This window comes from Lissotriton vulgaris, chromosome 9, assembly GCF_964263255.1.
Source record: "Lissotriton vulgaris chromosome 9, aLisVul1.2, whole genome shotgun sequence".
Lineage (NCBI taxonomy): Eukaryota > Metazoa > Chordata > Amphibia > Caudata > Salamandridae > Lissotriton > Lissotriton vulgaris.
Genome location: NC_141697.1, coordinates 541,905,609 through 542,047,390, shown reverse-complemented (window position 1 = coordinate 542,047,390; position 141,782 = coordinate 541,905,609). Strand labels below are relative to the sequence as shown.

The following is a 141,782-nucleotide window of genomic DNA, read 5'->3' as shown; positions in this document are numbered from 1 at the left end:
CAAATGGCACCTCATGGGGACTGTGAGAAGTTGGCCTGATATGCAGTGCTCACGATTCTAGTGATCACTATGTATCAGTCCAAACGACCCTTATTGATGATTGGCTGTAAGTCAACCTTATAGACCAGCTATCCTAGTAGCATGGACAAGAGCAGTCTTTAGGCTAAACTCTAGAGGGCGTGTTAAGCCAGCTGTTATACCATCACATATACCCTTTGAATACCAAGTGAAAGGACACCACACCAGTTGTTATGAAAATAAAATGATATTTATTTATAACAAGTCTACCCTGATCTCTTTATGAGTCAGGGAGCTAAGCACACAACAAAACTCTTAAGAAAATACTTTAAGTTGCACAATTTACACAAATGCCCGAGGGGCACGAAAAACCATATACTACAAAAGTGGAATGCGAAATACTAGCAGGTAAGTAACAAGATCCAGAGCCGTTAGGATCGCTAGGACTACACTACTGAACCTTCAGGTTAGGAGCAGGAGGCCTAGGGGGATCGGGTGCACAGTGTGCACTCTCACGCGGGATGCGGGACAAAGTCTATGGATGCTAGATTTCGTAAAGTTAGTGTTATCGGACGAATCCGACTAGTTAGGCTGAAAACGAAAAAGGATCTGGACACTTAGATAGTGAACCTACGTTGGAGCACCGAAATGCTCAAGTTACCTAGCCCAGGGGCTGCGGCTGCATAGGGTTCAAAAGACGTCGGGAATCCTCGTTACAGTCTATGGAGCCTGAAAGAAGAAGTTGCTGGCAGGTGACCAGTGATGATGTCCGGAGTGATCCAAGCCTGGATCGAAGATGGAGACGACCTGAAAGCAGAGGGGACTCAGTTCTTAATCACTAGCCAGTGATCAGATGGGCACCAGAATGGCACCGGATGAAGTCACCCCGACCAGGTGAGTGGGCGACACTGGGCTCTGCAGTCTCTCAAACCAGGAGGCGTTGTCGGCGACCAGGATGGAGGTGCGAGCTGTTCCACAAAGGTATCTGCTGTCGGCGATGCTGGACCCAGGATTGGGGCAACAACTCTTGGCAAATGCAAGCCCACGCGGTGGACTCAAAATGGCATCTGGAGTGGACCAGGAGGGTCCGGGGTGCTCCTCTGTTGGAGGGGAGCAAGGGCCAGTCTGGAGCAACCAGACCAACGATGGAAGTGTCGTGGTTCATCGCCAGGAGGGCCACAAGCCAGCAGGCAAGTAGCCGGACAACCCGGTGAGCAGCAAAGAGCAGAAGGGCCCCACGCAGATCTCGTGGATGCTGGGGGGCTGGACTTCGGTGCTGGAGCTGCTCAGGGTTAGGGCTTCTCAGACCGCAAAGCACTCACTCGAGGATCCCTCGGCGGTTGTGCTGGATAAGCGTCGTGCAGTCTTGAAGATGGCCGGTCCCTCGAGGTCTCGTCACACCCACGAATCTCAGCTGGACTGATGATGTAGGTAGAGGTCAGAGGCGCCAGGGAAGCCGGGTCTCGTCGAGCTGGGCAGTCTTGATCCGGAGGATGGACTTGCAGCAAACCGCATGCGCTTAGATGGTGCCCGCTGGTGCAGGGTGGCTACTCCTTAGCCACAAGGGAGAGTCTTCAGAAAGGTTCAAGAGTTCTTTCATGGAAAGTCATCAAGATTCAGAATTATCTAATTTGGGAAGGGGGCCCGCTCCTACCTTTATACTAAAGAAAGGGGCTGGCACGCGACTAGGTCCTGCCCATGGGTGGGACCAGGAGGGGGTTGGTTACACCCCTCTCCCTTGTCCGGACTTTCCCCAGCTCAGGGGCTGGTGTGCCCCTGGAACTGGTTCAAACCGGCAGATGCATAGTGAGCACCGGGGTGCCACTTGCAGTCACCTTCCTTCTCAGCCCTGCCTACCTGGGATACACAAAACCCTGTCTGGGATGGTGCTAGCACCGCCCCTGACAGGACACCCTTTGTCCAAGCTCTCCTCGCTGGAAAGACTCCCAGCAGCAGGAGGTCAGACTTGTGTCTGTGGTGGCAGCATCCATTTTGTGATGCTGAGGCTCGAGTTAACTTTAACCGGGGTTCACAGTTACATACATGTCGTGTCCCTCTAGAAGGGTGGAATGCTAACCCCGTTGCCAGAATTAGCGAGGGGTTAGTATTCCAATTCGTATGACACCTTACTCGACATGTTTTGATAAAGCGATACCAAAGATAGCAAATAACCGCGAGGATTATAATGCACTTAAGAGTATATGGTACGCGTTATCATGGAACAGCTATTAGGACTTGGTTCCGCAAGCTGCAGATGGGCTCAGCTCATGCCAGAGCACCATCTCACATAATTCCAAGCACTCTGCCTCCAGGATTGTTAAGGCCTGCCATAGGAGTGACTGATAGGAATACATGTGTCCATTTTAGGGTTAGATATAGGAATACTATATCTAAAGCAAAGGGTGTTTACACCACCTTGCCCCAGCTGTCGTGCAGCCAGTTGTGTCAGATTTAGATGGCCAGCCAGTGGTGGCATAATACATGCTTCAGCCCCTGGTAGGCCCTGGGTACACCTATGCCCTGGGTACAGGGTCTGATAAGGTGGCCCAGTACCAATTGGTAAATACACCTAAGGTGCACGTGTCAATTTAGAGAGAGAACAGCTAGGCTGTGGGTCTGATTAGCAGGCCCACAGCCAGGGAAAGTCGTAAACCAGTGAAGCAAAAAGCAAAAATCTGGGGTGATCATAGGATTGCAGACCCTACTCTCCTACAAGGACTTCCAGGAATGCTCGGCCATCTGGTCACCCCATAGGAAAGCATTGCGGGAGACCAGATGGCCGAGGGGATCCCAGAGACCAGATGGCCGAGGGGATCCCAGAGACCAGATGGCCGAGGGGATCCCAGCGACCAGATGGCCGGGCACGAAAGGGAAGCCAGCCGGTCGCTCTGTGACCCAACGAAAAAGTGAGCTGGCGCCGGGGAATGGGGGACCGGAGGCCCAGGGCCCCAGCTGGGCCCCAGCCACGGAGGCTGCGAGGGGGACCCAATGGGCCCTCCGTCCAGGGGCCCGCTGACACCTTGACAAGAAGGGGAGGCCTACACGGGTCCGACGGACCCCTGTCCTGGGCCCTTGTTGGAGCAGCAGGCCGGTGGGATAGGGCCCAGGGCCATGGCACCCGACCCGGGCCCCGGCCGTGCCCCTGGACCCAGCCGGGGCTCCCAAGCCCGGAGGCGCATGGGACCCCCTGCCCCGTCCCTCCGGACCCCATCCCGGGCACCCTGCACGCAGAAGGACCAATGACAGAGCCCGGGGTGGGGAGGCCGCTCTCCCCGGGCCCTCAGGGGCCACAGCCACATCTCCTGAACCCAGCCAAGCAAGGGGAGGCTCCCCGGGCACATCGGAATCCCTTCTTGGGCCCTTGGCAGTGCGGCAGGCTGGGAAACAGGGCCCTGGGCCGGAGCACCCGACCCGGGGCCCGGACCGGCCCCTGAACCCAGCCGGGGCTCCCAAGCCCAGAGGCGCATTGGACGCCTCCCAGGTCCCTCCGGACCCCGTTCCGGGCACCCTGCCACGCAGCAGGACCAAGGACAGAGCCCGGGGTGGGGAGGCCGCCCTCCCCGGGCCCTCAGGGGCCACAGCTCCTGAACCCAGCCAAGCAAGGGGAGGCTCCCCGGGCACATCGGAACCCCTTCTTGGGCCCTTGGCAGTGCGGCAGGCTGGGAGACAGGGCCCAGGGCCCGTCCTGGGCACTTTGACATGCCGTCGGCCTGGAGGTGGGAGTCCCGGATGCCCGGGACCCATGGAGCCCATCCTGGGCATTGCGCCATGCCGTTGGCCCGGAGAAGGGAACCCCGGGCGCCTAGGGAGGTGTTGCCCAGGCATATCTCATCTGGTCCCCCGGGCAGAGAACCACGAGCCTGCGAGGAGTGTCGGGGAATACCCTGTCCCTAGTAATCCGGAGGAAGGTTACACCATTTTCTTGGAATCTGTGCGCACAGAGTGACGGAGGGGACCCAGGCCGCAGAGGCGCCCGACCTCCTGGAGCCCTCGCTGGGATCGGGGGGGGGGCAAATGGCACCTCATCGGGACTTCCAGGGAACCCCGGCCATCTTGTCGCCCCATTGGAAAGCATTGCTTGCGACCAGATGGCCGAGCGGAAACGTGCGACCAGATGGCCGGGATCAAAAGGACTCCCAGCTCCCCACCACCCACCTTCGCGGTAGGGTTCCCGCCTGCCTGCCCACGCAAGACAGGGCTCAGGGACACCGGCTGGGCCTCAGGCGCGGGGTGGACCACCGGGGCTCTCGGGCCCGGACGCCTGGGGGAGGACTGCCCGAGACCCATGGAACCCGTCCCATATACTTTGCCATGCCGTTGGCCTGGAGAAGGGAGCCCCGGACACCCGGGGGAGGGCTGCCCGGGACCCATGGAGACCATCCTGGGCATTGTGCCATGCCGTTGGCCTGGAGAAGTGAGCCCCAGATGCCCGGGGGAGGGCTGCCCGGGACCCATGGAGCCTGTCCTGGGCATTGTGCCATGCCGTTGGCCTGGGCAAGGGAGCCCCGGACGCCTAGGGAGGTGTTGCCCAGGCAAACTCAGAGAAAAAGGACCATCGGCAAGGGGCTGAGAGGCAGAAGCGTCCCGGGCCCCTGGGGGGGCCCCGGCGGGCAGGCCCCGGGTCTGCCTTACCCCGCTCAGCGTGGTCGGACCTCACGGAGGTCTACCTGAGCAAACTCATAGAAAAAGGACCATCGGCAAGGGGCTGAGAGGCAGAAGGGTCCCCAGGCCCCTGGGGGCCCCGGCGGGCGGGCCCCGGGACTGCCTCCCCCCTCTCAGCGTGGCCGGACCTCACGGAGGTCTGCCTGAGCAAACTCGGAGAAAAAGGACCATCGGCAAGGGGCTGAGAGGCAGGAGGCGCAGGGTGGACCACCGGAACTCTCAGGCCTGGACGCCCGAAGGGAGGACTGCCCGGGACCCGTGGACCCCGTCCTGGGCACTCTGATCTGCCGCCGGCGCCGGGGATCGAACCGTGATCCCCAGATGGGGATATCCCAAAAACCTGGCCTGGATAGTGCTTGCCAGGACCAGGGTTGGAGACCCCTGCTCTAAAGCCTTACACCCGGCAAGCCCTCACCGGGTAGATCTCTGGCTCCCAGGTAAAGCCAAATACTGAGCATGCAAGCACTAGGATCACAGAGATAGAGAGAGACAGAGAGCGTCGGAGAGCTGCTGTCTTGTTAAAGGCCTGAAACGGCTAGTGCCTAAGAGGGTCTGGACTTTCAGTTGTGACTGATTGTGAGAGGGGAAGATAAAGATTTTCTGCACCCAGCATGCCTTGCGATACACTTAGGCAAATGAGGTGAGAGCCCGACCAATCCCACGTCACTTGCTTGATTTTCCTTCCAAGGACCAAGCTGTCATTTCCACGTTGCCAGAAAGGAAAAGTGCAAGCTTGTGCCAGCTATGTGAGAAAAGACTTCTCAACTATCCGTGTCTGTGTAATACAAGAGTGATCGTGAAAGGTACAACCCTGTACTTTGAAAGTAAAGACACACAATTATAACCATAAATGACTGGTGGGAGCTTCACACAACTTTTGTCAGGTTTACTCCGCGGGATCCAGCCGATGCAAAGATGGTTCCACCTCCAAATGTCACCAACACCCCGAAGTATAAACACAGGGTGTTCGAGCCATTAGGCGAGGGAGAAAAATAACAAACTAAAATAAAAAATGTGGGGTGGGTAAAGGTAGGATCAGCAGGGAAAGGACGCCTGAAACAGAAGACAAGACAGATTTCAGTCAAGTGCTTATTAGTATGAACCACTACTCTCATATGGTCTCACTAAGAAAACATGCACATGAATAAGTACCTGGGCTGAAAGAAAACCCGACCTTGGTTAGAAAACATCTACAATCCTTCTGCCATAATCTGTGAGGAAGGCCTAAGGAACACATAGATATAAGGTAAATGAACACAGTCCTATGTTAACATACACATACACACCGTACTGAGACACCAACCCAACACTCACAACATACCACAGAATATGTCAGCGGACTCAATGTACAAGGGGGGTCCAAAGCATCCACTGGAAATAAAGATCTCCACCAAAAGTAAATCAGGATACGGTAGTGTGTAGGATGCAAGAACTACAACACTCCGCTCTCAATAGAACAACTCAAAAAGGAAGTACATGGAAAATGCAAACAGTAACACGTAGTTGCGACCACCACAGTATTCTGTCACTCAATAACCCCACTGGAAGCCAGTACACAAGACCAGGGAACCTTTGTAGTTTCCTCACTACACACCCTGATCCTTGTTTCCACAGAGATTAGCAGTATATAACGGAACGCGTGGTTTCCTCACCACAGCGCCCCGCTAGTGCAGTTTCAGTAATATTGCCGAGTGGACGGTAACACGTGGTTTCGACCGCCACTGTGTTCCGCCACTTCTAATTGCCCATATCAGATTACAGAGCCAAGAAATGCCCAACGGTATAGTACCCAGGCTCCGAGCCCCAGGAAACAGGCTAACGAACAGCTGACCGCTGGAGCAGTCGATGCAAGGACAACAGTACCTGCTGGCGGGCGTGGACTCCGTCTCAAGCCAGGATAGGATACTGACGGACCCCCTACGGGCCCACGGGAAACAAGGAGCCCACAGGAGTCAGGAAGTGGCTGGAGAGGCACTGGAAGGATGGCGTGCAGAGCGTCCGCTCTCACGCCGAAGACAGCAAAAGATCAGAATAACGCGCAACAGGAAGCGCGTCGGGACCGGTGATATGCTTCCTGTGAAACCCCACCTGCTCATGGGAAATGTAGTTTCCCATTGTGGTAGGCGCGCTGCGCTCGCGGAACCTGACAACTTTCTGGGCATGCTTTGAATTTCATTCTTCCCTTTTTGTTCTGCTCTTATCTATCTCCTGGGCATTTCATGGAATGTTCTCTTTCTCTTCCCTGCTTTGCTTCCCATGCTGCCTATATATGCTCATTTCTACTATTTGTACTGTTGCTTTTCATTTCTTCTCTTCTGCACAGCTTTGTCCTTGGTTTCAATCCCGTTCCTTACCCTCTGCAAAAAACGTTCTACTGCTTCTCATGTTGGTATCTAAACCAAATGCACCATTGAAGCTGGTGCAAGATAGTCATTGATTTCTGCAACGTAATATTTAGAACCGAGAGCTAACACATCAGAGGGCGTTGGTGGTATAGTGGTGAGCATAGCTGCTTCCCAAGCAGTTGACCCGGGTTCGATTCCCGGCCAACGCACTGAAAATACTTATATTTTCTGCAAGCAGGATATATTTTAATGCAACATGTCACAAAATGGAAATTTCACGAACAGATTAATCAGCCATATTTAAAAAAGTAAACAAATACGTGGGCAAACATCTCAATCGCACCTTCTGCTACATACATTGTCCTAATATATGATGAGTTTCATAAAGCAGAGTCACAACTCACATGTGCTGGTAATAAATTTGTTACAGTGGGCAAACAATGGAAGGGCTGAGGCCCGACCAGACATTGTAACTCCAGCATCTCTATGTTAAAAAGCATTTCTAGGCAATATCTAGCCTCTGAAAAAAATATGCAAGATCCACAGATAAATCTGGCAAAAGTCCCTAACATTTTGTGCATACTTGTGCTGTCACCTGAATGTAGCGCCACCTTATTGCTGTCGAAGGAAACTGCTGCTCACAAAATGTTTTATCAGAAGGCAAGTTGAGAGGAATCCAAGAGTCAGATGTCCATGGAAAGAGCCACTCACTGAAGCAGGAATGTTGGGTGCTTCATATTCGCATAGTTTCCTGTCCAACGTCCCGAACGCTCCCAAATGCTCAAAAGCCTCACACCGGGCAAGCCCTCACCGGGTAGATCTCTGGCTCCCAGGTAAAGCCAAATCCTGAGCATGCTAGTGCTAGGATACCCGAGAGAGAAAGAGAGAGGGTTCAAGGGCTACTGTCTTGATAAAGGCCTGAAACGGCTAGTGCCTAAGAGTCTCTGACTTTCAGTTATGACTGATTGTGAGAGGGGAAGATGAAGTTTTTCTGCACCCAGCATGCCTTGGGATATACTTATGCAAATGAGGTGAGAGCCAGACCAATCCCACGCTACTCTGCTTAATGCTCCTTATCTGCATAAAAAGAACACTTTCACAACAGAGCAGAGTGGCGCAGCGGAAGCGTGCTGGGCCCATAACCCAGAGGTCGATGGATCGAAACCATCCTCTGCTAATTTTGCTTGATTTTCCTTCCAAGGACCAAGCTGTCATTTCCAGGCTACCAGCAAGGAAAAGCGCAAGCTTGTGCCAGCTATGTGAGAAAAGACTTCTCAACTATCTGTGTCTGCTGAAATACAAGAGAGGAATCGTCAAAGGATCCACACTGTACTTTGAAAGTAAAGGCACACAATAATAAGCATGAATGACTGGTGGGACCTTCAAACACTTTTATGGGGAGGCTTTGAATTTCATTCTTCCCTTTTTGTTCTGCTCTTATCTATCTCCTGGGCATTTCATGGAATGTTCTCTATTTCTCTTCCCTGCTTTGCTTCCCATGCTGCCTCTATATGTTCATATCTATTATTTGTAATGCTGCTTTCCATTCTTCTCTTCTGCACAGCTTTGTCCTTGGTTTCAATCCCAGTTCCTTACCCTCTACAAAAACTTTCTATTGCTTTTCATGTTGGTATCTAAACCAAATGCACCATTGAAGCTGGTGCAAGATAGTCATTGAACTCAGGGTCCTAATGTTTAGAACCGAGAGCGCACAGGTCAGAGGGTGTTGGTGGTATAGTGGTGAGCATAGCTGCCTTCCAAGCAGTTGACCCGGGTTCGATTCCCGGCCAACGCAGTACAAATACTTATATATTCTGCAAGCAGGATATATTTTAATGCAACATTTCACAAAATGGAAATATAATGAACAGGTTAATCAGCCATTATATAAAAAATAAACAAATATGTAGGCAAGCATTTCGATCGCCCCTTCTGCTATATTCATTGTCCTAATATATGATAAGTTTCATAAAGCAGAGTCACCACTCACATGTGCTGGTAAAAAATATGTTACAGTGGGCAGACAATGAAAGAGCTGAGGCCCGACCAGACATTTTAACTCCAGCATCTCTATGTTAAAAAGCATTTCCTAGGCAATATTTAGCCTCTGAAAAAAATATGCAAGATCCAGCAATAAATCTGGCAAAAGTCCCCAACATTTTGTGCATACTTGTGCCCTCACCTGAATGTAGCACCACCATGTAGCCGTCGGAGGTAACTGCAGCTCACAAAATGTTTCATCAGAGGGCAAGTTTAGAGGAATCCAAAAGGCAGATGTCCATGGAAAGAGCCTCCAACTGCAGCAGGAAGTTTGGATGCTTCAAATTTGCATAGCTTCCAGTCCAACGTCCTCTCATGTACCGAACGCTCCCAAATGCTCAAAAGCCTTACAACCGGCAAGCCCTCACCGGGTAGATCTCTGGCTCCCAGGTAAAGCCAAATACTGAGCATGCAAGCACTAGGATCACAGAGAGAGAGAGAGAGACAGAGAGCGTCGGAGAGCTGCTGTCTTGTTAAATGCCTGAAATGGCTAGTGCCTAAGAGGGTCTGGACTTTCAGTTGTGACTGATTGTGAGAGGGGAAGATAAAGATTTTCTGCACCCAGCATGCCTTGCGATACACTTAGGCAAATGAGGTGAGAGCCCGACCAATCCCACGTCACTCCGCTGAATGCCTCCTCATCTGCATAAAGAGGACACTTTCACAAAGGAGCAGAGTGGCGCAGCGGAAGCGTGCTGGGCCCATAACCCAGAGGTCGATGGATCGCAACCATCCTCTGCTAATTTTGCTTGATTTTCCTTCCAAGGACCAAGCTGTCATTTCCACGTTGCCAGAAAGGAAAAGTGCAAGCTTGTGCCAGCTATGTGAGAAAAGACTTCTCAACTATTCGTGTCTGTGTAATACAAGAGTGATCGTGAAATGTACAACCCTGTACTTTGAAATTAAAGACACACAATTATAACCATAAATGACTGGTGGGAGCTTCACACAACTTTCTGGGCATGCCTTGAATTTCATTCTTCCCTTTTTGTTCTGCTCTTATCTATCTCCTGGGCATTTCATGGAATGTTCTCTTTCTCTTCCCTGCTTTGCTTCCCATGCTGCCTATATATGCTCATTTCTACTATTTGTACTGTTGCTTTTCATTTCTTCTCTTCTGCACAGCTTTGTCCTTGGTTTCAATCCCCAGTTCCTTACCCTCTGCAAAAAACGTTCTACTGCTTCTCATGTTGGTATCTAAACCAAATGCACCATTGAAGCTGGTGCAAGATAGTCATTGATTTCTGCAACGTAATATTTAGAACCGAGAGCTAACACATCAGAGGGCGTTGGTGGTATAGTGGGGAGCATAGCTACTTCCCAAGCAGTTGACCAAGGGTTCGATTCCCGGCCAACGCACTGAAAATACTTATATTTTCTGCAAGCATGATATATTTTAATGCAACATGTCACAAAATGGAAATTTCACAAACAGATTAATCAGCCATATATAAAAAAATAAACAAATACGTGGGCAAACATCTCAATCGCACCTTCTGCTACATACATTGTCCTAATATATGATAAGTTTCATAAAGCAGAGTCACAACTCACATGTGCTGGTAATAAATTTGTTACAGTGGGCAAACAATGGAAGGGCTGAGGCCCGACCAGACATTGTAACTCCAGCATCTCTATGTTAAAAAGCATTTCTAGGCAATATCTAGCCTCTGAAAAAAATATGCAAGATCCACAGATAAATCTGGCAAAAGACCCTAACATTTTGTGCATACTTGTGCTCTCACCTGAATGTAGCGCCACCTTGTAGCTGTTGAAGGAAACTGCTGCTCACAAAATGTTTTATCAGGAGGCAAGTTGAGAGGAATCCAAGAGTCAGATGTCCATGGAAAGAGCCACTCACTGAAGCAGGAATGTTGGATGCTTCATATTCGCATAGTTTCCTGTCCAACGTCCACTCACGTCCCGAACGCTCCCAAACGCTCAAAAGCCTCGCCCTCACCGGGTAGATCTCTGGCTCCCAGGTAAAGCCAAATCCTGAGCATGCTAGTGCTAGGATCACAGAGAGAGAGAGAGAGAGAGAGGGTTCAAGAGCTACTGTCTTGATAAAGGCCTGAAACGGCTAGTGCCTAAGAGTCTCTGACTTTCAGTTATGACTGATTGTGAGAGGGGAAGATGAAGTTTTTCTGCACCCAGCATGCCTTGGGATATACTTATGCAAATGAGGTGAGAGCCAGACCAATCCCACGCTACTCTGCTTAATGATCCTTATCTGCATAAAAAGAACACTTTCACAACAGAGCAGAGTGGCGCAGCGGAAGCGTGCTGGGCCCATAACCCAGAGGTTGATGGATCGAAACCATCCTCTGCTAATTTTGCTTGATTTTCCTTCCAAGGACCAAGCTGTCATTTCCAGGCTACCAGCAAGGAAAAGCGCAAGCTTGTGCCAGCTATGTGAGAAAAGACTTCTCAACTATCTGTGTCTGCTGAAATACAAGAGAGGGATCGTCAAAGGATCCACACTGTACTTTGAAAGTAAAGGCACACAATAATAAGCATGAATGACTGGTGGGACCTTCAAACACTTTATGGGGAGGCTTTGAATTTCATTCTTCCCTTTTTGTTCTGCTCTTATCTATCTCCTGGGCATTTCATGGAATGTTCTCTATTTCTCTTCCCTGCTTTGCTTCCCATGCTGCCTCTATATGTTCATATCTATTATTTGTAATGCTGCTTTCCATTCTTCTCTTCTGCACAGCTTTGTCCTTGGTTTCAATCCCAGTTCCTTACCCTCTACAAAAACTTTCTATTGCTTTTCATGTTGGTATATAAACCTAATGCACCATTGAAGCTGGTGCAAGATAGTCATTGAACTCAGGGTCCTAATGTTTAGAACCGAGAGCGCACAGATCAGAGGGCGTTGGTGGTATAGTGGTGAGCATAGCTGCCTTCCAAGCAGTTGACCCGGGTTCGATTCCCGGCCAACGCAGTACAAATACTTATATATTCTGCAAGCAGGATATATTTTAATGCAACATTTCACAAAATGGAAATATAATGAACAGGTTAATCAGCCATTATATAAAAAATAAACAAATATGTAGGCAAGCATTTCGATCGCCCCTTCTGCTATATTCATTGTCCTAATATATGATAAGTTTCATAAAGCAGAGTCACCACTCACATGTGCTGGTAAAAAATATGTTACAGTGGGCAGACAATGAAAGAGCTGAGGCCCAACCAGACATTTTAACTCCAGCATCTCTATGTTAAAAAGCATTTCCTAGGCAATATTTAGCCTCTGAAAAAAATATGCAAGATCCAGCAATAAATCTGGCAAAAGTCCCCAACATTTTGTGCATACTTGTGCCCTCACCTGAATGTAGCACCACCTTGTAGCCGTCGGAGGTAACTGCAGCTCACAAAATGTTTCATCAGAGGGCAAGTTTAGAGGAATCCAAAAGGCAGATGTCCATGGAAAGAGCCTCCGACTGCAGCAGGAAGTTTGGATGCTTCAAATTTGCATAGCTTCCAGTCCAACGTCCTCTCATGTACCGAACGCTCCCAAACGCTCAAAAGCCTTACACCCGGCAAGCCCTCACCGGGTAGATCTCTGGCTCCCAGGTAAAGCCAAATACTGAGCATGCAAGCACTAGGATCACAGAGAGAGAGAGAGACAGAGAGCGTCGGAGAGCTGCTGTCTTGTTAAAGGCCTGAAACGGCTAGTGCCTAAGAGGGTCTGGACTTTCAGTTGTGACTGATTGTGAGAGGGGAAGATAAAGATTTTCTGCACCCAGCATGCCTTGCGATACACTTAGGCAAATGAGGTGAGAGCCCGAACAATCCCACGTCACTCCGCTGAATGCCTCCTCATCTGCATAAAGAGAACACTTTCACAAAGGAGCAGAGTGATGCAGCGGAAGCGTGCTGGGCCCATAACCCAGAGGTCGATGGATCGAAACCATCCTCTGCTAATTTTGCTTGATTTTCCTTCCAAGGACCAAGCTGTCATTTCCACATAGCCAGAAAGGAAAAGTGCAAGCTTGTGCCAGCTATGTGAGGAAAGACTTCTCAACTATTCGTGTCTGTGTAATACAAGAGTGATCGTGAAAGGTACAACCCTGTACTTTGAAAGTAAAGACACACAATTATAACCATAAATGACTGGTGGGAGCTTCACACAACTTTCTGGGCATGCTTTGAATTTCATTCTTCCCTTTTTGTTCTGCTCTTATCTATCTCCTGGGCATTTCATGGAATGTTCTCTTTCTCTTCCCTGCTTTGCTTCCCATGCTGCCTATATATGCTCATTTCTACTATTTGTACTGTTGCTTTTCATTTCTTCTCTTCTGCACAGCTTTGTCCTTGGTTTCAATCCCCAGTTCCTTACCCTCTGCAAAAAACATTCTACTGCTTTTTATGTTGGTATCTAAACCAAATGCACCATTGAAGCTGGTGCAAGATAGTCATTGATTTCTGCAACGTAATATTTAGAACCGAGAGCTAACACATCAGAGGGCGTTGGTGGTATAGTGGTGAGCATAGCTGCTTCCCAAGCAGTTGACCCAGGTTCGATTCCCGGCCAACGCACTGAAAATACTTATATTTTCTGCAAGCAGGATATATTTTAATGCAACATGTCACAAAATGGAAATTTCATTTCAAGATTAATCAGCCATATATAAAAAAATAAACAAATACGTGGGCAAAAATCTCAATCGCACCTTCTGCTACATATATTGTCCTAATATATGATAAGTTTCATAAAGCAGAGTCACAACTCACATGTGCTGGTAATACATTTGTTACAGTGGGCAAACAATGGAAGGGCTGAGGCTTGACCAGACATTGTAACTCCAGCATCTCTATGTTAAAAAGCATTTCTAGGCAATATCTAGCCTCTGAAAAAAATATGCAAGATCCACAGATAAATCTGGCAAAAGTCCCTAACATTTTGTGCATACTTGTGCTCTCACCTGAATGTAGCGCCACCTTGTAGCTGTCGAAGGAAACTGCTGCTCACAAAATGTTTTATCAGAAGGCAAGTTGAGAGGAATCCAAGAGTCAGATGTCCATGGAAAGAGCCACTCACTGAAGCAGGAATGTTGGATGCTTCATATTCGCATAGTTACCTGTCCAACGTCCACAACGCTCCCAAACGCTCAAAAGCCTCACACCGGGCAAGCCCTCACCGGGTAGATCTCTGGCTCCCAGGTAAAGCCAAATCCTGAGCATGCTAGTGCTAGGATACCCGAGAGAGAGAGAGAGAGAGAGAGAGAGGGTTCAAGAGCTACTGTCTTGATAAAGGCCTGAAACGGATAGTGCCTAAGAGTCTCTGACTTTCAGTTATGACTGATTGTGAGAGGGGAAGATGAAGTTTTTCTGCACCCAGCATGCCTTGGGATATACTTATGCAAATGAGGTGAGAGCCAGACCAATCCCATGCTACTCTGCTTAATGATCCTTATCTGCATAAAAAGAACACTTTCACAACAGAGCAGAGTGGCGCAGCGGAAGCATGCTGGGCCCATAACCCAGAGGTCGATGGATCGAAACCATCCTCTGCTAATTTTGCTTGATTTTCCTTCCAAGGACCAAGCTGTCATTTCCAGGCTACCAGCAAGGAAAAGCGCAAGCTTGTGCCAGCTATGTGAGAAAAGACTTCTCAACTATCTGTGTCTGCTGAAATACAAGAGAGGGATCGTCAAAGGAACCACACTGTACTTTGAAAGTAAAGGCACACAATAATAAGCATGAATGACTGGTGGGACCTTCAAACACTTTTATGGGGAGGCTTTGAATTTCATTCTTCCTTTTTTGTTCTGCTCTTATCTATCTCCTGGGCATTTCATGGAATGTTCTCTATTTCTCTTCCCTGCTTTGCTTCCCATGCTGCCTCTATATGCTCATATCTATTATTTGTAATGCTGCTTTCCATTCTTCTCTTCTGCACAGCTTTGTCCTTGGTTTCAATCCCAGTTCCTTACCCTCTACAAAAACTTTCTATTGCTTTTCATGTTGGTATCTAAACCAAATGCACCATTGAAGCTGGTGCAAGATAGTCAATGAACTCAGGGTCCTAATGTTTAGAACCGAGAGCGCACAGATCAGAGGGCGTTGGTGGTATAGTGGTGAGCATAGCTGCCTTCCAAGCAGTTGACCCGGGTTCGATTCCCGGCCAACGCATTACAAATACTTATATATTCTGCAAGCAGGATATATTTTATTGCAACATTTCACAAAATGGAAATATAATGAACAGGTTAATCAGCCATTATATAAAAAATGAACAAATATGTAGGCAAGCATTTCGATCGCCCCTTCTGCTATATTCATTGTCCTAATATATGATAAGTTTCATAAAGCAGAGTCACCACTCACATGTGCTGGTAAAAAATATGTTACAGTGGGCAGACAATGAAAGAGCTGAGGCCCGACCAGACATTTTAACTCCAGCATCTCTATGTTAAAAAGCATTTCCTAGGCAATATTTAGCCTCTGAAAAAAATATGCAAGATCCAGCAATAAATCTGGCAAAAGTCCCCAACATTTTGTGCATACTTGTGCCCTCACCTGATTGTAGCACCATCATGTAGCCGTCGGAGGTAACTGCAGCTCACAAAATGTTTCATCAGAGGGCAAGTTTAGAGGAATCCAAAAGGCAGATGCCTATGGAAAGAGCCTCCGACTGCAGCAGGAAGTTTGGATGCTTCAAATTTGCATAGCTTCCAGTCCAACGTCCTCTCATGTACCGAACGCTCCCAAACGCTCAAAAGCCTTACACCCGGCAAGCCCTCACCGGGGAGATCGCTGGCTCCCAGGTAAAGCCAAATACTGAGCATGCAAGCACTAGGATCACAGAGAGAGAGAGAGACAGAGAGCGTCGGAGAGCTGCTGTCTTGTTAAAGGCCTGAAACGGCTAGTGCCTAAGAGGGTCTGGACTTTCAGTTGTGACTGATTGTGAGAGGGGAAGATAAAGATTTTCTGCACCCAGCATGTCTTGCGATACACTTAGGCAAATGAGGTGAGAGCCCGACCAATCCCACGTCCCTCTGCTGAATGCATCCTCATCTGCATAAAGAGAACACTTTCACAAAGGAGCAGAGTGGCGCAGCGGAAGCGTGCTGGGCCCATAACCCAGAGGTCGATGGATCGAAACCATCCTCTGCAAATTTTGCTTGATTTTCCTTCCAAGGACCAAGCTGTCATTTCCACATTGCCAGAAAGGAAAAGTGCAAGCTTGTGCCAGCTATGTGAGGAAAGACTTCTCAACTATTCGTGTCTGTGTAATACAAGAGTGATCGTGAAAGGTACAACCCTGTACTTTGAAAGTAAAGACACACAATTATAACCATAAATGACTGGTGGGAGCTTCACACAACTTTCTAGGCATGCTTTGAATTTCATTCTTCCCTTTTTGTTCTGCTCTTATCTATCTCCTGGGCATTTCATGGAATGTTCTCTTTCTCTTCCCTGCTTTGCTTCCCATGCTGCCTATATATGCTCATTTCTACTATTTGTACTGTTGCTTTTCATTTCTTCTCTTCTGCACAGCTTTGTCCTTGGTTTCAATCCCCAGTTCCTTACCCTCTGCAAAAAAACGTTCTACTGCTTCTCATGTTGGTATCTAAACCAAATGCACCATTGAAGCTGGTGCAAGATAGTCATTGATTTCTGCAACGTAATATTTAGAACCGAGAGCTAACACATCAGAGGGTGTTGGTGGTATAGTGGTGAGCATAGCTGCTTCCCAAGCAGTTGACCCGGGTTCGTTTCCCAGCCAACGCACTGAAAATACTTATATTTTCTGCAAGCATGATATATTTTAATGCAACATGTCACAAAATGGAAATTTCACGAACAGATTAATCAGCCATATATAAAAAAAATAAACAAATACGTGGGCAAACATCTCAATCGCACCTTCTGCTACATACATTGTCCTAATATATGATAAGTTTCATAAAGCAGAGTCACAACTCACATGTGCTGGTAATAAATTTGTTACAGTGGGCAAACAATGGAAGGGCTGAGGCTTGACCAGACATTGTAACTCCAGCATCTCTATGTTAAAAAGCATTTCTAGGCAATATCTAGCCTCTGAAAAAAATATGCAAGATCCACAGATAAATCTGGCAAAAGACCCTAACATTTTGTGCATACTTGTGCTCTCACCTGAATGTAGCGCCACCTTGTAGCTGTTGAAGGAAACTGCTGCTCACAAAATGTTTTATCAGAAGGCAAGTTGAGAGGAATCCAAGAGTCAGATGTCCATGGAAAGAGCCACTCACTGAAGCAGGAATGTTGGATGCTTCATATTCGCATAGTTTCCTGTCCAACGTCCACTCACGTCCCGAACGCTCCCAAACGCTCAAAAGCCTCGCCCTCACCGGGTAGATCTCTGGCTCCCAGGTAAAGCCAAATCCTGAGCATGCTAGTGCTAGGATCACAGAGAGAGAGAGAGAGAGGGTTCAAGAGCTACTGTCTTGATAAAGGCCTGAAACGGCTAGTGCCTAAGAGTCTCTGACTTTCAGTTATGACTGATTGTGAGAGGGGAAGATGAAGTTTTTCTGCACCCAGCATGCCTTGGGATATACTTATGCAAATGAGGTGATAGCCAGACCAATCCCACGCTACTCTGCTTAATGATCCTTATCTGCATAAAAAGAACACTTTCACAACAGAGCAGAGTGGCGCAGCGGAAGCGTGCTGGGCCCATAACCCAGAGGTCGATGGATCGAAACCATCCTCTGCTAATTTTGCTTGATTTTCCTTCCAAGGACCAAGCTGTCATTTCCAGGCTACCAGCAAGGAAAAGCGCAAGCTTGTGCCAGCTATGTGAGAAAAGACTTCTCAACTATCTGTGTCTGCTGAAATACAAGAGAGGGATCGTCAAAGGATCCACACTGTACTTTGAAAGTAAAGGCACACAATAATAAGCATGAATGACTGGTTGGGACCTTCAAACACTTTTATGGGGAGGCTTTGAATTTCATTCTTCCCTTTTTGTTCTGCTCTTATCTATCTCCTGGGCATTTCATGGAATGTTCTCTATTTCTCTTCCCTGCTTTGCTTCCCATGCTGCCTCTATATGTTCATATCTATTATTTGTAATGCTGCTTTCCATTCTTCTCTTCTGCACAGCTTTGTCCTTGGTTTCAATCCCAGTTCCTTACCCTCTACAAAAACTTTCTATTGCTTTTCATGTTGGTATATAAACCAAATGCACCATTGAAGCTGGTGCAAGATAGTCATTGAACTCAGGGTCCTAATGTTTAGAACCGAGAGCGCACAGATCAGAGGGCGTTGGTGGTATAGTGGTGAGCATAGCTGCCTTCCAAGCAGTTGACCCGGGTTCGATTCCCGGCCAACGCAGTACAAATACTTATATATTCTGCAAGCAGGATATATTTTAATGCAACATTTCACAAAATGGAAATATAATGAACAGGTTAATCAGCCATTATATAAAAAATAAACAAATATGTAGGCAAGCATTTCGATCGCCCCTTCTGCTATATTCATTGTCCTAATATATGATAAGTTTCATAAAGCAGAGTCACCACTCACATGTGCTGGTAAAAAATATGTTACAGTGGGCAGACAATGAAAGAGCTGAGGCCCAACCAGACATTTTAACTCCAGCATCTCTATGTTAAAAAGCATTTCCTAGGCAATATTTAGCCTCTGAAAAAAATATGCAAGATCCAGCAATAAATCTGGCAAAAGTCCCCAACATTTTGTGCATACTTGTGCCCTCACCTGAATGTAGCACCACCTTGTAGCCGTCGGAGGTAACTGCAGCTCACAAAATGTTTCATCAGAGGGCAAGTTTAGAGGAATCCAAAAGGCAGATGTCCATGGAAAGAGCCTTCGACTGCAGCAGGAAGTTTGGATGCTTCAAATTTGCATAGCTTCCAGTCCAACGTCCTCTCATGTACCGAACGCTCCCAAACGCTCAAAAGCCTTACACCCGGCAAGCCCTCACCGGGTAGATCTCTGGCTCCCAGGTAAAGCCAAATACTGAGCATGCAAGCACTAGGATCACAGAGAGAGAGAGAGACAGAGAGCGTCGGAGAGCTGCTGTCTTGTTAAAGGCCTGAAACGGCTAGTGCCTAAGAGGGTCTGGACTTTCAGTTGTGACTGATTGTGAGAGGGGAAGATAAAGATTTTCTGCACCCAGCATGCCTTGCGATACACTTAGGCAAATGAGGTGAGAGCCCGAACAATCCCACGTCACTCCGCTGAATGCCTCCTCATCTGCATAAAGAGAACACTTTCACAAAGGAGCAGAGTGATGCAGCGGAAGCGTGCTGGGCCCATAACCCAGAGGTCGATGGATCGAAACCATCCTCTGCTAATTTTGCTTGATTTTCCTTCCAAGGACCAAGCTGTCATTTCCACGTTGCCAGAAAGGAAAAGTGCAAGCTTGTGCCAGCTATGTGAGGAAAGACTTCTCAACTATTCGTGTCTGTGTAATACAAGAGTGATCGTGAAAGGTACAACCCTGTACTTTGAAAGTAAAGACACACAATTATAACCATAAATGACTGGTGGGAGCTTCACACAACTTTCTGGGCATGCTTTGAATTTCATTCTTCCCTTTTTGTTCTGCTCTTATCTATCTCCTGGGCATTTCATGGAATGTTCTCTTTCTCTTCCCTGCTTTGCTTCCCATGCTGCCTATATATGCTCATTTCTACTATTTGTACTGTTGCTTTTCATTTCTTCTCTTCTGCACAGCTTTGTCCTTGGTTTCAATCCCCAGTTCCTTACCCTCTGCAAAAAACATTCTACTGCTTTTTATGTTGGTATCTAAACCAAATGCACCATTGAAGCTGGTGCAAGATAGTCATTGATTTCTGCAACGTAATATTTAGAACCGAGAGCTAACACATCAGAGGGCGTTGGTGGTATAGTGGTGAGCATAGCTGCTTCCCAAGCAGTTGACCCAGGTTCGATTCCCGGCCAACGCACTGAAAATACTTATATTTTCTGCAAGCAGGATATATTTTAATGCAACATGTCACAAAATGGAAATTTCATTTCAAGATTAATCAGCCATATATAAAAAAATAAACAAATACGTGGGCAAAAATCTCAATCGCACCCTCTGCTACATATATTGTCCTAATATATGATAAGTTTCATAAAGCAGAGTCACAACTCACATGTGCTGGTAATACATTTGTTACAGTGGGCAAACAATGGAAGGGCTGAGGCTTGACCAGACATTGTAACTCCAGCATCTCTATGTTAAAAAGCATTTCTAGGCAATATCTAGCCTCTGAAAAAAATATGCAAGATCCACAGATAAATCTGGCAAAAGTCCCTAACATTTTGTGCATACTTGTGCTCTCACCTGAATGTAGCGCCACCTTGTAGCTGTCGAAGGAAACTGCTGCTCACAAAATGTTTTATCAGAAGGCAAGTTGAGAGGAATCCAAGAGTCAGATGTCCATGGAAAGAGCCACTCACTGAAGCAGGAATGTTGGATGCTTCATATTCGCATAGTTACCTGTCCAACGTCCACAACGCTCCCAAACGCTCAAAAGCCTCACACCGGGCAAGCCCTCACCGGGTAGATCTCTGGCTCCCAGGTAAAGCCAAATCCTGAGCATGCTAGTGCTAGGATACCCGAGAGAGAGGGTTCAAGAGCTACTGTCTTGATAAAGGCCTGAAACGGCTAGTGCCTAAGAGTCTCTGACTTTCAGTTATGACTGATTGTGAGAGGGGAAGATGAAGTTTTTCTGCACCCAGCATGCCTTGGGATATACTTATGCAAATGAGGTGAGAGCCAGACCAATCCCATGCTACTCTGCTTAATGATCCTTATCTGCATAAAAAGAACACTTTCACAACAGAGCAGAGTGGCGCAGCGGAAGCATGCTGGGCCCATAACCCAGAGGTCGATGGATCGAAACCATCCTCTGCTAATTTTGCTTGATTTTCCTTCCAAGGACCAAGCTGTCATTTCCAGGCTACCAGCAAGGAAAAGCGCAAGCTTGTGCCAGCTATGTGAGAAAAGACTTCTCAACTATCTGTGTCTGCTGAAATACAAGAGAGGGATCGTCAAAGGAACCACACTGTACTTTGAAAGTAAAGGCACACAATAATAAGCATGAATGACTGGTGGGACCTTCAAACACTTTTATGGGGAGGCTTTGAATTTCATTCTTCCTTTTTTGTTCTGCTCTTATCTATCTCCTGGGCATTTCATGGAATGTTCTCTATTTCTCTTCCCTGCTTTGCTTCCCATGCTGCCTCTATATGCTCATATCTATTATTTGTAATGCTGCTTTCCATTCTTCTCTTCTGCACAGCTTTGTCCTTGGTTTCAATCCCAGTTCCTTACCCTCTACAAAAACTTTCTATTGCTTTTCATGTTGGTATCTAAACCAAATGCACCATTGAAGCTGGTGCAAGATAGTCATTGAACTCAGGGTCCTAATGTTTAGAACCGAGAGCGCACAGATCAGAGGGCGTTGGTGGTATAGTGGTGAGCATAGCTGCCTTCCAAGCAGTTGACCCGGGTTCGATTCCCGGCCAACGCAGTACAAATACTTATATATTCTGCAAGCAGGATATATTTTATTGCAACATTTCACAAAATGGAAATATAATGAACAGGTTAATCAGCCATTATATAAAAAATGAACAAATATGTAGGCAAGCATTTCGATCGCCCCTTCTGCTATATTCATTGTCCTAATATATGATAAGTTTCATAAAGCAGAGTCACCACTCACATGTGCTGGTAAAAAATATGTTACAGTGGGCAGACAATGAAAGAGCTGAGGCCCGACCAGACATTTTAACTCCAGCATCTCTATGTTAAAAAGCATTTCCTAGGCAATATTTAGCCTCTGAAAAAAATATGCAAGATCCAGCAATAAATCTGGCAAACGTCCCCAACATTTTGTGCATACTTGTGCCCTCACCTGATTGTAGCACCATCATGTAGCCGTCGCAGGTAACTGCAGCTCACAAAATGTTTCATCAGAGGGCAAGTTTAGAGGAATCCAAAAGGCAGATGTCCATGGAAAGAGCCTCCGACTGCAGCAGGAAGTTTGGATGCTTCAAATTTGCATAGCTTCCAGTCCAACGTCCTCTCATGTACCGAACGCTCCCAAACGCTCAAAAGCCTTACACCCGGCAAGCCCTCACCGGGGAGATCGCTGGCTCCCAGGTAAAGCCAAATACTGAGCATGCAAGCACTAGGATCACAGAGAGAGAGAGAGACAGAGAGCGTCGGAGAGCTGCTGTCTTGTTAAAGGCCTGAAACGGCTAGTGCCTAAGAGGGTCTGGACTTTCAGTTGTGACTGATTGTGAGAGGGGAAGATAAAGATTTTCTGCACCCAGCATGTCTTGCGATACACTTAGGCAAATGAGGTGAGAGCCCGACCAATCCCACGTCCCTCTGCTGAATGCATCCTCATCTGCATAAAGAGAACACTTTCACAAAGGAGCAGAGTGGCGCAGCGGAAGCGTGCTGGGCCCATAACCCAGAGGTCGATGGATCGAAACCATCCTCTGCAAATTTTGCTTGATTTTCCTTCCAAGGACCAAGCTGTCATTTCCACATTGCCAGAAAGGAAAAGTGCAAGCTTGTGCCAGCTATGTGAGGAAAGACTTCTCAACTATTCGTGTCTGTGTAATACAAGAGTGATCGTGAAAGGTACAACCCTGTACTTTGAAAGTAAAGACACACAATTATAACCATAAATGACTGGTGGGAGCTTCACACAACTTTCTAGGCATGCTTTGAATTTCATTCTTCCCTTTTTGTTCTGCTCTTATCTATCTCCTGGGCATTTCATGGAATGTTCTCTTTCTCTTCCCTGCTTTGCTTCCCATGCTGCCTATATATGCTCATTTCTACTATTTGTACTGTTGCTTTTCATTTCTTCTCTTCTGCACAGCTTTGTCCTTGGTTTCAATCCCCAGTTCCTTACCCTCTGCAAAAAAACGTTCTACTGCTTCTCATGTTGGTATCTAAACCAAATGCACCATTGAAGCTGGTGCAAGATAGTCATTGATTTCTGCAACGTAATATTTAGAACCGAGAGCTAACACATCAGAGGGCGTTGGTGGTATAGTGGTGAGCATAGCTGCTTCCCAAGCAGTTGACCCGGGTTCGATTCCCAGCCAACGCACTGAAAATACTTATATTTTCTGCAAGCATGATATATTTTAATGCAACATGTCACAAAATGGAAATTTCACGAACAGATTAATCAGCCATATATAAAAAAAATAAACAAATACGTGGGCAAACATCTCAATCGCACCTTCTGCTACATACATTGTCCTAATATATGATAAGTTTCATAAAGCAGAGTCACAACTCACATGTGCTGGTAATAAATTTGTTACAGTGGGCAAACAATGGAAGGGCTGAGGCTTGACCAGACATTGTAACTCCAGCATCTCTATGTTAAAAAGCATTTCTAGGCAATATCTAGCCTCTGAAAAAAATATGCAAGATCCACAGATAAATCTGTCAAAAGACCCTAACATTTTGTGCATACTTGTGCTCTCACCTGAATGTAGCGCCACCTTGTAGCTGTTGAAGGAAACTGCTGCTCACAAAGTGTTTTATCAGAAGGCAAGTTGAGAGGAATCCAAGAGTCAGATGTCCATGGAAAGAGCCACTCACTGAAGCAGGAATGTTGGATGCTTCATATTCGCATAGTTTCCTGTCCAACGTCCACTCACGCTCCCAAACGCTCAAAAGCCTCGCCCTCACCGGGTAGATCTCTGGCTCCCAGGTAAAGCCAAATCCTGAGCATGCTAGTGCTAGGATCACAGAGAGAGAGAGAGAGAGAGGGTTCAAGAGCTACTGTCTTGATAAAGGCCTGAAACGGCTAGTGCCTAAGAGTCTCTGACTTTCAGTTATGACTGATTGTGAGAGGGGAAGATGAAGTTTTTCTGCACCCAGCATGCCTTGGGATATACTTATGCAAATGAGGTGATAGCCAGACCAATCCCACGCTACTCTGCTTAATGATCCTTATCTGCATAAAAAGAACACTTTCACAACAGAGCAGAGTGGCGCAGCGGAGGCGTGCTGGGCCCATAACCCAGAGGTCGATGGATCAAAACCATCCTCTGCAAATTTTGCTTGATTTTCCTTCCAAGGACCAAGCTGTCATTTCCAGGTTACCAGCAAGGAAAAGCGCAAGCTTGTGCCAGCTATGTGAGAAAAGACCTCTCAACTATCTGTGTCTGCTGAAATACAAGAGAGGGATCGTCAAAGGATCCACACTGTACTTTGAAAGTAAAGGCACACAATAATAAGCATGAATGACTGGTGGGACCTTCAAACACTTTTATGGGGAGGCTTTGAATTTCATTCTTCCCTTTTTGTTCTGCTCTTATCTATCTCCTGGGCATTTCATGGAATGTTCTCTATTTCTCTTCCCTGCTTTCCTTCCCATGCTGCCTCTATATGTTCATATCTATTATTTGTAATGCTGCTTTCCATTCTTCTCTTCTGCACAGCTTTGTCCTTGGTTTCAATCCCAGTTCCTTACCCTCTACAAAAACTTTCTATTGCTTTTCATGTTGGTATCTAAACCAAATGCACCATTGAAGCTGGTGCAAGATAGTCATTGAACTCAGGGTCCTAATGTTTAGAACCGAGAGCACACAGATCAGAGGGAGTTGGTGGTATAGTGGTGAGCATAGCTGCCTTCCAAGCAGTTGACCCGGGTTCGATTCCCGGCCAACGCAGTACAAATACTTATATATTCTGCAAGCAGGATATATTGTAATGCAACATTTCACAAAATGGAAATATAATGAACAGGTTAATCAGCCATTACATAAAAAATAAACAAATATGTAGGCAAGCATTTCGATCGCCCCTTCTGCTATATTCATTGTCCTAATATATGATAAGTTTCATAAAGCAGAGTCACCACTCACATGTGCTGGTAAAAAATATGTTACAGTGGGCAGACAATGAAAGAGCTGAGGCCCGACCAGACATTTTAACTCCAGCATCTCTATGTTAAAAAGCATTTCCTAGGCAATATTTAGCCTCTGAAAAAAATATGCATGATCCAGCAATAAATCTGGCAAAAGTCCCCAACATTTTGTGCATACTTGTGCCCTCACCTGAATGTAGCACCACCTTGTAGCCGTCGGAGGTAACTGCAGCTCACAAAATGTTTCATCAGAGGGCAAGTTTAGAGGAATCCAAAAGGCAGATGTCCATGGAAAGAGCCTCCGACTGCAGCAGGAAGTTTGGATGCTTCAAATTTGCATAGCTTCCAGTCCAACGTCCTCTCATGTACCGAACGCTCCCAAACGCTCAAAAGCCTTACACCCGGCAAGCCCTCACCGGGTAGATCTCTGGCTCCCAGGTAAAGCCAAATACTGAGCATGCAAGCACTAGGATCACAGAGAGAGAGAGAGACAGAGAGCGTCGGAGAGCTGCTGTCTTGTTAAAGGCCTGAAACGGCTAGTGCCTAAGAGGGTCTGGACTTTCAGTTGTGACTGATTGTGAGAGGGGAAGATAAAGATTTTCTGCACCCAGCATGCCTTGCGATACACTTAGGCAAATGAGGTGAGAGCCCGACCAATCCCACGTCACTCCGCTGAATGCCTCCTCATCTGCATAAAGAGAACACTTTCACAAAGTAGCAGAGTGGCGCAGCGGAAGCGTGCTGGGCCCACAACCCAGAGGTCGATGGATCGAAACCATCCTCTGCTACTTTTGCTTGATTTTCCTTCCAAGGACCAAGCTGTCATTTCCACGTTGCCAGAAAGGAAAAGTGCAAGCTTGTGCCAGCTATGTGAGGAAAGACTTCTCAACTATTCGTGTCTGTGTAATACAAGAGTGATCGTGAAAGGTACAACCCTGTACTTTGAAAGTAAAGACACACAATTATAACCATAAATGACTGGTGGGGCTTCACACAACTTTCTGGGCATGCTTTGAATTTCATTCTTCCCTTTTTGTTCTGCTCTTATCTATCTCCTGGGCATTTCATGGAATGTTCTCTTTCTCTTCCCTGCTTTGCTTCCCATGCTGCCTATATATGCTCATTTCTACTATTTGTACTGTTGCTTTTCATTTCTTCTCTTCTGCACAGCTTTGCCCTTGGTTTCAATCCCCAGTTCCTTACCCTCTGCAAAAAACGTTCTACTGCTTCTCATGTTGGTATCTAAACCAAATGCACCATTGAAGCTGGTGCAAGATAGTCATTGATTTCTGCAACGTAATATTTAGAACCGAGAGCTAACACATCAGAGGGCGTTGGTGGTATAGTGGTGAGCATAGCTGCTTCCCAAGCAGTTGACCCGGGTTCGATTCCCGGCCAACGCACTGAAAATACTTATATTTTCTGCAAGCATGATATATTTTAATGCAACATGTCACAAAATGGAAATTTCACGAACAGATTAATCAGCCATATATAAAAAAATAAACAAATACGTGGGCAAACATCTCAATCGCACCTTCTGCTACATACATTGTCCTAATATATGATAAGTTTCATAAAGCAGAGTCACAACTCACATGTGCTGGTAATAAATTTGTTACAGTGGGCAAACAATGGAAGGGCTGGGGCCCGACCAGACATTGTAACTCCAGCATCTCTATGTTAAAAAGCATTTCTAGGCAATATCTAGCCTCTGAAAAAAATATGCAAGATCCACAGATAAATCTGGCAAAAGACCCTAACATTTTGTGCATACTTGTGCTCTCACCTGAATGTAGCGCCACCTTGTAGCTGTTGAAGGAAACTGCTGCTCACAAAATGTTTTATCAGAAGGCAAGTTGAGAGGAATCCAAGAGTCAGATGTCCATGGAAAGAGCCACTCACTGAAGCAGGAATGTTGGATGCTTCATATTCGCATAGTTTCCTGTCCAACGTCCACTCACGTCCCGAACGCTCCCAAACGCTCAAAAGCCTCGCCCTCACCGGGTAGATCTCTGGCTCCCAGGTAAAGCCAAATCCTGAGCATGCTAGTGCTAGGATACCCGAGAGAGAGAGAGAGAGAGAGAGGGTTCAAGAGCTACTGTCTTGATAAAGGCCTGAAACGGCTAGTGCCTAAGAGTCTCTGACTTTCAGTTATGACTGATTGTGAGAGGGGAAGATGAAGTTTTTCTGCACCCAGCATGCCTTGGGATATACTTATGCAAATGAGGTGAGAGCCAGACCAATCCCACGCTACTCTGCTTAATGATCCTTATCTGCATAAAAAGAACACTTTCACAACAGAGCAGAGTGGCGCAGCGGAAGCGTGCTGGGCCCATAACCCAGAGGTCGATGGATCGAAACCATCCTCTGCTAATTTTGCTTGATTTTCCTTCCAAGGACCAAGCTGTCATTTCCAGGCTACCAGCAAGGAAAAGCGCAAGCTTGTGCCAGCTATGTGAGAAAAGACTTCTCAACTATCTGTGTCTGCTGAAATACAAGAGAGGGATCGTCAAAGGATCCACACTGTACTTTGAAAGTAAAGGCACACAATAATAAGCATGAACGACTGGTGGGACCTTCAAACACTTTTATGGGGAGGCTTTGAATTTCATTCTTCCCTTTTTGTTCTGCTCTTATCTATCTCCTGGGCATTTCATGGAATGTTCTTTATTTCTCTTCCCTGCTTTGCTTCCCATGCTGCCTCTATATGTTCATATCTATTATTTGTAATGCTGCTTTCCATTCTTCTCTTCTGCACACAGTGCTTAATTTGTAAAATTTTAAGTCCAGGTGCTCAAATTTTTGTAAGAGGCCACACCCATGTCACCGGCTCCACCCACTTCCTGCGCTGGCTCCACCCACCTATTTCCCTGAATCCGAAGTGGTCTTGGCTAACAATTAAAGACTGGCAGAGGAAGCAGTTGCACAAGAAACTACCAGTTGGCACCTCACTACTTCTAAAACCACTCCCCCACACTCAGTTAAGCACACCAATGGATGGGAACCTGCACTGCTGGAAGGGGAAACTCCAGTGATGACTGCCTGTGCAGTCTATGTAGCAGCATTATGGTACGGCTAGGTTGGTGAGCTGTCCTGAATAGAAGCCAATTGGACCCATATTGTGTGCTACCTTTAGCCAGTTCAAGGCTTTGAAGAACTAGCATAACACATTGCACTGTAAGACTTCTAGTTTTACTTTATATCATTGCACAAATGTGTGCTGATGGCAGAATATAGTACTACTTGAATGTGCCACTCAAAGCAAAAAAAATCATTTTTTTTTAACTTAAAAGCCAGCAGCAGTGGAGGAAGAACTGCATTCGTGTGCCACACTATAAAAAGTTTTTTAACATAATGAGCCATTTCTATGTTTGGTAGACAAATATAACACTGAACACTAGTACACAGCTGATAGCAGAAAATAGCAGAAAAAAAGAAAACCAAGTCTTCCTGAACGTGCCACTTGATGCAAAATTGCCTCGAGTGGCATGTTCAGGTAATCTTGCTTTTCTGCCATTAGCTGTGTGTCAGAGTTCAGCGTTATGTTATATCTATTTACAAAGCATTCAAATGGCTTAGTATGCTAAATTACGTTTTATAGTGTGTGGGGCTCACAGCTGTAGTTCTTCAGCCACTGTTACCGGCTTTTAAACTTTAAAAAAAGATTTATTTCGCCGCAAATGTTAAAAGCCAGCAGCAGTGGAGGAAGAGCTGCAGCCGTACGTGAACCCTTTATACTATAAAATGTTATTTAGCATAATCAGCGACTTGATGCTTTGTAGACTAATATAACACTGAACACTGGCACACAGCTGACCAGAGAAAAACAAGATTACCTGAACGTGCCACTCAAGGCACTTTTTCTTTGAGTGGCAAGTTCAGATAGTTTTGTTTTCCTGCCATCAGGTGTGTACTAGTGTTCAGTGTTGTATCTGTCTACAAAGCATTGAAAGTGCTTATTATGCAAAATAACGTTTAATAGTATATGGTCCACTGCTGCAGTTCTTCTGTCACTGCTGCTGGCCTTTTACTTTAAAAAAAAGAGTTTGCTGCAAAAGTCAAAAGCCACTCGCAGTATAGGAAGAGCTACAGCCATATGCCCCACACTATAAAACGTTATTTAGCATAATCATACATTTCATAGCTTAAATAGTTGTAAACAAATATAACGCTAGTGAAAAAGGCATTACTCACTGGCACTGCGGGACAGCCTTTTTAGTTGTAATTAGTCTGTGAGGGACGACTCGTGCTGCACGACACGCTGATTGCTTCTGTCCTCAGATAAATGCCGCAGCTGCGCAGTATGCTGGGCGGGCCGAGGGTGAAAACTTACACTTCTCATTATTCAGATTCGGGACACAAACTTGATGATTCCACAAGGAGGGACTGGGCCAGTCTACTAATATATTTTGCAATCGTTTATTGGTAGTGCACTATGCTAGCACGCTACCAATGAATGACTGCAAAATGGAAATGGGGTGCAATGGTGTTGGTGACCTATGCCGTGGCAGGCACCCACGCAGTTTCAGTTTCTGGCGGTAATGTGATGCTTGTGGCTCACATTTAGGCGGGTGGCCAAGCCACTGCATCCTATTTGAAATGTATTATGTGCATGCTTTTTCAGCATAGCTGCCAAGGTTTACGATTGCTATGTGGGACTTTTTCACAATTTCAGTGTATTATGAGTGACATTCAACAATTATGAGTAACACTTTCTCACGAGCAAAATTAAGTGCCTGGAAAGATCTAAATATTAGAAATTACAGCCTTTTATCAATTGGAAGCACTAAAATATCTGGGAACTACTCAAAACCCCTGAAATAGAAGGTAAATATACCGATAACAACGAGACAACTTTACAGGGCACCAATATCACATTGTAGCAGTCAGAAACGTAAAAGCAATTGTGCTAAACGTTTGCAAAGGGTTGAAGAGTCTGCAAGGTGAAGGTTGTCTGAAGGATAAAACTGTGAAGACAGCTGAGGGTAGGGCCTGTGCACTAAAGTATGATGAGAGTAGGATGTTCATTATCCACATAATGACACTTCCTTGAGTGGAATGGAAGGCCAAGAGCAGCAGAAACCCTCAGTGAGAAAAGCGGTTGCTTTTAACCTACCATGGGTATAGCAGCACGGCCCATGATGTCCATGGACAACGAACAAGTGTTTCATCCAGTGAATATGCAGTGCTCTATGGCCAGTTACAACACTTACAATTACATTAACATCATCAAAACATTAAAGCCAAGCAGGAAGAATGAGTCAGTCGCTCATGAGGTAAAATCCATGTAGTAGGTGTTCTATTGAACCACTGAAATATTGGAACGTTATCTGCAACACCAACATCTCTTACAAGATTCCCTCCAACAAGAAACACAGGCAGAAATTATACATGGCTGCACATGCAAGTTTTCAAAATGTTTCCTATGCTCCATTGCAAAGACCAAATTAAATGTTTGTTATAGACTCATAGCTCTGGAAGGAGGAAATTCAGTATAAGCAGGCATTCCCTTCCAAGCTGTTTTAGATAGAATGCAATTTGCAAAGGATACAGTATTAAAACAAAAAAAATATAGAGGTAAAGAAATTATCATTGAGCACGGCTTATACACTCATGTCATTGCACTTGCGTTAACCTAATTATTACAGTTGCGTACATGTTGCTGATATCAAATTAACACAGGGCACAGCAGGTGACTTACCTTCCTGCAGCCATTTCACACGTGCCTGGGGTGTCAAAGCTGAGGGCTTCAACCAGCAGCTTTGTTTACACATCTTAAGCTGCCACGCTTCTTGGGCCTTCGAGGTGGAAAGTCACAGGCTTGTCTCCTCTCCCAAGGAGTGTCTCGCTTTGGCTGGCAGCAGTTTCGATTGTTAGGGAACCCTCCATACATTGTTTTCTGGCAGGATTTAGCGAAATTAAAAATCTTCCTGCCTGGTACAATTCAGTCATGCGCCGAAGACCTTTTTCAAGGCTAGCTAAAGTGCACTGTCAATCAGGTGCAGCGTGGACTACGGGAAGCCAGCCCCACACTCTCTATGCCTGCGGTCTGCACCGCATCAAGAAAAATCATGTTTGTGTGATTTCCCAATAATCCAACTCAATTTAGCCAGCAAGTATCACACTGGCTTTCTCTCATGTCGCGTCATCCCTCCGATCCTGCTGCCAGCAGCATTTGAGCTGAGCTCCTCATACTAAATGGTGGTGCGGCCGCCAGCGCTGACACTTTTATGCCAGTGTTCTGCTACTTTGTTGAGGGTACCTGGGTATACTATACAAGACTCCAACTCCCTTGCATGCACGGATGTCTGGGCGTGCTGGGGGCCCGGGAGCAAATGGAGATCTATGCCTTTCAGCTCTCCCTGTTACTGGTGAAGCAAAAACATCCTACACCACCGCATCCATAGTGATTCGTAAAGAGGAGCACACACAGTCTGCTGTGCTGCAGAAACGGCGCCACCTTGTCTCTGCGAGTGCAGGCACAGAGGAGAAGAGTAATGCTACTGCTGCCTGCCAAACACGGGATCCAAGTGAAGCTGGGCCCCTCGGTGTCAGTTTCACGCCGGATGCACGAGGCGCAGAACATCCGGCCTGAACTGCCTTACAATGCCGATACTTTGAACAAAGTATCAAGCTCTGACAGTCTGTCACAGCCTACGCTACCGTAGCGCACACTCTAGCCTCAGCCCGAAACTCTGGAGCCCCCAGCCCTCCCTGCCTGCCCAGACACTGACGGTGTCTCATAAATGAGTCTCGGACCATGGTGCTGCAGAGCAACCACGGCGATTGCAGACAGCAACTTCAGCTCTTCAAGGGAATGGAGGGAGACTGGAACAACAGACATGAACAGTGGCATCAACTCTGAGCAGCACGCAGCCAATTATTATTTATATTGCATGGAGACTCAACTACAGTGTAGACCCGGCCCTGAGAAATAAGTGCCGGTGCTAAGCACCGGAAAGCCCCGGCACAAATTAAGCACTGTCTGCACAGCTTTGTCCTTGGTTTCAATCCCAGTTCCTTACCCTCTACAAAAACTTTCTATTGCTTTTCATGTTGGTATCTAAACCAAATGCACCATTGAAGCTGGTGCAAGATAGTCATTGAACTCAGGATCCTAATGTTTAGAACCGAGAGCGCACAGATCAGAGGGCGTTGGTGGTATAGTGGTGAGCATAGCTGCCTTCCAAGCAGTTGACCCGGGTTCGATTCCCGGCCAACGCAGTACAAATACTTATATATTCTGCAAGCAGGATATATTTTAATGCAACATTTCACAAAATGGAAATATAATGAACAGGTTAATCAGCCATTATATAAAAAATAAACAAATATGTAGGCAAGCATTTCGATCGCCCCTTCTGCTATATTCATTGTCCTAATATATGATAAGTTTCATAAAGCAGAGTCACCATTCACATGTGCTGGTAAAAAATATGTTACAGTGGGCAGACAATGAAAGAGCTGAGGCCCGACCAGACATTTTAACTCCAGCATCTCTATGTTAAAAAGCATTTCCTAGGCAATATTTAGCCTCTGAAAAAAATATGCAAGATCCAGCTATAAATCTGGCAAAAGTCCCCAACATTTTGTGCATACTTGTGCCCTCACCTGAATGTAGCACCACCTTGTAGCCGTCGGAGGTAACTGCAGCTCACAAAATGTTTCATCAGAGGGCAAGTTTAGAGGAATCCAAAAGGCAGATGTCCATGGAAAGAGCCTCCGACTGCAGCAGGAAGTTTGGATGCTTCAAATTTGCATAGCTTCCAGTCCAACGTCCTCTCATGTACCGAACGCTTCCAAACGCTCAAAAGCCTTACACCCGGCAAGCCCTCACCGGGTAGATCTCTGGCTCCCAGGTAAAGCCAAATACTGAGCATGCAAGCACTAGGATCACAGAGAGAGAGAGAGACAGAGAGCGTCGGAGAGCTGCTGTCTTGTTAAAGGCCTGAAACGGCTAGTGCCTAAGAGTGTCTGGACTTTCAGTTGTGACTGATTGTGAGAGGGGAAGATAAAGATTTTCTGCACCCAGCATGCCTTGCGATACACTTAGGCAAATTAGGTGAGAGCCCGACCAATCCCACGTCACTCCGCTGAATGCCTCCTCATCTACATAAAGAGAACACTTTCACAAAGGAGCAGAGTGGCGCAGCGGAAGCGTGCTGGGCCCATAACCCAGAGGTCGATGGATCGAAACCATCCTCTGCTAATTTTGCTTGATTTTCCATTCCAAGGACCAAGCTGTCATTTCCACGTTGCCAGAAAGGAAAAGTGCAAGCTTGTGCCAGCTATGTGAGGAAAGACTTCTCAACTATTCGTGTCTGTGTAATACAAGAGTGATCGTGAAAGGTACAACCCTGTACTTTGAAAGTAAAGACACACAATTATAACCATAAATGACTGGTGGGAGCTTCACACAACTTTCTGGGCATGCTTTGAATTTCATTCTTCCCTTTTTGTTCTGCTCTTATCTATCTCCTGGGCATTTCATGGAATGTTCTCTTTCTCTTCCCTGCTTTGCTTCCCATGCTGCCTATATATGCTCATTTCTACTATTTGTAGTGTTGCTTTTCATTTCTTGTCTTCTGCACAGCTTTGTCCTTGGTTTCAATCCCCAGTTCCTTACCCTCTGCAAAAAAACGTTCTACTGCTTCTCATGTTGGTATCTAAACCAAATGCACCATTGAAGCTGGTGCAAGATAGTCATTGATTTCTGCAACGTAATATTTAGAACTGAGAGCTAACACATCAGAGGGCGTTGGTGGTATAGTGGTGAGCATAGCTGCTTCCCAAGCAGTTGACCCGGGTTCGATTCCCAGCCAACGCACTGAAAATACTTATATTTTCTGCAAGCATGATATATTTTAATGCAACATGTCACAAAATGGAAATTTCACGAACAGATTAATCAGCCATATATAAAAAAATAAACAAATACGTGGGCAAACATCTCAATCGCACCTTCTGCTACATACATTGTCCTAATATATGATAAGTTTCATAAAGCAGAGTCACAACTCACATGTGCTGGTAATAAATTTGTTACAGTGGGCAAACAATGGAAGGGCTGAGGCTTGACCAGACATTGTAACTCCAGCATCTCTATGTTAAAAAGCATTTCTAGGCAATATCTAGCCTCTGAAAAAAATATGCAAGATCCACAGATAAATCTGGCAAAAGACCCTAACATTTTGTGCATACTTGTGCTCTCACCTGAATGTAGCGCCACCTTGTAGCTGTTGAAGGAAACTGCTGCTCACAAAATGTTTTATCAGAAGGCAAGTTGAGAGGAATCCAAGAGTCAGATGTCCATGGAAAGAGCCACTCACTGAAGCAGGAATGTTGGATGCTTCATATTCGCATAGTTTCCTGTCCAACGTCCACTCACGCTCCCAAACGCTCAAAAGCCTCGCCCTCACCGGGTAGATCTCTGGCTCCCAGGTAAAGCCAAATCCTGAGCATGCTAGTGCTAGGATCACAGAGAGAGAGAGAGAGAGGGTTCAAGAGCTACTGTCTTGATAAAGGCCTGAAACGGCTAGTGCCTAAGAGTCTCTGACTTTCAGTTATGACTGATTGTGAGAGGGGAAGATGAAGTTTTTCTGCACCCAGCATGCCTTGGGATATACTTATGCAAATGAGGTGATAGCCAGACCAATCCCACGCTACTCTGCTTAATGATCCTTATCTGCATAAAAAGAACACTTTCACAACAGAGCAGAGTGGCGCAGCGGAAGCGTGCTGGGCCCATAACCCAGAGGTCGATGGATCAAAACCATCCTCTGCAAATTTTGCTTGATTTTCCTTCCAAGGACCAAGCTGTCATTTCCAGGCTACCAGCAAGGAAAAGCGCAAGCTTGTGCCAGCTATGTGAGAAAAGACTTCTCAACTATCTGTGTCTGCTGAAATACAAGAGAGGGATCGTCAAAGGATCCACACTGTACTTTGAAAGTAAAGGCACACAATAATAAGCATGAATGACTGGTGGGACCTTCAAACACTTTTATGGGGAGGCTTTGAATTTCATTCTTCCCTTTTTGTTCTGCTCTTATCTATCTCCTGGGCATTTCATGGAATGTTCTCTATTTCTCTTCCCTGCTTTCCTTCCCATGCTGCCTCTATATGTTCATATCTGTTATTTGTAATGCTGCTTTCCATTCTTCTCTTCTGCACAGCTTTGTCCTTGGTTTCAATCCCAGTTCCTTACCCTCTACAAAAACTTTCTATTGCTTTTCATGTTGGTATCTAAACCAAATGCACCATTGAAGCTGGTGCAAGATAGTCATTGAACTCAGGGTCCTAATGTTTAGAACCGAGAGCACACAGATCAGAGGGAGTTGGTGGTATAGTGGTGAGCATAGCTGCCTTCCAAGCAGTTGACCCGGGTTCGATTCCCGGCCAACGCAGTACAAATACTTATATATTCTGCAAGCAGGATATATTTTAATGCAACATTTCACAAAATGGAAATATAATGAACAGGTTAATCAGCCATTACATAAAAAATAAACAAATATGTAGGCAAGCATTTCGATCGCCCCTTCTGCTATATTCATTGTCCTAATATATGATAAGTTTCATAAAGCAGAGTCACCACTCACATGTGCTGGTAAAAAATATGTTACAGTGGGCAGACAATGAAAGAGCTGAGGCCCGACCAGACATTTTAACTCCAGCATCTCTATGTTAAAAAGCATTTCCTAGGCAATATTTAGCCTCTGAAAAAAATATGCAAGATCCAGCAATAAATCTGGCAAAAGTCCCCAACATTTTGTGCATACTTGTGCCCTCACCTGATTGTAGCACCATCATGTAGCCGTCGGAGGTAACTGCAGCTCACAAAATGTTTCATCAGAGGGCAAGTTTAGAGGAATCCAAAAGGCAGATGTCCATGGAAAGAGCCTCCGACTGCAGCAGGAAGTTTGGATGCTTCAAATTTGCATAGCTTCCAGTCCAACGTCCTCTCATGTACCGAACGCTCCCAAACGCTCAAAAGCCTTACACCCGGCAAGCCCTCACCGGGGAGATCTCTGGCTCCCAGGTAAAGCCAAATACTGAGCATGCAAGCACTAGGATCACAGAGAGAGAGAGAGACAGAGAGCGTCGGAGAGCTGCTGTCTTGTTAAAGGCCTGAAACGGCTAGTGCCTAAGAGGGTCTGGACTTTCAGTTGTGACTGATTGTGAGAGGGGAAGATAAAGATTTTCTGCACCCAGCATGTCTTGCGATACACTTAGGCAAATGAGGTGAGAGCCCGACCAATCCCACGTCCCTCTGCTGAATGCATCCTCATCTGCATTAAGAGAACACTTTCACAAAGGAGCAGAGTGGCGCAGCGGAAGCGTGCTGGGCCCAAAACCCAGAAGTCGATGGATCGAAACCATCCTCTGCAAATTTTGCTTGATTTTCCTTCCAAGGACCAAGCTGTCATTTCCACATTGCCAGAAAGGAAAAGTGCAAGCTTGTGCCAGCTATGTGAGGAAAGACTTCTCAACTATTCGTGTCTGTGTAATACAAGAGTGATCGTGAAAGGTACAACCCTGTACTTTGAAAGTAAAGACACACAATTATAACCATAAATGACTGGTGGGAGCTTCACACAACTTTCTAGGCATGCTTTGAATTTCATTCTTCCCTTTTTGTTCTGCTCTTATCTATCTCCTGGGCATTTCATGGAATGTTCTCTTTCTCTTCCCTGCTTTGCTTCCCATGCTGCCTATATATGCTCATTTCTACTATTTGTACTGTTGCTTTTCATTTCTTCTCTTCTGCACAGCTTTGTCCTTGGTTTCAATCCCCAGTTCCTTACCCTCTGCAAAAAAACGTTCTACTGCTTCTCATGTTGGTATCTAAACCAAATGCACCATTGAAGCTGGTGCAAGATAGTCATTGATTTCTGCAACGTAATATTTAGAACCGAGAGCTAACACATCAGAGGGCGTTGGTGGTATAGTGGTGAGCATAGCTGCTTCCCAAGCAGTTGACCCGGGTTCAATTCCCAGCCAACGCACTGAAAATACTTATATTTTCTGCAAGCATGATATATTTTAATGCAACATGTCACAAAATGGAAATTTCACGAACAGATTAATCAGCCATATATAAAAAAAATAAACAAATACGTGGGCAAACATCTCAATCGCACCTTCTGCTACATACATTGTCCTAATATATGATAAGTTTCATAAAGCAGAGTCACAACTCACATGTGCTGGTAATAAATTTGTTACAGTGGGCAAACAATGGAAGGGCTGAGGCTTGACCAGACATTGTAACTCCAGCATCTCTATGTTAAAAAGCATTTCTAGGCAATATCTAGCCTCTGAAAAAAATATGCAAGATCCACAGATAAATCTGGCAAAAGACCCTAACATTTTGTGCATACTTGTGCTCTCACCTGAATGTAGCGCCACCTTGTAGCTGTTGAAGGAAACTGCTGCTCACAAAATGTTTTATCAGAAGGCAAGTTGAGAGGAATCCAAGAGTCAGATGTCCATGGAAAGAGCCACTCACTGAAGCAGGAATGTTGGATGCTTCATATTCGCATAGTTTCCTGTCCAACGTCCACTCACGCTCCCAAACGCTCAAAAGCCTCGCCCTCACCGGGTAGATCTCTGGCTCCCAGGTAAAGCCAAATCCTGAGCATGCTAGTGCTAGGATCACAGAGAGAGAGAGAGAGAGGGTTCAAGAATTACTGTCTTGATAAAGGCCTGAAACGGCTAGTGCCTAAGAGTCTCTGACTTTCAGTTATGACTGATTGTGAGAGGGGAAGATGAAGTTTTTCTGCACCCAGCATGCCTTGGGATATACTTATGCAAATGAGGTGATAGCCAGACCAATCCCACGCTACTCTGCTTAATGATCCTTATCTGCATAAAAAGAACACTTTCACAACAGAGCAGAGTGGCGCAGCGGAAGCGTGCTGGGCCCATAACCCAGAGGTCGATGGATCAAAACCATCCTCTGCAAATTTTGCTTGATTTTCCTTCCAAGGACCAAGCTGTCATTTCCAGGCTACCAGCAAGGAAAAGCGCAAGCTTGTGCCAGCTATGTGAGAAAAGACTTCTCAACTATCTGTGTCTGCTGAAATACAAGAGAGGGATCGTCAAAGGATCCACCCTGTACTTTGAAAGTAAAGGCACACAATAATAAGCATGAATGACTGGTGGGACCTTCAAACACTTTTATGGGGAGGCTTTGAATTTCATTCTTCCCTTTTTGTTCTGCTCTTATCTATCTCCTGGGCATTTCATGGAATGTTCTCTATTTCTCTTCCCTGCTTTCCTTCCCATGCTGCCTCTATATGTTCATATCTATTATTTGTAATGCTGCTTTCCATTCTTCTCTTCTGCACAGCTTTGTCCTTGGTTTCAATCCCAGTTCCTTACCCTCTACAAAAACTTTCTATTGCTTTTCATGTTGGTATCTAAACCAAATGCACCATTGAAGCTGGTGCAAGATAGTCATTGAACTCAGGGTCCTAATGTTTAGAACCGAGAGCACACAGATCAGAGGGAGTTGGTGGTATAGTGGTGAGCATAGCTGCCTTCCAAGCAGTTGACCCGGGTTCGATTCCCGGCCAACGCAGTACAAATACTTATATATTCTGCAAGCAGGATATATTTTAATGCAACATTTCACAAAATGGAAATATAATGAACAGGTTAATCAGCCATTACATAAAAAATAAACAAATATGTAGGCAAGCATTTCGATCGCCCCTTCTGCTATATTCATTGTCCTAATATATGATAAGTTTCATAAAGCAGAGTCACCACTCACATGTGCTGGTAAAAAATATGTTACAGTGGGCAGACAATGAAAGAGCTGAGGCCCGACCAGACATTTTAACTCCAGCATCTCTATGTTAAAAAGCATTTCCTAGGCAATATTTAGCCTCTGAAAAAAATATGCATGATCCAGCAATAAATCTGGCAAAAGTCCCCAACATTTTGTGCATACTTGTGCCCTCACCTGAATGTAGCACCACCTTGTAGCCGTCGGAGGTAACTGCAGCTCACAAAATGTTTCATCAGAGGGCAAGTTTAGAGGAATCCAAAAGGCAGATGTCCATGGAAAGAGCCTCCGACTGCAGCAGGAAGTTTGGATGCTTCAAATTTGCATAGCTTCCAGTCCAACGTCCTCTCATGTACCGAACGCTCCCAAACGCTCAAAAGCCTTACACCCGGCAAGCCCTCACCGGGTAGATCTCTGGCTCCCAGGTAAAGCCAAATACTGAGCATGCAAGCACTAGGATCACAGAGAGAGAGAGAGACAGAGAGCGTCGGAGAGCTGCTGTCTTGTTAAAGGCCTGAAACGGCTAGTGCCTAAGAGGGTCTGGACTTTCAGTTGTGACTGATTGTGAGAGGGGAAGATAAAGATTTTCTGCACCCAGCATGCCTTGCGATACACTTAGGCAAATGAGGTGAGAGCCCGACCAATTCCACGTCACTCCGCTGAATGCCTCCTCATCTGCATAAAGAGAACACTTTCACAAAGTAGCAGAGTGGCGCAGCGGAAGCGTGCTGGGCCCACAACCCAGAGGTCGATGGATCGAAACCATCCTCTGCTACTTTTGCTTGATTTTCCTTCCAAGGACCAAGCTGTCATTTCCACGTTGCCAGAAAGGAAAAGTGCAAGCTTGTGCCAGCTATGTGAGGAAAGACTTCTCAACTATTCGTGTCTGTGTAATACAAGAGTGATCGTGAAAGGTACAACCCTGTACTTTGAAAGTAAAGACACACAATTATAACCATAAATGACTGGTGGGAGCTTCACACAACTTTCTGGGCATGCTTTGAATTTCATTCTTCCCTTTTTGTTCTGCTCTTATCTATCTCCTGGGCATTTCATGGAATGTTCTCTTTCTCTTCCCTGCTTTGCTTCCCATGCTGCCTATATATGCTCATTTCTACTATTTGTACTGTTGCTTTTCATTTCTTCTCTTCTGCACAGCTTTGCCCTTGGTTTCAATCCCCAGTTCCTTACCTTCTGCAAAAAACGTTCTACTGCTTCTCATGTTGGTATCTAAACCAAATGCACCATTGAAGCTGGTGCAAGATAGTCATTGATTTCTGCAACGTAATATTTAGAACCGAGAGCTAACACATCAGAGGGCGTTGGTGGTATAGTGGTGAGCATAGCTGCTTCCCAAGCAGTTGACCCGGGTTCGATTCCCGGCCAACGCACTGAAAATACTTATATTTTCTGCAAGCATGATATATTTTAATGCAACATGTCACAAAATGGAAATTTCACGAACAGATTAATCAGCCATATATAAAAAAATAAACAAATACGTGGGCAAACATCTCAATCGCACCTTCTGCTACATACATTGTCCTAATATATGATAAGTTTCATAAAGCAGAGTCACAACTCACATGTGCTGGTAATAAATTTGTTACAGTGGGCAAACAATGGAAGGGCTGGGGCCCGACCAGACATTGTAACTCCAGCATCTCTATGTTGAAAAGCATTTCTAGGCAATATCTAGCCTCTGAAAAAAATATGCAAGATCCACAGATAAATCTGGCAAAAGACCCTAACATTTTGTGCATACTTGTGCTCTCACCTGAATGTAGCGCCACCTTGTAGCTGTTGAAGGAAACTGCTGCTCACAAAATGTTTTATCAGAAGGCAAGTTGAGAGGAATCCAAGAGTCAGATGTCCATGGAAAGAGCCACTCACTGAAGCAGGAATGTTGGATGCTTCATATTTGCATAGTTTCCTGTCCAACGTCCACTCACGTCCCGAACGCTCCCAAACGCTCAAAAGCCTCGCCCTCACCGGGTAGATCTCTGGCTCCCAGGTAAAGCCAAATCCTGAGCATGCTAGTGCTAGGATACCCGAGAGAGAGAGAGAGAGAGAGGGTTCAAGAGCTACTGTCTTGATAAAGGCCTGAAACGGCTAGTGCCTAAGAGTCTCTGACTTTCAGTTATGACTGATTGTGAGAGGGGAAGATGAAGTTTTTCTGCACCCAGCATGCCTTGGGATATACTTATGCAAATGAGGTGAGAGCCAGACCAATCCCACGCTACTCTGCTTAATGATCCTTATCTGCATAAAAAGAACACTTTCACAACAGAGCAGAGTGGCGCAGCGGAAGCGTGCTGGGCCCATAACCCAGAGGTCGATGGATCGAAACCATCCTCTGCTAATTTTGCTTGATTTTCCTTCCAAGGACCAAGCTGTCATTTCCAGGCTACCAGCAAGGAAAAGCGCAAGCTTGTGCCAGCTATGTGAGAAAAGACTTCTCAACTATCTGTGTCTGCTGAAATACAAGAGAGGGATCGTCAAAGGATCCACACTGTACTTTGAAAGTAAAGGCACACAATAATAAGCATGAACGACTGGTGGGACCTTCAAACACTTTTATGGGGAGGCTTTGAATTTCATTCTTCCCTTTTTGTTCTGCTCTTATCTATCTCCTGGGCATTTCATGGAATGTTCTTTATTTCTCTTCCCTGCTTTGCTTCCCATGCTGCCTCTATATGTTCATATCTATTATTTGTAATGCTGCTTTCCATTCTTCTCTTCTGCACAGCTTTGTCCTTGGTTTCAATCCCAGTTCCTTACCCTCTACAAAAACTTTCTATTGCTTTTCATGTTGGTATCTAAACCAAATGCACCATTGAAGCTGGTGCAAGATAGTCATTGAACTCAGGATCCTAATGTTTAGAACCGAGAGCGCACAGATCAGAGGGCGTTGGTGGTATAGTGGTGAGCATAGCTGCCTTCCAAGCAGTTGACCCGGGTTCGATTCCCGGCCAACGCAGTACAAATACTTATATATTCTGCAAGCAGGATATATTTTAATGCAACATTTCACAAAATGGAAATATAATGAACAGGTTAATCAGCCATTATATAAAAAATAAACAAATATGTAGGCAAGCATTTCGATCGCCCCTTCTGCTATATTCATTGTTCTAATATATGATAAGTTTCATAAAGCAGAGTCACCATTCACATGTGCTGGTAAAAAATATGTTACAGTGGGCAGACAATGAAAGAGCTGAGGCCCGACCAGACATTTTAACTCCAGCATCTCTATGTTAAAAAGCATTTCCTAGGCAATATTTAGCCTCTGAAAAAAATATGCAAGATCCAGCTATAAATCTGGCAAAAGTCCCCAACATTTTGTGCATACTTGTGCCCTCACCTGAATGTAGCACCACCTTGTAGCCGTCGGAGGTAACTGCAGCTCACAAAATGTTTCATCAGAGGGCAAGTTTAGAGGAATCCAAAAGGCAGATGTCCATGGAAAGAGCCTCCGACTGCAGCAGGAAGTTTGGATGCTTCAAATTTGCATAGCTTCCAGTCCAACGTCCTCTCATGTACCGAACGCTTCCAAACGCTCAAAAGCCTTACACCCGGCAAGCCCTCACCGGGTAGATCTCTGGCTCCCAGGTAAAGCCAAATACTGAGCATGCAAGCACTAGGATCACAGAGAGAGAGAGAGACAGAGAGCGTCGGAGAGCTGCTGTCTTGTTAAAGGCCTGAAACGGCTAGTGCCTAAGAGGGTCTGGACTTTCAGTTGTGACTGATTGTGAGAGGGGAAGATAAAGATTTTCTGCACCCAGCATGCCTTGCGATACACTTAGGCAAATTAGGTGAGAGCCCGACCAATCCCACGTCACTCCGCTGAATGCCTCCTCATCTGCATAAAGAGAACACTTTCACAAAGGAGCAGAGTGGCGCAGCGGAAGCGTGCTGGGCCCATAACCCAGAGGTCGATGGATCGAAACCATCCTCTGCTAATTTTGCTTGATTTTCCATTCCAAGGACCAAGCTGTCATTTCCACGTTGCCAGAAAGGAAAAGTGCAAGCTTGTGCCAGCTATGTGAGGAAAGACTTCTCAACTATTCGTGTCTGTGTAATACAAGAGTGATCGTGAAAGGTACAACCCTGTACTTTGAAAGTAAAGACACACAATTATAACCATAAATGACTGGTGGGAGCTTCACACAACTTTCTGGGCATGCTTTGAATTTCATTCTTCCCTTTTTGTTCTGCTCTTATCTATCTCCTGGGCATTTCATGGAATGTTCTCTTTCTCTTCCCTGCTTTGCTTCCCATGCTGCCTATATATGCTCATTTCTACTATTTGTACTGTTGCTTTTCATTTCTTCTCTTCTGCACAGCTTTGTCCTTGGTTTCAATCCCCAGTTCCTTACCCTCTGCAAAAAAACGTTCTACTGCTTCTCATGTTGGTATCTAAACCAAATGCACCATTGAAGCTGGTGCAAGATAGTCATTGATTTCTGCAACGTAATATTTAGAACCGAGAGCTAACACATCAGAGGGCGTTGGTGGTATAGTGGTGAGCATAGCTGCTTCCCAAGCAGTTGACCCGGGTTCGATTCCCAGCCAACGCACTGAAAATACTTATATTTTCTGCAAGCATGATATATTTTAATGCAACATGTCACAAAATGGAAATTTCACGAACAGATTAATCAGCCATATATAAAAAAATAAACAAATACGTGGGCAAACATCTCAATCGCACCTTCTGCTACATACATTGTCCTAATATATGATAAGTTTCATAAAGCAGAGTCACAACTCACATGTGCTGGTAATAAATTTGTTACAGTGGGCAAACAATGGAAGGGCTGAGGCTTGACCAGACATTGTAACTCCAGCATCTCTATGTTAAAAAGCATTTCTAGGCAATATCTAGCCTCTGAAAAAAATATGCAAGATCCACAGATAAATCTGGCAAAAGACCCTAACATTTTGTGCATACTTGTGCTCTCACCTGAATGTAGCGCCACCTTGTAGCTGTTGAAGGAAACTGCTGCTCACAAAATGTTTTATCAGAAGGCAAGTTGAGAGGAATCCAAGAGTCAGATGTCCATGGAAAGAGCCACTCACTGAAGCAGGAATGTTGGATGCTTCATATTCGCATAGTTTCCTGTCCAACGTCCACTCACGCTCCCAAACGCTCAAAAGCCTCGCCCTCACCGGGTAGATCTCTGGCTCCCAGGTAAAGCCAAATCCTGAGCATGCTAGTGCTAGGATCACAGAGAGAGAGAGAGAGAGGGTTCAAGAGCTACTGTCTTGATAAAGGCCTGAAACGGCTAGTGCCTAAGAGTCTCTGACTTTCAGTTATGACTGATTGTGAGAGGGGAAGATGAAGTTTTTCTGCACCCAGCATGCCTTGGGATATACTTATGCAAATGAGGTGATAGCCAGACCAATCCCACGCTACTCTGCTTAATGATCCTTATCTGCATAAAAAGAACACTTTCACAACAGAGCAGAGTGGCGCAGCGGAAGCGTGCTGGGCCCATAACCCAGAGGTCGATGGATCAAAACCATCCTCTGCAAATTTTGCTTGATTTTCCTTCCAAGGACCAAGCTGTCATTTCCAGGCTACCAGCAAGGAAAAGCGCAAGCTTGTGCCAGCTATGTGAGAAAAGACTTCTCAACTATCTGTGTCTGCTGAAATACAAGAGAGGGATCGTCAAAGGATCCACACTGTACTTTGAAAGTAAAGGCACACAATAATAAGCATGAATGACTGGTGGGACCTTCAAACACTTTTATGGGGAGGCTTTGAATTTCATTCTTCCCTTTTTGTTCTGCTCTTATCTATCTCCTGGGCATTTCATGGAATGTTCTCTATTTCTCTTCCCTGCTTTCCTTCCCATGCTGCCTCTATATGTTCATATCTATTATTTGTAATGCTGCTTTCCATTCTTCTCTTCTGCACAGCTTTGTCCTTGGTTTCAATCCCAGTTCCTTACCCTCTACAAAAACTTTCTATTGCTTTTCATGTTGGTATCTAAACCAAATGCACCATTGAAGCTGGTGCAAGATAGTCATTGAACTCAGGGTCCTAATGTTTAGAACCGAGAGCACACAGATCAGAGGGAGTTGGTGGTATAGTGGTGAGCATAGCTGCCTTCCAAGCAGTTGACCCGGGTTCGATTCCCGGCCAACGCAGTACAAATACTTATATATTCTGCAAGCAGGATATATTTTAATGCAACATTTCACAAAATGGAAATATAATGAACAGGTTAATCAGCCATTACATAAAAAATAAACAAATATGTAGGCAAGCATTTCGATCGCCCCTTCTGCTATATTCATTGTCCTAATATATGATAAGTTTCATAAAGCAGAGTCACCACTCACATGTGCTGGTAAAAAATATGTTACAGTGGGCAGACAATGAAAGAGCTGAGGCCCGACCAGACATTTTAACTCCAGCATCTCCATGTTAAAAAGCATTTCCTAGGCAATATTTAGCCTCTGAAAAAAATATGCATGATCCAGCAATAAATCTGGCAAAAGTCCCCAACATTTTGTGCATACTTGTGCCCTCACCTGAATGTAGCACCACCTTGTAGCCGTCGGAGGTAACTGCAGCTCACAAAATGTTTCATCAGAGGGTAAGTTTAGAGGAATCCAAAAGGCAGATGTCCATGGAAAGAGCCTCCGACTGCAGCAGGAAGTTTGGATGCTTCAAATTTGCATAGCTTCCAGTCCAACGTCCTCTCATGTACCGAACGCTCCCAAACGCTCAAAAGCCTTACACCCAGCAAGCCCTCACCGGGTAGATCTCTGGCTCCCAGGTAAAGCCAAATACTGAGCATGCAAGCACTAGGATCACAGAGAGAGAGAGAGACAGAGAGCGTCGGAGAGCTGCTGTCTTGTTAAAGGCCTGAAACGGCTAGTGCCTAAGAGGGTCTGGACTTTCAGTTGTGACTGATTGTGAGAGGGGAAGATAAAGATTTTCTGCACCCAGCATGCCTTGCGATACACTTAGGCAAATGAGGTGAGAGCCCGACCAATCCCACGTCACTCCGCTGAATGCCTCCTCATCTGCATAAAGAGAACACTTTCACAAAGTAGCAGAGTGGCGCAGCGGAAGCGTGCTGGGCCCACAACCCAGAGGTCGATGGATCGAAGCCATCCTCTGCTAATTTTGCTTGATTTTCCTTCCAAGGACCAAGCTGTCATTTCCACGTTGCCAGAAAGGAAAAGTGCAAGCTTGTGCCAGCTATGTGAGGAAAGACTTCTCAACTATTCGTGTCTGTGTAATACAAGAGTGATTGTGAAAGGTACAACCCTGTACTTTGAAAGTAAAGACACACAATTATAACCATAAATGACTGGTGGGAGCTTCACACAACTTTCTGGGCATGCTTTGAATTTCATTCTTCCCTTTTTGTTCTGCTCTTATCTATCTCCTGGGCATTTCATGGAATGTTCTCTTTCTCTTCCCTGCTTTGCTTCCCATGCTGCCTATATATGCTCATTTCTACTATTTGTACTGTTGCTTTTCATTTCTTCTCTTCTGCACAGCTTTGCCCTTGGTTTCAATCCCCAGTTCCTTACCCTCTGCAAAAAACGTTCTACTGCTTCTCATGTTGGTATCTAAACCAAATGCACCATTGAAGCTGGTGCAAGATAGTCATTGATTTCTGCAACGTAATATTTAGAACCGAGAGCTAACACATCAGAGGGCGTTGGTGGTATAGTGGTGAGCATAGCTGCTTCCCAAGCAGTTGACCCGGGTTCGATTCCCGGCCAACGCACTGAAAATACTTATATTTTCTGCAAGCATGATATATTTTAATGCAACATGTCACAAAATGGAAATTTCACGAACAGATTAATCAGCCATATATAAAAAAATAAACAAATACGTGGGCAAACATCTCAATCGCACCTTCTGCTACATACATTGTCCTAATATATGATAAGTTTCATAAAGCAGAGTCACAACTCACATGTGCTGGTAATAAATTTGTTACAGTGGGCAAACAATGGAAGGGCTGGGGCCCGACCAGACATTGTAACTCCAGCATCTCTATGTTAAAAAGCATTTCTAGGCAATATCTAGCCTCTGAAAAAAATATGCAAGATCCACAGATAAATCTGGCAAAAGACCCTAACATTTTGTGCATACTTGTGCTCTCACCTGAATGTAGCGCCACCTTGTAGCTGTTGAAGGAAACTGCTGCTCACAAAATGTTTTATCAGAAGGCAAGTTGAGAGGAATCCAAGAGTCAGATGTCCATGGAAAGAGCCACTCACTGAAGCAGGAATGTTGGATGCTTCATATTCGCATAGTTTCCTGTCCAACGCCCACTCACGTCCCGAACGCTCCCAAACGCTCAAAAGCCTCGCCCTCACCGGGTAGATCTCTGGCTCCCAGGTAAAGCCAAATCCTGAGCATGCTAGTGCTAGGATACCCGAGAGAGAGAGAGAGAGAGAGAGAGGGTTCAAGAGCTACTGTCTTGATAAAGGCCTGAAACGGCTAGTGCCTAAGAGTCTCTGACTTTCAGTTATGACTGATTGTGAGAGGGGAAGATGAAGTTTTTCTGCACCCAGCATGCCTTGGGATATACTTATGCAAATGAGGTGAGAGCCAGACCAATCCCACGCTACTCTGCTTAATGATCCTTATCTGCATAAAAAGAACACTTTCACAACAGAGCAGAGTGGCGCAGCCGAAGCGTGCTGGGCCCATAACCCAGAGGTCGATGGATCGAAACCATCCTCTGCTAATTTTGCTTGATTTTCCTTCCAAGGACCAAGCTGTCATTTCCAGGCTACCAGCAAGGAAAAGCGCAAGCTTGTGCCAGCTATGTGAGAAAAGACTTCTCGACTATCTGTGTCTGCTGAAATACAAGAGAGGGATCGTCAAAGGATCCACACTGTACTTTGAAAGTAAAGGCACACAATAATAAGCATGAACGACTGGTGGGACCTACAAACACTTTTATGGGGAGGCTTTGAATTTCTCTCTTCCCTTTTTGTTCTGCTCTTATCTATCTCCTGGGCATTTCATGGAATGTTCTTTATTTCTCTTCCCTGCTTTGCTTCCCATGCTGCCTCTATATGTTCATATCTATTATTTGTAATGCTGCTTTCCATTCTTCTCTTCTGCACAGCTTTGTCCTTGGTTTCAATCCCAGTTCCTTACCCTCTACAAAAACTTTCTATTGCTTTTCATGTTGGTATCTAAACCAAATGCACCATTGAAGCTGGTGCAAGATAGTCATTGAACTCAGGGTCCTAATGTTTAGAACCGAGAGCGCACAGATCAGAGGGCGTTGGTGGTATAGTGGTGAGCATAGCTGCCTTCCAAGCAGTTGACCCGGGTTCTATTCCCGGCCAACGCAGTACAAATACTTATATATTCTGCAAGCAGGATATATTTTAATGCAACATTTCACAAAATGGAAATATAATGAACAGGTTAATCAGCCATTATATAAAAAATAAACAAATATGTAGGCAAGCATTTCGATCGCCCCTTCTGCTATATTCATTGTCCTAATATATGATAAGTTTCATAAAGCAGAGTCACCACTCACATGTGCTGGTAAAAAATATGTTACAGTGGGCAGACAATGAAAGAGCTGAGGCCCGACCAGACATTTTAACTCCAGCATCTCTATGTTAAAAAGCATTTCCTAGGCAATATTTAGCCTCTGAAAAAAATATGCAAGATCCAGCTATAAATCTGGCAAAAGTCCCCAACATTTTGTGCATACTTGTGCCCTCACCTGAATGTAGCACCACCTTGTAGCCGTCGGAGGTAACTGCAGCTCACAAAATGTTTCATCAGAGGGCAAGTTTAGAGGAATCCAAAAGGCAGATGTCCATGGAAAGAGCCTCCGACTGCAGCAGGAAGTTTGGATGCTTCAAATTTGCATAGCTTCCAGTCCAACGTCCTCTCATGTACCGAACGCTTCCAAACGCTCAAAAGCCTTACACCCGGCAAGCCCTCACCGGGTAGATCTCTGGCTCCCAGGTAAAGCCAAATACTGAGCATGCAAGCACTAGGATCACAGAGAGAGAGAGAGACAGAGAGCGTCGGAGAGCTGCTGTCTTGTTAAAGGCCTGAAACGGCTAGTGCCTAAGAGGGTCTGGACTTTCAGTTGTGACTGATTGTGAGAGGGGAAGATAAAGATTTTCTGCACCCAGCATGCCTTGCGATACACTTAGGCAAATTAGGTGAGAGCCCGACCAATCCCACGTCACTCCGCTGAATGCCTCCTCATCTGCATAAAGAGAACACTTTCACAAAGAAGCAGAGTGGCGCAGCGGAAGCGTGCTGGGCCCATAACCCAGCGGTCGATGGAACGAAACCATCCTCTGCTAATTTTGCTTGATTTTCCATTCCAAGGACCAAGCTGTCATTTCCACGTTGCCAGAAAGGAAAAGTGCAAGCTTGTGCCAGCTATGTGAGGAAAGACTTCTCAACTATTCGTGTCTGTGTAATACAAGAGTGATCGTGAAAGGTACAACCCTGTACTTTGAAAGTAAAGACACACAATTATAACCATAAATGACTGGTGGGAGCTTCACACAACTTTCTGGGCATGCTTTGAATTTCATTCTTCCCTTTTTGTTCTGCTCTTATCTATCTCCTGGGCATTTCATGGAATGTTCTCTTTCTCTTCCCTGCTTTGCTTCCCATGCTGCCTATATATGCTCATTTCTACTATTTGTACTGTTGCTTTTCATTTCTTCTCTTCTGCATAGCTTTGTCCTTGGTTTCAATCCCCAGTTCCTTACCCTCTGCAAAAAACATTCTACTGCTTCTCATGTTGGTATCTAAACCAAATGCACCATTGAAGCTGGTGCAAGATAGTCATTGATTTCTGCAACGTAATATTTAGAACCGAGAACTAACACATCAGAGGGCGTTGGTGGTATAGTGGTGCGCATAGCTGCTTCCCAAGCAGTTGACCCGGGTTCGATTCCCAGCCAACGCACTGAAAATACTTATATTTTCTGCAAGCAGGATATATTTTAATGCAACATGTCACAAAATGGAAATTTCACGAACAGATTAATCAGCCATATAGAAAAAAATAAACAAATACGTGGGCAAACATCTCAATCGCACCTTCTGCTACATACATTGTCCTAATATATGATAAGTTTCATAAAGCAGAGTCACAACTCACATGTGCTGGTAATAAATTTGTTACAGTGGGCAAACAATGGAAGGGCTGAGGCCCGACCAGACATTGTAACTCCAGCATCTCTATGTTAAAAAGCATTTCTAGGCAATATCTAGCCTCTGAAAAAAATATGCAAGATCCACAGATAAATCTGGCAAAAGTCCCTAACATTTTGTGCATACTTGTGCTCTCACCTGAATGTAGCGCCACCTTGTAGCTGTCAAAGGAACCTGCTGCTCACAAAATGTTTTATCAGAAGGCAAGTTGAGAGGAATCCAAGAGTCAGATGTCCATGGAAAGAGCCACTCACTGAAGCAGGAATGTTGGATGCTTCATATTCGCATAGTTTCCTGTCCAACGTCCACTCACGTCCCGAACGCTCCCAAATGCTCAAAAGCCTCACACCGGGCAAGCCCTCACCGGGTAGATCTCTGGCTCCAAGGTAAAGCCAAATCCTGAGCATGCTAGTGCTAGGATACCCGAGAGAGAGAGAGAGAGGGTTCAAGAGCTACTGTCTTGATAAAGGCCTGAAACGGCTAGTGCCTAAGAGTCTCTGACTTTCAGTTATGACTGATTGTGAGAGGGGAAGATGAAGTTTTTCTGCACCCAGCATGCCTTGGGATATACTTATGCAAATGAGGTGAGAGCCAGACCAATCCCACGCTACTCTGCTTAATGATCCTTATCTGCATAAAAAGAACACTTTCACAACAGAGCAGAGTGGCGCAGCGGAAGCTTGCTGGGCCCATAACCCAGAGGTCGATGGATCGAAACCATCCTCTGCTAATTTTGCTTGATTTTCCTTCCAAGGACCAAGCTGTCATTTCCAGGCTACCAGCAAGGAAAAGCGCAAGCTTGTGCCAGCTATGTGAGAAAAGACTTCTCAACTATCTGTGTCTGCTGAAATACAAGAGAGGGATCGTCAAAGGAACCACACTGTACTTTGAAAGTAAAGGCACACAATAATAAGCATGAATGACTGGTGGGACCTTCAAACACTTTTATGGGGAGGCTTTGAATTTCATTCTTCCCTTTTTGTTCTGCTCTTATCTATCTCCTGGGCATTTCATGGAATGTTCTCTATTTCTCTTCCCTGCTTTGCTTCCCATGCTGTCTCTATATGTTCATATCTATTATTTGTAATGCTGCTTTCCATTCTTCTCTTCTGCACAGCTTTGTCCTTGGTTTCAATCCCAGTTCCTTACCCTCTACAAAAACTTTCTATTGCTTTTCATGTTGGTATCTAAACCAAATGCACCATTGAAGCTGGTGCAAGATAGTCATTGAACTCAGGGTCCTAATGTTTAGAACCGAGAGCGCACAGATCAGAGGGTGTTGGTGGTATAGTTTTGAGCATAGCTGCCTTCCAAGCAGTTGACCTGGGTTCAATTCCCGGCCAACGCAGTACAAATACTTATATATTCTGCAAGCAGGATATATTTTAATGCAACATTTCACAAAATGGAAATATAATGAACAGGTTAATCAGCCATTATATAAAAAATAAACAAATATGTAGGCAAGCATTTCGATCGCCCCTTCTGCTATATTCATTGTCCTAATATATGATAAGTTTCATAAAGCAGAGTCACCACTCACATGTGCTGGTAAAAAATATGTTACAGTGGGCAGACAATGAAAGAGCTGAGGCCCGACCAGACATTTTAACTCCAGCATCTCTATGTTAAAAAGCATTTCCTAGGCAATATTTAGCCTCTGAAAAAAATTATGCAAGATCCAGCAATAAATCTGGCAAAAGTCCCCAACATTTTGTGCATACTTGTGCCCTCACCTGAATGTAGCACCACCTTGTAGCCGTCGGAGGTTACTGCAGCTCACAAAATGTTTCATCAGAGGGCAAGTTTAGAGGAATCCAAAAGGCAGATGTCCATGGAAAGAGCCTCCGACTGCAGCAGGAAGTTTGGATGCTTCAAATTTGCATAGCTTCCAGTCCAACGTCCTCTCATGGACCTAAAGCTCCCAAACGCTCAAAAGCCTTACACCCGGCAAGCCCTCACCGGGTAGATCTCTGGCTCCCAGGTAAAGCCAAATACTGAGCATGCAAGCACTAGGATCACAGAGAGAGAGAGAGACAGAGAGCGTCGGAGAGCTGCTGTCTTGTTAAAGGCCTGAAACGGCTAGTGCCTAAGAGGGTCTGGACTTTCAGTTGTGACTGATTGTGAGAGGGGAAGATAAAGATTTTCTGCACCCAGCATGCCTTGCGATACACTTAGGCAAATGAGGTGAGAGCCCGACCAATCCCACGTCACTCCGCTGAATGCCTCCTCATCTGCATAAAGAGAACACTTTCACAAAGGAGCAGAGTGGCGCAGCAGAAGCGTGCATTTCCACGTTGCCAGAAAGGAAAAGTGCAAGCTTGTGCCAGCTATGTGAGGAAAGATTTCTCAACTATTCGTGTCTGTGTAATACAAGAGTGATCGTGAAAGGTACAACCCTGTACTTTGAAAGTAAAGACACACAATTATAACCATAAATGACTGGTGGGAGCTTCACACAACTTTCTGGGCATGCTTTGAATTTCATTCTTCCCTTTTTGTTCTGCTCTTATCTATCTCCTGGGCATTTCATTGAATGTTCTCTTTCTCTTCCCTGCTTTGCTTCCCATGCTGCCTATATATGCTCATTTCTACTATTTGTACTGTTGCTTTTCATTTCTTCTCTTCTGCACAGCTTTGTCCTTGGTTTCAATCCCCAGTTCCTTACCCTCTGCAAAAAACGTTCTACTGCTTCTCATGTTGGTATCTAAACCAAATGCACCATTGAAGCTGGTGCAAGATAGTCATTGATTTCTGCAACGTAATATTTAGAACCGAGAGCTAACACATCAGAGGGCGTTGGTGGTATAGTGGTGAGCATAGCTGCTTCCCAAGCAGTTGACCCGGGTTCGATTCCCAGCCAACGCACTGAAAATAATTATATTTTCTGCAAGCAGGATATATTTTAATGCAACATGTCACAAAATGGAAATTTCACGAACAGATTAATCAGCCATATATAAAAAAATAAACAAATACGTGGGCAAACATCTCAATCGCACCTTCTGCTACATACATTGTCCTAATATATGATAAGTTTCATAAAGCAGAGTCACAACTCACATGTGCTGGTAATAAATTTGTTACAGTGGGCAAACAATGGAAGGGCTGAGGCTTGACCAGACATTGTAACTCCAGCATCTCCATGTTAAAAATCGTTTCTAGGCAATATCTAGCCTCTGAAAAAAATATGCAAGATCCACAGATAAGTCTGGCAAAAGTCCCTAACATTTTGTGCATACTTGTGCTCTCACCTGAATGTAGCGCCACCTTGTAGCTGTCGAAGGAAACTGCTGCTCACAAAATGTTTTATCCGAAGGCAAGTTGAGAGGAATCCAAGAGTCAGATGTCCATGGAAAGAGCCACTCACTGAAGCAGGAATGTTGGATGCTTCATATTCGCATAGTTTCCTGTCCAACGTCCACAACGCTCCCATCGCTCAAAAGCCTCGCCCTCACCGGGTAGATCTCTGGCTCCCAGGTAAAGCCAAATCCTGAGCATGCTAGTGCTAGGATACCCGAGAGAGAGAGAGAGAGAGAGGGTTCAAGAGCTACTGTCTTGATAAAGGCCTGAAACGGCTAGTGCCTAAGAGTCTCTGACTTTCAGTTATGACTGATTGTGAGAGGGGAAGATGAAGTTTTTCTGCACCCAGCATGCCTTGGGATATACTTATGCAAATGAGGTGAGAGCCAGACCAATCCCACGCTACTCTGCTCAATGCTCCTTATCTGCATAAAAAGAACACTTTCACAACAGAGCAGAGTGGCGCAGCGGAAGCGTGCTGGGCCCATAACCCAGAGGTCGATGGATCGAAACCATCCTCTGCTAATTTTGCTTGATTTTCCTTCCAAGGACCAAGCTGTAATTTCCACATAGCCAGAAAGGAAAAGTGCAAGCTTGTGCCAGCTATGTGAGGAAAGATTTCTCAACTATTCGTGTCTGTGTAATACAAGAGTGATCGTGAAAGGTACAACCCTGTACTTTGAAAGTAAAGACACACAATTATAACCATAAATGACTGGTGGGAGCTTCACACAACTTTCTGGGCATGCTTTGAATTTCATTCTTCCCTTTTTGTTCTGCTCTTATCTATCTCCTGGGCATTTCATGGAATGTTCTCTTTCTCTTCCCTGCTTTGCTTCCCATGCTGCCTATATATGCTCATTTCTACTATTTGTACTGTTGCTTTTCATTTCTTCTCTTCTGCACAGCTTTGTCCTTGGTTTCAATCCCCAGTTCCTTACCCTCTGCAAAAAACGTTCTACTGCTTCTCATGTTGGTATGTAAACCAAATGCACCATTGAAGCTGGTGCAAGATAGTCATTGATTTCTGCAACGTAATATTTAGAACCGAGAGCTAACACATCAGAGGGCGTTGGTGGTATAGTGGTGAGCATAGCTGCTTCCCAAGCAGTTGACCCGGGTTCGATTCCCGGCCAACGCACTGAAAATACTTATATTTTCTGCAAGCAGGATATATTTTAATGCAACATGTCACAAAATGGAAATTTCACGAACAGATTAATCAGCCATATATTAAAAAATAAACAAATACGTGGGCAAACATCTCAATCGCACCTTCTGCTACATACATTGTCCTAATATATGATAAGTTTCATAAAGCAGAGTCACAACTCACATGTGCTGGTAATAAATTTGTTACAGTGGGCAAACAATGGAAGGGCTGAGGCCCGACCAGACATTGTAACTCCAGCATCTCTATGTTAAAAAGCATTTCTAGGCAATATCTAGCCTCTGAAAAAAATATGCAAGATCCACAGATAAATCTGGCAAAAGCCCCTAACATTTTGTGCATACTTGTGCTCTCACCTGAATGTAGCGCCACCTTGTAGCTGTCGAAGGAAACTGCTGCTCACAAAATGTTTTATCAGAAGGCAAGTTGAGAGGAATCCGAGAGTCAGATGTCCATGGAAAGAGCCACTCACTGAAGCAGGAATGTTGGATGCTTCATATTCGCATAGTTTCCAGTCCAACGTCCACTCACGTCCAGAACGCTCCCAAATGCTCAAAAGCCTCACACCGGGCAAGCCCTCACCGGGTAGATCTCTGGCTCCCAGGTGAAGCCAAATCCTGAGCATGCTAGTGCTAGGATACCCAAGAGAGAGAGAGAGAGAGGGTTCAAGAGCTACTGTCTTGATAAAGGCCTGAAACGGCTAGTGCCTAAGAGTCTCTGACTTTCAGTTATGACTGATTGTGAGAGGGGAAGATGAAGTTTTTCTGCACCCAGCATGCCTTGGGATATACTTATGCAAATGAGGTGAGAGCCAGACCAATCCCACGCTACTCTGCTTAATGATCCTTATCTGCATAAAAAGAACACTTTCACAACAGAGCAGAGTGGCGCAGCGGAAGCGTGCTGGGCCCATAACCCAGAGGTCGATGGATCGAAACCATCCTCTGCTAATTTTGCTTGATTTTCCTTCCAAGGACCAAGCTGTCATTTCCAGGCTACCAGCAAGGAAAAGCGCAAGCTTGTGCCAGCTATGTGAGAAAAGACTTCTCAACTATCTGTGTCTGCTGAAATACAAGAGAGGGATCGTCAAAGGAACCACACTGTACTTTGAAAGTAAAGGCACACAATAATAAGCATGAATGACTGGTGGGACCTTCAAACACTTTTATGGGGAGGCTTTGAATTTCATTCTTCCCTTTTTGTTCTGCTCTTATCTATCTCCTGGGCATTTCATGGAATGTTCTCTATTTCTCTTCCCTGCTTTGCTTCCCATGCTGCCTCTATATGTTCATATCTATTATTTGTAATGCTGCTTTCCATTCTTCTCTTCTGCACAGCTTTGTCCTTGGTTTCAATCCCAGTTCCTTACCCTCTACAAAAACTTTCTATTGCTTTTCATGTTGGTATCTAAACCAAATGCACCATTGAAGCTGGTGCAAGATAGTCATTGAACTCAGGGTCCTAATGTTTAGAACCGAGAGCGCACAGCTCAGAGGGCGTTGGTGGTATAGTGGTGAGCATAGCTGCCTACCAAGCAGTTGACCCGGGGTCGATTCCCGGCCAACGCAGTACAAATACTTATATATTCTGCAAGCAGGATATATTTTAATGCAACATTTCACAAAATGGAAATATAATGAACAGGTTAATCAGCCATTATATAAAAAATTAACAAATATGTAGGCAAGCATTTCGATCGCCCCTTCTGCTATATTCATTGTCCTAATATATGATAAGTTTCATAAAGCAGAGTCACCACTCACATGTGCTGGTAAAAAATATGTTACAGTGGGCAGACAATGAAAGAGCTGAGGCCCGACCAGACATTTTAACTCCAGCATCTCTATGTTAAAAAGCATTTCCTAGGCAATATTTAGCCTCTGAAAAAAATATGCAAGATCCAGCAATAAATCTGGCAAAAGTCCCCAACATTTTGTGCACACTTGTGCCCTCACCTGAATGTAGCACCACCTTGTAGCCGTCGGAGGTAACTGCAGCTCACAAAATGTTTCATCAGAGGGCAAGTTTAGAGGAATCCAAAAGGCAGATGTCCATGGAAAGAGCCTCCGACTGCAGCAGGAAGTTTGGATGCTTCAAATTTGCATAGCTTCCAGTCCAACGTCCTCTCATGTACCGAACGCTCCCAAACGCTCAAAAGCCTTACACCCGGCAAGCCCTCACCGGGTAGATCTCTGGCTCCCAGGTAAAGCGAAATACTGAGCATGCAAGCACTAGGATCACAGAGAGAGAGAGAGACAGAGAGCGTCGGAGAGCTGCTGTCTTGTTAAAGGCCTGAAACGGCTAGTGCCTAAGAGGGTCTGGACTTTCAGTTGTGACTGATTGTGAGAGGGGAAGATAAAGATTTTCTGCACCCAGCATGCCTTGCGATACACTTAGGCAAATGAGGTGAGAGCCCGACCAATCCCACGTCACTCCGCTGAATGCCTCCTCATCTGCATAAAGAGAACACTTTCACAAAGGAGCAGAGTGGCGCAGCGGAAGCGTGCTGGGCCCATAACCCAGAGGTCGATGGATCGAAACCATCCTCTGCTAATTTTGCTTGATTTTCCTTCCAAGGACCAAGCTGTCATTTCCATGTTGCCAGAAAGGAAAAGTGCAAGCTTGTGCCAGCTATGTGAGAAAAGACTTCTCAACTATTCGTGTCTGTGTAATACAAGAGTGATCGTGAAAGGTACAACCCTGTACTTTGAAAGTAAAGACACACAATTATAACCATAAATGACTGGTGGGAGCTTCACACAACTTTCTGGGCATGCCTTGAATTTCATTCTTCCCTTTTTGTTCTGCTCTTATCTATCTCCTGGGCATTTCATGGAATGTTCTCTTTCTCTTCCCTGCTTTGCTTCCCATGCTGCCTATATATGGTCATTTCTACTATTTGTACTGTTGCTTTTCATTTCTCCTCTTCTGCACAGCTTTGTCCTTGGTTTCAATCCCCAGTTCCTTACCCTCTGCAAAAAACGTTCTACTGCTTCTCATGTTGGTATCTAAACCAAATGCACCATTGAAGCTGGTGCAAGATAGTCATTGATTTCTGCAACGTAATATTTAGAACCGAGAGCTAACACATCAGAGGGCGTTGGTGGTATAGTGGGGAGCATAGCTGCTTCCCAAGCAGATGACCAAGGGTTCGGTTCCCGGCCAACGCACTGAAAATACTTATATTTTCTGCAAGCATGATATATTTTAATGCAACATGTCACAAAATGGAAATTTCACGAACAGATTAATCAGCCATATATAAAAAAATAAACAAATACGTGGGCAAACATCTCAATCGCACCTTCTGCTACATACATTTTCCTAATATATGATAAGTTTCATAAAGCAGAGTCACAACTCACATGTGCTGGTAATAAATTTGTTACAGTGGGCAAACAATGGAAGGGCTGAGGCCCGACCAGACATTGTAACTCCAGCATCTCTATGTTAAAAAGCATTTCTAGGCAATATCTAGCCTCTGAAAAAAATATGCAAGATCCACAGATAAATCTGGCAAAAGACCCTAACATTTTGTGCATACTTGTGCTCTCACCTGAATGTAGCGCCACCTTGTAGCTGTTGAAGGAAACTGCTGCTCACAAAATGTTTTATCAGAAGGCAAGTTGAGAGGAATCCAAGAGTCAGATGTCCATGGAAAGAACCACTCACTGAAGCAGGAATGTTGGATGCTTCATATTCGCATAGTTTCCCGTCCAACGTCCACTCACGTCCCGAACGCTCCCAAACGCTCAAAAGCCTCGCCCTCACCGTGTAGATCTCTGGCTCCCAGGTAAAGCCAAATCGTGAGCATGCTAGTGCTAAGATCACAGAGAGAGAGAGAGAGAGAGAGAGAGAGAGAGAGGGTTCAAGAGCTACTGTCTTGATAAAGGCCTGAAACGGCTAGTGCCTAAGAGTCTCTGACTTTCAGTTATGACTGATTGTGAGAGGGGAAGATGAAGTTTTTCTGCACCCAGCATGCCTTGGGATATACTTATGCAAATGAGGTGAGTGCCAGACCAATCCCACGCTACTCTGCTTAATTATCCTTATCTGCATAAAAAGAACACTTTCACAACAGAGCAGAGTGGCGCAGCGGAAGCGTGCTGGGCCCATAACCCAGAGGTCGATGGATCGAAACCATCCTCTGCTAATTTTGCTTGATTTTCCTTCCAAGGACCAAGCTGTCATTTCCACGCTACCAGCAAGGAAAAGCGCAAGCTTGTGCCAGCTATGTGAGAAAAGACTTCTCAACTATCTGTGTCTGCTGAAATACAAGAGAGGGATCGTCAAAGGCTCCACACTGTACTTTGAAAGTAAAGGCACACAATAATAAGCATGAATGACTGGTGGGACCTTCAAACACTTTTATGTGGAGGCTTTGAATTTCATTCTTCCCTTTTTTGTTCTGCTCTTATCTATCTCCTGGGCATTTCATGGAATGTTCTCTATTTCTCTTCCCTGCTTTGCTTCCCATGCTGCCTCTATATGTTCATATCTATTATTTGTAATGCTGCTTTCCATTCTTCTCTTCTGCACAGCTTTGTCCTTGGTTTCAATCCCAGTTCCTTACCCTCTACAAAAACTTTCTATTGCTTTTCATGTTGGTATCTAAACCAAATGCACCATTGAAGCTGGTGCAAGATAGTCATTGAACTCAGGGTCCTAATGTTTAGAACCGAGAGCACACAGATCAGAGGGCGTTGGTGGTATAGTGGTGAGCTTAGCTGCCTTCCAAGCAGTTGACCCAGGTTCGATTCCCGGCCAACGCAGTACAAATACTTATATATTCTGCAAGCAGGATATATTTTAATGCAACATTTCACAAAATGGAAATATAATGAACAGGTTAATCAGCCATTACATAAAAAATAAACAAATATGTAGGCAAGCTTTTCGATCGCCCCTTCTGCTATATTCATTGTCCTAATATATGATAAGTTTCATAAAGCAGAGTCACCACTCACATGTGCTGGTAAAAAATATGTTACAGTGGGCAGACAATGAAAGAGCTGAGGCCCGACCAGACATTTTACCTTCAGCATCTCTATGTTAAAAAGCATTTCCTAGGTAATATTTAGCCTCTGAAAAAAATATGCAAGATCCAGCAATAAATCTGGCAAAAGTCCCCAACATTTTGTGCATACTTGTACCCTCACCTGAATGTAGCACCACCTTGTAGCCGTCGGAGGTAACTGCAGCTCACAAAATGCTTCATCAGAGAGCAAGTTTATAGGAATCCAAAAGGCAGATGTCCATGGAAAGAGCCTCCGACTGCAGCAGGAAATTTGGATGCTTCAAATTTGAATAGCTTCCAGTCCAACGTTCTCTCATGTACCGAACGCTCCCAAACGCTCAAAAGCCTTACACCCGGCAAGCCCTCACCGGGTAGATCTCTGGCTCCCAGGTAAAGCCAAATACTGAGCATGCAAACACTAGGATCACAGAGAGAGAGAGAGACAGAGAGCGTCGGAGAGCTGCTGTCTTGTTAAAGGCCTGAAACGGCTAGTGCCTAAGAGGGTCTGGACTTTCAGTTGTGACTGATTGTGAGAGGGGAAGATAAAGATTTTCAGCACCCAGCATGCCTTGCGATACACTTAGGCAAATGAGGTGAGAGCCCGACCAATCCCACGTCACTCCGCCGAATGCCTCCTCATCTGCATAAAGAGAACACTTTCAAAAAGGAGCAGAGTGGCGCAGCGGAAGCGTGCTGGGCCCATAACCCAGAGGTCGATGGATCGAAACCATCCTCTGCTAATTTTGCTTGATTTTCCTTCCAAGGACCAAGCTGTCATTTCCACGTTGCCAGAAAGGAAAAGTGCAAGCTTGTGCCAGCTATGTGAGGAAAGACTTCTCAACTATTCGTGTCTGTGTAATACAAGAGTGATCGTGAAAGGTACAACCCTGTACTTTGAAAGTAAAGACACACAATTATAACCATAAATGACTGGTGGGAGCTTCACACAACTTTCTGGGCATGCTTTGAATTTCATTCTTCCCTTTTTGTTCTGCTCTTATCTATCTCCTGGGCATTTCATGGAATGTTCTCTTTCTCTTCCCTGCTTTGCTTCCCATGCTGCCTATATATGCTCATTTCTAATATTTGTACTGTTGCTTTTCATTTCTTCTCTTCTGCACAGCTTTGTCCTTGGTTTCAATCCCCAGTTCCTTACCCTCTGCAAAAAACGTTCTACTGCTTCTCATGTTGGTATCTAAACCAAATGCACCATTGAAGCTGGTGCAAGATAGTCATTGATTTCTGCAACGTAATATTTGGAACCGAGAGCTAACACGTTGGTGGTATAGTGGTGAGCATAGCTGCTTCCCAAGCAGTTGACCCGGGTTCGATTCCCAGCCAACGCACTGAAAATACTTATATTTTCTGCAAGCAGGATATATTTTAATGCAACATGTCACAAAATGGAAATTTCACGAACAGATTAATCAGCCATATATAAAAAAATAAACAAATACTTGGGCAAACATCTCAATCGCACCTTCTGCTACATACATTGTCCTAATATATGATAAGTTTCATAAAGCAGAGTCACAACTCACATGTGCTGGTAATAAATTTGTTACAGTGGGCAAACAATGGAAGGGCTGAGGCCCGACCAGACATTGTAACTCCAGCATCTCTATGTTAAAAAGCATTTCTAGGCAATATCTAGCCTCTGAAAAAAATATGCAAGATCCACAGATAAATCTGACAAAAGTCCCTAACATTTTGTGCATACTTGTGCTCTCACCTGAATGTAGCGCCACCTTGTAGCTGTCGAAGGAAACTGCTGCTCACAAAATGTTTTATCAGAAGGCAAGTTGAGAGGAATCCAAGAGTCAGATGTCCATGGAAAGAGCCACTCACTGAAGCAGGAATGCACGTCCCGAACGTTCCCAAATGCTCAAAAGCCTCACACCGGGCAAGCCCTCACCGGGTAGATCTCTGGCTCCCAGGTAAAGCCAAATCCTGAGCATGCTAGTGCTAGGATACCCGAGAGAGAGAGAGAGGGTTCAAGAGCTACTGTCTTGATAAAGGCCTGAAACGGCTAGTGCCTAAGAGTCTCTGACTTTCAGTTATGACTGATTGTGAGAGGGGAAGATGAAGTTTTTCTGCACCCAGCATGCCTTGGGATATACTTATGCAAATGAGGTGAGAGCCAGACCAATCCCACGCTACTCTGCTTAATGATCCTTATCTGCATAAAAAGAACACTTTCACAACAGAGCAGAGTGGCGCAGCGGAAGCGTGCTGGGCCCATAACCCAGAGGTCGATGGATCGAAACCATCCTCTGCTAATTTTGCTTGATTTTCCTTCCAAGGACCAAGCTGTCATTTCCAGGCTACCAGCAAGGAAAAGCGCAAGCTTGTGCCAGCTATGTGAGAAAAGACTTCTCAACTATCTGTGTCTGCTGAAATACAAGAGAGGGATCGTCAAAGGATCCACACTGTACTTTGAAAGTAAAGGCACACAATAATAAGCATGAATGACTGGTGGGACCTTCAAACACTTTTATGGGGAGGCTTTGAATTTCATTCTTCCCTTTTTGTTCTGCTCTTATCTATCTCCTGGGCATTTCATGGAATGTTCTCTATTTCTCTTCCCTGCTTTGCTTCCCATGCTGCCTCTATATGTTCATATCTATTATTTGTAATGCTGCTTTCCATTCTTCTCTTCTGCACAGCTTTGTCCTTGGTTTCAATCCCAGTTCCTTACCCTCTACAAAAACTTTCTATTGCTTTTCATGTTGGTATCTAAACCAAATGCACCATTGAAGCTGGTGCAAGATAGTCATTGAACTCAGGGTCCTAATGTTTAGAACCGAGAGCGCACAGCTCAGAGGGCGTTGGTGGTATAGTGGTGAGCATAGCTGCCTACCAAGCAGTTGACCCGGGTTCGATTCCCGGCCAACGCAGTACAAATACTTATATATTCTGCAAGCAGGATATATTTTAATGCAACATTTCACAAAATGGAAATATAATGAACAGGTTAATCAGCCATTATATAAAAAATTAACAAATATGTAGGCAAGCATTTCGATCGCCCCTTCTGCTATATTCATTGTCCTAATATATGATAAGTTTCATAAAGCAGAGTCACCACTCACATGTTCTGGTAAAAAAACTATGTTACAGTGGGCAGACAATGAAAGAGCTGAGGCCCGACCAGACATTTTAACTCCAGCATCTCTATGTTAAAAAGCATTTCCTAGGCAATATTTAGCCTCTGAAAAAAATATGCAAGATCCAGCAATAAATCTGGCAAAAGTCCCCAACATTTTGTGCATACTTGTGCCCTCACCTGAATGTAGCGCCACCTTGTAGCTGTTGAAGGAAACTGCTGCTCACAAAATGTTTTATCAGAAGGCAAGTTGAGAGGAATCCAAGAGTCAGATGTCCATGGAAAGAGCCACTCACTGAAGCAGGAATGTTGGATGCTTCATATTCGCATAGTTTCCTGTCCAACGTCCACAACGATCCCAAACGCTCAAAAGCCTCACACCGGGTAGATCTCTGGCTCCCAGGTAAAGCCAAATCCTGAGCATGCTAGTGCTAGGTTACCCGAGAGAGAGAGAGAGAGGGTTCAAGAGCTACTGTCTTGATAAAGGCCTGAAACGGCTAGTGCCTAAGAGTCTCTGACTTTCAGTTATGACTGATTGTGAGAGGGGAAGATGAAGTTTTTCTGCACCCAGCATGCCTTGGGATATACTTATGCAAATGAGGTGAGAGCCAGACCAATCCCACGCTACTCTGCTTAATGATCCTTATCTGCATAAAAAGAACATTTTCACAACAGAGCACAGGGGTGCAGCGGAAGTGTGCTGGGCCCATAACCCAGAGGTCGATGGATCGAAACCATCCTCTGCTAATTTTGCTTGATTTTCCTTCCAAGGACCAAGCTGCCATTTCCAGGCTACCAGCAAGGAAAAGCGCAAGCTTGTGCCAGCTATGTGAGAAAAGACTTCTCAACTATCTGTGTCTGCTGAAATATAAGAGAGGGATCGTCAAAGGATCCACACTGTACTTTGGAAGTAAAGGCACACAATAATAAGCATGAATGACTGGTGGGACCTTCAAACACTTTTATGGGGAGGCTTTGAATTGCATTCTTCCCTTTTTGTTCTGCTCTTATCTATCTCCTGGGCATTTCATGGAATGTTCTCTATTTCTCTTCTCTGCTTTGCTTCCCATGCTGCCTCTATGTGTTCATATCTATTATTTGTATTGCTGCTTTCCATTCTTCTCTTCTGCACAGCTTTGTCCTTGGTTTCAATCCCAGTTCCTTACCCTCTACAAAAACTTTCTATTGCTTTTCATGTTGGTATCTAGACCAAATGCACCATTGAAGCTGGTGCAAAATAGTCATTGAACTCAGGGTCCTAATGTTTAGAACCGAGAGCACACAGATCAGAGGGCGTTGGTGGTATAGTGGTGAGCATAGCTGCCTTCCAAGCAGTTGACCCGGGTTCGATTCCCGGCCAACGCAGTACAAATACTTATATATTCTGCAAGCAGGATATATTTTAATGCAACATTTCACAAAATGGAAATATAATGAACAGGTTAATCAGCCATTATATAAAAAATAAACAAATATGTAGGCAAGCATTTCGATCGCCCCTTCTGCTATATTCATTGTCCTAATATATGATAAGTTTCATAAGGCAGAGTCACCACTCACATGTGCTGGTAAAAAATATGTTACAGTGGGCAGACAATGAAAGAGCTGAGGCCTGACCAGACATTTTAACTCCAGCATCTCTATGTTAAAAAGCATTTCCTAGGCAATATTTAGCCTCTGAAAAAAATATTCAAGATCCAGCAATAAATCTGGCAAAAGTCCCCGACATTTTGTGCATACTTGTGCCCTCACCTGAATGTAGCACCACCTTGTAGCCGTCGTAGGTAACTGCAGCTCACAAAATGTTTCATCAGAGGGCAAGTTTAGAGAAAGGCAGATGTCCATGGAAAGAGCCTCCGACTGCAGCAGGAAGTTTGGATGCTTCAAATTTGCATAGCTTCCAGTCCAACGTCCTCTCATGTACCGAAAGCTCCCAAACGCTCAAAAGCCTTACACCCGGCAAGCCCTCACCGGGTAGATCTCTGGCTCCCAGGTAAAGCCAAATACTGAGCATGCAAGCACTAGGATCACAGAGAGAGAGAGAGACAGAGAGCGTTGGAGAGCTGCTGTCTTGTTAAAGGCCTGAAATGGCTAGTGCCTAAGAGGGTCTGGACTTTCAGTTGTGACTGATTGTGAGAGGGGAAGATAAAGATTTTCTGCACCCAGCATGCCTTGCGATACACTTAGGCAAATGAGGTGAGAGCCCGACCAATCCCACGTCACTCCGCTGAACGCCTCCTTATCTGCATAAAGAGAACACTTTCACAAAGGAGCAGAGTGGCGCAGCGGAAGCGTGCTGGGCCCATAACCCAGAGGTCGATGGATCGAAACCATCCTCTGCTAATTTTGCTTGATTTTCCTTCCAAGGACCAAGCTGTCATTTCCACTTTGCCAGAAAGGAAAAGTGCAAGCTTGTGCCAGCTATATGAGGAAAGACTTCTCAACTATTCGTGTCTGTGTAATACAAGAGTGATCGTGAAAGGTACAACCCTGTACTTTGAAAGTAAAGACACACAATTATAACCATAAATGACTGGTGGGAGCTTCACACAACTTTCTGGGCATGCTTTGAATTTCATTCTTCCCTTTTTGTTCTGCTCTTATCTATCTCCTGGGCATTTCATGGAATGTTCCCTTTCTCTTCCCTGCTTTGCTTCCATTGCTGCCTATATATGCTAATTTCTACTATTTGTACTGTTGCTTTTCATTTCTTCTCTTCTGCACAGCTTTGTCCTTGGTTTCAATCCCCAGTTCCTTACCCTCTGCAAAAAACGTTCTATTGCTTCTCATGTTGGTATCTTAACCAAATGCACTATTGAAGCTGGTGCAAGATAGTCATTGATTTCTGCAACGTAATATTTAGAACCGAGAGCTAACACATCAGAGGGCGTTGGTGGTATAGTGGTGAGCATAGCTGCTTACAAAGCAGTTGACCCGGGTTCGATTCCCGGCCAACGCACTGAAAATACTTATATTTTCTGCAAGCAGGATATATTTTAATGCAACATGTCACATAATGGAAATTTCACGAACAGATTAATCAGCCATATATAAAAAAATAAACAAATACGTGGGCAAACATCTCAATCGCACCTTCTGCTACATACATTGTCCTAATATATGATAAGTTTCATAAAGCAGAGTCACAACTCACATGTGCTGGTAATAAATTTGTTACAGTGGGCAAACAATGGAAGGGCTGAGGCCCGACCAGACATTGTAACTCCAGCATCTCTATGTTAAAAAGCATTTCTAGGCAATATCTAGCCTCTGAAAAAAATATGCAAGATCCACAGATAAATCTGGCAAAAGACCCTAACATTTTGTGCATACTTGTGCTCTCACCTGAATGTAGCGCCACCTTGTAGCTGTTGAAGGAAACTGCTGCTCACAAAATGTTTAATCAGAAGGCAAGTTGAGAGGAATCCAAGAGTCAGATGTCCATGGAAAGAACCACTCACTGAAGCAGGAATGTTGGATGCTTCATATTCGCATAGTTTCCTGTCCAACGTCCACTCACGTCCCGAACGCTCCCAAACGCTCAAAAGCCTCGCCCTCACCGTGTAGATCTCTGGCTCCCAGGTAAAGCCAAATCCTGAGCATGCTAGTGCTAAGATCAGAGAGAGAGAGAGAGAGAGAGAGAGAGAGAGAGAGGGTTCAAGAGCTACTGTCTTGATAAAGGCCTGAAACGGCTAGTGCCTAAGAGTCTCTGACTTTCAGTTATGACTGATTGTGAGAGGGGAAGATGAAGTTTTTCTGCACCCAGCATGCCTTGGGATATACTTATGCAAATGAGGTGAGAGCCAGACCAATCCCACGCTACTCTGCTTAATGATCCTTATCTGCATAAAAAGAACAATTTCACAACAGAGCAGAGTGGCGCAGCGGAAGCGTGCTGGGCCCATAACCCAGAGGTCGATGGATCGAAACCATCCTCTGCTAATTTTGCTTGATTTTCCTTCCAAGGACCAAGCTGTCATTTCCAGGCTACCAGCAAGGAAAAGCGCAAGCTTGTGCCAGCTATGTGAGAAAAGAATTCTCAACTATCTGTGTCTGCTGAAATACAAGAGAGGGATCGTCAAAGGATCCACACTGTACTTTGAAAGTAAAGGCACACAATAATAAGCATGAATGACTGGTGGGACCTTCAAACACTTTTATGGGGAGGCTTTGAATTTCATTCTTCCCTTTTTGTTCTGCTCTTATCTATCTCCTGGGCATTTCATGGAATGTTCTCTATTTCTCTTCCCTGCTTTGCTTCCCATGCTGCCTCTATATGTTCATATCTATTATTTGTAATGCTGCTTTCCATTCTTCTCTTCTGCACAGCTTTGTCCTTGGTTTCAATCCCAGTTCCTTATCCTCTACAAAAACTTTCTATTGCTTTTCATGTTGGTATCTAAACCAAATGCACCATTGAAGCTGGTGCAAGATAGTCATTGAACTCAGGGTCCTAATGTTTAGAACCGAGAGCACACAGATCAGAGGGCGTTGGTGGTATAGTGGTGAGCATAGCTGCCTTCCAAGCAGTTGACCTGGGTTCGATTCCCGGCCAACGCAGTACAAATACTTATATATTCTGCAAGCAGGATATATTTTAATGCAACATTTCACAAAATGGAAATATAATGAACAGGTTAATCAGCCATTACATAAAAAATAAACAAATATGTAGGCAAGCATTTCGATCGCCCCTTCTGCTATATTCATTGTCCTAATATATGATAAGTTTCATAAAGCAGAGTCACCACTCACATGTGCTGGTAAAAAATATGTTACAGTGGGCAGACAATGAAAGAGCTGAGGCCCGAACAGACATTTTAACTTCAGCATCTCTATGCTAAAAAGCATTTCCTAGGCAATATTTAGCCTCTGAAAAAAATATGCAAGATCCAGCAATAAATCTGGCAAAAGTCCCCAACATTTTGTGCATACTTGTGCCCTCACCTGAATGTAGCACCACCTTGTAGCCGTCGGAGGTAACTGCAGCTCACAAAATGTTTCATCAGCGGGCAAGTTTAGAGGAATCCAAAAGACAGATGTCCATGGAAAGAGCCTCCGACTGCAGCAGGAAATTTGGATGCTTCAAATTTGAATAGCTTCCAGTCCAACGTCCTCTCATGTACCGAACGCTCCCAAACGCTCAAAAGCCTTACACCCGGCAAGCCCTCACCGGGTAGATCTCTGGCTCCCAGGTAAAGCCAAATACTGAGCATGCAAGCACTAGGATCACAGAGAGAGAGAGAGACAGAGAGCGTCGGAGAGCTGCTATCTTGTTAAAGGCCTGAAACGGCTAGTGCCTAAGAGGGTCTGGACTTTCAGTTGTGACTGATTGTGAGAGGGGAAGATAAAGATTTTCTGCACCCAGCATGCCTTGCGATACACTTAGGCAAATGAGGTGAGAGCCCGACCAATCCCACGTCACTCCGCTGAATGCCTCCTCATCTGCATGAAGAGAACATTTTCAAAAAGGAGCAGAGTGGCGCAGCGGAAGCGTGCTGGGCCCATAACCCAGAGGTCGATGGATCGAAACCATCCTCTGCTAATTTTGCTTGATTTTCCTTCCAAGGACCAAGCTGTCATTTCCACGTTGCCAAAAAGGAAAAGTGCAAGCTTGTGCCAGCTATGTGAGGAAAGACTTCTCAACTATTCGTGTCTGTGTAATACAAGAGTGATCGTGAAAGGTACAACCCTGTACTTTGAAAGTAAAGACACACAATTATAACCATAAATGACTGGTGGGAGCTTCACACAACTTTCTGGGCATGCTTTGAATTTCATTCTTCCCTTTTTGTTCTGCTCTTATCTATCTCCTGGGCATTTCATGGAATGTTCTCTTTCAATTCCCTGCTTTGCTTCCCATGCTGCCTATATATGCTCATTTCTACTATTTGTACTGTTGCTTTTCATTTCTTCTCTTCTGCACAGCTTTGTCCTTGGTTTCAATCCCCAGTTCCTTACCCTCTGCAAAAAACGTTCTACTGCTTCTCATGTTGGTATCTAAACCAAATGCACCATTCAAGCTGGTGCAAGATAGTCATTGATTTCTGCAACGTAATATTTAGAACCGAGAGCTAACACATCAGAGGGAGTTGGTGGTATAGTGGTGAGCATAGCTGCTTCCCAAGCAGTTAACCCGGGTTCGATTCCCGGCCAACGCACTGAAAATGCTTATATTTTCTGCAAGCAGGATATATTTTAATGCAACATGCCACAAAATGGAAATTTCACGAACAGATTAATCAGCCATATATAAAAAAATAAACAAATACGTGGGCAAACATCTCAATCGCACCTTCTGCTACATACATTGTCCTAATATATGATAAGTTTCATAAAGCAGAGTCACAACTCACATGTGCTGGTAAAAAATGTGTTACAGTGGGCAAACAATGGAAGGGCTGAGGCCCGACCAGACATTGTAACTCCAGCATCTCTATGTTAAAAAGCATTTCTAGGCAATATCTAGCCTCTGAAAAAAATATGCAAGATCCACAGATAAATCTGGCAAAAGTCCCTAACATTTTGTGCATACTTGTGCTCTCACCTGAATGTAGCGCCACCTTGTAGCTGTCGAAGGAAACTGCTGCTCACAAAATGTTTTATCAGAAGGCAAGTTGAGAGGAATCCAAGAGTCAGATGTCCATGGAAAGAGCCACTCACTGAAGCAGGAATGTTGGATGCTTCATATTCGCATAGTTTCCTGTCCAACGTCCACTCACGTCCCGAACGCTCCCAAACGCTCAAAAGCCTCGCCCTCACCGTGTAGATCTCTGGCTCCCAAGTAAAGCCAAATCCTGAGCATGCTAGTGCTAGGATCACAGAGAGAGAGAGAGAGAGAGGGTTCAAGAGCTACTGTCTTGATAAAGGCCTGAAACGGCTAGTGCCTAAGAGTCTCTGACTTTCAGTTATGACTGATTGTGAGAGGGGAAGATGAAGTTTTTCTGCACCCAGCATGCCTTGGGATATACTTATGCAAATGAGGTGAGTGCCAGACCAATCCCACGCTACTCTGCTTAATTATCCTTATCTGCATAAAAAGAACACTTTCACAACAGAGCAGAGTGGCGCAGCGGAAGCGTGCTGGGCCCATAACCCAGAGGTCGATGGATCGAAACCATCCTCTGCTAATTTTGCTTGATTTTCCTTCCAAGGACCAAGCTGTCATTTCCAGGCTACCAGCAAGGAAAAGCGCAAGCTTGTGCCAGCTATGTGAGAAAAGACTTCTCAACTATCTGTGTCTGCTGAAATACAAGAGAGGGATCGTCAAAGGATCCACACTGTACTTTGAAAGTAAAGGCACACAATAATAAGCATGAATGACTGGTGGGACCTTCAAACACTTTTATGGGGAGGCTTTGAATTTCATTCTTCCCTTTTTGTTCTGCTCTTATCTATCTCCTGGGCATTTCATGGAATGTTCTCTATTTCTCTTCCCTGCTTTGCTTCCCATGCTGCCTCTATATGTTCATATCTATTATTTGTAATGCTGCTTTCCATTCTTCTCTTCTGCACAGCTTTGTCCTTGGTTTCAATCCCAGTTCCTTACCCTCTACAAAAACTTTCTATTGCTTTTCATGTTGGTATCTAAACCAAATGCACCATTGAAGCTGGTGCAAGATAGTCATTGAACTCAGGGTCCTAATGTTTAGAACCGAGAGCGCACAGATCAGAGGGCGTTGGTGGTATAGTGGTGAGCTTAGCTGCCTTCCAAGCAGTTGACCCGGGTTCGATTCCCGGCCAACGCAGTACAAATACTTATATATTCTGCAAGCAGGATATATTTTAATGCAACATTTCACAAAATGGAAATATAATGAACAGGTTAATCAGCCATTACATAAAAAATAAACAAATATGTAGGCAAGCTTTTCGATCGCCCCTTCTGCTATATTCATTGTCCTAATATATGATAAGTTTCATAAAGCAGAGTCACCACTCACATGTGCTGGTAAAAAATATGTTACAGTGGGCAGACAATGAAAGAGCTGAGGCCCGACCAGACATTTTAACTTCAGCATCTCTATGTTAAAAAGCATTTCCTAGGTAATATTTAGCCTCTGAAAAAAATATGCAAGATCCAGCAATAAATCTGGCAAAAGTCCCCAACATTTTGTGCATACTTGTACCCTCACCTGAATGTAGCACCACCTTGTAGCCGTCGGAGGTAACTGCAGCTCACAAAATGTTTCATCAGAGGGCAAGTTTATAGGAATCCAAAAGGCAGATGTCCATGGAAAGAGCCTCCGACTGCAGCAGGAAATTTGGATGCTTCAAATTTGAATAGCTTCCAGTCCAACGTCCTCTCATGTACCGAACGCTCCCAAACGCTCAAAAGCCTTACACCCGGCAAGCCCTCACCGGGTAGATCTCTGGCTCCCAGGTAAAGCCAAATACTGAGCATGCAAGCACTAGGATCACAGAGAGAGAGAGAGACAGAGAGCGTCGGAGAGCTGCTGTCTTGTTAAAGGCCTGAAACGGCTAGTGCCTAAGAGGGTCTGGACTTTCAGTTGTGACTGATTGTGAGAGGGGAAGATAAAGATTTTCTGCACCCAGCATGCCTTGCGATACACTTAGGCAAATGAGGTGAGAGCCCGACCAATCCCACGTCACTCTGCCGAATGCCTTCTCATCTGCATAAAGAGAACACTTTCAAAAAGGAGCAGAGTGGCGCAGCGGAAGCGTGCTGGGCCCATAACCCAGAGGTCGATGGATCGAAACCATCCTCTGCTAATTTTGCTTGATTTTCCTTCCAAGGACCAAGCTGTCATTTCCACGTTGCCAGAAAGGAAAAGTGCAAGCTTGTGCCAGCTATGTGAGGAAAGACTTCTCAACTATTCGTGTCTGTGTAATACAAGAGTGATCGTGAAAGGTACAACCCTGTACTTTGAAAGTAAAGACACACAATTATAACCATAAATGACTGATGGGAGCTTCACACAACTTTCTGGGCATGCTTTGAATTTCATTCTTCCCTTTTTGTTCTGCTCTTATCTATCTCCTGGGCATTTCATGGAATGTTCTCTTTCTCTTCCCTGCTTTGCTTCCCATGCTGCCTATATATGCTCATTTCTAATATTTGTACTGTTGCTTTTCATTTCTTCTCTTCTGCACAGCTTTGTCCTTGGTTTCAATCCCCAGTTCCTTACCCTCTGCAAAAAACGTTCTACTGCTTCTCATGTTGGTATCTAAACCAAATGCACCATTGAAGCTGGTGCAAGATAGTCATTGATTTCTGCAACGTAATATTTGGAACCGAGAGCTAACACGTTGGTGGTATAGTGGTGAGCATAGCTGCTTCCCAAGCAGTTGACCCGGGTTCGATTCCCGGCCAACGCACTGAAAATACTTATATTTTCTGCAAGCAGGATATATTTTAATGCAACATGTCACAAAATGGAAATTTCACGAACAGATTAATCAGCCATATATAAAAAAATAAACAAATACGTGGGCAAACATCTCAATCGCACCTTCTGCTACATACATTGTCCTAATATATGATAAGTTTCATAAAGCAGAGTCACAACTCACATGTGCTGGTAATAAATTTGTTACAGTGGGCAAACAATGGAAGGGCTGAGGCCCGACCAGACATTGTAACTCCAGCATCTCTATGTTAAAAAGCATTTCTAGGCAATATCTAGCCTCTGAAAAAAATATGCAAGATCCACAGATAAATCTGACAAAAGTCCCTAACATTTTGTGCATACTTGTGCTCTCACCTGAATGTAGCGCCACCTTGTAGCTGTCGAAGGAAACTGCTGCTCACAAAATGTTTTATCAGAAGGCAAGTTGAGAGGAATCCAAGAGTCAGATGTCCATGGAAAGAGCCACTCACTGAAGCAGGAATGCACGTCCCGAACGTTCCCAAATGCTCAAAAGCCTCGCCCTCACCGGGTAGATCTCTGGCTCCCAGGTAAAGCCAAATCCTGAGCATGCTAGTGCTAGGATACCCGAGAGAGAGAGAGAGAGAGAGAGGGTTCAAGAGCTACTGTCTTGATAAAGGCCTGAAACGGCTAGTGCCTAAGAGTCTCTGACTTTCAGTTATGACTGATTGTGAGAGGGGAAGATGAAGTTTTTCTGCACCCAGCATGCCTTGGGATATACTTATGCAAATGAGGTGAGAGCCAGACCAATCCCACGCTACTCTGCTTAATGATCCTTATCTGCATAAAAAGAACACTTTCACAACAGAGCAGAGTGGCGCAGCGGAAGCGTGCTGGGCCCATAACCCAGAGGTCGATGGATCGAAACCATCCTCTGCTAATTTTGCTTGATTTTCCTTCCAAGGACCAAGCTGTCATTTCCAGGCTACCAGCAAGGAAAAGCGCAAGCTTGTGCCAGCTATGTGAGAAAAGACTTCTCAACTATCTGTGTCTGCTGAAATACAAGAGAGGGATCGTCAAAGGATCCACACTGTACTTTGAAAGTAAAGGCACACAATAATAAGCATGAATGACTGGTGGGACCTTCAAACACTTTTATGGGGAGGCTTTGAATTTCATTCTTCCCTTTTTGTTCTGCTCTTATCTATCTCCTGGGCATTTCATGGAATGTTCTCTATTTCTCTTCCCTGCTTTGCTTCCCATGCTGCCTCTATATGTTCATATCTATTATTTGTAATGCTGCTTTCCATTCTTCTCTTCTGCACAGCTTTGTCCTTGGTTTCAATCCCAGTTCCTTACCCTCTACAAAAACTTTCTATTGCTTTTCATGTTGGTATCTAAACCAAATGCACCATTGAAGCTGGTGCAAGATAGTCATTGAACTCAGGGTCCTAATGTTTAGAACCGAGAGCGCACAGCTCAGAGGGCGTTGGTGGTATAGTGGTGAGCATAGCTGCCTACCAAGCAGTTGACCCGGGTTCGATTCCCGGCCAACGCAGTACAAATACTTATATATTCTGCAAGCAGGATATATTTTAATGCAACATTTCACAAAATGGAAATATAATGAACAGGTTAATCAGCCATTATATAAAAAATTAACAAATATGTAGGCAAGCATTTCGATCGCTCCTTCTGCTATATTCATTGTCCTAATATATGATAAGTTTCATAAAGCAGAGTCACCACTCACATGTTCTGGTAAAAAAACTATGTTACAGTGGGCAGACAATGAAAGAGCTGAGGCCCGACCAGACATTTTAACTCCAGCATCTCTATGTTAAAAAGCATTTCCTAGGCAATATTTAGCCTCTGAAAAAAATATGCAAGATCCAGCAATAAATCTGGCAAAAGTCCCCAACATTTTGTGCATACTTGTGCCCTAACCTGAATGTAGCGCCACCTTGTAGCTGTTGAAGGAAACTGCTGCTCACAAAATGTTTTATCAGAAGGCAAGTTGAGAGGAATCCAAGAGTCAGATGTCCATGGAAAGAGCCACTCACTGAAGCAGGAATGTTGGATGCTTCATATTCGCATAGTTTCCTGTCCAACGTCCACAACGATCCCAAACGCTCAAAAGCCTCACACCGGGTAGATCTCTGGCTCCCAGGTAAAGCCAAATCCTGAGCATGCTAGTGCTAGGATACCCGAGAGAGAGAGAGAGAGGGTTCAAGAGCTACTGTCTTGATAAAGGCCTGAAACGGCTAGTGCCTAAGAGTCTCTGACTTTCAGTTATGACTGATTGTGAGAGGGGAAGATGAAGTTTTTCTGCACCCAGCATGCCTTGGGATATACTTATGCAAATGAGGTGAGAGCCAGACCAATCCCACGCTACTCTGCTTAATGATCCTTATCTGCATAAAAAGAACACTTTCACAACAGAGCACAGGGGTGCAGCGGAAGTGTGCTGGGCCCATAACCCAGAGGTCGATGGATCGAAACCATCCTCTGCTAATTTTGCTTGATTTTCCTTCCAAGGACCAAGCTGTCATTTCCAGGCTACCAGCAAGGAAAAGCGCAAGCTTGTGCCAGCTATGTGAGAAAAGACTTCTCAACTATCTGTGTCTGCTGAAATACAAGAGAGGGATCGTCAAAGGATCCACACTGTACTTTGGAAGTAAAGGCACACAATAATAAGCATGAATGACTGGTGGGACCTTCAAACACTTTTATGGGGAGGCTTTGAATTGCATTCTTCCCTTTTTGTTCTGCTCTTATCTATCTCCTGGGCATTTCATGGAATGTTCTCTATTTCTCTTCCCTGCTTTGCTTCCCATGCTGCCTCTATGTGTTCATATCTAATATTTGTAATGCTGCTTTCCATTCTTCTCTTCTGCACAGCTTTGTCCTTGGTTTCAATCCCAGTTCCTTACCCTCTACAAAAACTTTCTATTGCTATTCATGTTGGTATCTAAACCAAATGCACCATTGAAGCTGGTGCAAGATAGTCATTGAACTCAGGGTCCTAATGTTTAGAACCGAGAGCGCACAGATCAGAGGGCGTTGGTGGTATAGTGGTGAGCATAGCTGCCTTCCAAGCAGTTGACCCGGGTTCGATTCCCGGCCAACGCAGTACAAATACTTATATATTCTGCAAGCAGGATATATTTTAATGCAACATTTCACAAAATGGAAATATAATGAACAGGTTAATCAGCCATTATATAAAAAATAAACAAATATGTAGGCAAGCATTTCGATCGCCCCTTCTGCTATCTTCATTGTCCTAATATATGATAAGTTTCATAAGGCAGAGTCACCACTCACATGTGCTGGTTAAAAATATGTTACAGTGGGCAGACAATGAAAGAGCTGAGGCCCGACCAGACATTTTAACTCCAGCATCTCTATGTTAAAAAGCATTTCCTAGGCAATATTTAGCCTCTGAAAAAAATATGCAAGATCCAGCAATAAATCTGGCAAAAGTCCCCAACATTTTGTGCATACTTGTGCCCTCACCTGAATGTAGCACCACCTTGTAGCCGTCGGAGGTAACTGCAGCTCACAAAATGTTTCATCAGAGGGCAAGTTTAGAGAAATCCAAAAGGCAGATGTCCATGGAAAGAGCCTCCGACTGCAGCAGGAAGTTTGGATGCTTCAAATTTGCATAGCTTCCAGTCCAACGTCCTCTCATGTACCGAAAGCTCCCAAACGCTCAAAAGCCTTACACCCAGCAAGCCCTCACCGGGTAGATCTCTGGCTCCCAGGTAAAGCCAAATACTGAGCATGCAAGCACTAGGATCACAGAGAGAGAGAGAGACAGAGAGCGTCGGAGAGCTGCTGTCTTGTTAAAGGCCTGAAACGGCTAGTGCCTAAGAGGGTCTGGACTTTCAGTTGTGACTGATTGTGAGAGGGGAAGATAAAGATTTTCTGCACCCAGCATGCCTTGCGATACACTTAGGCAAATGAGGTGAGAGCCCGACCAATCCCACGTCACTCCGCTGAATGCCTCCTTATCTGCATAAAGAGAACACTTTCACAAAGGAGCAGAGTGGCGCAACGGAAGTGTGCTGGGCCCATAATCCAGAGGTCGATGGATCGAAACCATCCTCTGCTAATTTTGCTTGATTTTCCTTCCAAGGACCAAGCTGTCATTTCCACGTTGCCAGAAAGGAAAAGTGCAAGCTTGTGCCAGCTATGTGAGGAAAGACTTCTCAACTATTCGTGTCTGTGTAATACAAGAGTGATCGTGAAAGGTACAACCCTGTACTTTGAAAGTAAAGACACACAATTATAACCATAAATGACTGGTGGGAGCTTCACACAACTTTCTGGGCATGCTTTGAATTTCATTCTTCCCTTTTTGTTCTGCTCTTATCTATCTCCTGGGCATTTCATGGAATGTTCTCTTTCTCTTCCCTGCTTTGCTTCCCATGCTGCCTATATATGCTCATTTCTACTATTTGTACTGTTGCTTTTCATTTCTTCTCTTCTGCACAGCTTTGTCCTTGGTTTCAATCCCCAGTTCCTTACCCTCTGCAAAAAACGTTCTACTGCTTCTCATGTTGGTATCTAAACCAAATGCACCATTGAAGCTGGTGCAAGATAGTCATTGATTTCTGAAAAGTAATATTTAGAACCGAGAGCTAACACATCAGAGGGCGTTGGTGGTATAGTGGTGAGCATAGCTGCTTCCCAAGCAGTTGACCCGGGTTCAATTCCCGGCCAACGCACTGAAAATACTTATATTTTCTGCAAGCAGGATATATTTTAATGCAACAAGTCACAAAATGGAAATTTCACGAACAGATTAATCAGCCATATATAAAAAAATAAACAAATACGTGGGCAAACATCTCAATCGCACCTTCTGCTACATACATTGTCCTAATATATGATAAGTTTCATAAAGCAGAGTCACAACTCACATGTGCTGGTAATAAATTTGTTACAGTGGGCAAACAATGGAAGGGCTGAGGCCCGACCAGACATTGTAACTCCAGCATCTCTATGTTAAAAAGCATTTCTAGGCAATATCTAGCCTCTGAAAAAAATATGCAAGATCCACAGATAAATCTGGCAAAAGTCCCTAACATTTTGTGCATACTTGTGCTCTCACCTGAATGTAGCGCCACCTTGTAGCTGTCGAAGGAAACTGCTGCTCACAAAATGTTTTATCAGAAGTCAAGTTGAGAAGAATCCAAGAGTCAGATGTCCATGGAAAGAGCCACTCACTGAAGCAGGAATGTTGGATGCTTCATATTCGCATAGTTTCCTGTCCAACGTCCACTCACGTCCCGAACGCTCCCAAACGCTCAAAAGCCTCGCCCTCGCCGGGTAGATCTCTGGCTCCCAGGTAAAGCCAAATCCTGAGCATGCTAGTGCTAGGATACCCGAGAGAGAGAGAGAGAGGGTTCAAGAGCTACAGTCTTGATGAAGGCCTGAAATGGCTAGTGTCTAAGAGTCTCTGACTTTCAGTTATGACTGATTGTGAGAGGGGAAGATGAAGTTTTTCTGCACCCAGCATGCCTTGGGATATACTTATGCAAATGAGGTGGGAGCCAGACCAATCCCACGCTACTCTGCTTAATGATCCTTATCTGCATAAAAAGAACACTTTCACAACAGAGCAGAGTGGCGCAGCGGAAGCGTGCTGGGCCCATAACCCAGAGGTCGATGGATCGAAACCATCCTCTGCTAATTTTGCTTGATTTTCCTTCCAAGGACCAAGCTGTCATTTCCAGGCTACCAGCAAGGAAAAGCGCAAGCTTGTGCCAGCTATGTGAGAAAAGACTTCTCAACTATCTGTGTCTGCTGAAATACAAGAGAGGGATCGTCAAAGGATCCACACTGTACTTTGAAAGTAAAGGCACACAATAATAAGCATGAATGACTGGTGGGACCTTCAAACACTTTTATGGGGAGGCTTTGAATTTCATTCTTCCCTTTTTGTTCTGCTCTTATCTATCTCCTGGGCATTTCATGGAATGTTCTCTATTTCTCTTCCCTGCTTTGCTTCCCATGCTGCCTCTATATGTTCATATCTATTATTTGTAATGCTGCTTTCCATTCTTCTCTTCTGCACAGCTTTGTCCTTGGTTTCAATCCCAGTTCCTTACCCTCTACAAAAACTTTCTATTGCTTTTCAGGTTGGTATCTAAACCAAATGCACCATTGAAGCTGGTGCAAGATAGTCATTGAACTCAGGGTCCTAATGTTTAGAACCCAGAGTGCACAGATCAGAGGGCGTTGGTGGTATAGTGGTGAGCATAGCTGCCTTCCAAGCAGTTGACCCGGGTTCGATTCCCGGCCAACGCAGTACAAATACTTATATGTTACAGTGGGCAGACAATGAAAGAGCTGAGGCCCGACCAGAAATTTTAACTCCAACATCTCTATGTTAAAAAGCATTTCCTAGGCAATATTTAGCCTCTGAAAAAAATATGGAAGATCCAGCAATAAATCTGGCAAAAGTCCCCAACATTTTGTGCATACTTGTGCCCTCACCTGAATGTAGCACCACCTTGTAGCCGTCGGAGGTAACTGCAGCTCACAAATGTTTCATCAGAGGGCAAGTTTAGAGGAATCCAAAAGGCAGATGTCCATGGAAAGAGCCTCCGACTGCAGCAGGAAGTTAGGATGCTTCAAATTTGAATAGCTTCCAGTCCAACGTCCTCTCATGTACCGAACGCTCCCAAACGCTCAAAAGCCTTACACCCGGCAAGCCCTCACCGGGTAGATCTCTGGCTCCCAGGTAAAGCCAAATACTGAGCATGCAAGCACTAGGATCACAGAGAGAGAGAGAGACAGAGAGCGTCGGAGAGCTGCTGTCTTGTTAAAGGCCTGAAACGGCTAGTGCCTAAGAGGGTCTGGACTTTCAGTTGTGACTGATTGTGAGAGGGGAAGATAAAGATTTTCTGCACCCAGCATGCCTTGCGATACACTTAGGCAAATGAGATGAGAGCCCGACCAATCCCACGTCACTCCACTGAATGCCTCCTCATCTGCATAAAGAGAACACTTTCACAAAGGAGCAGAGTGGCGCAGCGGAAGCATGCTGGGCCCATAACACAGAGGTCGATGGATCAAAACCATCCTCTGCTAATTTTGCTTGATTTTCCTTCCAAGGACCAAGCTGTCATTTCCACGTTGCCAGAAAGGAAAAGTGCAAGCTTGTTCCAGCTATGTGAGGAAAGACTTCTCAACTATTCGTGTCTGTGTAATACAAGAGTGATCGTGAAAGGTACAACCCTGTACTTTGAAAGTAAAGACACACAATTATAACCATAAATGACTTTTGGGAGCTTCACACAACTTTCTGGGCATGCTTTGAATTTCATTGTTCCCTTTTTGTTCTGCTCTTATCTATCTCCTGGGCATTTCATGGAATGTTCTCTTTCTCTTCCCTGCTTTGCTTCCCATGCTGCCTATATATGCTCATTTCTACTATTTGTACTGTTGCTTTTCATTTCTTCTCTTCTGCACAGCTTTGTCCTTGGTTTCAATCCCCAGTTCCTTACCCTCTGCAAAAAACGTTCTACTGCTTCTCATGTTGGTATGTAAACCAAATGCACCATTGAAGCTGGTGCAAGATAGTCATTGATTTCTGCAACGTAATATTTAGAACCGAGAGCTAACACATCAGAGGGCGTTGGTGGTATAGTGGTGAGCATAGCTGCTTCCCAAGCAGTTGACCCGGGTTCGATTCCCGGCCAACGCACTGAAAATACTTATATTTTCTGCAAGCAGGATATATTTTAATGCAACATGTCACAAAATGGAAATTTCACGAACAGATTAATCAGCCATATATAAAAAAATAAACAAATACGTGGGCAAACATCTCAATCGCACCTTCTGCTACATACATTGTCCTAATATATGATAAGTTTCATAAAGCAGAGTCACAACTCACATGTGCTGGTAATAAATTTGTTACAGTGGGCAAACAATGGAAGGGCTGAGGCCCGACCAGACATTGTAACTCCAGCATCTCTATGTTAAAAAGCATTTCTAGGCAATATCTAGCCTCTGAAAAAAATATGCAAGATCCACAGATAAATCTGGCAAAAGTCCCTAACATTTTGTGCATACTTGTGCTCTCACCTGAATGTAGCGCCACCTTGTAGTTGTCGAAGGAAACTGCTGCTCACAAAATGTTTTATCAGAAGGCAAGTTGAGAGGAATCCAAGAGTCAGATGTCCATGGAAAGAGCCACTCACTGAAGCAGGAATGTTGGATGCTTCATATTCGCATAGTTTCCTGTCCAACGTCCACAACGCTCCCAAATGCTCAAAAGCCTCGCCCTCACCGGGTAGATCTCTGGCTCCCAGGTAAAGCCAAATCCTGAGCATGCTAGTGCTAGGATACCCGAGAGAGAGAGAGGGTTCAAGAGCTACTGTCTTGATAAAGGCCTGAAACGGCTAGTGCCTAAGAGTCTCTGACTTTCAATTATGACTGATTGTGAGAGGGGAAGATTAAGTTTTTCTGCATCCAGCATGCCTTGGGATATACTTATGCAAATGAGGTGAGAGCCAGACCAATCCCACGCTACTCTGCTTAATGATCCTTATCTGCATAAAAAGAACACTTTTACAACAGAGCAGAGTGGCGCAGCGGAAGCGTGCTGGGCCCATAACCCAGAGGTCGATGGATCGAAACCATCCTCTGCTAATTTTGCTTGATTTTCCTTCCAAGGACCAAGCTGTCATTTCCAGACTACCAGCAAGGAAAAGCGCAAGCTTGTGCCAGCTATGTGAGAAAATACTTCTCAGCTATCTGTGTCTGCTGAAATACAAGAGAGGGATCGTCAAAGGATCCACACTGTACTTTGAAAGTAAAGGCACACAATAATAAGCATGAATGACTGGTGGGACCTTCAAACACTTTTATGGGGAGGCTTTGAATTTCATTCTTCCCTTTTTGTTCTGCTCTTATCTATCTCCTGGGCATTTCATGGAATGTTCTCTATTTCTCTTCCCTGCTTTGCTTCCCATGCTGCCTCTATATGTTCATATCTATTATTTGTAATGCTGCTTTCCATTCTTCTCTTCTGCACAGCTTTGTCCTTGGTTTCAATCCCAGTTCCTTACCCTCTACAAAAACTTTCTATTGCTTTTCATGTTGGTATCTAAACCAAATGCACCATTGAAGCTGGTGCAAGATAGTCATTGAACTCAGGGTCCTAATGTTTAGAACCGAGAGCGCACAGATCAGAGGGCGTTGGTGGTATAGTGGTGAGCACAGCTGCCTTCCAAGCAGTTGACCCAGGTTCGATCCCCGGCCAACGCAGTACAAATACTTATATATTCTGCAAGCAGGATATATTTTAATGCAACATTTCACAAAATGGAAATATAATGAACAGGTTAATCAGCCATTATATAAAAAATAAACAAGTATGTAGGCAAGCATTTCGATCGCCCCTTCTGCTATATTCATTGTCCTAATATATGATAAGTTTCATAAAGCAGAGTCACTACTCACATGTGCTGGTAAAAAATATGTTACAGTGGGCAGACAATGAAAGAGCTGAGGCCCGACCAGACATTTTAACTCCAGCATCTCTATGTTAAAAAGCATTTCCTAGGCAATATTTAGCCTCTGAAAAAAATATGGAAGATCCAGCAATAAATCTGGCAAAAGTCCCCAACATTTTGTGCATACTTGTGCCCAAACCTGAATGTAGCACCACCTTGTAGCCGTCGGAGGTAACTGCAGCTCACAAAATGTTTCATCAGAGGGCAAGTTTAGAGGAATCCAAAAGGCAGATGTCCATGGAAAGAGCCTCCGACTGCAGCAGGAAGTTTGGATGCTTCAAATTTGAATAGCTTCCACTCCAACGTCCTCTCATGTACCGAACGCTCCCAAACGCTCAAAAGCCTTACACCCGGCAAGCCCTCACCGGGTAGATCTCTGGCTCCCAGGTAAAGCCAAATACTGAGCATGCAAGCACTAGGATCACAGAGAGAGAGAGAGACAGAGAGCGTCGGAGAGCTGCTGTCTTGTTAAAGGCCTGAAACGGCTAGTGCCTAAGAGGGTCTGGACTTTCAGTTGTGACTGATTGTGAGAGGGGAAGATAAAGATTTTCTGCACCCAGCATGCCTTGCGATACACTTAGGCAAATGAGGTGAGAGCCCGACCAATCCCACGTCACTCCGCTGAATGCCTCCTCATCTGCATAAAGAGAACACCTCCACAAAGGAGCAGAGTGGCGCAGCGGAAGCGTGCTGGGCCCATAACCCAGAGGTCGATGGATCAAAACCATCCTCTGCTAATTTTGCTTGATTTTCCTTCCAAGGACCAAGCTGTCATTTCCACATAGCCAGAAAGGAAAAGTGCAAGCTTGTGCCAGCTATGTGAGGAAAGACTTCTCAACTATTCGTGTCTGTGTAATACAAGAGTGATCGTGAAAGGTACAACCCTGTACTTTGAAAGTAAAGACACACAATTATAACCATAAATGACTGGTGGGAGCTTCACACAACTTTCTGGGCATGCTTTGAATTTCATTCTTCCCTTTTTGTTCTGCTCTTATCTATCTCCTGGGCATTTCATGGAATGTTCTCTTTCTCTTCCCTGCTTTGCTTCCCATGCTGCCTATATATGCTCATTTCTACTATTTGTACTGTTGCTTTTCATTTCTTCTCTTCTGCACAGCTTTGTCCTTGGTTTCAATCCCCAGTTCCTTACCCTCTGCAAAAAACGTTCTACTGCTTCTCATGTTGGTATCTAAACCAAATGCACCATTGAAGCTGGTGCAAGATAGTCATTGATTTCTGCAACGTAATATTTAGAACCGAGAGCTAACACATCAAAGGGCGTTGGTGGTATAGTGGTGAGCATAGCTGCTTCCAAAGCAGTTGACCCGGGTTTGATTCCCAGCCAACGCACTGAAAATACTTATATTTTCTGCAAGCAGGATATATTTTAATGCAACATGTCACAAAATGGAAATTTCACGAACAGATTAATCAGCCATATATAAAAAAATAAACAAATACGTGGGCAAACATCTCAATCGCACCTTCTGCTACATACATTGTCCTAATATATGATAAGTTTCATAAAGCAGAGTCACAACTCACATGTGCTGGTAATAAATTTGTTACAGTGGGCAAACAATGGAAGGGCTGAGGCCCGACCAGACATTGTAACTCCAGCATCTCTATGTTAAAAAGCATTTCTAGGCAATATCTAGCCTCTGAAAAAAATATGCAAGATCCACAGATAAATCTGGCAAAAGTCCCTAACATTTTGTGCATACTTGTGCTCTCACCTGAATGTAGCGCCACCTTGTAGCTGTCGAAGGAAACTGCTGCTCACAAAATGTTTTATCAGAAGGCAAGTTGAGAGGAATCCAAGAGTCAGATGTCCATGGAAAGAGCCACTCACTGAAGCAGGAATGTTGGATGCTTCATATTCGCATAGTTTCCTGTCCAACGTCCAGAACGCTCCCAAACGCTCGCAAACGCTCAAAAGCCTCACACCGGACAAGCCCTCACCGGGTAGATCTCTGGCTCCCAGGTAAAGCCAAATCCTGAGCATGCTAGTGCTAGGATACCCGAGAGAGAGAGAGAGAGAGAGAGAGGGTTCAAGAGCTACTGTCTTGATAAAGGCCTGAAACGGCTAGTGCCTAAGAGTCTCTGACTTTCAGTTATGACTGATTGTGAGAGGGGAAGATGAAGTTTTTCTGCACCCAGCATGCCTTGGGATATACTTATGCAAATGAGGTGAGAGCCAGACCAATCCCACGCTACTCTGCTTAATGATCCTTATCTGCATAAAAAGAACACTTTCACAACAGAGCTGAGTGGCGCAGCGGAAGCGTGCTGGGCCCATAACCCAGAGGTCGATGGATCGAAACCATCCTCTGCTAATTTTGCTTGATTTTCCTTCCAAGTACCAAGCTGTCATTTCCAGGCTACCAGCAAGGAAAAGCGCAAGCTTGCGCCAGCTATGTGAGAAAAGAATTCTCAACTATCTGTGTCTGCTGAAATACAAGAGAGGGATCGTCAAAGGATCCACACTGTACTTTGAAAGTAAAGGCACACAATAATAAGCATGAATGACTGGTGGGACCTTCAAACACTTTTATGGGGAGGCTTTGAATTTCATTCTTCCCTTTTTGTTCTGCTCTTATCTATCTCCTGGGCATTTCATGGAATGTTCTCTATTTCTCGCCCCTGCTTTGCTTCCCATGCTGCCTCTATATGTTCATATCTATTATTTGTAATGCTGCTTTCCATTCTTCTCTTCTGCACAGCTTTGTCCTTGGTTTCAATCCCAGTTCCTTACCCTCTACAAAAACTTTCTATTGCTTTTCATGTTGGTATCTAAACCAAATGCACCATTGAAGCTGGTGCAAGATAGTCATTGAACTCAGGGTCCTAATGTTTAGAACCGAGAGCGCACAGATCAGAGGGCGTTGGTGGTATAGTGGTGAGCATAGCTGCCTTCCAAGCAGTTGACCCGGGTTCGATTCCCGGCCAACGCAGTACAAATACTTATATATTCTGCAAGCAGGATATATTTTAATGCAACATTTCACAAAATGGAAATATAATGAACAGGTTAATCAGCCATTATATAAAAAATAAACAAATATGTAGGCAAGCATTTCGATCGCCCCTTCTGCTATCTTCATTGTCCTAATATATGATAAGTTTCATAAAGCAGAGTCACCACTCACATGTGCTGGTTAAAAATATGTTACAGTGGGCAGACAATGAAAGAGCTGAGGCCCGACCAGACATTTTAACTCCAGCATCTCTATGTTAAAAAGCATTTCCTAGGCAATATTTAGCCTCTGAAAAAAATATGCAAGATCCAGCAATAAATCTGGCAAAAGTCCCCAACATTTTGTGCATACTTGTGCCCTCACCTGAATGTAGCACCACCTTGTAGCCGTCGGAGGTAACTGCAGCTCACAAAATGTTTCATCAGAGGGCAAGTTTAGAGAAATCCAAAAGGCAGATGTCCATGGAAAGAGCCTCCGACTGCAGCAGGAAGTTTGAAAGCTTCAAATTTGCATAGCTTCCAGTCCAACGTCCTCTCATGTACCGAAAGCTCCCAAACGCTCAAAAGCCTTACACCCAGCAAGCCCTCACCGGGTAGATCTCTGGCTCCCAGGTAAAGCCAAATACTGAGCATGCAAGCACTAGGATCACAGAGAGAGAGAGAGACAGAGAGCGTCGGAGAGCTGCTGTCTTGTTAAAGGCCTGAAACGGCTAGTGCCTAAGAGGGTCTGGACTTTCAGTTGTGACTGATTGTGAGAGGGGAAGATAAAGATTTTCTGCACCCAGCATGCCTTGCGATACACTTAGGCAAATGAGGTGAGAGCCCGACCAATCCCACGTCACTCCGCTGAATGCCTCCTTATCTGCATAAAGAGAACACTTTCACAAAGGAGCAGAGTGGCGCAGCGGAAGCGTGCTGGGCCCATAATCCAGAGGTCGATGGATCGAAACCATCCTCTGCTAATTTTGCTTGATTCTCCTTCCACGGACCAAGCTGTCATTTCCACGTTGCCAGTAAGGAAAAGTGCAAGCTTGTGCCAGCTATGTGAGGAAAGACTTCTCAACTATTCGTGTCTGTGTAATACAAGAGTGATCGTGAAAGGTACAACCCTGTACTTTGAAAGTAAAGACACACAATTATACCCATAAATGACTGGTGGGAGCTTCACACAACTTTCTGGGCATGCTTTGAATTTCATTCTTCCCTTTTTGTTCTGCTCTTATCTATCTCCTGGGCATTTCATGGAATGTTCTCTTTCTCTTCCCTGCTTTGCTTCCCATGCTGCCTATATATGCTCATTTCTACTATTTGTACTGTTGCTTTTCATTTCTTCTGTTCTGCACAGCTTTGTCCTTGGTTTCAATCCCCAGTTCCTTACCCTCTGCAAAAAACGTTCTACTGCTTCTCATGTTGGTATCTAAACCAAATGCACCATTGAAGCTGGTGCAAGATAGTCATTGATTTCTGCAACGTAATATTTAGAACCGAGAGATAACACATCAGAGGGCGTTGGTGGTATAGTGGTGAGAATAGCTACTTCCCAAGCAGTTGACCCGGGTTCGATTCCCGGCCAACGCACTGAAAATACTTATATTTTCTGCAAGCAGGATATATTTTAATGCAACATGTCACAAAATGGAAATTTCACGAACAGATTAATCAGCCATATATAAAAAAATAAACAAATACGTGGGCAAACATCTCAATCGCACCTTCTGCTACATACATTGTCCTAATATATGATAAGTTTCATAAAGCAGAGTCACAACTCACATGTGCTGGTAATAAATGTGTTACAGTGGGCAAACAATGGAAGGGCTGAGGCCCGACCAGACATTGTAACTCCAGCATCTCTATGTTAAAAAGCATTTCTAGGCAATATCTAGCCTCTGAAAAAAATATGCAAGATCCACAGATAAATCTGGCAAAAGTCCCTAACATTTTGTGCATACTTGTGCTCTCACCTGAATGTAGCGCCACCTTGTAGCTGTCGAAGGAAACTGCTGCTCACAAAATGTTTTATCAGAAGGCAAGTTGAGAAGAATCCAAGAGTCAGATGTCCATGGAAAGAGCCACTCACTGAAGCAGGAATGTTGGATGCTTCATATTCGCATAGTTTCCTGTCCAACGTCCACTCACGTCCCGAACGCTCCCAAACGCTCAAAAGCCTCGCCCTCACCGGGTAGATCTCTGGCTCCCAGGTAAAGCCAAATCCTGAGCATGCTAGTGCTAGGATACCCGAGAGAGAGAGAGAGAGAGGGTTCAAGAGCTACAGTCTTGATGAAGGCCTGAAATGGCTAGTGCCTAAGAGTCTCTGACTTTCAGTTATGACTGATTGTGAGAGGGGAAGATGAAGTTTTTCTGCACCCAGCATGCCTTGGGATATACTTATGCAAATGAGGTGGGAGCCAGACCAATCCCACGCTACTCTGCTTAATGATCCTTATCTGCATAAAAAGAACACTTTCACAACAGAGCAGAGTGGCGCAGCGGAAGCGTGCTGGGCCCATAACCCAGAGGTCGATGGATCGAAACCATCCTCTGCTAATTTTGCTTGATTTTCCTTCCAAGGACCAAGCTGTCATTTCCAGGCTACCAGCAAGGAAAAGCGCAAGCTTGTGCCAGCTATGTGAGAAAAGACTTCTCAACTATCTGTGTCTGCTGAAATACAAGAGAGGGATCGTCAAAGGATCCACACTGTACTTTGAAAGTAAAGGCACACAATAATAAGCATGAATGACTGGTGGGACCTTCAAACACTTTTATGGGGAGGCTTTGAATTTCATTCTTCCCTTTTTGTTCTGCTCTTATCTATCTCCTGGGCATTTCATGGAATGTTCTCTATTTCTCTTCCCTGCTTTGCTTCCCATGCTGCCTCTATATGTTCATATCTATTATTTGTAATGCTGCTTTCCATTCTTCTCTTCTGCACAGCTTTGTCCTTGGTTTCAATCCCAGTTCCTTACCCTCTACAAAAACTTTCTATTGCTTTTCAGGTTGGTATCTAAACCAAATGCACCATTGAAGCTGGTGCAAGATAGTCATTGAACTCAGGGTCCTAATGTTTAGAACCCAGAGTGCACAGATCAGAGGGCGTTGGTGGTATAGTGGTGAGCATAGCTGCCTTCCAAGCAGTTGACCCGGGTTCGATTCCCGGCCAACGCAGTACAACTACTTATATGTTACAGTGGGCAGACAATGAAAGAGCTGAGGCCCGACCAGAAATTTTAACTCCAGCATCTCTATGTTAAAAAGCATTTCCTAGGCAATATTTAGCCTCTGAAAAAAATATGGAAGATCCAGCAATAAATCTGGCAAAAGTCCCCAACATTTTGTGCATACTTGTGCCCTCACCTGAATGTAGCACCACCTTGTAGCCGTCGGAGGTAACTGCAGCTCACAAATGTTTCATCAGAGGGCAAGTTTAGAGGAATCCAAAAGGCAGATGTCCATGGAAAGAGCCTCCGACTGCAGCAGGAAGTTTGGATGCTTCAAATTTGAATAGCTTCCAGTCCAACGTCCTCTCATGTACCGAACGCTCCCAAACGCTCAAAAGCCTTACACCCGGCAAGCCCTCACCGGGTAGATCTCTGGCTCCCAGGTAAAGCCAAATACTGAGCATGCAAGCACTAGGATCACAGAGAGAGAGAGAGACAGAGAGCGTCGGAGAGCTGCTGTCTTGTTAAAGGCCTGAAACGGCTAGTGCCTAAGAGGGTCTGGACTTTCAGTTGTGACTGATTGTGAGAGGGGAAGATAAAGATTTTCTGCACCCAGCATGCCTTGCGATACACTTAGGCAAATGAGATGAGAGCCCGACCAATCCCACGTCACTCCACTGAATGCCTCCTCATCTGCATAAAGAGAACACTTTCACAAAGGAGCAGAGTGGCGCAGCGGAAGCGTGCTGGGCCCATAACCCAGAGGTCGATGGATCAAAACCATCCTCTGCTAATTTTGCTTGATTTTCCTTCCAAGGACCAAGCTGTCATTTCCACTTTGCCAGAAAGGAAAAGTGCAAGCTTGTGCCAGCTATGTGAGGAAAGACTTCTCAACTATTCGTGTCTGTGTAATACAAGAGTGATCGTGAAAGGTACAACCCTGTACTTTGAAAGTAAAGACACACAATTATAACCATAAATGACTGGTGGGAGCTTCACACAACTTTCTGGGCATGCTTTGAATTTCATTCTTCCCTTTTTGTTCTGCTCTTATCTATCTCCTGGGCATTTCATGGAATGTTCTCTTTCTCTTCCCTGCTTTGCTTCCCATGCTGCCTATATATGCTCATTTCTACTATTTGTACTGTTGCTTTTCATTTCTTCTCTTCTGCACAGCTTTGTCCTTGGTTTCAATCCCCAGTTCCTTACCCTCTGCAAAAAACGTTCTACTGCTTCTCATGTTGGTATCTAAACCAAATGCACCATTGAAGCTGGTGCAAGATAGTCATTGATTTCTGCAACGTAATATTTAGAACCGAGAGCTAACACATCAAAGGGCGTTGGTGGTATAGTGGTGAGCATAGCTGCTTCCAAAGCAGTTGACCCGGGTTCGATTCCCAGCCAACGCACTGAAAATACTTATATTTTCTGCAAGCAGGATATATTTTAATGCAACATGTCACAAAATGGAAATTTCACGAACAGATTAATCAGCCATATATAAAAAAATAAACAAATACGTGGGCAAACATCTCAATCGCACCTTCTGCTACATACATTGTCCTAATATATGATAAGTTTCATAAAGCAGAGTCACAACTCACATGTGCTGGTAATAAATTTGTTACAGTGGGCAAACAATGGAAGGGCTGAGGCCCGACCAGACATTGTAACTCCAGCATCTCTATGTTAAAAAGCATTTCTAGGCAATATCTAGCCTCTGAAAAAAATATGCAAGATCCACAGATAAATCTGGCAAAAGTCCCTAACATTTTGTGCATACTTGTGCTCTCACCTGAATGTAGCGCCACCTTGTAGCTGTCGAAGGAAACTGCTGCTCACAAAATGTTTTATCAGAAGGCAAGTTGAGAGGAATCCAAGAGTCAGATGTCCATGGAAAGAGCCACTCACTGAAGCAGGAATGTTGGATGCTTCATATTCGCATAGTTTCCTGTCCAACGTCCAGAACGCTCCCAAACGCTCGCAAACGCTCAAAAGCCTCACACCGGACAAGCCCTCACCGGGTAGATCTCTGGCTCCCAGGTAAAGCCAAATCCTGAGCATGCTAGTGCTAGGATACCCGAGAGAGAGAGAGAGAGAGAGAGGGTTCAAGAGCTACTGTCTTGATAAAGGCCTGAAACGGCTAGTGCCTAAGAGTCTCTGACTTTCAGTTATGACTGATTGTGAGAGGGGAAGATGAAGTTTTTCTGCACCCAGCATGCCTTGGGATATACTTATGCAAATGAGGTGAGAGCCAGACCAATCCCACGCTACTCTGCTTAATGATCCTTATCTGCATAAAAAGAACACTTTCACAACAGAGCTGAGTGGCGCAGCGGAAGCGTGCTGGGCCCATAACCCAGAGGTCGATGGATCGAAACCATCCTCTGCTAATTTTGCTTGATTTTCCTTCCAAGTACCAAGCTGTCATTTCCAGGCTACCAGCAAGGAAAAGCGCAAGCTTGCGCCAGCTATGTGAGAAAAGAATTCTCAACTATCTGTGTCTGCTGAAATACAAGAGAGGGATCGTCAAAGGATCCACACTGTACTTTGAAAGTAAAGGCACACAATAATAAGCATGAATGACTGGTGGGACCTTCAAACACTTTTATGGGGAGGCTTTGAATTTCATTCTTCCCTTTTTGTTCTGCTCTTATCTATCTCCTGGGCATTTCATGGAATGTTCTCTATTTCTCTTCCCTGCTTTGCTTCCCATGCTGCCTCTATATGTTCATATCTATTATTTGTAATGCTGCTTTCCATTCTTCTCTTCTGCACAGCTTTGTCCTTGGTTTCAATCCCAGTTCCTTACCCTCTACAAAAACTTTCTATTGCTTTTCATGTTGGTATCTAAACCAAATGCACCATTGAAGCTGGTGCAAGATAGTCATTGAACTCAGGGTCCTAATGTTTAGAACCGAGAGCGCACAGATCAGAGGGCGTTGGTGGTATAGTGGTGAGCATAGCTGCCTTCCAAGCAGTTGACCCGGGTTCGATTCCCGGCCAACGCAGTACAAATACTTATATATTCTGCAAGCAGGATATATTTTAATGCAACATTTCACAAAATGGAAATATAATGAACAGGTTAATCAGCCATTATATAAAAAATAAACAAATATGTAGGCAAGCATTTCGATCGCCCCTTCTGCTATCTTCATTGTCCTAATATATGATAAGTTTCATAAAGCAGAGTCACCACTCACATGTGCTGGTTAAAAATATGTTACAGTGGGCAGACAATGAAAGAGCTGAGGCCCGACCAGACATTTTAACTCCAGCATCTCTATGTTAAAAAGCATTTCCTAGGCAATATTTAGCCTCTGAAAAAAATATGCAAGATCCAGCAATAAATCTGGCAAAAGTCCCCAACATTTTGTGCATACTTGTGCCCTCACCTGAATGTAGCACCACCTTGTAGCCGTCGGAGGTAACTGCAGCTCACAAAATGTTTCATCAGAGGGCAAGTTTAGAGAAATCCAAAAGGCAGATGTCCATGGAAAGAGCCTCCGACTGCAGCAGGAAGTTTGAAAGCTTCAAATTTGCATAGCTTCCAGTCCAACGTCCTCTCATGTACCGAAAGCTCCCAAACGCTCAAAAGCCTTACACCCAGCAAGCCCTCACCGGGTAGATCTCTGGCTCCCAGGTAAAGCCAAATACTGAGCATGCAAGCACTAGGATCACAGAGAGAGAGAGAGACAGAGAGCGTCGGAGAGCTGCTGTCTTGTTAAAGGCCTGAAACGGCTAGTGCCTAAGAGGGTCTGGACTTTCAGTTGTGACTGATTGTGAGAGGGGAAGATAAAGATTTTCTGCACCCAGCATGCCTTGCGATACACTTAGGCAAATGAGGTGAGAGCCCGACCAATCCCACGTCACTCCGCTGAATGCCTCCTTATCTGCATAAAGAGAACACTTTCACAAAGGAGCAGAGTGGCGCAGCGGAAGCGTGCTGGGCCCATAATCCAGAGGTCGATGGATCGAAACCATCCTCTGCTAATTTTGCTTGATTCTCCTTCCACGGACCAAGCTGTCATTTCCACGTTGCCAGTAAGGAAAAGTGCAAGCTTGTGCCAGCTATGTGAGGAAAGACTTCTCAACTATTCGTGTCTGTGTAATACAAGAGTGATCGTGAAAGGTACAACCCTGTACTTTGAAAGTAAAGACACACAATTATAACCATAAATGACTGGTGGGAGCTTCACACAACTTTCTGGGCATGCTTTGAATTTCATTCTTCCCTTTTTGTTCTGCTCTTATCTATCTCCTGGGCATTTCATGGAATGTTCTCTTTCTCTTCCCTGCTTTGCTTCCCATGCTGCCTATATATGCTCATTTCTACTATTTGTACTGTTGCTTTTAATTTCTTCTCTTCTGCACAGCTTTGTCCTTGATTTCAATCACCAGTTCCTTACCCTCTGCAAAAAACGTTCTACTGCTTCTCATGTTGGTATCTAAACCAAATGCACCATTGAAGCTGGTGCAAGATAGTCATTGATTTCTGCAACGTAATATTTAGAACCGAGAGCTAACACATCAGAGGGCGTTGGTGGTATAGTGGTGAGCATAGCTGCTTCCCAAGCAGTTGACCCGGGTTCGATTCCCGGCCAACGCACTGAAAATACTTATATATTCTGCAAGCAGGATATATTGTAATGCAACATGTCACAAAATGGAAATTTCACGAACAGATTAATCAGCCATATATAAAAAAATAAACAAATACGTGGGCAAACATCTCAATCGCACCTTCTGCTACATACATTGTCCTAATATATGATAAGTTTCATAAAGCAGAGTCACAACACACATGTGCTGGTAATAAATTTGTTACAGTGGGCAAACAATGGAAGGGCTGAGGCCCAACCAGACATTGTAACTCCAGCATCTCTATGTTAAAAAGCATTTCTAGGCAATATCTAGCCTCTGAAAAAATATGCAAGATCCACCGATAAATCTGGCAAAAGTCCCTAACATTTTGTGCATACTTGTGCTCTCACCTGAATGTAGCGCCACCTTGTAGCTGTTGAAGGAAACTGCTGCTCACAAAATGTTTTATCAGAAGGCAAGTTGAGAGGAATCCAAGAGTCAGATGTCCATGGAAAGAGCCACTCACTGAAGCAGGAATGTTGGATGCTTCATATTCGCATAGTTTCCTGTCCAACGTCTACAACGCTCCCAAACCCTCAAAAGCCTCTCACCGGGTAGATCTCTGGCTCCCAGGTAAAGCCAAATCCTGAGCATGCTAGTGCTAGGATACCCGAGAGAGAGAGAGGGTTCAAGAGCTACTGTCTTGATAAAGGCCTGAAACGGCTAGTGCCTAAGAGTCTCTGACTTTCAATTATGACTGATTGTGAGAGGGGAAGATGAAGTTTTTCTGCACCCAGCATGCATTGGGATATACTTATGCAAATGAGGTGAGAGCCAGACCAATCCCACGCTACTCTGCTTAATGATCCTTATCTGCATAAAAAGAACACTTTCAAAACAGAGCAGAGTGGCGCAGCGGAAGCGTGCTGGGCCCATAACCCAGAGGTCGATGGATCGAAACCATCCTCTGCTAATTTTGCTTGATTTTCCTTCCAAGGACCAAGCTGTCATTTCCAGGCTACCAGCAAGGAAAAGCGCAAGCTTGTGCCAGCTATGTGAGAAAAGACTTCTCAGCTATCTGTGTCTGCTGAAATACAAGAGAGGGATCGTCAAAGGATCCACACTGTACTTTGAAAGTAAAGGCACACAATAATAAGCATGAATGATTGGTGGGACCTTCAAACACTTTTATGGGGAGGCTTTGAATTTCATTCTTCCCTTTTTGTTCTGCTCTTATCTATCTCCTGGGCATTTCATGGAATGTTCTCTATTTCTCTTCCCTGCTTTGCTTCCCATGCTGCCTCTATATGTTCATATCTATTATTTGTAATGCTGCTTTCCATTCTTCTCTTCTGCACAGCTTTGTCCTTGGTTTCAATCCCAGTTCCTTACCCTCTACAAAAACTTTCTATTGCTTTTCATGTTGGTATCTAAACCAAATGCACCATTGAAGCTGGTGCAAGATAGTCATTGAACTCAGGGTCCTAATGTTTAGAACCGAGAGCACACAGATCAGAGGGCGTTGGTGGTATAGTGGTGAGCATAGCTGCCTTCCAAGCAGTTGACCCGGGTTCAATTCCCAGCCAACGCAGTACAAATACTTATATATTCTGCAAGCAGGATGTATTTTAATGCAACATTTCACAAAATGGAAATATAATGAACAGGTTAATCAGCCATTATATAAAAAATAAACAAATATGTAGGCAAGCATTTCGATCGCCCCTTCTGCTATATTCATTGTCCTAATATATGATAAGTTTCATAAAGCAGAGTCACCACTCACATGTTCTGGTAAAAAATATGTTACAGTGGGCAGACAATGAAAGAGCTGAGGCCCGACCAGACATTTTAACTCCAGCATCTCTATGTTAAAAAGCATTTCCTGGGCAATATTTAGCCTCTGAAAAAAATATGCAAGATCCAGCAATAAATCTGGCAAAAGTCCCCAACATTTTGTGCATACTTGTGCCCTCACCTGAATGTAGCGCCACCTTGTAGCTGTCGAAGGAAACTGCTGCTCACAAAATGTTTTATCAGAAGGCAAGTTGAGAGGAATCCAAGAGTCAGATGTCCATGGAAAGAGCCACTCACTGAAGCAGGAATGTTGGATGCTTCATATTCACATAGTTTCCTGTCCAACGTCCACAACGCTCCCAAACCCTCAAAAGCCTCACACCGGGCAAGCCCTCACGGGTAGATCTCTGGCTCCCAGGTAAAGCCAAATCCTGAGCATGCTAGTGCTAGGATACCCGAGAGAGAGAGAGGGTTCAAGAGCTACTGTCTTGATAAAGGCCTGAAACGGCTAGTGCCTAAGAGTCTCTGACTTTCAATTTTGACTGATTGTGAGAGGGGAAGATGAAGTTTTTCTGCACCCAGCATGCCTTGGGATATACTTATGCAAATGAGGTGAGAGCCAGACCAATCCCACGCTACTCTGCTTAATGATCCTTATCTGCATAAAAAGAACACTTTCACAACAGAGCAGAGTGGCGCAGCGGAAGCGTGCTGGGCCCATAACCCAGAGGTCGATGGATCGAAACCATCCTCTGCTAATTTTGCTTGATTTTCCTTCCAAGGACCAAGCTGTCATTTCCAGGCTACCAGCAAGGAAAAGCGCAAGCTTGTGCCAGCTATGTGAGAAAAGACTTCTCAGCTATCTGTGTCTGCTGAAATACAAGAGAGGGATTGTCAAAGGATCCACACTGTACTTTGAAAGTAAAGGCACACAATAATAAGCATGAATGACTGGTGGGACCTTCAAACACTTTTATGGGGAGGTTTTGAATTTCATTCTTCCCTTTTTGTTCTGCTCTTATCTATCTCCTGGGCATTTCATGGAATGTTCTCTATTTCTCTTCCCTGCTTTGCTTCCCATGCTGCCTCTATATGTTCATATCTATTATTTGTAATGCTGCTTTCCATTCTTCTCTTCTGCACAGCTTTGTCCTTGGTTTCAATCCCAGTTCCTTACCCTCTACAAAAACTTTCTATTGCTTTTCATGTTGGTATCTAAACCAAATGCACCATTGAAGCTGGTGCAAGATAGTCATTGAACTCAGGGTCCTAATGTTTAGAACCGAGAGCGCACAGATCAGAGGGCGTTGGTGGTATAGTGGTGAGCATAGCTGCCTTCCAAGCAGTTGACCCGGGTTCGATTCCCAGCCAACGCAGTACAAATACTTATATATTCTGCAAGCAGGATATATTTTAATGCAACATTTCACAAAATGGAAATATAATGAACAGGTTAATCAGCCATTATATAAAAAATAAACAAATATGTAGGCAAGCATTTCGATCGCCCCTTCTGCTATATTCATTGTCCTAATATATGATAAGTTTCATAAAGCAGAGTCACCACTCACATGTTCTGGTAAAAAATATGTTACAGTGGGCAGACAATGAAAGAGCTGAGGCCCGACCAGACATTTTAACTCCAGCATCTCTATGTTAAAAAGCATTTCCTGGGCAATATTTAGCCTCTGAAAAAAATATGCAAGATCCAGCAATAAATCTGGCAAAAGTCCCCAACATTTTGTGCATACTTGTGCCCTCACCTGAATGTAGCGCCACCTTGTAGCTGTTGAAGGAAACTGCTGCTCACAAAATGTTTTATCAGAAGGCAAGTTGAGAGGAATCCAAGAGTCAGATGTCCATGGAAAGAGCCACTCACTGAAGCAGGAATGTTGGATGCTTCATATTCGCATAGTTTCCTGTCCAACGTCCACAACGCTCCCAAACGCTCAAAAGCCTCACACCGGGCAAGCCCTCACCAGGTAGATCTCTGGCTCCCAGGTAAAGCCAAATCCTGAGCATGCTAGTGCTAGGATACCCGAGAGAGAGAGAGAGGGTTCAAGAGCTACTGTCTTGATAAAGGCCTGAAACGGCTAGTGCCTAAGAGTCTCTGACTTTCAGTTATGACTGATTGTGAGAGGGGAAGATGAAGTTTTTCTGCACCCAGCATGCCTTGGGATATACTTATGCAAATGAGGTGAGAGCCAGACCAATCCCACGCTACTCTGCTTAATGATCCTTATCTGCATAAAAAGAACACTTTCACAACAGAGCTGAGTGGCGCAGCGGAAGCGTGCTGGGCCCATAACCCAGAGGTCGATGGATCGAAACCATCCTCTGCTAATTTTGCTTGATTTTCCTTCCAAGTACCAAGCTGTCATTTCCAGGCTACCAGCAAGGAAAAGCGCAAGCTTGCGCCAGCTATGTGAGAAAAGAATTCTCAACTATCTGTGTCTGCTGAAATACAAGAGAGGGATCGTCAAAGGATCCACACTGTACTTTGAAAGTAAAGGCACACAATAATAAGCATTAATGACTGGTGGGACCTTCAAACACTTTTATGGGGAGGCTTTGAATTTCATTCTTCCCTTTTTGTTCTGCTCTTATCTATCTCCTGGGCATTTCATGGAATGTTCTCTATTTCTCTTCCCTGCTTTGCTTCCCATGCTGCCTCTATATGTTCATATCTATTATTTGTAATGCTGCTTTCCATTCTTCTCTTCTGCACAGCTTTGTCCTTGGTTTCAATCCCAGTTCCTTACCCTCTACAAAAACTTTCTATTGCTTTTCATGTTGGTATCTAAACCAAATGCACCATTGAAGCTGGTGCAAGATAGTCATTGAACTCAGGGTCCTAATGTTTAGAACCGAGAGCGCACAGATCAGAGGGCGTTGGTGGTATAGTGGTGAGCACAGCTGCCTTCCAAGCAGTTGACCCGGGTTCGATTCCCGGCCAACGCAGTACAAATACTTATATATTCTGCAAGCAGGATATATTTTAATGCAACATTTCACAAAATGGAAATATAATGAACAGGTTAATCAGCCATTATATAAAAAATAAACAAATATGTAGGCAAGCATTTCGATCGCCCCTTCTGCTATATTCATTGTCCTAATATATGATAAGTTTCATAAAGCAGAGTCACCACTCACATGTGCTGGTAAAAAATATGTTACAGTGGGCAGACAATGAAAGAGCTGAGGCCCGACCAGACATTTTAACTCCAGCATCTCTATGTTAAAAAGCATTTCGTAGGCAATATTTAGCCTCTGAAAAAAATATGCAAGATCCAGCTATAAATCTGGCAAAAGTCCCCAACATTTTGTGCATACTTGTGCCCTCACCTGAATGTAGCACCACCTTGTAGCCGTCGGAGGTAACTGCAGCTCACAAAATGTTTCATCAGAGGGCAAGTTTAGAGGAATCCAAAAGGAAGATGTCCATGGAAAGAGCCTCCGACTGCAGCAGGAAGTTTGGATGCTTCAAATTTGAATAGCTTCCAGTCCAACGTCCTCTCATGTACCGAACGCTCCCAAACGCTCAAAAGCCTTACACCCGGCAAGCCCTCACCGGGTAGATCTCTGGCTCCCAGGTAAAGCCAAATACTGAGCATGCAAGCACTAGGATCACAGAGAGAGAGAGAGACAGAGAGCGTTGGAGAGCTGCTGTCTTGTTAAAGGCCTGAAACGGCTAGTGCCTAAGAGGGTCTGGACTTTCAGTTGTGACTGATTGTGAGAGGGGAAGATAAAGATTTTCTGCACCCAGCATGCCTTGCGATACACTTAGGCAAATGAGGTGAGAGCCCGACCAATCCCACGTCACTCCACTGAATGCCTCCTCATCTGCATAAAGAGAACACTTTCACAAAGGAGCAGAGTGGCGCAGCGGAAGCGTGCTGGGCCCATAACCCAGAGGTCGATGGATCAAAACCATCCTCTGCCATTTTTGCTTGATTTTCCTTCCAAGGACCAAGCTGTCATTTCCACGTTGCCAGAAAGGAAAAGTGCAAGCTTGTTCCAGCTATGTGAGGAAAGACTTCTCAACTATTCGTGTCTGTGTAATACAAGAGTGATCGTGAAAGGTACAACCCTGTACTTTGAAAGTAAAGACACACAATTATAACCATAAATGACTGGTGGGAGCTTCACACAACTTTCTGGGCATGCTTTGAATTTCATTCTTCCCTTTTTGTTCTGCTCTTATCTATCTCCTGGGCATTTCATGGAATGTTCTCTTTCTCTTCCCTGCTTTGCTTCCCATGCTGCCTATATATGCCGTCTACCACCGTACAAGTCAGAGGCCTCCGAAGTCATCTGCGGCGTCCCCCAAGGATCATCTCTGAGCCCCACCCTCTTCAACGTCTACATGAGCCCCCTCGCGGCCATCGTACGCAAACACAACCTCAGCATAATCTCCTACGCCGACGACACCCAGCTGATCCTCTCCCTGACCAACGACCCCGCCGCCGCCAGAGCCAACCTGCACGAAGGGATGAAAGAGGTAGCCGAGTGGATGACGACCAGCCGCCTGAAACTGAACTCGGACAAGACGGAGGTCCTCATCCTGGGCTCCTCTCCCTCCGCCTGGGACGACTCCTGGTGGCCTCCCGCCCTGGGCACCGCACCCAAACCGACAGACCATGCACGCAACCTGGGCTTCATCCTGGACTCCTCCCTCTCCATGACCAGGCAAGTCAACAACGTCTCCTCGTCGTGCTTCAACATCCTACGCATTCTACGGAAGATCTTCTGGTGGATCCCCACCGAGACCAGGAAGACCGTCACCCAGGCCCTCGTCACCAGCCGACTGGACTACGGCAACGCCCTCTACGCCGGTACCACCGCCAAGCTCCCGAAGAGACTCCAGCGGATCCAGAACGCCTCAGCCAGACTCATCCTCGACATCCCACGAACCAGCCACATCTCCGGACATCTGAGAGACCTTCACTGGCTCCCCGTCAACAAAAGAATCACCTTCTGCCTCCTCACCCACGCACACAAAGCCCTACACGACCAAGGCCCGAGCTACCTCAACAGCCGAGACAACTTCTACGCTCCCAAACGCCACCTCCGATCAGCCAACCACGCCCTCGCCGCCGTCCCCCGCATCCGAAGAGCGACTACAGGAGGAAGGTCCTTCTCCTACCTGGCCGCCAAGACCTGGAACTCCCTCCCGACCGACCTGCGCCTGACCCAAGACCACCTCTCCTTCAGGAAGAAGCTGAAGACCTGGCTGTACGAGCAGTAGCGACACCCCCCTCCCCCCCCTCCCCCCCCCCCCAGCGCCTTGAGACCCTACGGGTATGTAGCGCGCTTTATAAGTGTCACTGATTGATTGATTGATTGATTTCTACTATTTGTACTGTTGCTTTTCATTTCTTCTCTTCTGCACAGCTTTGTCCTTGGTTTCAATCCCCAGTTCCTTACCCTCTGCAAAAAACGTTCTACTGCTTCTCATGTTGGTATCTAAACCAAATGCACCATTGAAGCTGGTGCAAGATAGTCATTGATTTCTGCAACGTAATATTTAGAACCGAGAGCTAACACATCAGAGGGCGTTGGTGGTATAGTGGTGAGCATAGCTGCTTCCCAAGCAGTTGACCTGGGTTCGATTCCCGGCCAACGCACTGAAAATACTTATATTTTCTGCAAGCAGGATATATTTTAATGCAACATGTCACAAAATGGAAATTTCACGAACAGATTAATCAGCCATATATAAAAAAATAAACAAATACGTGGGCAAACATCTCAATCGCACCTTCTGCTACATACATTGTCCTAATATATGATAAGTTTCATAAAGCAGAGTCACAACTCACATGTGCTGGTAATAAATTTGTTACAGTGGGCAAACAATGGAAGGGCTGAGGCCCGACCAGACATTGTAACTCCAGCATCTCTATGTTAAAAAGCATTTCTAGGCAATATCTAGCCTCTGAAAAAAATATGCAAGATCCACAGATAAATCTGGCAAAGTCCCTAACATTTTGTGCATACTTGTGCTCTCACCTGAATGTAGCGCCACCTTGTAGTTGTCGAAGGAAACTGCTGCTCACAAAATGTTTTATCAGAAGGCAAGTGGAGAGGAATCCAAGAGTCAGATGTCCATGGAAAGAGCCACTCACTTAAGCAGGAATGTTGGATGCTTCATATTCGCATAGTTTCCTGTCCAACGTCCACAACGCTCCCAAACGCTCAAAAGCCTCGCCCTCACCGGGTAGATCTCTGGCTCCCAGGTAAAGCCAAATCCTGAGCATGCTAGTGCTAGGATACCCGAGAGAGAGAGAGGGTTCAAGAGCTACTGTCTTGATAAAGGCCTGAAACGGCTAGTGCCTAAGAGTCTCTGACTTTCAATTATGACTGATTGTGAGAGGGGAAGATGAAGTTTTTCTGCACCCAGCATGCCTTGGGATATACTTATGCAAATGAGGTGAGAGCCAGACCAATCCCACGCTACTCTGCTTAATGATCCTTATCTGCATAAAAAGAACACTTTCACAACAGAGCAGAGTGGCGCAGCGGAAGCGTGCTGGGCCCATAACCCAGAGGTCGATGGATCGAAACCATCCTCTGCTAATTTTGCTTGATTTTCCTTCCAAGGACCAAGCTGTCATTTCCAGGCTACCAGCAAGGAATAGCGCAAGCTTGTGCCAGCTATGTGAGAAAAGACTTCTCAACTATCTGTGTCTGCTGAAATACAAGAGAGGGATCGTCAAAGGAACCACACTGTACTTTGAAAGTAAAGGCACACAATAATAAGCATGAATGACTGGTGGGACCTTCAAACACTTTTATGGAGAGGCTTTGAATTTCATTCTTCCCTTTTTGTTCTGCTCTTATCTATCTCCTGGGCATTTCATGGAATGTTCTCTATTTCTCTTCCCTGCTTTGCTTCCCATGCTGCCTCTATATGTTCATATCTATTATTTGTAATGCTGCTTTCCATTCTTCTCTTCTGCACAGCTTTGTCCTTGGTTTCAATCCCAGTTCCTTACCCTCTACAAAAACTTTCTATTGCTTTTCATGTTGGTATCTAAACCAAATGCACCATTGAAGCTGGTGCAAGATAGTCATTGAACTCAGGGTCCTAATGTTTAGAACCGAGAGCGCACAGATCAGAGGGCGTTGGTGGTATAGTGGTGAGCATAGCTTCCTTCCAAGCAGTTGACCCGGGTTCGATTCCCAGCCAACGCAGTACAAATACTTATATATTCTGCAAGCAGGATATATTTTAATGCAACATTTCACAAAATGGAAATATAATGAACAGGTTAATCAGCCATTATATAAAAAATAAACAAATATGTAGGCAAGCATTTCGATCGCCCCTTTTGCTATATTCATTGTCCTAATATATGATAAGTTTCATAAAGCAGAGTCACCACTCACATGTTCTGGTAAAAAATATGTTACAGTGGGCAGACAATGAAAGAGCTGAGGCCCGACCAGACATTTTAACTCCAGCATCTCTATGTTAAAAAGCATTTCCTGGGCAATATTTAGCCTCTGAAAAAAAATATGCAAGATCCAGCAATAAATCTGGCAAAAGTCCCCAACATTTTGTGCATACTTGTGCCCTCACCTGAACGTAGCGCCACCTTGTAGCTGTTGAAGGAAACTGCTGCTCACAAAATGTTTTATCAGAAGGCAAGTTGAGAGGAATCCAAGAGTCAGATGTCCATGGAAAGAGCCACTCACTGAAGCAGGAATGTTGGATGCTTCATATTCGCATAGTTTCCTGTCCAACGTCCACAACGCTCCCAAACGCTCTAAAGCCTCACACCGGGTAGATCTCTGGCTCCCAGGTGAAGCCAAATCCTGAGCATGCTAGTGCTAGGATACCCGAGAGAGAGAGAGAGAGAGAGAGAGAGAGAGGGTTCAAGAGCTACTGTCTTGATAAAGGCCTGAAACGGCTAGTGCCTAAGAGTCTCTGACTTTCAGTTATGACTGATTGTGAGAGGGGAAGATGAAGTTTTTCTGCACCCAGCATGCCTTGGGATATACTTATGCAAATGAGGTGAGAGCCAGACCAATCCCACGCTACTCTGCTTAATGATCCTTATCTGCATAAAAAGAACACTTTCACAACAGAGCTGAGTGGTGCAGCGGAAGCGTGCTGGGCCCATAACCCAGAGGTCGATGGATCGAAACCATCCTCTGCTAATTTTGCTTGATTTTCCTTCCAAGTAGCAAGCTGTCATTTCCAGGCTACCAGCAAGGAAAAGCGCAAGCTTGCGCCAGCTATGTGAGAAAAGAATTCTCAACTATCTGTGTCTGCTGAAATACAAGAGAGGGATCGTCAAAGGATCCACACTGTACTTTGAAAGTAAAGGCACACAATAATAAGCATTAATGACTGGTGGGACCTTCAAACACTTTTATGGGGAGGCTTTGAATTTCATTCTTCCCTTTTTGTTCTGCTCTTATCTATCTCCTGGGCATTTCATGGAATGTTCTCTATTTCTCTTCCCTGCTTTGCTTCCCATGCTGCCTCTATATGTTCATATCTATTATTTGTAATGCTGCTTTCCATTCTTCTCTTCTGCACAGCTTTGTCCTTGGTTTCAATCCCAGTTCCTTACCCTCTACAAAAACTTTCTATTGCTTTTCATGTTGGTATCTAAACCAAATGCACCATTGAAGCTGGTGCAAGATAGTCATTGAACTCAGGGTCCTAATGTTTAGAACCGAGAGCGCACACATCAGAGGGCGTTGGTGGTATAGTGGTGAGCACAGCTGCCTTCCAAGCAGTTGACCCGGGTTCGATTCCCGGCCAACGCAGTACAAATACTTATATATTCTGCAAGCAGGATATATTTTAATGCAACATTTCACAAAATGGAAATATAATGAACAGGTTAATCAGCCATTATATAAAAAATAAACAAATATGTAGGCAAGCATCTCGATCGCCCCTTCTGCTATATTCATTGTCCTAATATATGATAAGTTTCATAAAGCAGAGTCACCACTCACATGTGCTGGTAAAAAATATGTTACAGTGGGCAGAAAATGAAAGAGCTGAGGCCCGACCAGACATTTTAACTCCAGCATCTCTATGTTAAAAAGCATTTCCTAGGCAATATTTAGCCTCTGAAAAAAATATGGAAGATCCAGCAATAAATCTGGCAAAAGTCCCCAACATTTTGTGCATACTTGTGCCCTCACCTGAATGTAGCACCACCTTGTAGCCGTCGGAGGTAACTGCAGCTCACAAAATGTTTCATCAGAGGGCAAGTTTAGAGGAATCCAAAAGGCAGATGTCCATGGAAAGAGCCTCCGACTGCAGCAGGAAGTTTGGATGCTTCAAATTTGAATAGCTTCCAGTCCAACGTCCTCTCATGTACCGAACGCTCCCAAACGCTCAAAAGCCTTACACCCGGCAAGCCCTCACCGGGTAGATCTCTGGCTCCCAGGTAAAGCCAAATACTGAGCATGCAAGCACTAGGATCACAGAGAGAGAGAGAGACAGAGAGCGTCGGAGAGCTGCTGTCTTGTTAAAGGCCTGAAACGGCTAGTGCCTAAGAGGGTCTGGACTTTCAGTTGTGACTGATTGTGAGAGGGGAAGATAAAGATTTTCTGCACCCAGCATGCCTTGCGATACACTTAGGCAAATGAGGTGAGAGCCCGACCAATCCCACGTCACTCCACTGAATGCCTCCACATCTGCATAAAGAGAACACTTTCACAAAGGAGCAGAGTGGCGCAGTGGAAGCGTGCTGGGCCCATAACCCAGAGGTCGATGGATCAAAACCATCCTCTGCTAATTTTGCTTGATTTTCCTTCCAAGGACCAAGCTGTCATTTCCACGTTGCCAGAAAGGAAAAGTGCAAGCTTGTTCCAGCTATGTGAGGAAAGACTTCTCAACTATTCGTGTCTGTGTAATACAAGAGTGATCGTGAAAGGTACAACCCTGTACTTTGAAAGTAAAGACACACAATTATAACCATAAATGACTGGTGGGAGCTTCACACAACTTTCTGGGCATGCTTTGAATTTCATTCTTCCCTTTTTGTTCTTCTCTTATCTATCTCCTGGGCATTTCATGGAATGTTCTCTTTCTCTTCCCTGCTTTGCTTCCCATGCTGCCTACATATGCTCATTTCTACTATTTGTACTGTTGCTTTTCATTTCTTCTCTTCTGCACAGCTTTGTCCTTGGTTTCAATCCCCAGTTCCTTACCCTCTGCAAAAAACGTTCTACTGCTTCTCATGTTGGTATCTAAACCAAATGCACCATTGAAGCTGGTGCAAGATAGTCATTGATTTCTGCAACGTAATATTTAGAACCGAGAGCTAACACATCAGAGGGCGTTGGTGGTATAGTGGTGAGCATAGCTGCTTCCCAAGCAGTTGACCCGGGTTCGATTCCCGGCCAACGCACTGAAAATACTTATATTTTCTGCAAGCAGGATATATTTTAATGCAACATGTCACAAAATGGAAATTTCACGAACAGATTAATCAGCCATATATAAAAAAATAAACAAATACGTGGGCAAACATCTCAATCGCACCTTCTGCTACATACATTGTCCTAATATATGATAAGTTTCATAAAGCAGAGTCACAACTCACATGTGCTGGTAATAAATTTGTTACAGTGGGCAAACAATGGAAGGGCTGAGGCCCGACCAGACATTGTAACTCCAGCATCTCTATGTTAAAAAGCATTTCTAGGCAATATCTAGCCTCTGAAAAAAATATTCAAGATCCACAGATAAATCTGGCAAAAGTCCCTAACATTTTGTGCATACTTGTGCTCTCACCTGAATGTAGCGCCACCTTGTAGTTGTCGAAGGAAACTGCTGCTCACAAAATGTTTTATCAGAAGGCAAGTTGAGAGGAATCCAAAAGTCAGATGTCCATGGAAAGAGCCACTCACTGAAGCAGGAATGTTGGATGCTTCATATTCGCATAGTTTCCTGTCCAACGTCCACAACGCTCCCAAACGCTCAAAAGCCTCGCCCTCACCGGGTAGATCTCTGGCTCCCAGGTAAAGCCAAATCCTTAGCATGCTAGTGCTAGGATACCCGAGAGAGAGAGAGGGTTCAAGAGCTACTGTCTTGATAAAGGCCTGAAACGGCTAGTGCCTAAGAGTCTCTGACTTTCAATTATGACTGATTGTGAGAGGGGAAGATGAAGTTTTTCTGCACCCAGCATGCCTTGGGATATACTTATGCAAATGAGGTGAGAGCCAGACCAATCCCACGCTACTCTGCTTAATGATCCTTATCTGCATAAAAAGAACACTTTCACAACAGAGCAGAGTGGCGCAGCGGAAGCGTGCTGGGCCCATAACCCAGAGGTCGATGGATCGAAACCATCCTCTGCTAATTTTGCTTGATTTTCCTTCCAAGGACCAAGCTGTCATTTCCAGGCTACCAGCAAGGAAAAGCGCAAGCTTGTGCCAGCTATGTGAGAAAAGACTTCTCAGCTATCTGTGTCTGCTGAAATACAAGAGAGGGATCGTCAAAGGATCCACACTGTACTTTGAAAGTAAAGGCACACAATAATAAGCATGAATGACTGGTGGGACCTTCACACAATTTTATGGGGAGGCTTTGAATTTCATTCTTCCGTTTTTGTTCTGCTCTTATCTATCTCCTGGGCATTTCATGGAATGTTCTCTATTTCTCTTCCCTGCTTTGCTTCCCATGCTGCCTCTATATGTTCATATCTATTATTTGTAATGCTGCTTTCCATTCTTCTCTTCTGCACAGCTTTGTCCTTGGTTTCAATCCCAGTTCCTTACCCTCTACAAAAACTTTCTATTGCTTTTCATGTTGGTATCTAAACCAAATGCACCATTGAAGCTGGTGCAAGATAGTCATTGAACTCAGCGTCCTAATGTTTAGAACCGAGGGTGCACAGATCAGAGGGCGTTGGTGGTATAGTGGTGAGCACAGCTGCCTTCCAAGCAGTTGATCCGGGTTCGATTCCCGGCCAACGCAGTACAAATACTTATATATTCTGCAAGCAGGATATATTTTAATGCAACATTTCACAAAATGGAAATATAATGAACAGGTTAATCAGCCATTATATAAAAAATAAACAAATATGTAGGCAAGCATTTCGATCGCCCCTTCTGCTATATTCATTGTCCTAATATATGATAAGTTTCATAAAGCAGAGTCACCACTCACATGTGCTGGTAAAAAATATGTTACAGTGGGCAGACAATGAAAGAGCTGAGGCCCGACCAGACATTTTAACTCCAGCATCTCTATGTTAAAAAGCATTTCCTAGGCAATATTTAGCCTCTGAAAAAAATATGGAAGATCCAGCAATAAATCTGGCAAAAGTCCCCAACATTTTGTGCATACTTGTGCCCTCACCTGAATGTAGCACCACCTTGTAGCCGTCGGAGGTAACTGCAGCTCACAAAATGTTTCCTCAGAGGGCAAGTTTAGAGGAATCCAAAAGGCAGATGTCCATGGAAAGAGCCTCCGACTGCAGCAGGAAGTTTGGATGCTTCAAATTTGAATAGCTTCCAGTCCAACGTACTCTCATGTACCGAACGCTCCCAAACGCTCAAAAGCCTTACACCCGGCAAGCCCTCACCGGGTAGATCTCTGGCTCCCAGGTAAAGCCAAATACTGAGCATGCAAGCACTAGGATCACAGAGAGAGAGAGAGACAGAGAGCGTCGGAGAGCTGCTGTCTTGTTAAAGGCCTGAAACGGCTAGTGCCTAAGAGGGTCTGGACTTTCAGTTGTGACTGATTGTGAGAGGGGAAGATAAAGATTTTCTGCACCCAGCATGCCTTGCGATACACTTAGGCAAATGAGGTGAGAGCCCGACCAATCCCATGTCACTCCGCTGAATGCCTCCTCATCTGCATAAAGAGAACACCTCCACAAAGGAGCAGAGTGGCGCAGCGGAAGCGTGCTGGGCCCATAACCCAGAGGTTGATGGATCAAAACCATCCTCTGCTAATTTTGCTTGATTTTCCTTCCAAGGACCAAGCTGTCATTTCCACGTTGCCAGAAAGGAAAAGTGCAAGCTTGTGCCAGCTATGTGAGGAAAGACTTCTCAACTATTCGTGTCTGTGTAATACAAGAGTGATCGTGAAAGGTACAACCCTGTACTTTGAAAGTAAAGACACACAATTATAACCATAAATGACTGGTGGGAGCTTCACACAACTTTCTGGGCATGCTTTGAATTTCATTCTTCCCTTTTTGTTCTGCTCTTATCTATCTCCTGGGCATTTCATGGAATGTTCTCTTTCTCTTCCCTGCTTTGCTTCCCATGCTGCCTATATATGCTCATTTCTACTATTTGTTCTGTTGCTTTTCATTTCTTCTCTTCTGCACAGCTTTGTCCTTGGTTTCAATCCCCAGTTCCTTACCCTCTGCAAAAAACGTTCTACTGCTTCTCATGTTGGTATCTAAACCAAATGCACCATTGAAGCTGGTGCAAGATAGTCATTGATTTCTGCAACGTAATATTTAGAACCGAGAGCTAACACATCAGAGGGCGTTGGTGGTATAGTGGTGAGCATAGCTGCTTCCCAAGCAGTTGACCCGGGTTCGATTCCCGGCCAACGCACTGAAAATACTTATATTTTCTGCAAGCAGGATATATTTTAATGCAACATGTCACAAAATGGAAATTTCACGAACAGATTAATCAGCCATATATAAAAAAATAAACAAATACGTGGGCAAACATCTCAATCGCACCTTCTGCTACATACATTGTCCTAATATATGATAAGTTTCATAAAGCAGAGTCACAACTCACATGTGCTGGTAATAAATTTGTTACAGTGGGCAAACAATGGAAGGGCTGAGGCCCGACCAGACATTGTAACTCCAGCATCTCTATGTTAAAAAGCATTTCTAGGCAATATCTAGCCTCTGAAAAAAATATGCAAGATCCACAGATAAATCCGGCAAAAGTCCCTAACATTTTGTGCATACTTGTGCTCTCACCTGAATGTAGCGCCACCTTGTAGTTGTCGAAGGAAACTGCTGCTCACAAAATGTTTTATCAGAAGGCAAGTTGAGAGGAATCCAAGAGTCAGATGTCCATGGAAAGAGCCACTCACTGAAGCAGGAATGTTGGATGCTTCATATTCGCATAGTTTCCTGTCCAACGTCCACAACGCTCCCAAACGCTCAAAAGCCTCACACCGGGCAAGCCCTCACCAGGTAGATCTCTGGCTCCCAGGTAAAGCCAAATCCTGAGCATGCTAGTGCTAGGATACCCGAGAGAGAGAGAGGGTTCAAGAGCTACTGTCTTGATAAAGGCCTGAAACAGCTAGTGCCTAAGAGTCTCTGACTTTCAATTATGACTGATTGTGAGAGGGGAAGAGGAAGTTTTTCTGCACCCAGCATGCCTTGGGATATACTTATGCAAATGAGGTGAGAGCCAGACCAATCTCACGCTACTCTGCTTAATGATCCTTATCTGCATAAAAAGAACACTTTCACAACAGAGCAGAGTGGCGCAGCGGAAGCGTGCTGGGCCCATAACCCAGAGGTCGATAGTTCGAAACCATCCACTGCTAATTTTGCTTGATTTTCCTTCCAAGGACCAAGCTGTCATTTTCAGGCTACCAGCAAGGAAAAGCGCAAGCTTGTGCCAGCTATGTGAGAAAAGACTTCTCAGCTATCTGTGTCTGCTGAAATACAAGAGAGGGATCGTCAAAGGATCCACACTGTACTTTGAAAGTAAAGGCACACAATAATAAGCATGAATGACTGGTGGGACCTTCAAACACTTTTATGGGGAGGCTTTGAATTTCATTCTTCCCTTTTTGTTCTGCTCTTATCTATCTCCTGGGCATTTCATGGAATGTTCTCTATTTCTCTTCCCTGCTTTGCTTCCCATGCTGCCTCTATATGTTCATATCTATTATTTGTAATGCTGCTTTCCATTCTTCTCTTCTGCACAGCTTTGTCCTTGGTTTCAATCCCAGTTCCTTACCCTCTACAAAAACTTTCTATTGCTTTTCATGTTGGTATCTAAACCAAATGCACCATTGAAGCTGGTGCAAGATAGTCATTGAACTCAGGGTCCTAATGTTTAGAACTGAGAGCGCACAGATCAGAGGGCGTTGGTGGTATAGTGGTGAGCATAGCTGCCTTCCAAGCAGTTGACCCGGGGTCGATTCCCAGCCAACGCAGTACAAATACTTATATATTCTGCAAGCAGGATATATTTTAATGCAACATTTCACAAAATGGAAATATAATGAACAGGTTAATCAGCCATTATATAAAAAATAAACAAATATGTAGGCAAGCATTTCGATCGCCCCTTCTGCTATATTCATTGTCCTAATATATGATAAGTTTCATAAAGCAGAGTCACCACTCACATGTTCTGGTAAAAAATATGTTACAGTGGGCAGACAATGAAAGAGCTGAGGCCCGACCAGACATTTTAACTCCAGCATCTCTATGTTAAAAAGCATTTCCTGGGCAATATTTAGCCTCTGAAAAAAATATGCAAGATCCAGCAATAAATCTGGCAAAAGTCCCCAACATTTTGTGCATACTTGTGCCCTCACCTGAATGTAGCGCCACCTTGTAGCTGTTGAAGGAAACTGCTGCTCACAAAATGTTTTATCAGAGGGCAAGTTTAGAGGAATCCAAGAGTCAGATGTCCATGGAAAGAGCCACTCACTGAAGCAGGAATGTTGGATGCTTCATATTCGCATAGTTTCCTGTCCAACGTCCACAACGCTTCCAAACGCTCAAAAGCCTCACACCGGGTAGATCTCTGGCTCCCAGGTAAAGCCAAATCCTGAGCATGCTAGTGCTAGGATACCCGAGAGAGAGAGAGAGAGGGTTCAAGAGCTACTGTCTTGATAAAGGCCTGAAACGGCTAGTGCCTAAGAGTCTCTGACTTTCAGTTATGACTGATTGTGAGAGGGGAAGATGAAGTTTTTCTGCACCCAGCATGCCTTGGGATATACTTATGCAAATGAGGTGAGAGCCAGACCAATCCCACGCTACTCTGCTTAATGATCCTTATCTGCATAAAAAGAACACTTTCACAACAGAGCAGAGTGGCGCAGCCGAAGCGTGCTGGGCCCATAACCCAGAGGTTGATGGATTGAAACCATCCACTGCTAATTTTGCTTGATTTTCCTTCCAAGGACCAAGCTGTCATTTCCAGGCTACCAGCAAGGAAAAGCGCAAGCATGTGCCAGCTATGTGAGAAAAGACTTCTCAGCTATCTGTATCTGCTGAAATACAAGAGAGGGATCGTCAAAGGATCCACACTGTACTTTGAAAGTAAAGGCACACAATAATAAGCATGAATGACTGGTGGGACCTTCAAACACTTTTATGGGGAGGCTTTGAATTTCATTCTTTCCTTTTTGTTCTGCTCTTATCTATCTCCTGGGCATTTCATGGAATGTTCTCTATTTCTCTTCCCTGCTTTGCTTCCCATGCTGCCTCTATATGTTCATATCTATTATTTGTAATGCTGCTTTCCATTCTTCTCTTCTGCACAGCTTTGTCCTTGGTTTCAATCCCAGTTCCTTACCCTCTACAAAAACTTTCTATTGCTTTTCATGTTGGTATCTAAACCAAATGCACCATTGAAGCTGGTGCAAGATAGTCCTTGAACTCAGGGTCCTAATGTTTAGAACCGAGAGCACACAGAACAGAGGGCGTTGGTGGTATAGTGGTGAGCATAGCTGCCTTCCAAGCAGTTGACCCGGGTTCGATTACTGGCCAACGCAGTACAAATACTTATATATTCTGCAAGCAGGATATATTTTAATGCAACATTTCACAAAATGGAAATATAATGAACAGGTTAATCAGCCATTATATAAAAAATAAACAAATATGTAGGCAAGCATTTCGATCGCCCCTTCTGCTATATTCATTGTCCTAATATATGATAAGTTTCATAAAGCAGAGTCACCACTCACATGTGCTGGTAAAAAATATGTTACAGTGGGCAGACAATGAAAGAGCTGAGGCCCGACCAGACATTTTAACTCCAGCATCTCTATGTTAAAAAGCATTTCCTAGGCAATATTTAGCCTCTGAAAAAAATATGCAAGATCCAGCAATAAATCTGGCAAAAGTCGCCAACATTTTGTGCATACTTGTGCCCTCACCTGAATGTAGCGCCACGTTGTAGCTGTTGAAGGAAACTACTGCTCACAAAATGTTTTATCAGAAGGCAAGTTGAGAGGAATCCAAGAGTCAGATGTCCATGGAAAGAGCCACTCACTGAAGCAGGAATGTTGGAAGCTTCATATTCGCATAGTTTCCTGTCCAACGTCCACTCACGCTCCCAAACGCTCAAAAGCCTCACCCTCACCGGGTAGATCTCTGGCTCCCAGGTAAAGCCAAATCCTGAGCATGCTAGTGCTAGGATCACAGAGAGAGAGAGAGAGGGTTCAAGAGCTACTGTCTTGATAAAGGCCTGAAACGGCTAGTGCCTAAGAGTCTCTGACTTTCAGTTATGACTGATTGTGAGAGGGGAAGATGAAGTTTTTCTGCACCCAGCATGCCTTGGGATATACTTATGCAAATGAGGTGAGAGCCAGACCAATCCCACGCTACTCTGCTTAATGATCCTTATCTGCATAAAAAGAACACTTTCACAACAGAGCTGAGTGGCGCAGCGGAAGCGTGCTGGGCCCATAACCCAGAGGTCGATGGATCGAAACCATCCTCTGCTAATTTTGCTTGATTTTCCTTCCAAGTACCAAGCTGTCATTTCCAGGCTACCAGCAAGGAAAAGGGCAAGCTTGCGCCAGCTATGTGAGAAAAGAATTCTCAACTATCTGTGTCTGCTGAAATACAAGAGAGGGATCGTCAAAGGATCCACACTGTACTTTGAAAGTAAAGGCACACAATAATAAGCATGAATGACTGGTGGGACCTTCAAACACTTTTATGGGGAGGCTTTGAATTTCATTCTTCCCTTTTTGTTCTGCTCTTATCTATCTCCTGGGCATTTCATGGAATGTTCTCTATTTCTCTTCCCTGCTTTGCTTCCCATGCTGCCTCTATATGTTCATATCTATTATTTGTAATGCTGCTTTCCATTCTTCTCTTCTGCACAGCTTTGTCCTTGGTTTCAATCCCAGTTCCTTACCCTCTACAAAAACTTTCTATTGCTTTTCATGTTGGTATCTAAACCAAATGCACCATTGAAGCTGGTGCAAGATAGTCATTGAACTCAAGGTCCTAATGTTTAGAACCGAGAGCACACAGATCAGAGGACGTTGGTGGTATAGTGGTGAGCATAGCTGCTTTCCAAGCAATTGACCCGGGTTCGATTCCCGGCCAACGCAGTACAAATACTTATATATTCTGCAAGCAGGATATATTTTAATGCAACATTTCACAAAATGGAAATATAATGAACAGGTTAATCAGCCATTATATAAAAAATAAACAAATATGTAGGCAAGCATTTTGATCGCCCCTTCTGCTATATTCATTGTCCTAATATATGATAAGTTTCATAAAGCAGAGTCACCACTCACATGTGCTGGTAAAAAATATGTTACAGTGGGCAGACAATGAAAGAGCTGAGGCCCGACCAGACATTTTAACTCCAGCATCTCTATGTTAAAAAGCATTTCCTAGGCAATATTTAGCCTCTGAAAAAAATATGGAAGATCCAGCAATAAATCTGGCAAAAGTCCCCAACATTTTGTGCATACTTGTGCCCTCACCTGAATGTAGCACCACCTTGTAGCCGTCGGAGGTAACTGCAGCTCACAAAATGTTTCATCAGAGGGCAAGTTTAGAGGAATCCAAAAGGCAGATGTCCATGGAAAGAGCCTCCGACTGCAGCAGGAAGTTTGGATGCTTCAAATTTGCATAGCTTCCAGTCCAACGTCCTCTCATGTACCGAACGCTCCCAAACGCTCAAAAGCCTTACACCCGGCAAGCCCTCACCGGGTAGATCTCTGGCTCCCAGGTAAAGCCACATACTGAGCATGCAAGCACTAGGATCACAGAGAGAGAGAGAGACAGAGAGCGTCGGAGAGCTGCTGTCTTGTTAAAGGCCTGAAACGGCTAGTGCTTAAGAGGGTCTGGACTTTCAGTTGTGACTGATTGTGAGAGGGGAAGATAAAGATTTTCTGCACCCAGCATGCCTTGCGATACACTTAGGCAAATGAGGTGAGAGCCCGACCAATCCCACGTCACTCCGCTGAATGCCTCCTCATCTGCATAAAGAGAACACCTTCACAAAGGAGCAGAGTGGCGCAGCGGAAGCGTGCTGGGCCCGTAACCCAGAGGTCGATGGATCGAAACCATCCTCTGCTAATTTTGCTTGATTTTCCTTCCAAGGACCAAGCTGTCATTTCCACGTTGCCAGAAAGGAAAAGTGCAAGCTTGTGCCAGCTATGTGAGGAAAGACTTCTCAACTATTCGTGTCTGTGTAATACAAGAGTGATCGTGAAAGGTACAACCCTGTACTTTGAAAGTAAAGACACACAATTATAACCATAAATGACTGGTGGGAGCTTCACACAATTTTCTGGGCATGCTTTGAATTTCATTCTTCCCTTTTTTTTCTGCTCTTATCTATCTCCTGGGCATTTCATGGAATATTCTCTTTCTCTTCCCTACATTGCTTCCCATGCTGCTTATATATGCTCATTTCTACTATTTGTACTGTTGCTTTTCATTTCTTCTCTTCTGCACAGCTTTGTCCTTGGTTTCAATCCCCAGTTCCTTACCCTCTGCAAAAAACGTTCTACTGCTTCTCATGTTGGTATCTAAACCAAATGCACCATTGAAGCTGGTGCAAGATAGTCATTGATTTCTGCAAAGTAATATTTAGAACCGAGAGCTAACACATCAGAGGGCGTTGGTGGTATAGTGGTGAGCATAGCTGCTTCCCAAGCAGTTGACCCGGGTTCAATTCCCAGCCAACGCACTGAAAATACTTATATTTTCTGCAAGCAGGATATATTTTAATGCAACAAGTCACAAAATGGAAATTTCACGAACAGATTAATCAGCCATATATAAAAAAATAAACAAATACGTGGGCAAACATCTCAATCGCACCTTCTGCTACATACATTGTCCTAATATATGATAAGTTTCATAAAGCAGAGTCACAACTCACATGTGCTGGTAATAAATTTGTTACAGTGGGCAAACAATGGAAGGGCTGAGGCCCGACCAGACATTGTAACTCCAGCATCTCTATGTTAAAAAGCATTTCTAGGCAATATCTAGCCTCTGAAAAAAATATGCAAGATCCACAGATAAATCTGGCAAAAGTCCCTAACATTTTGTGCATACTTGTGCTCTCACCTAAATGTAGCGCCACTTTGTAGCTGTCGAAGGGAAACTGTTGCTCACAAAATGTTTTATCAGAAGGCAAGTTGAGAGGAATCCAAGAGTCAGATGTCCATGGAAAGAGCCACTCACTGAAGCAGGAATGTTGGATGCTTCAGATTCGCATAGTTTCCTGTCCAACGTCCACAACGCTCCCAAACGCTCAAAAGCATCACACCGGGCAAGCCCTCACCGGGTAGATCTCTGGCTCCCAGGTAAAGCCAAATCCTGAGCATGCTAGTGCTAGGATACCCGAGAGAGAGAGAGAGAGGGTTCAAGAGCTACTGTCTTGATAAAGGCCTGAAATGGCTAGTGCCTAAGAGTCTCTGACTTTCAGTTATGACTGATTGTGAGAGGGGAAGAAGAAGTTTTTCTGCACCCAGCATGCCTTGGGATATACTTATGCAAATGAGGTGGGAGCCAGACCAATCCCACGCTACTCTGCTTAATGATCCTTATCTGCATAAAAAGAACACTTTCACAACAGAGCAGAGTGGCGCAGCGGAAGCGTGCTGGGCCCATAACCCAGAGGTCGATGGATCGAAACCATCCTCTGCTAATTTTGCTTGATTTTCCTTCCAAGGACCAAGCTGTCATTTCCAGGCTACCAGCAAGGAAAAGCGCAAGCTTGTGCCAGCTATGTGAGAAAAGACTTCTCAACTATCTGTGTCTGCTGAAATACAAGAGAGGGATCGTCAAAGGATCCACACTGTACTTTAAAAGTAAAGGCACACAATAATAAGCATGAATGACTGGTGGGACCTTCAAACACTTTTATGGGGAGGCTTTGAATTTCATTCTTCCCTTTTTGTTCTGCTCTTATCTATCTCCTGGGCATTTCATGGAATGTTCTCTATTTCTCTTCCCTGCTTTGCTTCCCATGCTGCCTCTATATGTTCATATCTATTATTTGTAATGCTGCTTTCCATTCTTCTCTTCTGCACAGCTTTGTCCTTGGTTTCAATCCCAGTTCCTTACCCTCTACAAAAACTTTCTATTGCTTTTCATGTTGGTATCTAAACCAAATGCACCATTGTAGCTGGTGCAAGATAGTCATTGAACTCAGGGTCCTAATGTTTAGAACCGAGAGCACACAGATCAGAGGGCGTTGGTGGTATAGTGGTGAGCATAGCTGCCTTCCAAGCAGTTGACCCGGGTTCGATTCCCGGCCATCGCAGTACAAATACTTATATATTCTGCAAGCAGGATATATTTAATGCAACATTTCACAAAATGGAAATATAATGAACAGGTTAATCAGCCATTATATAAAAAATAAACAAATATGTAGGCAAGCATTTCGATCGCCCCTTCTGCTATATTCATTGTCCTAATATATGATAAGTTTCATAAAGCAGAGTCACCACTCACATGTGCTGGTAAAAAATATGTTACAGTGGGCAGACAATGAAAGAGCTGAGGCCTGACCAGACATTTTAACTCCAGCATCTCTATGTTAAAAAGCATTTCCTAGGCAATATTTAGCCTCTGAAAAAAATATGCAAGATCCAGCAATAAATCTGGCAAAAGTCCCCAACATTTTGTGCATACTTGTGCCCTCACCTGAATGTAGCACCACCTTGTAGCCGTCGGAGGTAACTGCAGCTCACAAAATGTTTCATCAGAGGGCAAGTTTAGAGGAATCCAAAAGGCAGATGTCCATGGAAAGAGCCTCCGACTGCAGCAGGAAGTTTGGATGCTTCAAATTTGCATAGCTTCCAGTCCAACGTCCACTCATGTACCGAACGCTCCCAAACGCTCAAAAGCCTTACACCCGGCAAGCCCTCACCGGGTAGATCTCTGGCTCCCAGGTAAAGCCACATACTGAGCATGCAAGCACTAGGATCACAGAGAGAGAGAGAGACAGAGAGCGTCGGAGAGCTGCTGTCTTGTTAAAGGCCTGAAACGGCTAGTGCCTAAGAGGGTCTGGACTTTCAGTTGTGACTGATTGTGAGAGGGGAAGATAAAGATTTTCTGCACCCAGCATGCCTTGCGATACACTTAGGCAAATGAGGTGAGAGCCCGACCAATCCCACGTCACTCCGCTGAATGCCTCCTCATCTGCATAAAGAGAACACTTTCACAAAGGAGCAGAGTGGCGCAGCGGAAGCGTGCTGGGCCCATAACCCAGAGGTCGATGGATCGAAACCATCCTCTGCTAATTTTGCTTGATTTTCCTTCCAAGGACCAAGCTGTCATTTCCACGTTGCCAGAAAGGAAAAGTGCAAGCTTGTGCCAGCTATGTGAGGAAAGACTTCTCAACTATTCGTGTCTGTGTAATACAAGAGTGATCGTGAAAGGTACAACCCTGTACTTTGAAAGTAAAGACACACAATTATAACCATAAATGACTGGTGGGAGCTTCACACAACTTTCTGGGCATGCTTTGAATTTCATTCTTCCCTTTTTGTTCTACTCTTATCTATCTCCTGGGCATTTCATGGAATGTTCTCTTTCTCTTCCCTGCTTTGCTTCCCATGCTGCCTATATATGCTCATTTCTACTATTTGTACTGTTGCTTTTCATTTCTTCTCTTATGCACAGCTTTGTCCGTGGTTTCAATCCCCAGTTCCTTACCCTCTGCAAAAAACGTTCTACTGCTTCTCATGTTGGTATCTAAACCAAATGCACCATTGAAGCTGGTGCAAGATAGTCATTGATTTCTGCAAAGTAATATTTAGAACCGAGAGCTAACACATCAGAGGGCGTTGGTGGTATAGTGGTGAGCATAGCTGCTTCCCAAGCAATTGACCCGGGTTCAATTCCCGGCCAACGCACTGAAAATACTTATATTTTCTGCAAGCAGGATATATTTTAATGCAACAAGTCACAAAATGGAAATTTCACGAACAGATTAATCAGCCATATATAAAAAAATAAACAAATACGTGGGCAAACATCTCAATCGCACCTTCTCTTACATACATTGTCCTAATATATGATAAGTTTCATAAAGCAGAGTCACAACTCACATGTGCTGGTAATAAATTTGTTAGAGTGGGCAAACAATGGAAGGGCTGAGGCCCGACCAGACATTGTAACTCCAGCATCTCTATGTTAAAAAGCATTTCTAGGCAATATCTAGCCTCTGAAAAAAATATGCAAGATCCACAGATAAATCTGGCAAAAGTCCCTAACATTTTGTGCATACTTGTGCTCTCACCTGAATGTAGCGCCACCTTGTAGCTGTCGAAGGAAACTGCTGCTCACAAAATGTTTTATCAGAAGGCAAGTTGAGAGGAATCCAAGAGTCAGATGTCCATGGAAAGAGCCACTCACTGAAGCAGGAATGTTGGATGCTTCATATTCGCATAGTTTCCTGTCCAACGTCCACTCACGCCCCGAACGCTCCCAAACGCTCAAAAGCCTCGCCCTCACCGGGTAGATCTCTGGCTCCCAGGTAAAGCCAAATCCTGAGCATGCTAGTGCTAGGATACCCGAGAGAGAGAGAGAGAGAGGGTTCAAGAGCTACTGTCTTGATAAAGGCCTGAAACGGCTAGTGCCTAAGAGTCTCTGACTTTCAGTTATGACTGATTGTGAGAGGGGAAGATGAAGTTTTTCTGCACCCAGCATGCCTTGGGATATACTTATGCAAATGAGGTGAGAGCCAGACCAATCCCACGCTACTCTGCTTAATGATCCTTATCTGCATAAAAAGAACACTTTCACAACAGAGCAGAGTGGCGCAGCGGAAGCATGCTGGGCCCATAACCCAGAGGTCGATGGATTGAAACCATCCTCTGCTAATTTTGCTTGATTTTCCTTCCAAGGACCAAGCTGTCATTTCCAGGCTACCAGCAAGGAAAAGCGCAAGCTTGTGCCAGCTATGTGAGAAAAGACTTCTCGACTATCTGTGTCTGCTGAAATACAAGAGAGGGATCGTCAAAGGATCCACACTGTACTTTGAAAGTAAAGGCACACAATAATAAGCATGAATGACTGGTGGGACCTTCAAACACTTTTATGGGGAGGCTTTGAATTTCATTCTTCCCTTTTTGTTCTGCTCTTATCTATCTCCTGGGCATTTCATGGAATGTTCTCTATTTCTCTTCCCTGCTTTGCTTCCCATGCTGCCTCTATATGTTCATATCTATTATTTGTAATGCTGCTTTCCATTCTTCTCTTCTGCACAGCTTTGTCCTTGGTTTCAATCCCAGTTCCTTACCCTCTACAAAAACTTTCTATTGCTTTTCATGTTGGTATCTAAACCAAATGCACCATTGAAGCTGGTGCAAGATAGTCATTGAACTCAGGGTCCTAATGTTTAGAACCGAGAGCGCACAGATCAGAGGACGTTGGTGGTATAGTGGTGAGCATAGCTGCCTTCCAAGCAGTTGACCCGGGTTCGATTCCCGGCCAACGCAGTACAAATACTTTTTTATTCTGCAAGCAGGATATATTTTAATGCAACATTTCACGAAATGGAAATATAATGAACAGGTTAATCAGCCATTATATAAAAAATAAACAAATATGTAGGCAAGCATTTCGATCGCCCCTTCTGCTATATTCATTGTCCTAATATATGATAAGTTTCATAAAGCAGAGTCACCACTCACATGTGCTGGTAAAAAATATGTTACAGTGGGCAGACAATGAAAGAGCTGAGGCCCGACCAGACATTTTAACTCCAGCATCTCTATGTTAAAAAGCATTTCCTAGGCAATATTTAGCCTCTGAAAAAAATATGCAAGATCCAGCAATAAATCTGGCAAAAGTCCCCAACATTTTGTGCATACTTGTGCCCTCACCTGAATGTAGCACCACCTTGTAGCCGTCGGAGGTAACTGCAGCTCACAAAATGTTTCATCAGAGGGCAAGTTTAGAGGAATCCAAAAGGCAGATGTCCATGGAAAGAGCCTCCGACTGCAGCAGGAAGTTTGGATGCTTCAAATTTGCATAGCTTCCAGTCCAACGTCCTCTCATGTACCGAACGCTCCCAAATGCTCAAAAGCCTTACACCCGGCAAGCCCTCACCGGGTAGATCTCTGGCTCCCAGGTAAAGCCGCATACTGAGCATGCAAGCACTAGGATCACAGAGAGAGAGAGAGACAGAGAGCGTCGGAGAGCTGCTGTCTTGTTAAAGGCCTGAAACGGCTAGTGCCTAAGAGGGTCTGGACTTTCAGTTGTGACTGATTGTGAGAGGGGAAGATAAAGATTTTCTGCACCCAGCATGCCTTGCGATACACTTAGGCAAATGAGGTGAGAGCCCGACCAATCCCACGTCACTCCGCTGAATGCCTCCTCATCTGCATAAAGAGAACACCTTCACAAAGGAGCAGAGTGGCGCAGCGGAAGCGTGCTGGGCCCATAACCCAGAGGTCGATTGATCGAAACCATCCTCTGCTAATTTTGCTTGATTTTCCTTCCAAGGACCAAGCTGTCATTTCCACGTTGCCAGAAAGGAAAAGTGCAAGCTTGTGCCAGCTATGTGAGGAAAGACTTCTCAACTATTCGTGTCTGTGTAATACAAGAGTGATCGTGAAAGGTACAACCCTGTACTTTGAAAGTAAAGACACACAATTATAACCATAAATGACTGGTGGGAGCTTCACACAATTTTCTGGGCATGCTTTGAATTTCATTCTTCCCTTTTTTTTCTGCTCTTATCTATCTCCTGGGCATTTCATGGAATGTTCTCTTTCTCTTCCCTACATTGCTTCCCATGCTGCTTATATATGCTCATTTCTACTATTTGTACTGTTGCTTTTCATTTCTTCTCTTCTGCACAGCTTTGTCCTTGGTTTCAATCCCCAGTTCCTTACCCTCTGCAAAAAACGTTCTACTGCTTCTCATGTTGGTATCTAAACCAAATGCACCATTGAAGCTGGTGCAAGATAGTCATTGATTTCTGCAAAGTAATATTTAGAACCGAGAGCTAACACATCAGAGGGCGTTGGTGGTATAGTGGTGAGCATAGCTGCTTCCCAAGCAGTTGGCCCGGGTTCAATTCCCAGCCAACGCACTGAAAATACTTATATTTTCTGCAAGCAGGATATATTTTAATGCAACAAGTCACAAAATGGAAATTTCACGAACAGATTAATCAGCCATATATAAAAAAATAAACAAATACGTGGGCAAACATCTCAATCGCACCTTCTGCTACATACATTGTCCTAATATATGATAAGTTTCATAAAGCAGAGTCACAACTCACATGTGCTGGTAATAAATTTGTTAGAGTGGGCAAACAATGGAAGGGCTGAGGCCCGACCAGACATTGTAACTCCAGCATCTCTATGTTAAAAAGCATTTCTAGGCAATATCTAGCCTCTGAAAAAAATATGCAAGATCCACAGATAAATCTGGCAAAAGTCCCTAACATTTTGTGCATACTTGTGCTCTCACCTGAATGTAGCGCCACCTTGTAGCTGTCGAAGGAAACTGCTGCTCACAAAATGTTTTATCAGAAGGCAAGTTGAGAGGAATCCAAGAGTCAGATGTCCATGGAAAGAGCCACTCACTGAAGCAGGAATGTTGGATGCTTCATATTCGCATAGTTTCCTGTCCAACGTCCACTCACGTCCCGAACGCTCCCAAACGCTCAAAAGCCTCGCCCTCACCGGGTAGATCTCTGGCTCCCAGGTAAAGCCAAATCCTGAGCATGCTAGTGCTAGGATACCCGAGAGAGAGAGAGAGAGAGGGTTCAAGAGCTACTGTCTTGATAAAGGCCTGAAACGGCTAGTGCCTAAGAGTCTCTGACTTTCAGTTATGACTGATTGTGAGAGGGGAAGATGAAGTTTTTCTGCACCCAGCATGCCTTGGGATATACTTATGCAAATGAGGTGAGAGCCAGACCAATCCCACGCTACTCTGCTTAATGATCCTTATCTGCATAAAAAGAACACTTTCACAACAGAGCAGAGTGGCGCAGCGGAAGCGTGCTGGGCCCATAACCCAGAGGTCGATGGATCGAAACCATCCTCTGCTAATTTTGCTTGATTTTCCTTCCAAGGACCAAGCTGTCATTTCCACGTTGCCAGAAAGGAAAAGTGCAAGCTTGTGCCAGCTATGCGAGGAAAGACTTCTCAACTATTCGTGTCTGTGTAATACAAGAGTGATCGTGAAAGGTACCACCCTGTACTTTGAAAGTAAAGACACACAATTATAACCATAAATGACTGGTGGGAGCTTCACACAACTTTCTGGGCATGCTTTGAATTTCATTCTTCAGTTTTTGTTCTGCTCTTATCTATCTCCTGGGCATTTCATGGAATGTTCTCTTTCTCTTCCCTACTTTGCTTCGCATGCTGCCTATATATGCTCATTTCTACTATTTGTACTGTTGCTTTTCATTTCTTCTCTTCTGCACAGCTTTGTCCTTGGTTTCAATCCCCAGTTCCTTACCCTCTGCAAAAAACGTTCTACTGCTTCTCATGTTGGTATCTAAACCAAATGCACCATTTAAGCTGGTGCAAGATAGTCATTGATTTCTGCAATGTAATATTTAGAACCGAGAGCTAACACATCAGAGGGCATTGGTGGTATAGTGGTGAGCATAGCTGCTTCCCAAGCAGTTGACCCGGGTTCGATTCCCGGCCAACGCACTGAAAATACTTATATTTTCTGAGAGCAGGATATATTTTAATGCAACAAGTCACAAAATGGAAATTTCACGAACAGAATAATCAGCCATATATAAAAAAATAAACAAATACGTGGGCAAACATCTCAATCGCACCTTCTGCTACATACATTGTCCTAATATATGATAAGTTTCATAAAGCAGAGTCACAACTCACATGTGCTGGTAATAAATTTGTTACAGTGGGCAAACAATGGAAGGGCTGAGGCCCGACCAGACATTGTAACTCCAGCATCTCTATGTTAAAAAGCATTTCTAGGCAATATCTAGCCTCTGAAAAAAATATGCAAGATCCACAGATAAATCTGGCAAAAGTCCCTAACATTTTGTGCATACTTGTGCTCTCACCTGAATGTAGCGCCACCTTGTAGCTGTCGAAGGAAACTGCTGCTCACAAAATGTTTTATCAGAAGGCAAGTTGAGAGGAATCCAAGAGTCAGATGTCCATGGAAAGAGCCACTCACTGAAGCAGGAATGTTGGATGCTTCATATTCGCATAGTTTCCTGTCCAACGTCCACTCACGTCCCGAACGCTCCCAAACGCTCAAAAGCCTCGCCCTCACCGGGTAGATCTCTGGCTCCCAGGTAAAGCCAAATCCTGAGCATGCTAGTGCTAGGATACCCGAGAGAGAGAGAGAGAGAGGGTTCAAGAGCTACTGTCTTGATAAAGGCCTGAAACGGCTAGTGCCTAAGAGTCTCTGACTTTCAGTTATGACTGATTGTGAGAGGGGAAGATGAAGTTTTTCTGCACCCAGCATGCCTTGGGATATACTTATGCAAATGAGGTGAGAGCCAGACCAATCCCACGCTACTCTGCTTAATGATCCTTATCTGCATAAAAAGAACACTTTCACAACAGAGCAGAGTGGCGCAGCGGAAGCGTGCTGGGCCCATAACCCAGAGGTCGATGGATCGAAACCATCCTCTGCTAATTTTGCTTGATTTTCCTTCCAAGGACCAAGCTGTCATTTCCAGGCTACCAGCAAGGAAAAGCGCAAGCTTGTGCCAGCTATGTGAGAAAAGACTTCTCAACTATCTGTGTCTGCTGAAATACAAGAGAGGGATCGTCAAAGGATCCACACTGTACTTTGAAAGTAAAGGCACACAATAATAAGCATGAATGACTGGTGGGACCTTCAAACACTTTTATGGGGAGGCTTTGAATTTCATTCTTCCCTTTTTGTTCTGCTCTTATCTATCTCCTGGGCATTTCATGGAATGTTCTCTATTTCTCTTCCCTGCTTTGCTTCCCATGCTGCCTCTATATGTTCATATCTATTATTTGTAATGCTGCTTTCCATTCTTCTCTTCTGCACAGCTTTGTCCTTGGTTTCAATCCCAGTTCCTTACCCTCTACAAAAACTTTCTATTGCTTTTCATGTGTGTATCTAAACCAAATGCACCATTGAAGCTGGTGCAAGATAGTCATTGAACTCAGGGTCCTAATGTTTAGAACTGAGACTGCACAGATCCGAGGGCGTTGGTGGTATAGTGGTGAGCATAGCTGCCTTCCAAGCAGTTGACCCGGGTTCGGTTCCCGGCCAACGCAGTACAAATACTTATATATTCTGCAAGCAGGATATATTTTAATGCAACATTTCACAAAATGGAAATATAATGAACAGGTTAATCAGCCATTATATAAAAAATAAACAAATATGTAGGCAAGCATTTCGATCGCCCCTTCTGCTATATTCATTGTCCTAATATATGATAAGTTTCATAAAGCAGAGTCACCACTCACATGTGCTGGTAAAAAATATGTTACAGTGGGCAGACAATGAAAGAGCTGAGGCCCGACCAGACATTGTAACTCCAGCATCTCTATGTTAAAAAGCATTTCCTAGGCAATATTTAGCCTCTGAAAAAAATATGCAAGATCCAGCAATAAATCTGGCAAAAGTCCCCAACATTTTGTGCATACTTGTGCCCTCACCTGAATGTAGCACCACCTTGTAGCCGTCGGAGGTAACTTCAGCTCACAAAATGTTTCATCAGAGGGCAAGTTTAGAGGAATCCAAAAGGCAGATGTCCAAGGAAAGAGCCTCCGACTGCAGCAGGAAGTTTGGATGCTTCAAATTTGCATAGCTTCCAGTCCAACGTCCTCTCATGTACCGAACGCTCCCAAACGCTCAAAAGCCTTACACCCGGCAAGCCCTCACTGGGTAGATCTCTGGCTCCCAGGTAAAGCCACCTACTGAGCATGCAAGCACTAGGATCACAGAGAGAGAGAGAGACAGAGAGCGTCGGAGAGCTGCTGTCTTGTTAAAGGCCTGAAACGGCTAGTGCCTAAGAGGGTCTGGACTTTCAGTTGTGACTGATTGTGAGAGGGGAAGATAAAGATTTTCTGCACCCAGCATGCCTTGCGATACACTTAGGCAAATGAGGTGAGAGCCCAACCAATCCCACGTCACTCCGCTGAATGCCTCCTCATCTGCATAAAGAGAACACTTTCACAAAGGAGCAGAGTGGCGCAGCGGAAGCGTGCTGGGCCCATAACCCAGAGGTTGATGGATCGAAACCATCCTCCGCTAATTTTGCTTGATTTTCCTTCCAAGGACCAAGCTGTCATTTCCACGTTGCCAGAAAGGAAAAGTGCAAGCTTGTGCCAGCTATGTGAGGAAAGACTTCTCAACTATTCGTGTCTGTGTAATACAAGAGTGATCGTGAAAGGTACAACCCTGTACTTTGAAAGTAAAGACACACAATTATAACCATAAATGACTGGTGGGAGCTTCACACAACTTTCTGGGCATGCTTTGAATGTCATTCTTCCCTTTTTTTTCTGCTCTTATCTATCTCCTGGGCATTTCATGGAATGTTCTCTTTCTCTTCCCTACTTTGCTTCCCATGCTGCTTATATATGCTAATTTCTACTATTTGTACTGTTGCTTTTAATTTCTTCTCTTCTGCACAGCTTTGTCCTTGGTTTCAATCCCCAGTTCCTTACCCTCTGCAAAAAACGTTCTACTGCTTCTCATGTTGGTATCTAAACCAAATGCACCATTGAAGCTGGTGCAAGATAGTCATTGATTTCTGCAACGTAATATTTAGAACCGAGAGCTAACACATCAGAGGGCGTTGGTGGTGTAGTGGTGAGCATAGCTGCTTCCCAAGCAGTTGACCCGGTTTCGATTCCCGGCAAACGCACTGAAAATGCTTATATTTTCTGCAAGCAGGATATATTTTAATGCAACAAGTCACAAAATGGAAATTTCACGAACAGATTAATCAGCCATATATAAAAAAATAAACAAATACGTGGGCAAACATCTCAATCGCACCTTCTGCTACATACATTGTCCTAATATATGATAAGTTTCATAAAGCAGAGTCACAACTCACATGTGCTGGAAATAAATTTGTTACAGTGGGCAAACAATGGAAGGGCTGAGGCCCAACCAGACATTGTAACTCCAGCATCTCTGTGGTAAAAAGCATTTCTAGGCAATATCTAGCCTCTGAAAAAAATGTGCAAGATCCACAGATAAATCTGGCAAAAGTCCCTAACATTTTGTGCATACTTGTGCTCTCACCTGAATGTAGCGCCACCTTGTAGCTGTCGAAGGAAACTGCTGCTCAGAAAATGTTTTATCAGAAGGCAAGTTGAGAGGAATCCAAGAGTCAGATGTCCATGGAAAGAGCCACTCACTGAAGCAGGAATGTTGGATGCTTCATATTCGCATAGTTTCCTTTCCAACGTCCACAACGCTCCCAAACGCTCAAAAGCCTCGCCCTCACCGGGTAGATCTCTGGCTCCCAGGTAAAGCCAAATCCTGAGCATGCTAGTGCTAGGATACCCGAGAGAGAGAGAGAGAGAGAGGGTTCAAGAGCTACTGTCTTGATAAAGGCCTGAAATGGCTAGTGCCTAAGAGTCTCTGACTTTCAGTTATGACTGATTGTGAGAGGGGAAGGTGAAGTTTTTCTGCACCCAGCATGCCTTGGGATATACTTATGCAACTGAGGTGGGAGCCAGACCAATCCCACGCTACTCTGCTTAATGATCCTTATCTGCATAAAGAGAACACTTTCACAAAGGAGCAGAGTGGCGCAGCGGAAGCGTGCTGGGCCCATAACCCAGAGGTTGATGGATCGAAACCATCCTCTGCTAATTTTGCTTCATTTTCCTTCCAAGGACCAAGCTGTCATTTCCACGTTGCCAGAAAGGAAAAGTGCAAGCTTGTGCCAGCTATGTGAGGAAAGACTTCTCAACTATTCGTGTCTGTGTAATACAAGAGTGATCGTGAAAGGTACAACCCTGTACTTTGAAAGTAAAGACACACAATTATAACCATAAATGACTGGTGGGAGCTTCACACAACTTTCTGGGCATGCTTTGAATTTCATTCTTCCCTTTTTGTTCTGCTCTTATCTATCTCCTGGGCATTTCATGGAATGTTCTCTTTCTCTTCCCTGCTTTGCTTCCCATGCTGCCTATATATGCTCATTTCTACTATTTGTACTGTTGCTTTTCATTTCTTCTCATCTGCACAGCTTTGTCCTTGGTTTCAATCCCCAGTTCCTTACCCTCTGCAAAAACGTTCTACTGCTTCTCATGTTGGTATCTAAACCAAATGCACCATTGAAGCTGGTGCAAGATAGTCATTGATTTCTGCAACGTAATATTTAGAACCGAGAGTTAACACATCAGACAGCTATGGTGGTATAGTGGTGAGCATAGCTGCTTCCCAAGCAGTTGACCCGGGTTCGATTCCCAGCCAACGCACTGAAAATACTTATATTTTCTGCAAGCAGGATATATTTTAATGCAACATGTCACAAAATGGAAATTTCACGAACAGATTAATCAGCCATATAGAAAAAAATAAACAAATACGTGGGCAAACATCTCAATCGCACCTTCTGCTACATACATTGTCCTAATATATGATAAGTTTCATAAAGCAGAGTCACAACTCACATGTGCTGGTAATAAATTTGTTACAGTGGGCAAACAATGGAAGGGCTGAGGCCCGACCAGACATTGTAACTCCAGCATCTCTATGTTAAAAAGCATTTCTAGGCAATATCTAGCCTCTGAAAAAAATATGCAAGATCCACAGATAAATCTGGCAAAAGTCCCTAACATTTTGTGCATACTTGTGCTCTCACCTGAATGTAGCGCCAACTTGTAGCTGTCGAAGGAAACTGCTGCTCACAAAATGTTTTATCAGAAGGCAAGTTGAGAGGAATCCAAGAGTCAGATGTCCATCGAAAGAGCCACTCACTGAAGCAGGAATGTTGGATGCTTCATATTCACATAGTTTCCTGTCCAACGTCCACAACGCTCCCAAACGCTCAAAAGCCTCACACCGGGCAAGCCCTCACCGGGTAGATCTCTGGCTCCCAGGTAAAGCCAAATCCTGAGCATGCTAGTGCTAGGATACCCGAGAGAGAGAGAGAGAGAGAGGGTTCAAGAGCTACTGTCTTGATAAAGGCCTGAAATGGCTAGTGCCTAAGAGTCTCTGACTTTCAGTTATGACTGATTGTGAGAGGGGAAGATGAAGTTTTTCTGCACCCAGCATGCCTTGGGATATACTTATGCAAATGAGGTGGGAGCCAGACCAATCCCACGCTACTCTGCTTAATGATCCTTATCTGCATAAAAAGAACACTTTCACAACAGAGCAGAGTGGCGCAGCGGAAGCGTGCTGGGCCCATAACCCAGAGGTCGATGGATCGAAACCATCCTCTGCTAATTTTGCTTGATTTTCCTTCCAATGACCAAGCTGTCATTTCCAGGCTACCAGCAAGGAAAAGCGCAAGCTTGTGCCAGCTATGTGAGAAAAGACTTCTCAACTATCTGTGTCTGCTGAAATACAAGAGAGGGATCGTCAAAGGATCCACACTGTACTTTGAAAGTAAAGGCACACAATAATAAGCATGAATGACTGGTGGGACCTTCAAACACTTTTATGGGGAGGCTTTGAATTTCATTCTTCCCTTTTTGTTCTGCTCTTATCTATCTCCTGGGCATTTCATGGAATGTTCTCTATTTCTCTTCCCTGCTTTGCTTCCCATGCTGCCTCTATATGTTCATATCTATTATTTGTAATGCTGCTTCCCATTCTTCTCTTCTGCACAGCTTTGTCCTTGGTTTCAATCCCAGTTCCTTACCCTCTACAAAAACTTTCTATTGCTTTTCATGTTGGTATCTAAACCAAAATCACCATTGAAGCTGGTGCAAGATAGTCATTGAACTCAGGGTCCTAATGTTTAGAACCGAGAGCGCACAGATCAGAGGGCGTTGGTGGTATAGTGGTGAGCATAGCTGCCTTCCAAGCAGTTGACCCGGGTTCGATTCCCGGCCATCGCAGTACAAATACTTATATATTCTGCAAGCAGGATATATTTAATGCAACATTTCACAAAATGGAAATATAATGAACAGGTTAATCAGCCATTATATAAAAAATAAACAAATATGTAGGCAAGCATTTCGATCGCCCCTTCTGCTATATTCATTGTCCTAATATATGATAAGTTTCATAAAGCAGTCACCACTCACATGTGCTGGTAAAAAATATGTTACAGTGGGCAGACAATGAAAGAGCTGAGGCCTGACCAGACATTTTAACTCCAGCATCTCTATGTTAAAAAGCATTTCCTAGGCAATATTTAGCCTCTGAAAAAAATATGCAAGATCCAGCAATAAATCTGGCAAAAGTCCCCAACATTTTGTGCATACTTGTGCCCTCACCTGAATGTAGCACCACCTTGTAGCCGTCGGAGGTAACTGCAGCTCACAAAATGTTTCATCAGAGGGCAAGTTTAGAGGAATCCAAAAGGCAGATGTCCATGGAAAGAGCCTCCGACTGCAGCAGGAAGTTTGGATGCTTCAAATTTGCATAGCTTCCAGTCCAACGTCCTCTCATGTACCGAACGCTCCCAAATGCTCAAAAGACTTACACCCGGCAAGCCCTCACCGGGTAGATCTCTGGCTCCCAGGTAAAGCCACATACTGAGCATGCAAGCACTAGGATCACAGAGAGAGAGAGAGACAGAGAGCGTCGGAGAGCTGCTGTCTTGTTAAAGGCCTGAAACGGCTAGTGCCTAAGAGGGTCTGGACTTTCAGTTGTGACTGATTGTGACAGGGGAAGATAAAGATTTTCTGCACCCAGCATGCCTTGCGATACACTTAGGCAAATGAGGTGGGAGCCAGACCAATCCCACGCTACTCTGCTTAATGATCCTTATCTGCATAAAAAGAACACTTTCACAACAGAGCAGAGTGGCGCAGCGGAAGCGTGCTGGGCCCATAACCCAGAGGTCGATGGATCGAAACCATCCTCTGCTAATTTTGCTTGATTTTCCTTCCAAGGACCAAGCTGTCATTTCCAGGCTACCAGCAAGGAAAAGCGCAAGCTTGTGCCAGCTATGTGAGAAAAGACTTCTCAACTATCTGTGTCTGCTGAAATACAAGAGAGGGATCGTCAAAGGATCCACACTGTACATTGAAAGTAAAGGCACACAATAATAAGCATGAATGACTGGTGGGACCTTCAAACACTTTTATGGGGAGGCTTTGAATTTCATTCTTCCCTTTTTGTTCTGCTCTTATCTATCTCCTGGGCATTTCATGGAATGTTCTCTATTTCTCTTCCCTGCTTTGCTTCCCATGCTGCCTCTATATGTTCATATCTATTATTTGTAATGCTGCTTTCCATTCTTCTCTTCTGCACAGCTTTGTCCTTGGTTTCAATCCCAGTTCCTTACCCTCTACAAAAACTTTCTATTGCTTTTCATGTTGGTATCTAAACCAAATGCACCATTGAAGCTGGTGCAAGATAGTCATTGAACTCAGGCTCCTAATGTTTAGAACCGAGAGCGCACAGATCAGAGGGCGTTGGTGGTATAGTGGTGAGCATAGCTGCCTTCCAAGCAGTTGACCCGGGTTCGATTCCCGGCCATCGCAGTACAAATACTTATATATTCTGCAAGCAGGATATATTTAATGCAACATTTCACAAAATGGAAATATAATGAACAGGTTAATCAGCCATTATATAAAAAATAAACAAATATGTAGGCAAGGATTTCGATCGCCCCTTCTGCTATATTCATTGTCCTAATATATGATAAGTTTCATAAAGCAGAGTCACCACTCACATGTGCTGGTAAAAAATATGTTACAGTGGGCAGACAATGAAAGAGCTGAGGCCCGACCAGACATTTTAACTCCAGCATCTCTATGTTAAAAAGCATTTCCTAGGCAATATTTAGCCTCTGAAAAAAATATGCAAGATCCAGCAATAAATCTGGCAAAAGTCCCCAACATTTTGTGCATACTTGTGCCCTCACCTGAATGTAGCACCACCTTGTAGCCGTCGGAGGTAACTGCAGCTCACAAAATGTTTCATCAGAGGGCAAGTTTAGAGGAATCCAAAAGGCAGATGTCCATGGAAAGAGCCTCCGACTGCAGCAGGAAGTTTGGATGCTTCAAATGTGCATAGCTTCCAGTCCAACATCCTCTCATGTACCGAACGCTCCCAAACGCTCAAAAGCCTTACACCCAGCAAGCCCTCACCGGGTAGATCCCTGGCTCCCAGGTAAAGCCACATACTGAGCATGCAAGCACTAGGATCACAGAGAGAGAGAGAGACAGAGAGCGTCGGAGAGCTGCTGTCTTGTTAAAGGCCTGAAACGGCTAGTGCCTAAGAGGGTCTGGACTTTCAGTTGTGACTGATTGTGAGAGGGGAAGATAAAGATTTTCTGCACCCAGCATGCCTTGCGATACACTTAGGCAAATGAGGTGAGAGCCCGACCAATCCCACGTCACTCCGCTGAATGCCTCCTCATCTGCATAAAGAGAACACTTTCACAAAGGAGCAGAGTGGCGCAGCGGAAGCGTGCTGGGCCCATAACCCAGAGGTCGATGGATCGAAACCATCCTCTGCTAATTTTGCTTGATTTTCCTTCCAAGGACCAAGCTGTCATTTCCACGTTGCCAGAAAGGAAAAGTGCAAGCTTGTGCCAGCTATGTGAGGAAAGACTTCTCAACTATTCGTGTCTGTGTAATACAAGAGTGATCGTGAAAGGTACAACCCTGTACTTTGAAAGTAAAGACACACAATTATAACCATAAATGACTGGTGGGAGCTTCACACAACTTTCTGGGCATGCTTTGAATTTCATTCTTCCCTTTTTGTTCTGCTCTTATCTATCTCCTGGGCATTTCATGGAATGTTCTCTTTCTCTTCCCTACTTTGCTTCCCATGCTGCCTATATATGCTCATTTCTACTATTTGTACTGTTGCTTTTCATTTCTTCTCTTCTGCACAGCTTTGTCCTTGGTTTCAATCCCCAGTTCCTTACCCTCTGCAAAAAACGTTCTACTGCTTCTCATGTTGGTATCTAAACCAAATGCACCATTGAAGCTGGTGCAAGATAGTCATTGATTTCTGCAACGTAATATTTAGAACCGAGAGCTAACACATCAGAGGGCGTTGGTGGTATAGTGGTGAGCATAGCTGCTTCCCAAGCAGTTGACCCGGGTTCGATTCCCGGCCAACGCACTGAAAATACTTATATTTTCTGCAAGCAGGATATATTTTAATGCAACAAGTCACAAAATGGAAATTTCACGAACAGATTAATCAGCCATATATAAAAAAATAAACAAATACGTGGGCAAACATCTCAATCGCACCTTCTGCTACATACATTGTCCTAATATATGATAAGTTTCATAAAGCAGAGTCACAACTCACATGTGCTGGTAATAAATTTGTTACAGTGGGCAAACAATGGAAGGGCTGAGGCCCGACCAGACATTGTAACTCCAGCATCTCTATGTTAAAAAGCATTTCTAGGCAATATCTAGCCTCTGAAAAAAATATGCAAGATCCACAGATAAATCTGGCAAAAGTCCCTAACATTTTGTGCATACTTGTGCTCTCACCTGAATGTAGCGCCACCTTGTTGCTGTCGAAGGAAACTGCTGCTCACAAAATGTTTTATCAGAAGGCAAGTTGAGAGGAATCCAAGAGTCAGATGTCCATGGAAAGAGCCACTCACTGAAGCAGGAATGTTGGATGCTTCATTTTCGCATAGTTTCCTGTCCAACGTCCACAACGCTCCCAAACGCTCAAAAGCCTCGCCCTCACCGGGTAGATCTCTGCTCCCAGGTAAAGCCAAATCCTGAGCATGCTAGTGCTAGGATACCCGAGAGAGAGAGAGAGGGTTCAAGAGCTACTGTCTTGATAAAGGCCTGAAACGGCTAGTGCCTAAGAGTCTCTGACTTTCAGTTATGACTGATTGTGAGAGGGGAAGATGAAGTTTTTCTGCACCCAGCATGCCTTGGGATATACTTATGCAAATGAGGTGAGAGCCAGACCAATCCCACGCTACTCTGCTTAATGATCCTTATCTGCATAAAAAGAACACTTTCACAACAGAGCAGAGTGGCGCAGCGGAAGCGTGCTGGGCCCATAACCCAGAGGTCGATGGATCGAAACCATCCTCTGCTAATTTTGCTTGATTTTCCTTCCAAGGACCAAGCTGTCATTTCCAGGCTACCAGCAAGGAAAAGCGCAAGCTTGTGCCAGCTATGTGAGAAAAGACTTCTCAACTATCTGTGTCTGCTGAAATACAAGAGAGGGATCGTCAAAGGATCCACACTGTACATTGAAAGTAAAGGCACACAATAATAAGCATGAATGACTGGTGGGACCTTCAAACACTTTTATGGGGAGGCTTTGAATTTCATTCTTCCCTTTTTGTTCTGCTCTTATCTATCTCCTGGGCATTTCATGGAATGTTCTCTATTTCTCTTCCCTGCTTTGCTTCCCATGCTGCCTCTATATGTTCATATCTATTATTTGTAATGCTGCTTTCCATTCTTCTCTTCTGCACAGCTTTGTCCTTGGTTTCAATCCCAGTTCCTTACCCTCTACAAAAACTTTCTATTGCTTTTCATGTTGGTATCTAAACCAAATGCACCATTGAAGCTGGTGCAAGATAGTCATTGAACTCAGGCTCCTAATGTTTAGAACCGAGAGCGCACAGATCAGAGGGCGTTGGTGGTATAGTGGTGAGCATAGCTGCCTTCCAAGCAGTTGACCCGGGTTCGAATCCCGGCCATCGCAGTACAAATACTTATATATTCTGCAAGCAGGATATATTTAATGCAACATTTCACAAAATGGAAATATAATGAACAGGTTAATCAGCCATTATATAAAAAATAAACAAATATGTAGGCAAGGATTTCGATCGCCCCTTCTGCTATATTCATTGTCCTAATATATGATAAGTTTCATAAAGCAGAGTCACCACTCACATGTGCTGGTAAAAAATATGTTACAGTGGGCAGACAATGAAAGAGCTGAGGCCCGACCAGACATTTTAACTCCAGCATCTCTATGTTAAAAAGCATTTCCTAGGCAATATTTACCCTCTGAAAAAAATATGCAAGATCCAGCAATAAATCTGGCAAAAGTCCCCAACATTTTGTGCATACTTGTGCCCTCACCTGAATGTAGCACCACCTTGTAGCCGTCGGAGGTAACTGCAGCTCACAAAATGTTTCATCAGAGGGCAAGTTTAGAGGAATCCAAAAGGCAGATGTCCATGGAAAGAGCCTCCGACTGCAGCAGGAAGTTTGGATGCTTCAAATTTGCATAGCTTCCAGTCCAACGTCCTCTCATGTACCGAACGCTCCCAAACGCTCAAAAGCCTTACACCCGGCAAGCCCTCACCGGGTAGATCTCTGGCTCCCAGGTAAAGCCACATACTGAGCATGCAAGCACTAGGATCACAGAGAGAGAGAGAGACAGAGAGCGTTCGAGAGCTGCTGTCTTGTTAAAGGCCTGAAACGGCTAGTGCCTAAGAGGGTCTGGACTTTCAGTTGTGACTGATTGTGAGAGGGGAAGATAAAGATTTTCTGCACCCAGCATGCCTTGCGATACACTTAGGCAAATGAGGTGAGAGCCCGACCAATCCCACGTCACTCCGCTGAATGCCTCCTCATCTGCATAAAGAGAACACTTTCACAAAGGAGCAGAGTGGCGCAGCGGAAGCGTGCTGGGCCCATAACCCAGAGGTCGATGGATCGAAACCATCCTCTGCTAATTTTGCTTGATTTTCCTTCCAAGGACCAAGCTGTCATTTCCACGTTGCCAGAAAGGAAAAGTGCAAGCTTGTGCCAGCTATGTGAGGAAAGACTTCTCAACTATTCGTGTCTGTGTAATACAAGAGTGATCGTGAAAGGTACAACCCTGTACTTTTAAGTAAAGACACACAATTATAACCATAAATGACTGGTGGGAGCTTCACACAACTTTCTGGGCATGCTTTGAATTTCATTCTTCCCTTTTTGTTCTGCTCTTATCTATCTCCTGGGCATTTCATGGAATGTTCTCTTTCTCTTCCCTGCTTTGCTTCCCATGCTGCCTATATATGCTCATTTCTACTATTTGTACTGTTGCTTTTCATTTCTTCTCTTCTGCACAGCTTTGTCCTTGGTTTCAATCCCCAGTTCCTTACCCTCTGCAAAAAATGTTCTACTGCTTCTCATGTTGGTATCTAAACCAAATGCACCATTGAAGCTGGTGCAAGATAGTCATTGATTTCTGAAAAGTAATATTTAGAACCAAGAGCTAACACATCAGAGGGCGTTGGTGGTATAGTGGTGAGCATAGCTGCTTCCCAAGCAATTGACCCGGGTTCGATTCCCGGCCAACGCACTGAAAATACTTATATTTTCTGCAAGCAGGATATATTTTAATGCAACAAGTCACAAAATGGAAATTTCACGAACAGATTAATCAGCCATATATAAAAAAATAAACAAATACGGGGGCAAACATCTCAATCGCACCTTCTGCTACATACATTGTCCTAATATATGATAAGTTTCATAAAGCAGAGTCACAACTCACATGTGCTGGTAATAAATTTGTTACAGTGGGCAAACAATGGAAGGGCTGAGGCCCGACCAGACATTGTAACTCCAGCATCTCTATGTTAAAAATCATTTCTAGGCAATATCTAGCCTCTGAAAAAAATATGCAAGATCCACAGATAAATCTGCCAAAAGTCCCTAACATTTTGTGCATACTTGTGCTCTGACCTGAATGTAGCGCCACCTTGTTGCTGTCGAAGGAAACTGCTGCTCACAAAATGTTTTATCAGAAGGCAAGTTGAGAGGAATCCAAGAGTCAGATGTCCATGGAAAGAGCCACTCACTGAAGCAGGAATGTTGGATGCTGCATTTTCGCATAGTTTCCTGTCCAACGTCCACAACGCTCCCAAACGCTCAAAAGCCTCACACCGTGCAAGCCCTCACCGGGTAGATCTCTGGCTCCCAGGTAAAGCCAAATCCTGAGCATGCTAGTGCTAGGATACCCGAGAGAGAGAGAGAGGGTTCAAGAGCTACTGTCTTGATAAAGGCCTGAAACGGCTAGTGCCTAAGAGTCTCTGACTTTCAGTTATGACTGATTGTGAGAGGGGAAGATGAAGTTTTTCTGCACCCAGCATGCCTTGGGATATACTTATGCAAATGAGGTGAGAGCCAGACCAATCCCACGCTACTCTGCTTAATGATCCTTATGTGCATAAAAAGAACACTTTCACAACAGAGCAGAGTGGCGCAGCGGAAGCGTGCTGGGCCCATAATCCAGAGGTCGATGGATCGAAACCATCCTCTGCTAATTTTGCTTGATTTTCCTTCCAAGGACCAAGCTGTCATTTCCAGGCTACCAGCAAGGAAAAGCGCAAGCTTGTGCCAGCTATGTGAGAAAAGACTTCTCAACTATCTGTGTCTGCTGAAATACAAGAGAGGGATCGTCAAAGGATCCACACTGTACTTTGAAAGTAAAGGCACACAATAATAAGCATGAATGACTGGTGGGACCTTCAAACACTTTTATGGGGAGGCTTTGAATTTCATTCTTCCCTTTTTGTTCTGCTCTTATCTATCTCCTGGGCATTTCATGGAATGTTCTCTATTTCTCTTCCCTGCTTTTCTTCCCATGCTGCCTCTATATGTTCATATCTATTATTTGTAATGCTGCTTTCCATTCTTCTCTTCTGCACAGCTTTGTCCTTGGTTTCAATCCCAGTTCCTTACCCTCTACAAAAACTTTCTATTGCTCTTCATGTTGGTATCTAAACCAAATGCACCATTGAAGCTGGTGCAAGATAGTCATTGAACTCAGGGTCCTAATGTTTAGAACCGAGAGCGCACAGATCAGAGGGCGTTGGTGGTATAGTGGTGAGCATAGCTGCCTTCCAAGCAGTTGACCTGGGTTCGATTCCCGGCCAACGCAGTACAAATACTTATATATTCTGCAAGCAGGATATATTTAATGCAACATTTCACAAAATGGAAATATAATGAACAGGTTAATCAGCCATTATATAAAAAATAAACAAATATGTAGGCAAGCATTTCGATCGCCCCTTCTGCTATATTCATTGTCCTAATATATGATGTTTCATAAAGCAGAGTCACCGCTCACATGTGCTGGTAAAAAATATGTTACAGTGGGCAGACAATGAAAGAGCTGAGGCCCGACCAACCATTTTAACTCCAGCATCTCTATGTTAAAAAGCATTTCCTAGGCAATATTTAGCCTCTGAAAAAAATATGCAAGATCCAGCAATAAATCTGGCAAAAGTCCCCAACATTTTGTGCATACTTGTGCCCTCACCTGAATGTAGCACCACCTTGTAGCCGTAGGAGGTAACTGCAGCTCACAAAATGTTTCATTAGAGGGCAAGTTTAGAGGAATCCAAAAGGCAGATGTCCATGGAAAGAGCCTCCGACTGCAGCAGGAAGTTTGGATGCTTCAAATTTGCATAGCTTCCAGTCCAACGTCCTCTCATGTACCGAACGCTCCCAAACGCTCAAAAGACTTACACCCGGCAAGCCCTCACCGGGTAGATCTCTGGCTCCCAGGTAAAGCCACATACTGAGCATGCAAGCACTAGGATCACAGAGAGAGAGAGAGACAGAGAGCGTTCGAGAGCTGCTGTCTTGTTAAAGGCCTGAAACGGCTAGTGCCTAAGAGGGTCTGGACTTTCAGTTGTGACTGATTGTGAGAGGGGAAGATAAAGATTTTCTGCACCCAGCATGCCTTGCGATACACTTAGGCAAATGAGGTGGGAGCCAGACCAATCCCACGCTACTCTGCTTAATGATCCTTATCTGCATAAAAAGAACACTTTCACAACAGAGCAGAGTGGCGCAGCGGAAGCGTGCTGGGCCCATAACCCAGAGGTCGATGGATCGAAACCATCCTCTGCTAATTTTGCTTGATTTTCCTTCCAAGGACAAAGCTGTCATTTCCAGGCTACCAGCAAGGAAAAGCGCAAGCTTGTGCCAGCTATGTGAGAAAAGACTTCTCAACTATCTGTGTCTGCTGAAATACAAGAGAGGGATCGTCAAAGGATCCACACTGTACATTGAAAGTAAAGGCACACAATAATAAGCATGAATGACTGGTGGGACCTTCAAACACTTTTATGGGGAGGCTTTGAATTTCATTCTTCCCTTTTTGTTCTGCTCTTATCTATCTCCTGGGCATTTCATGGAATGTTCTCTATTTCTCTTCCCTGCTTTGCTTCCCATGCTGCCTCTATATGTTCATATCTATTATTTGTAATGCTGCTTTCCATTCTTCTCTTCTGCACAGCTTTGTCCTTGGTTTCAATCCCAGTTCCTTACCCTCTACAAAAACTTTCTATTGCTTTTCATGTTGGTATCTAAACCAAATGCACCATTGAAGCTGGTGCAAGATAGTCATTGAACTCAGGCTCCTAATGTTTAGAACCGAGAGCGCACAGATCAGAGGGCGTTGGCGGTATAGTGGTGAGCATAGCTGCCTTCCAAGCAGTTGACCCGGGTTCGATTCCCGGCCATCGCAGTACAAATACTTATATATTCTGCAAGCAGGATATATTTAATGCAACATTTCACAAAATGGAAATATAATGAACAGGTTAATCAGCCATTATATAAAAAATAAACAAATATGTAGGCAAGGATTTCGATCGCCCCTTCTGCTATATTCATTGTCCTAATATATGATAAGTTTCATAAAGCAGAGTCACCACTCACATGTGCTGGTAAAAAATATGTTACAGTGGGCAGACAATGAAAGAGCTGAGGCCCGACCAGACATTTTAACTCCAGCATCTCTATGTTAAAAAGCATTTCCTAGGCAATATTTAGCCTCTGAAAAAAATATGCAAGATCCAGCAATAAATCTGGCAAAAGTCCCCAACATTTTGTGCATACTTGTGCCCTCACCTGAATGTAGCACCACCTTGTAGCCGTCGGAGGTAACTGCAGCTCACAAAATGTTTCATCAGAGGGCAAGTTTAGAGGAATCCAAAAGGCAGATGTCCATGGAAAGAGCCTCCGACTGCAGCAGGAAGTTTGGATGCTTCAAATTTGCATAGCTTCCAGTCCAACATCCTCTCATGTACCGAACGCTCCCAAACGTTCAAAAGCCTTACACCCAGCAAGCCCTCACCGGGTAGATCCCTGGCTCCCAGGTAAAGCCACATACTGAGCATGCAAGCACTAGGATCACAGAGAGAGAGAGAGACAGAGAGCGTCGGAGAGCTGCTGTCTTGTTAAAGGCCTGAAACGGCTAGTGCCTAAGAGGGTCTGGACTTTCAGTTGTGACTGATTGTGAGAGGGGAAGATAAAGATTTTCTGCACCCAGCATGCCTTGCGATACACTTAGGCAAATGAGGTGAGAGCCCGACCAATCCCACGTCACTCCGCTGAATGCCTCCTCATCTGCATAAAGAGAACACTTTCACAAAGGAGCAGAGTGGCGCAGCGGAAGCGTGCTGGGCCCATAACCCAGAGGTCGATGGATCGAAACCATCCTCTGCTAATTTTGCTTGATTTTCCTTCCAAGGACCAAGCTGTCATTTCCACGTTGCCAGAAAGGAAAAGTGCAAGCTTGTGCCAGCTATGTGAGGAAAGACTTCTCAACTATTCGTGTCTGTGTAATACAAGAGTGATCGTGAAAGGTACAACCCTGTACTTTGAAAGTAAAGACACACAATTATAACCATAAATGACTGGTGGGAGCTTCACACAACTTTCTGGGCATGCTTTGAATTTCATTCTTCCCTTTTTGTTCTGCTCTTATCTATCTCCTGGGCATTTCATGGAATGTTCTCTTTCTCTTCCCTACTTTGCTTCCCATGCTGCCTATATATGCTCATTTCTACTATTTGTACTGTTGCTTTTCATTTCTTCTCTTCTGCACAGCTTTGTCCTTGGTTTCAATCCCCAGTTCCTTACCCTCTGCAAAAAACGTTCTACTGCTTCTCATGTTGGTATCTAAACCAAATGCACCATTGAAGCTGGTGCAAGATAGTCATTGATTTCTGCAACGTAATATTTAGAACCGAGAGCTAAAACATCAGAGGGCGTTGGTGGTATAGTGGTGAGCATAGCTGCTTCCCAAGCAGTTGACCCGGGTTCGATTCCCGGCCAACGCACTGAAAATACTTATATTTTCTGCAAGCAGGATATATTTTAATACAACAAGTCACAAAATGGAAATTTCACGAACAGATTAATCAGCCATATATAAAAAAATAAACAAATACGTGGGCAAACATCTCAATCGCACCTTCTGCTACATACATTGTCCTAATATATGATAAGTTTCATAAAGCAGAGTCACAACTCACATGTGCTGGTAATAAATTTGTTACAGTGGGCAAACAATGGAAGGGCTGAGGCCCGACCAGACATTGTAACTCCAGCATCTCTATGTTAAAAAGCATTTCTAGGCAATATCTAGCCTCTGAAAAAAATATGCAAGATCCACAGATAAATCTGGCAAAAGTCCCTAACATTTTGTGCATACTTGTGCTCTCACCTGAATGTAGCGCCACCTTGTTGCTGTCGAAGGAAACTGCTGCTCACAAAATGTTTTATCAGAAGGCAAGTTGAGAGGAATCCAAGAGTCAGATGTCCATGGAAAGAGCCACTCACTGAAGCAGGAATGTTGGATGCTTCATTTTCGCATAGTTTCCTGTCCAACGTCCACAACGCTCCCAAACGCTCAAAAGCCTCGCCCTCACCGGGTAGATCTCTGGCTCCCAGGTAAAGCCAAATCCTGAGCATGCTAGTGCTAGGATACCCGAGAGAGAGAGAGAGGGTTCAAGAGCTACTGTCTTGATAAAGGCCTGAAACGGCTAGTGCCTAAGAGTCTCTGACTTTCAGTTATGACTGATTGTGAGAGGGGAAGATGAAGTTTTTCTGCACCCAGCATGCCTTGGGATATACTTATGCAAATGAGGTGAGAGCCAGACCAATCCCACGCTACTCTGCTTAATGATCCTTATCTGCATAAAAAGAACACTTTCACAACAGAGCAGAGTGGCGCAGCGGAAGCGTGCTGGGCCCATAACCCAGAGGTCGATGGATCGAAACCATCCTCTGCTAATTTTGCTTGATTTTCCTTCCAAGGACCAAGCTGTCATTTCCAGGCTACCAGCAAGGAAAAGCGCAAGCTTGTGCCAGCTATGTGAGAAAAGACTTCTCAACTATCTGTGTCTGCTGAAATACAAGAGAGGGATCGTCAAAGGATCCACACTGTACATTGGAAGTAAAGGCACACAATAATAAGCATGAATGACTGGTGGGACCTTCAAACACTTTTATGGGGAGGCTTTGAATTTCATTCTTCCCTTTTTGTTCTGCTCTTATCTATCTCCTGGGCATTTCATGGAATGTTCTCTATTTCTCTTCCCTGCTTTGCTTCCCATGCTGCCTCTATATGTTCATATCTATTATTTGTAATGCTGCTTTCCATTCTTCTCTTCTGCACAGCTTTGTCCTTGGTTTCAATCCCAGTTCCTTACCCTCTACAAAAACTTTCTATTGCTTTTCATGTTGGTATCTAAACCAAATGCACCATTGAAGCTGGTGCAAGATAGTCATTGAACTCAGGCTCCTAATGTTTAGAACCGAGAGCGCACAGATCAGAGGGCGTTGGTGGTATAGTGGTGAGCATAGCTGCCTTCCAAGCAGTTGACCCGGGTTCGATTCCCGGCCATCGCAGTACAAATACTTATATATTCTGCAAACAGGATATATTTAATGCAACATTTCACAAAATGGAAATATAATGAACAGGTTAATCAGCCATTATATAAAAAATAAACAAATATGTAGGCAAGGATTTCGATCGCCCCTTCTGCTATATTCATTGTCCTAATATATGATAAGTTTCATAAAGCAGAGTCACCACTCACATGTGCTGGTAAAAAATATGTTACAGTGGGCAGACAATGAAAGAGCTGAGGCCCGACCAGACATTTTAACTCCAGCATCTCTATGTTAAAAAGCATTTTCCAGGCAACATTTATCCTCTGAAAAAAATATGCAAGATCCAGCAATAAATCTGGCAAAAGTCCCCAACATTTTGTGCATACTTGTGCCCTCACCTGAATGTAGCACCACCTTGTAGCCGTCGGAGGTAACTGCAGCTCACAAAATGTTTCATCAGAGGGCAAGTTTAGAGGAATCCAAAAGGCAGATGTCCATGGAAAGAGCCTCCGACTGCAGCAGGAAGTTTGGATGCTTCAAATTTGCATAGCTTCCAGTCCAACGTCCTCTCATGTACCGAACGCTCCCAAACGCTCAAAAGCCTTACACCCGGCAAGCCCTCACCGGGTAGATCTCTGGCTCCCAGGTAAAGCCCATTACTGAGCATGCAAGCACTAGGATCACAGAGAGAGAGAGAGACAGAGAGCGTTCGAGAGCTGCTGTCTTGTTAAAGGCCTGAAACGGCTAGTGCCTAAGAGGGTCTGGACTTTCAGTTGTGACTGATTGTGAGAGGGGAAGATAAGGATTTTCTGCACCCAGCATGCCTTGCGATACACTTAGGCATATGAGGTGAGAGCCCGACCAATCCCACGTCACTCCGCTGAATGCCTCCTCATCTGCATAAAGAGAACACTTTCACAAAGG

The 141,782-nt window shown here is 44.5% G+C and overlaps 37 non-coding genes across 37 annotated transcripts; all 37 read left to right on the top strand.

Annotated features, from left to right (window-relative positions):
• Positions 1 to 7,162: 7,162 nt before the first annotated feature.
• TRNAG-CCC (transfer RNA glycine (anticodon CCC)) lies at positions 7,163 to 7,234 on the top strand. Its single transcript has one exon. It is a non-coding gene; the product is annotated as a tRNA-Gly (tRNA).
• Positions 7,235 to 11,940: 4,706 nt separating this feature from the next.
• On the top strand, positions 11,941 to 12,012 carry TRNAG-UCC (transfer RNA glycine (anticodon UCC)). The gene has a single exon. It is a non-coding gene; the product is annotated as a tRNA-Gly (tRNA).
• Positions 12,013 to 15,137: 3,125 nt separating this feature from the next.
• Positions 15,138 to 15,209, top strand: TRNAG-UCC (transfer RNA glycine (anticodon UCC)). The gene has a single exon. It is a non-coding gene; the product is annotated as a tRNA-Gly (tRNA).
• Positions 15,210 to 18,326: 3,117 nt separating this feature from the next.
• TRNAG-UCC (transfer RNA glycine (anticodon UCC)) lies at positions 18,327 to 18,398 on the top strand. The gene has a single exon. It is a non-coding gene; the product is annotated as a tRNA-Gly (tRNA).
• Positions 18,399 to 21,505: 3,107 nt separating this feature from the next.
• Positions 21,506 to 21,577, top strand: TRNAG-UCC (transfer RNA glycine (anticodon UCC)). The gene has a single exon. It is a non-coding gene; the product is annotated as a tRNA-Gly (tRNA).
• A 4,709-nt stretch (positions 21,578 to 26,286) lies between these two features.
• On the top strand, positions 26,287 to 26,358 carry TRNAG-CCC (transfer RNA glycine (anticodon CCC)). Its single transcript has one exon. It is a non-coding gene; the product is annotated as a tRNA-Gly (tRNA).
• Positions 26,359 to 32,110: 5,752 nt separating this feature from the next.
• Positions 32,111 to 32,182, top strand: TRNAG-UCC (transfer RNA glycine (anticodon UCC)). The gene has a single exon. It is a non-coding gene; the product is annotated as a tRNA-Gly (tRNA).
• A 7,887-nt stretch (positions 32,183 to 40,069) lies between these two features.
• Positions 40,070 to 40,141, top strand: TRNAG-CCC (transfer RNA glycine (anticodon CCC)). The gene has a single exon. It is a non-coding gene; the product is annotated as a tRNA-Gly (tRNA).
• A 1,517-nt stretch (positions 40,142 to 41,658) lies between these two features.
• On the top strand, positions 41,659 to 41,730 carry TRNAG-UCC (transfer RNA glycine (anticodon UCC)). The gene has a single exon. It is a non-coding gene; the product is annotated as a tRNA-Gly (tRNA).
• Positions 41,731 to 46,438: 4,708 nt separating this feature from the next.
• Positions 46,439 to 46,510, top strand: TRNAG-CCC (transfer RNA glycine (anticodon CCC)). Its single transcript has one exon. It is a non-coding gene; the product is annotated as a tRNA-Gly (tRNA).
• A 7,815-nt stretch (positions 46,511 to 54,325) lies between these two features.
• On the top strand, positions 54,326 to 54,397 carry TRNAG-CCC (transfer RNA glycine (anticodon CCC)). Its single transcript has one exon. It is a non-coding gene; the product is annotated as a tRNA-Gly (tRNA).
• A 1,526-nt stretch (positions 54,398 to 55,923) lies between these two features.
• On the top strand, positions 55,924 to 55,995 carry TRNAG-ACC (transfer RNA glycine (anticodon ACC)). The gene has a single exon. It is a non-coding gene; the product is annotated as a tRNA-Gly (tRNA).
• Positions 55,996 to 62,269: 6,274 nt separating this feature from the next.
• On the top strand, positions 62,270 to 62,341 carry TRNAG-ACC (transfer RNA glycine (anticodon ACC)). Its single transcript has one exon. It is a non-coding gene; the product is annotated as a tRNA-Gly (tRNA).
• A 1,502-nt stretch (positions 62,342 to 63,843) lies between these two features.
• On the top strand, positions 63,844 to 63,915 carry TRNAG-UCC (transfer RNA glycine (anticodon UCC)). The gene has a single exon. It is a non-coding gene; the product is annotated as a tRNA-Gly (tRNA).
• A 1,522-nt stretch (positions 63,916 to 65,437) lies between these two features.
• TRNAC-ACA (transfer RNA cysteine (anticodon ACA)) lies at positions 65,438 to 65,509 on the top strand. Its single transcript has one exon. It is a non-coding gene; the product is annotated as a tRNA-Cys (tRNA).
• Positions 65,510 to 67,038: 1,529 nt separating this feature from the next.
• TRNAG-UCC (transfer RNA glycine (anticodon UCC)) lies at positions 67,039 to 67,110 on the top strand. Its single transcript has one exon. It is a non-coding gene; the product is annotated as a tRNA-Gly (tRNA).
• Positions 67,111 to 73,365: 6,255 nt separating this feature from the next.
• On the top strand, positions 73,366 to 73,437 carry TRNAG-ACC (transfer RNA glycine (anticodon ACC)). Its single transcript has one exon. It is a non-coding gene; the product is annotated as a tRNA-Gly (tRNA).
• A 1,502-nt stretch (positions 73,438 to 74,939) lies between these two features.
• On the top strand, positions 74,940 to 75,011 carry TRNAG-UCC (transfer RNA glycine (anticodon UCC)). The gene has a single exon. It is a non-coding gene; the product is annotated as a tRNA-Gly (tRNA).
• Positions 75,012 to 76,540: 1,529 nt separating this feature from the next.
• Positions 76,541 to 76,612, top strand: TRNAG-CCC (transfer RNA glycine (anticodon CCC)). Its single transcript has one exon. It is a non-coding gene; the product is annotated as a tRNA-Gly (tRNA).
• Positions 76,613 to 78,125: 1,513 nt separating this feature from the next.
• TRNAG-UCC (transfer RNA glycine (anticodon UCC)) lies at positions 78,126 to 78,197 on the top strand. Its single transcript has one exon. It is a non-coding gene; the product is annotated as a tRNA-Gly (tRNA).
• A 1,330-nt stretch (positions 78,198 to 79,527) lies between these two features.
• Positions 79,528 to 79,599, top strand: TRNAG-CCC (transfer RNA glycine (anticodon CCC)). The gene has a single exon. It is a non-coding gene; the product is annotated as a tRNA-Gly (tRNA).
• A 3,100-nt stretch (positions 79,600 to 82,699) lies between these two features.
• TRNAW-CCA (transfer RNA tryptophan (anticodon CCA)) lies at positions 82,700 to 82,771 on the top strand. The gene has a single exon. It is a non-coding gene; the product is annotated as a tRNA-Trp (tRNA).
• Positions 82,772 to 84,303: 1,532 nt separating this feature from the next.
• Positions 84,304 to 84,375, top strand: TRNAG-UCC (transfer RNA glycine (anticodon UCC)). Its single transcript has one exon. It is a non-coding gene; the product is annotated as a tRNA-Gly (tRNA).
• Positions 84,376 to 87,491: 3,116 nt separating this feature from the next.
• On the top strand, positions 87,492 to 87,563 carry TRNAG-UCC (transfer RNA glycine (anticodon UCC)). Its single transcript has one exon. It is a non-coding gene; the product is annotated as a tRNA-Gly (tRNA).
• Positions 87,564 to 88,893: 1,330 nt separating this feature from the next.
• On the top strand, positions 88,894 to 88,965 carry TRNAW-CCA (transfer RNA tryptophan (anticodon CCA)). Its single transcript has one exon. It is a non-coding gene; the product is annotated as a tRNA-Trp (tRNA).
• Positions 88,966 to 90,495: 1,530 nt separating this feature from the next.
• TRNAG-UCC (transfer RNA glycine (anticodon UCC)) lies at positions 90,496 to 90,567 on the top strand. Its single transcript has one exon. It is a non-coding gene; the product is annotated as a tRNA-Gly (tRNA).
• A 1,529-nt stretch (positions 90,568 to 92,096) lies between these two features.
• On the top strand, positions 92,097 to 92,168 carry TRNAG-CCC (transfer RNA glycine (anticodon CCC)). Its single transcript has one exon. It is a non-coding gene; the product is annotated as a tRNA-Gly (tRNA).
• Positions 92,169 to 96,829: 4,661 nt separating this feature from the next.
• On the top strand, positions 96,830 to 96,901 carry TRNAG-UCC (transfer RNA glycine (anticodon UCC)). Its single transcript has one exon. It is a non-coding gene; the product is annotated as a tRNA-Gly (tRNA).
• A 2,597-nt stretch (positions 96,902 to 99,498) lies between these two features.
• On the top strand, positions 99,499 to 99,570 carry TRNAG-CCC (transfer RNA glycine (anticodon CCC)). Its single transcript has one exon. It is a non-coding gene; the product is annotated as a tRNA-Gly (tRNA).
• A 3,085-nt stretch (positions 99,571 to 102,655) lies between these two features.
• Positions 102,656 to 102,727, top strand: TRNAG-UCC (transfer RNA glycine (anticodon UCC)). The gene has a single exon. It is a non-coding gene; the product is annotated as a tRNA-Gly (tRNA).
• A 913-nt stretch (positions 102,728 to 103,640) lies between these two features.
• On the top strand, positions 103,641 to 103,712 carry TRNAM-CAU (transfer RNA methionine (anticodon CAU)). The gene has a single exon. It is a non-coding gene; the product is annotated as a tRNA-Met (tRNA).
• Positions 103,713 to 104,256: 544 nt separating this feature from the next.
• Positions 104,257 to 104,328, top strand: TRNAG-CCC (transfer RNA glycine (anticodon CCC)). Its single transcript has one exon. It is a non-coding gene; the product is annotated as a tRNA-Gly (tRNA).
• Positions 104,329 to 105,827: 1,499 nt separating this feature from the next.
• Positions 105,828 to 105,899, top strand: TRNAG-UCC (transfer RNA glycine (anticodon UCC)). The gene has a single exon. It is a non-coding gene; the product is annotated as a tRNA-Gly (tRNA).
• Positions 105,900 to 107,428: 1,529 nt separating this feature from the next.
• TRNAG-CCC (transfer RNA glycine (anticodon CCC)) lies at positions 107,429 to 107,500 on the top strand. Its single transcript has one exon. It is a non-coding gene; the product is annotated as a tRNA-Gly (tRNA).
• Positions 107,501 to 131,271: 23,771 nt separating this feature from the next.
• TRNAG-CCC (transfer RNA glycine (anticodon CCC)) lies at positions 131,272 to 131,343 on the top strand. Its single transcript has one exon. It is a non-coding gene; the product is annotated as a tRNA-Gly (tRNA).
• Positions 131,344 to 136,026: 4,683 nt separating this feature from the next.
• Positions 136,027 to 136,098, top strand: TRNAG-UCC (transfer RNA glycine (anticodon UCC)). Its single transcript has one exon. It is a non-coding gene; the product is annotated as a tRNA-Gly (tRNA).
• Positions 136,099 to 139,225: 3,127 nt separating this feature from the next.
• TRNAG-CCC (transfer RNA glycine (anticodon CCC)) lies at positions 139,226 to 139,297 on the top strand. Its single transcript has one exon. It is a non-coding gene; the product is annotated as a tRNA-Gly (tRNA).
• The last annotated feature ends 2,485 nt before the right edge of the window (positions 139,298 to 141,782 follow it).